This window comes from Amblyraja radiata, chromosome 20, assembly GCF_010909765.2.
Source record: "Amblyraja radiata isolate CabotCenter1 chromosome 20, sAmbRad1.1.pri, whole genome shotgun sequence".
NCBI classification, from domain to species: Eukaryota; Metazoa; Chordata; class Chondrichthyes; order Rajiformes; family Rajidae; genus Amblyraja; species Amblyraja radiata.
This window is the reverse complement of record NC_045975.1, coordinates 582,461-687,695: the sequence shown is the minus strand read 5'-3', so window position 1 is coordinate 687,695 and position 105,235 is coordinate 582,461. Positions and strand designations below refer to the sequence as shown.

Here is a 105,235-nt window from a genome sequence, read left to right as displayed (position 1 = left end):
AGGTGTATAAAATCATGAGAGGAATAGATCGGGTAGACGCACAGAGTCTACACTTGCCTCCCGCTGGACAGTGACAGGCTCCAGGATACACAGCCCCATCCCCTCACCCCCCCCCCCCCCACCCCCCCCCACCCCCACACAGATCCTCCCCCCCCCCCCCCCCCTTTCTCTCTCCCCATCCCCCCCTCCCATTCCCTCCCCCGCCGCGGTCCAGGAGCGGGTCAGCCACTGTCACACGCACAGTGGGTCGGTGCAGCGCAGTGTGCCCGTGGCAGCAGCAACCCGCCCCCGGGGTCACTCTCTCCCCCCCCCCCCTACCCCTGCCCCCCACCCCCTGCCCCCCACCCCTCCGGCCTGGGCTCCCCCACTCTCCCCATCCTCTCCACTGTGTTCTCCCTTCCTCTTCCCCCTCTCCCATCTGAGCTCCCTCATACCCTCCCCCTTCCATGACCTCCTCCTGTTGCATGAAGCCTCCCCCTCCACCACCCCCTCTCTCTCCCCCGCCACTCCTACACCCCCCTCTCCCCCCCCCCCCCCCCGGCAGTGAGGCAGCAGAAAGTTCCAACAGCGGCGCTCCCTCGGCACTGAAACCTACCGGCCGCGCTGCCCCGCACAGTGTCCGTCTCATTTGTTCCTTTCCCGGCCAGTTGTGTCTGTCGCTCCTCACTCGCCCGCTCCGCCTCAACATCACTCGCTCTGGGGTCAAGTCTGTCTGGAGCCGGGGTTGGTGTGGGATTAACCACCCTCGCCCTGAGCCCGTGGTCTCTCCCCCTCTCTCCCCTCCCTCTCACTCTTATTCTCACCCTCTCTCTCCCCTCGCTCTCTCCCCCTTTCAGGATACTGAGTTGGATGATCAGCCATGATCATATTGAATGGCGGTGCAGGCTCGAAGGGCCGAATGGCCTCTACTCCTGCACCTATTTTCTATGTTTCTCTCTATCCCTCTCTCGCCCCGTATCTACCCCCTCTCTCTCCCCGTGACCGCAGCCACGATGAGACGCTCCGGCTGTGGGTTTAGTTTGAGGTTCGGACCAAGAAGCCGCTCCCGGGGCCGGAGTCACAGTCACTCGGCCTCACAACAGCGACGCTGCCCGCCCTCTCCCTCTCCCTGTCTCTCTGCCCCCCAGCGCCAGAGTCCGGCCGCGATCCCTCCACACCGCCCCGCGTCAGTGGCAGAGTCCGAGCCCGCCCTGGACACCGGGGTCAGTCAGCCCGTGCTGTGGACAACTGGAGCCCGGCCACCCCCGGGACAGGAACTCCTTGTGAAAGTGAAAGTCTAATGTTTCTCTTGGACGTAGACTTGGGACTCTGGGTTGGTCTGTTTGCGCGATAATTGTTTGTTTGTTTTAAGTGTGTGTGCTGAAGGTATATATATATACACATACATGTACACATAAACATACATTTACACATACACATACGTATACATACATGTGTGCACTTAATACACCGAACTTTTTTTACATACGTGTTGTGCTGCTGCATCGTTGTGTTTGGGACATGTGACAATAAAACACTTGCCTATTGACACAAAATATCCACTGACTTGGCCTCCACAGTCTCCACAGATTCACCACCCTCTGACTAAAGAAATTCCTCCTCATCTCCTTCCTAAAAGAAGGTCCTTTAATTCTCAGGCTGTGCCCTCTAGTCCTAGACTCTCCCACTAGTGGAAACATCCTCTCCACATCCACTCTATCCAGGCCTTTCACTATTCTGCAAGTTTCATGATGTCCAGTCCCGTGGTTCTACAACTTCTGGAAGTTCTAAGTGTGATTATTAGTGACCCTGATGGGGGCTGTGTGTGTAGTGTGTGTAGGGATTGATTTTGCACAACTCGCCCCCTTACCCTGATGCTAAATTGTTTCAGAGCAGAGGTGACAGCTGGTCTGCCCGTCCCTGTGACGTGCCGTGGCGTGCTGTGCCGGGCCGTGACGTGCCGTGTCGTGCCGTGACGTGCAGGGCCGTGACGTGCCGGGCCGTGCCAGGTCGGGAGTTGTGTTTGGCTTACCTGTTCCAGGCCGGCAGTTTCAGAGCTGACACCGCCCGCGTGCCGTGGACAGGCAAACATGCAAACAGCAGCACACACAGAATGTCAGAGATTGTCAAAGACACAAATGCCGTGCAGGGGAACGGAGAGAACTTTCCCAGAACCTCCAAACACATTCCTGGACTAAAATAGCAGCGGACAGATACAATCAGCCCGGCATCTGTCCTCTCCCATCTTTCCCAGGCTTCTGGGTAACTTCCGTGTCGAGAATGATTTACACAGCCCAGGCTCGGCGTTTCCCAAACACTTGTAACATTGGAGAGAGACTGCAGGGGGAGGAAGCCACTCCCGTGTCCTCTAGATGACTGTTTATGTACCCTGGCACCAGCGGCAGCTGCTCTGTATCACCAGGGAGGGAGGGGTGTGCTGCCTGATATTGTTTGTGTGTGGGAAGGAACTGCAGATACTGGTTTACACCAAAGATAGACACAAAGTGCTGGAGTAACTCAGTGGGTCAGGCAGCATCTCTGGTGAAAAAGAATGGGTGGTGTTTCGGGTCGCGACCCTTAGAACTCTCAGACTCGGACACTGAAGAAGGGTCCCGACCCGAAACTCACCTATCCATGTTCTCCAGAGATGCTGCCAGACCCGCTGAGTTACTCCAGCACTCTGTGAAACGTCACCTCTCCATGTTATGTGTGCATAATTAGAATACACGGTATTGGGGGGTAGGGTATTGACGTGGATAGAGAACTGGTTGGCAGACAGGAAGCAAAGAGTAGGAATTAGCGGGTCCTTTTCAGAATGGCAGGCAGTGCCACAAGGCTCGGTGCTGGGACCCCAGTTCTTTACAATATACATTAATGATTTAGACGAGGGAATTAAATGTAACATCTCTAAGTTTGCGGATAACACAAAGCTGGGTGGCAGTGTGAGCTGCGAAGAGGATGCTATGAGGTTGCAGGGTCTTGGATAGGTTGGGTGCGTGGGCAGAAGCATGGCAGATGCAGTTTAATGTGGATAAATGTAAGGTCATCCACTTTGGTAACAAGAACTGGAAGGCAGATTATTATCTGAATGGAGTCAGATTAGGAGAAGGGGAGGTGCAACGAGCCCTAGGTGTGTTTGTACATCAGTCACTGAAAGTAAGCACGAAGGAGGGGCTCATGTTGTTGACCTCCCCGTGGTGAGCCCTGTCAACTGATCTCAACCCAGTGAACAACAACAAACAGATACAGTAGCAGCGCCACAGCTTGGCGCCAACCCGGAGCATGCGCCCATTTTAGGATGTTGAACCGGATGGCATCACCCTGCTGCAGACTTCTGCTACCTCAAACGCAAGAAGAAGATGATGCATGCAGGGACAGCCGGCAGTGAAGAAAGCTAATGGCATGTTGACCTTCATTGCGAGAGGATTTGAGTTTAGGCGCAAGGAGGTCCTACTGCAGTTGTACAAGGCCCTGGTGAGACTGCACCTGGAGTATTGTGTGCAAATTTGGTCTTCTAATTTGAGGAAGGACATTATCGCTATTGAGGGAGTGCAGCATAGGTTCACCAAGTTAATTCTCGGGATGGCGGGACTGACGTATGATGAAAGAATGGGTCGACTGGGCTTGTATTCACTGGAATTTAGAAGGATGAGAAGGGTTCTTATAGAAACATATAACATTCTTAGAGGATTGGATGCAGGAAAAATGTTCCCGATGTTTGGGGAGCCCAGAACCAGTGTTCACAGTTTAATAATGAGGGTAGGCCATTTAGGACTGAGATGAGGAAAAACTTTTTCACCCAGAGAATTGTGAATCTGTGGAATTCTCTGCCACAGAAGGCAGTGGAGGCCAATTCACTGGATGTGTTCAAGAGAGAGTTAGATTTAGCTCTTGGGGCTAACGGAATCAAGGGATATGGGGAGAAAGCAGGAACGGGGTACTGATTTTAGATGATCAGCCATGATCACATTGAATGACGGTGCTGGCTCGAAGGGCCGAATGGCCTACTCCTGCACCTATTTTCTATGTTTCTCCAGAGATGCTGCCTGACCCGCTGAGTTACTCCTCCATCCTTTAGTGTCTGTCTTCACTCAGAGGGCGGTGGGTGTGTGGAACGAGGAGTTAGTTGAGGCAGGGACTATAACAATGTTTAAAAGACACAGACAGGTACATGGACGGGAAAGGATTAGCGGGATATTGGCCAAACGTGGCACTGGTGTAGACGGGGCATGTTGGGCAGCATGGGCGAGAGGGGCCGAAGGGCCTGTTTCCGTGTTGTAGGCTGGGACACTGAGGGGCTGAGCGGCCTCTCGCTGCTGTCCCCGCTCTGTGTACCGGGGAGGGGGGTCAGCGGGCTCGGCTCGACTCGGCTCTCTCCGCCAGCTCTCGGCCGGACTCGGCTCCCTCCCTCCCTCCCTCCCTCCCTCCCTCCCGCCGCCAGCCAGCGCTCGGCCCCACTCGGCTGTTGTCGGGCGGACTCGGCTCCCTCGCTCCGGCGGCCGCTCCACACTCGGCCCCACTCGGCGCTGTGATCGCGGGCGGCGGCGAGGCGGCTGTGACAGGCGACCCGGGAGCGCCTCGACCCGCGGAGGGCGGCGAGAGGTGAGAAGCAGCCGGGGCCTGGAGCGCGGGGCCTGGGGGTGGGAACAACGCGTAGCCGCGGGTCGAGGCGGGGCCTGAGGCCTACAGGCCGGGGCCGGGCTGAGGGGAGCCCGCGGTGGGAGAGCCCAGGCTCCAGGCTCCAGGCTCCAGGCTCCAGGCCCAGCCTCGGCCCAACACAGGGTCGCGGCTCTCCGGCCTCGGCCTCGGCTCCAGGCCCCGGACTCAGGCCACAGGCACCAGGGCCTTGAACCCACGGCCCAGGGACCGGCGCCAGGCCCAGGCCCGGCTCCATGTTCCAGGCCCCTCTACACAGTTGCTGCTCCTCACGGGCCTCTCTGTGTGAAGACATTTATTCCCGGTTTAATTTGCAGAGATCCCATGAAATTCCACCCCATGGCTGCATCCAAATGGTTGTAGACGAGGAACAGGACGGGGTGGCCGAATGGCCTGTTTCCACCTTGTCTATGCCACATAATATAACCTACAATCACACTCAAAGATCAAAATCATGCTGCACAAAAAGAATGTGTATTGGTTGCCTGCAAGACTTCCCACAACCCTAATTCTTTCTTACCATCTCTCAAAATAATACTTCACAATTCTCCTTTTCAAATATTCATTGTATTCCCCTTTGAAAATGACTGGTAGCTGAGGGATAAAAGAAGCATAAGAAGTAGGCCATCAGGACTCTTGAGCCTGCTCAACATTCAACAAGATCACGGATGATTTTTTTCTTCCCAGACTCAGAAATCTCTCAGTCTATTAATCTATGTAAGGTGTCCTTGAGATGTCTGAAAGGCGCCCATTAAATAAAATGTATTATTATTATTATTAGTCTGTCCTTTGGATTTGTTCAATTAGCGAAGGTAGACACAAAATGCTGGAGTAACTCAGCGGGGCAGGCAGCATCTCTGGATAGAAGGAGTGGGTGACGTTTTGGGTTGGGACCCTTCTTCAATAAGCGAGACTTGCAGCCCCATAGTGTAGAGAAGTATAAAGATCCTTTTGATTAAGATATTTATTCTCATTTTGGTCCAAGCTGGCTTGTCCCTTATTGTCCAAACTACCCCATGGTTTTATATCCTCAGCAAAGGAAACATTTTCTTCATGTCCAGCCTGGTAAGTTTGAATGCTTTTGATGTAGTCCCCATACATTCTTCAAAATATGAGATAATAGAAGCTGATACGACCCAGTCTCTCCACATTGGACAGACCTGTCATCCCAGAACCATTCTGAGATGTTGCACTCCCTCCGTTTCCTTGCTTGCAGATGGAAGCCTGTGACCAGTGGTGTTCTGCAGGAATCTGCCTTAGGACCTCTGTTTGTGATAGATGTAAACAACTTGGGTGTAAAAGTATTCAAAAAAGGAACTGCAGATGCTGGAATATCGAAGGTACACAAAATTGCTGGGGAAACTCAGCGGGTGCAGCAGCATCTATGGAGCGAAGGAAATAGGCGACGTTTCGGCCCGAAACGTCGCCTATTTCCTTCGCTCCATAGATGCTGCTGCACCCGCTGAGTTTCCCCAGCAATTTTGTGTACCTTGGGTGTAAAAGTAAATGGGTTTGTTAGTAAATTTGCAGATTATACCAAAATTGGTGGAGTTGTGAAAGGAGGAATGCTGTCAAAGGATAGAGCGAGATTTAGATCAGTTTCAGCTATGAGTCAGGTGGAGTTTAATCCAAGCAAGTGTGAGGTGGTGCGCTTTGGGATATTGAATATGAAGTATATGGTTAACAAAAGAGCCTTAGTAGCATTGATGTACAGACGGAACTTGGGGTCTAAGTCCATAGCTCCATGAAAGTAGCAGCAATAATAAATAGAATAGCAAAGAAGGCCCACGGTATGCTTGCCCTTGGTTGTATGATTATATGAGTGAGGAAGTCATGTTGCAGCTTTATAAAATTTTGGTTAGGCTGTATTTGGAGCATTGTGTGCACTTCACTGCACATCTCGTATGTGTATGTGACGAATAAACTTGACTTGACTTGAGTTCTGTTTGTTTGTTTATTATTGTCATGTGCACCGAGTGAAAAGTTTTTGTCCCATTACAGGAAGGATGTGAAGGGTTTAGAGAGGGTGCAGAAGGGATTTACCATTATATTGCCTGCTTAAGGTGGTATTAGGTATAAGGAGAAGTTGGACAAACCTTGATTGTGTTCTCTGGATTTTCAGAGGCATGGTTAGGGCCGACAGTCAGACCCCTTTTTTCCCAGAGTAGAAATGTCAAAGACTATATAACCATATAACCATATAACAATTACAGCACGGAAACAGGCCATCTCGGCCCTACAAGTCTGTGCCGAACAATTATTTTCCCCTAGTCCCATCTACCTGCACTCAGACCATAACCCTCCATTCCTTTCCCATCCATATACCCATCCAATTTATTTTTAAATGATAAAATCGAACCTGCCTCCACCACTTCCACTGGAAGCTCATTCCACACAGCTACCACTCTCTGAGTAACGAAGTTCCCCCTCATGTTACCCCTAAACTTTTGTCCCTTAATTCTGAAGTCATGTCCTCTTGTTTGAATCTTCCCTACTCTCAATGGGAAAAGCTTGTCCACGTCAACTCTGTCTATCCCTCTCATCATTTTAAAGACCTCTATCAAGTCCCCCCAACCTTCTGCGCTCCAGAGAATAAAGACCTAACTTATTCAACCTTTCTCTGTAACTTAGTTGCTGAAACCCAGGCAACATTCTAGTAAATCTCCTCTGTACTCTCTCTATTTTGTTGACATCCTTCCTATAATTGGGCGAACAAAATTGTACACCATACTCCAGAATTGGTCTCACCAATGCCTTGTACATTTTTAACATTACATCCCAACTTCTATACTCAATGCTCTGATTTATAAAGGCTAGCATACCAAAAGCTTTCTTTACCACCCTATCTACATGAGATTCCACCTTCAGGGAACTATGCACAGTTATTCCTAGATCCCTCTGTTCAACTGCATTCCTCAATTTGCTACCATTTACCATGTACGTCCTATTTTGATTTATCCTGCCAAGATGTAGCACCTAACACGTATCAGCATTAAACTCCATCTGCCATCTTTCAGCCCATTCTTCCAAATGGCCTAAATCTCTCTGTAGACTTTGGAAAACTACTTCATTATCCACAACACCACCTATCTTAGTATCATCTGCATGCTTACTAATCCAATTTACCACACCTTCATCCAGATCATTGATGTACATGACAAACAACAGTGGACCCAACACAGATCCCTGAGGCACCCCACTAGTCACCGGCCTCCAACCTGACAAACAGCCATCCACCATTACTCTCTGGCATCTCCCATTCAGCCACTGTTGAATCCATCTTGCTACTCCTGCATTTATACCCAACAATTGAACCTTCTTGACCAACCTTCCATGAGGAACCTTGTCAAAGGCCTTACTAAAGTCCATATAGACAACATCCACTGCTTTACCCTCATCAATTTTCCTAGTAACCACTTCAAAAAATTCAAGAAGATTTGTCAAACATGACCTTCCAGGCACAAATCAATGTTGACTGTTCCTAATCAGACCCTGGTTATCCAGTTTGCTTATATATGACTAGCTGTCATAACTTTGGTGAGAGGGGCAAAGTTTGAAGGAGGCGAGCTGGGCAAGTTTTTGACACAGGGTAGTGAGTGTGTGGAAGGTGCTGTCGAGGGTGGTGGTGGAGGCAGATATTTCAGTGGCTTTTTAAAAAGCTCGTGGATCGGAACATGGGTGTGCATGGAATGGAGGGGATACGGATCATATGCAGACAGAGAAGATTACTTTAACTTGGCATTGGGTTCGTCACAGACATTGTCGGCCAAATGGTTTGTCCTTGTACTCTGAAGATAGACACAAAATGCTGGAGTAACTCAATGGGACAGGCAGCATCTCTGGACAGAAGTGATTGATCTACTGTTCTGTGTGCTTTTTCCGGCTGACTTATTTTTTTAGGTATTGGGACTAAAATTGTGTACATTTTTTCAGAAATGTTTTCATGGAGGAGAGAAGATGCGTAGTGCTGGAGTAGCTCAGTTGGTCAGGCAGCATCTCAGGAGAACATGGATAGGTGACATTTCAGGTCGGGACCCTTCTTCAGACTCAAGTTACTCCAGCTCCCTCTGTCTTCATTTGTAAATCAGCATCTTGTTTCTACATAGTTTCAAGCGGACCCTATATTATTGTAATAATGCACCTTTACTCTTGCAATCAAATCCTGGGGCCATGAAGGCCAATATATATCACTTGCCTTCCTTATTGCAGCTTTACCAATATGTTAATTAGTGGCCTGCGTACAGGGACATCTAGTCTCTCGATGTTCAAAAATGCTCTGTGATTGTGAAGTGGATGTTCATATTTCTCAATGTTGTTGTCCACTGACACAGCGTGACAGCATCCTCTGTCTCCTCATGACGATTTACATACCCAATGGTTTCATATCATCAGCAATCTTTGAACTGTTACATGTGATTTCCCCAACTAACGTAGACAATGACAGACACAAAATGCTGGAGTAACTCAGCTGGACAGGCAGGCAGCATCTCTGCAGGGAAGGAATGGGTGACGCTTCAGGGCGAGACCCTTCTTCAGGCTGATTCTGAAAAAGGGTCTCGATCCAAAACGTCACCCATTCCTTCTCTCCAGAATTGCTGCCTGTGCTGCAGAGTTACTCCAGCATTTTGTGTCTATCTTGGGTTTAAACCAACATCTGCAGTTCCTTCCCACACATAACGTAGATTATGAATTGTTTTGGCCAAGGATGGACTGGTCACAAGGTTAGTTGGTACTGGAGGTTACAGGGTTAGTTGGTACTGTGGGTTACAGGTTAGTTGGTACTGTGGGTTACAGGGTTAGTTGGTACTGTGGGTTACAGGGTTAGTTGGTACTGTGGGTTACAGGGTTAGTTGGTACTGTGGGTTACAGGGTTAGTTGGTACTGGATGTTACAGGGTTAGTTGGTACTGTGGGTTACAGGGTTAGTTGGTACTGGATGTTACAGGGTTAGTTGGTACTGTGGGTTACAGGGTTAGTTGGTACTGTGGGTTACAGGGTTAGTTGGTGCTGGATGTTACAGGGTTAGTTGGTACTGTGGGTTACAGGGTTAGTTGGTACTGTGGGTTACAGAGTTAGTTGGTACTGTGGGTTACAGGGTTAGTTGGTACTGTGGGTTACAGGGTTAGTTGGTACTGTGGGTTACAGGGTTAGTTGATACTGTAAACAACCTCCAGTGGAGATAGTTGGGTGGTTGAATTGGTGCTAATGGTTAAGTATTAGACAATAGATTACAGAGAAGTGTGTGGAATGTTATCTCTTTGAAAACCAGCATTGGTTCAATGGGCTGGCCTGCCTTGTTTATCAGGAGGTAATATCGACCACTGATCTCTGCACTCACAGTCTGCCAATGTGAGAAGGATCCATTTATTCCTGCTCTTTGATTAACTCTCAATCCGCATGTAGATTGTGCCCAATTCCACGTGCTTTATCCTTGTTGATCAATCTGCCAGGGTCCTCAAAAAACCCCTGAAGACCTACTGTCTCCCCCTCATCTAATGTACTCGATACACCCTGAAAGATCTTTAGTAACTGAGTCAAACATGATTTCTCTTCCTCCTCCATACTGACTGCTCCATTATATTAGTTTCCAAGATTCTTGCTATCACATCACTTACAGATTTCAGGTTTTACCAATCTCAGACTAATAGTTCCTCTGCTCTGCCGCCTTCTCTTAAACAGTTGAGTCATGGTTGCTCCCCTCCCGTCTTAACTTCAATCGGAGATTTGAAGAAGTTAGAAGAACTGTTTTGCTGTTGGTGGCAGTCTTAAATAAGGGGCTTAAAAATGGAGACAGGACATTCAGGGTGAAATTAAGGACTTTGCAGTGAGGTTGAATGTGGATCACCTCTTTCTGAAACAATAGTGATAGTGTTAAAACATTTTAAGCTTAAATTGACAGACTTTTGCGATGGACACAGCATGGAGCTACAGTGCAAACAGTGGATAAGAATCAATGACAAATGGTCATAAGGTGTGACCGTGTGGTGGTACAATGGAAACTTCTCATCAATTGATCCCTCAAACAATTAAATAACAAATCTACGGATCAGTTATTTAATTACCGTCAGTAATACTATTGTGCATAAATTATCTCCTCCATTGAGAATAGGGAAGATTCAAACAAGAGGACATGACTTGAGAATTAAGGGACAGAAGTTTAGGGGTAACATGAGGGGGATCTTCTTTACTCAGAGAGTGGTAGCTGTGTGGAATGAGCTTCCAGTGAAGGTGGTGGAGGCAGGTTCGATTTTATCATTTAAAAATAAATTGGACGGGAAAGGAATGGAGGGTTATGGTCTGAGTGCAGGTAGATGGGACTAGGGGAGAATACGTGTTCGGCACGGACTAGAAGGGCCGAGATGGCCTGTTTCCGTGCTGTAATTGTTATATGGTTATTTGCCCACTAAACAAAGGTTAGACTTCAAAACGTTTGTCATTTGTAGAGGGCTCTGAGACACTGTTATATAAATGCTGCAGAGGTGACAGCTGCAGCTCAAGAGAGGCCCAGCATTATAGCCAGACTGCTCCATCAAGCTGCCTTGCTACTTCATCCATTAATACTGAATCATATGTTAAACAAGTTGCATCTATTAAAATGGGGGCAATGCCATACCCCAGAACAAGGTGAAATCAGGAGGAAGTTTGCCAAGTAGATGCTGACCGTGATTTACCAACAGACGACAAAGCTGCAATGTCAGCCTGCCTCACACTATGAATAGCTCTCTGGATATTCAAACTGGCTGTGGGAGCTCAGACCTGTGTGCACACACACCAGGCCAATCACTTCAGAAAATCCAAAATGCTGAAAATAGAGCAGTTCTGAAACTAGAGGGTAGATACAAGGAACTGCAGATGCTGGTTTACAAAAAAAGACACAAAGTGCTGGAGTAACTTAGCAGCATCTCTGAAAAACAAGGATAGGTGACGTTTTGGGTCAGGATCTCTTCTAAATCTCTTCTTTATTTATTACCTCCTGGGATAAATAAAGTTCCATCATACTGTATCTGATGGATGGGAAGGAAGGCCTTAGAGATTTATGGGGCAAATTCAGAAAATGAGACCAGCCCAGTAATAAAATGGAACTGCAGATGCTGGTATATTCCTAAGATAGACACAAAATGCGTTTATCCAGAGATGCTGCCTGACCCGCTGAGTTACTCCAGCACTCTGTAACTGTCCATGTTCTCCAGAGATGCTGCCTGAGCCACTGAGTTACTCCGGCACTTAGTACCTGTCCACGTTCTCCAGAGATGCTGCCTGACCCGCTGAGTTACTCCAGCACTTTGTACCTGTCCATGTTCTCCAGAGATGCTGCCTGACCCGCTGAGTTACTCCAGCACTTTAGAAACATAGAAAATAGGTGCAGGAGTAGGCCATTCGGCCCTTCGAGCCTGCACCGCCATTCGATATGATCATGGCTGATCATCCAACTCAGTATCCTGTACCTGCCTTCTCTCCATACCCCCTGATCCCTTTAGCCACAAGGGCCACATCTAACTCCCTCTTAAATATAGCCAATGAACTGGCCTCAACTACCTTCTGTGGCAGAGAATTCCAGAGATTCACCACTCTCTGTGTGAAAAATGTTTTCCTCATCTCGGTCCTAAAAGATTTCCCCCTTATCCTTAAACTGTGACCCCTTGTTCTGGACTTCCCCAACATCGGGAACAATCTTCCTGCATCTAGCCTGTCCAACCCCTTAAGAATTTTGTAAGTTTCTATAAGATCCCCCCTCAATCTTCTAAATTCTAGCGAGTACAAACCGAGTCTATCCAGTCTTTCTTCATATGAAAGTCCTGACATCCCAGGAATCAGTCTGGTGAACCTTCTCTGTACTCCCTCTATGGCAAGAATGTCCTTCCTCAGATTAGGAGACCAAAACTGTACGCAATACTCCAGGTGTGGTCTCACCAAGACCCTGTACAACTGCAGTAGAACCTCCCTGCTCCTATACTCAAATCCTTTTGCTATGAATGCTAACATACCATTCGCCTTCTTCACTGCCTACTGCACCTGCATGCCTACTTTTAATGACTGGTGTACCATGACACCCAGGTCTCGTTGCATCTCCCCCTTTCCTAATCGGCCACCATTCAGATAATAGTCTACTTTCCTGTTTTTGCCACCAAAGTGGATAACCTCACATTTATCCACATTATACTGCATCTGCCAAACATTTGCCCACTCACCCAGCCTATCCAAGTCACCTTGCAGCCGCCTAGCATCCTCCACACAGCCAACACTGCACCCAGCTTTGTGTCATCCACACATTTGGAGATGTTGCATTCAATTCCCTCGTCCAAATCATTAATATATATTGTAAATAGCTGTGGTCCCAGCACTGAGCCTTGCGGTACCCCACTAGTCACTGCCTGTCATTGTGAAAAGGACCCGTTTACTCCTACTCTTTGCTTCTTGTCTGCCAACAAGTTCTCTATCCACATCAATACTGAACCCCCAATACCGTGTGCTTTAAGTTTGTATACTAATCTCTTATGTGGGACCTTGTCGAAAGCCTTCTGAAAGTCCAGATATAACACATCCACTGGTTCTCCCTTATCCACTCTACTAGTTACATCCTCGAAAAATTCTATAAGTTTTGTCAGACATGATTTACCTTTCATAAATCCATGCTGACTTTGTCCAATGATTTCACCACTTTCCAAATGTGCTGCTATCCCATCTTTAATAACTGATTCTAGCAGTTTCCCCACTACCGACGTTAGACTAACTGGTCTGTAATTCCCCGTTTTCTCTCTCCCTCCCTTTTTAAAATGTGGGGTTACATTAGCTACCCTCCAATCCTCAGGAACTACTCCAGAATCTAAAGAGTTTTGAAAAATTATCACTAATGCATCCACTATTTCTGGGGCTACTTCCTTAAGTACTCTGGGATGCAGCCTATCTGGCCCTGGGGATTTATCGGCCTTTAATCCATTCAATTTACCTAACACCACTTCCCGGCTAACCTGGATTTCACTCAGTTCCTCCATCTCATTTGACCCCCGGTCCCCTGTGAAGACAGAACCAAAGTAGTTATTCAATTGGTCTGCCATGTCCTTGTTCCCCATGATCAATTCACCTGTTTCTGACTGCAAGGGACCTACATTTGTTTTAACTAATCTCTTTGTACCTGTCCACGTTCTCCAGAGATGCTGCCTGACCCGCTGAGTTACTCCAGCACTTTGTACCTGTCCACGTTCTCCAGAGATGCCTGACCTGCTGAGTTACTCCAGCACTTTGTATCTGTCCACGTTCTCCAGAGATGCTGCCTGACCCGCTGAGTTACTCCATGTCTATTTGTGACTCAACAACTTTATATCTCAACTAGTCTATTCATAGAAACATTGAACATTAACATAGGTGCAGGAGGAGGCCATTGGGCCCTTCGAGCCAGCATTGCCATTCAATATGATCATGTCTGATTGTCTAATATCAGTACCCTGTTCCTGATTTTTCTCCCTATTCCTTGATTCCTTTAGCCCTAAGAGCTAATTCTCTCTTGAAACTCTCCAATATAATAGAGAAAGCAAATGATCTGAAATGATTACATTTGATTTTGACATCTGAAAGTTGCAACAAGCTCTGATGACATTGAAAAGAACTACGTGTGCTGGTAATCTAAAACAAAAATGGAAAGTGCTGGAAATACTCAGCAGGTCAGGCCGTAACTGTGGGAAGAGAAACCAGGTCAACGTTACAGGTCAGAAAGCTCCCTCAGAACTGAAGAGGATTTGAGCTTCAGGTTTCACCCGATCAGAGCCCCCACCCTCCCCTCCCCAGCTGCAGCTTTATCGTCTCTTTATGATTGATCGCCCAGCTGATTTCTAATTGATAACAATTCTGTTTCTTGCAGACCTTCCGTTTCTGAATGTAAACCATGGACGAGGATCAGGATGAACCAATCAATATATCCGTAACACTGGGAAAATCTCAAAGGAAACGGGAAGTCATTGCCATTTTCAGTGATGAAGGTAAATGAGAGCAATGGTCATGGTTGTGCATCATGGAAACAGGCACTGGGACGCCCCCCCCCCCCCCCCCCCCACCACCAACCAGCGGCACCCGTCAGTAATTAATCGCATCTCAGCGGTTGCAGGCCCTAGACTGGAACAGCATCCCTCTTCCCATCAGAACTGCCCCCTCCATCGACTCTTTTAAGTTGAGACTTAAAACTCATCTTTACTCTCAAGCCTTTCTTGACGTCCTCCGAGGGAGGGCTATATGTATGTATTTATGTATGTTCTTAATCTATGAACCAATGTTATATAACGTTAGTACCTCCACCAATGTAAAACACTTTGGTCAACGAGAGTTGTTTTTTTAAATGTGCTATAGAAATAAAAGTAACTTGACTCAGCTCCTGCTCTCCCCTTCCTTTGTCCCCCCCCCTCTCCGACTCGCACATTGATATTAAACCTGAGATGTTTCGAGTTTTGTGGGCTAACAGTATCAAGGAGTACAGATCCAAGCCCGTCTCTGGTTGCATTGTGGCTACCAATGTAATCCAGTCTAACCTGGGTTGGTGTGGCCGCTGAAGCTGTTACATGGAGGCCAGTGCTGAAAGCCCTGCTGATGGTTTAATCTTCACCTCAGCTAAACAATTGTAAAAGCCTCATTTCTATCCAGCTGAAAGGGTTAACGGTACCATACAGTGAATCACACCAGGAATATTGCCTGACCCTGGGAGTGGCCCGTATTGGTGCAATGTGAATTTACTAAACGTGAGTGTAACTCTGCAACTTATTGATTGAAATCTAACATGAGCAGTTTTTAAATTGTCTGCAGTATGTAACTCAAGTATTTACCATTGACGTGGCCTGATGTAGAACATGATCTCATCCTTGTTAGATCAGGAACAGCTTCTTCCTCTCCATTATCTGAATGTAGCAATGTTACAAAATTTTCAGATTTTAAAAATCAAGTCTGTAATTTATCCCATCAGATAAAGCATAAAAATAAGTTTAATTTGACACCTAATTCACTTTCATATCTCAAGTATTTAAAAAGTTATGGCCATTTTCATACTCGGAAATGAGCATCTTGTTCCCTATTGATTTTCTATGGACATAACAAAAAAGTTGTGATCGTGAACAGTAAAAAGCCCATAACTTTCTTAAAAATTAAGAGAACTGAATGAAATTTTCAGTTATCATAGATTGAAGCATTCTGAAACAAATATAAAATAATCTTACATGGATGACCTGAAATTAAAGCATATAATTAGTTAGTTACCTAATTGTAGCTAATTTCAGACTTCAATTACTAGATCTAAACATCTATCCATTTCTTAATAAATTATTAACATTTTTAAATAGCCTAAATGTCCAAATAATATTCACAAATAATTCACAATAAAACATGATTTTTAAATCTCATTTACATTAATTTATAGACCAAATGGAAGGAATTCAGTGTTCAATTGCTGTAAATAAATGCCCATTTAAATCAGCTTTCTAGTGGGATCCTGTGGAACGCGCTGGTTTAGAACGTTCACATTGCGGTAGATTTGTGCCCCAAATGCCCAGAAAAATACTGCGCGATATAATGGGGCCAAATTGAGCTACTCGCAATATTAAATTTTGTATAAAGGGATCTTTAGAAGCCCTTTTTAATGTAAAAATATACAACCTAACTTCTGCTTTTTGCTTTATGAGACCCTGCGGTTGCTGGTGTTCGCGGGTTTAGAGATTGATTTTTAAACTACTATAACTATTATACGAGGCCTTTAAACCTAATAATAGCCTTTGCGACGGGGTCTTCCAGCGATTTTTCGTTAATAATTAACTAGGCTGAACATCTTCGATTTGAACAGCCTAGAGAAAATCGCGTTTTAAACCCGCCCCCCTCTAAACGGCGCCAAAATCGCGCACACCCGCAACGGCAGATTTTCAAAGACGCTTCAGGTAGGCTTTGCAACATACCTACTGAATGGTCCTCCCATAAGAAAATGGTGATGGTTGTGCAGCATGGAAACAGGCACTGGGCCCATCACCCCCCCCCCCCATCGACCCCCACCAACACCCCAACCCATCACCCCCCCCCATCACCCCATTCCACCATCCCCACCACACCCTACCTCCCCATCATCCCCACCTCCCCCCTACCCCACCCCCCATCACCCCCCCCCCTATCAACCAGTGGCACCCGTCCTGATCTCCCAACCTGCCTCATTGCAGCGGCTGGACCTTTACCTTGTAACTGTGATGCTTCAATGCTGTCAAACCTTTGTCTACACTCTGGTGTGTTTCTCTGCACCATCTGTTGTACTTGTGTAGTTTGATTCAACTGGATACACGCAACAAAAGCTTCTCACTGTATCTCCACGCGACAATAATAATCCAATACCGTTTATGCGAAGGAAGCTTGATACTGTATCAGGCTTTGTATGCTGTTATGTGGTGAATTGTAACCCTCACTGGACAATGGTGTGTCCACGTTCTCTGGGGGGGGGGGGGGGGGGGGAGGAGGGAGGAAGGTGGGGGGGAAGGGGAGGTGAGGGGGGAAGGAGATGAGGGGGGAGAGGGTAGGTGAGGGGGGAAGGGGAGGTGAGGGGGGAGAGGGAGGGGAGGTGAGGGAGGAAGGAAGGGGGAAGGGGAGGGGGAGAAGGAGAAGGGAGGGGAGGTGGGGGGGTATGGATGGGATCCCAACCAATATCCCGTGTGTAATGCGAATGACGTTGCCTTTTGTTAGAGTCCAGCAGTGAGGAAGGTGATGATGTGGATGAGGGTGATACAGATGACGATGGAGAGGGAGCAGAAGATGATGACTTGGAGGATGACGAAGATGATGATGATGAGGAAGATGAAGACGAGGAGGAGGAAGAGGAAGAGGCAGAAGGTAGAGCATTTGCTTGGCTCCTTGGTCAAATCTGTTAATGTGCTCTTATTAACTATCTGATTGTGTGCAGGTTTGAAGTCTATTTATAGCACGGTGTTTTCAAGTATATGAATGCAATTGCAAAAATTAAAATGAAGCTGCACTTGAAGTAAAGTACAATTTATGTTTTTGTGTGTTGTCTGGGTCTACGGTGCTGTTGCAAACAAGATTTTCACTCGTGCATCTGACAATGAACTCGACACATTTAAAAGATATTTGGACAGATACATGGATAGGAAGGAGGAAGAGAGATATGGGCCAAATGCAGGCAAACGGGACTTGCCCTGTATGCCACATGGACAAGGTGGGCTGAAGGGCCAGCTCTATGACTATCTGAACCTGAAAGGAAGCTTGACCCAAAATGCTGAAGTAACTCGACGGGACAGGGAGCATCTCTGATTAAGAATGGGTGACGTTTTGGGTCAAGACCCTTCTTCAAACAGACTCAGGGGAGAGGGAGATAGGAAAACAAGACATCAAATGAGATGCAGATCAAGGATAATGTAGACTAGAACATTGTTCGCTAGGAGAAGCAGACAATGAAGCATACAATGATAGCATTTAATCAGGCTCAGTCAGACTGGTCGGAGAACTAGGACTGGGGAGGGATGGAGAGAAGGAAAGCAAGGGCTATTTGAAGTTAGAGAAGTCAATGTTCAATGGGGTGTAAGCTGCCCAAGTGAAATATGAGCTGCTGTTCCTCCAATTTGTGCTGGGTCTCACTCTAACAATGGAGGAGGCCCAGGACAGAAACATCCATGCGGGAATGGGAGAGGGAGTTAAAGTGTTTCGCAAACGGGAGATCAGGTAGGTATAAGCGGACTGTGCGGAGGTGTTCAGTGAAACGATCGCTGAGCCTGCGCTTGGTCTCGCCGATGTACAGGACTCCACACCTGGAACAGCGGATACACTAGATGAGGTTGGAGGAGGTGCATGTGAACCTCTGCCTTACCTGAAAAGACTGTTAGGGGCCTTGGACGGAGTCGAGGGAGGAGGTATAGGAACAGGGAAGGTACCTGGGGAGGGGGTGGTTTGAGTGGGAAGGGATGAGTTAACCAGGGAGTTGCGGAGGGAACGGTCTCTGCGGAAGGCGGAAAGGGGTGGAGATGGGAAGATGTGGCTCGTGGTGGGATCCCGTTGGAGGCGGCGAAAATGTCTAAGGATTATGTGTTGTATGCGACGGCTGATGGGGTGAATGGTGAGGACGAGGGCAACTCAGCCCCTGTTGTGATTAGGGGGAGGGGGAGCAAGGGCGGAGCTGCAGGGTACCGAGGAGACACCGGTGAGGGCCTCATCTATGATGGGAGAGGGGAACTCCTGTTCCCTAATGAATGAGGATATTTCAGATGCCCTGGTATGGAACACCTTATCTTGGGCGCAGACACGGCACAGACAGAGGAATTTGAGTAGGGGTTAGAGTCTTTGCCGGAGGCAGGGAGAGAAGAAGTGTAGTCCAGATAGTTGGGGAGTCAGTTGGAAGTTTGTTCTTGGGTGGGGAGGAACTGCAGATGCTGATTTAAACCGGATAGACACAAAAAGCTGGAGTAACTCAGCGGGTCTGGCAACATCTCTGCACTAAAGCAATAGGTGATGTTTCGGGTTGAGACCCTCCTTCAAAAGAGTCCCTATTCCTATTCCTTGTCTCCAGAGACGCTGTCTGACCCGCTGAGCTACACCAGCTTTTTGTGTCTTATCTCCAGAAGCTTGTTCTTGCCCTGCTGCACCTCTAGGGGGTAGTCTGGTACCGTCATTGTGAATCTGAAAGCCTATCTGGCCAATGTAACTGAACCTGATCCTGCCCTGATTGTGCCGGCTCCTGGTAGCTCCAGTGACCAGCGGAGTTCCGCAGCGCTCGGTGCTGGGGACACTGCTCTTCACGTTGTGTATATTAATGATTTGGACGAGGGGATTGAAGGCATTGTGGCCAAGTTTGCGGATTATATGAAAATAGGTGGGAGGGCCGGTAAAGTAGAGAAAGCAGGGACTCTGCAGAAGGACTTGGACAGGTTGGGAGAGTGGGCAGAGAAGTGGCAGATGGAATATAGTGTAGCAAAGTGTGGAGTCATGCATTTTGGTAGTATGAATAAAGCCATAGGCTATTTTCAAAATGGGGAGAGAATCCAGAAATGGGAGGTGCAATGTGACTGTTGGTGCAGGATTCCCAAGAAGTTCATCTGCAAGTCGAATCGGCAGTAAAGGAAGCAAACTCAATTTATTTCAAGAGGGCTTGTATACAAAAACAGGGATGTAATGCTGAGGCTCTATTAGGCCCTGATCAGGTCGCATTTGGGATATTGTGAGCAATTTTGGGCACCATATCCAAGGAAGGATGTGCTGGCTCTGGAGAGGGTCCAGAGGAAGTTTACAAGAAAGATCCCAGGAATGAGTGGGTTAACCCATGATGAACGTTTGTCGGCAACAGGAAGGCAGATTATTACCTGAATGGTGTTTGGTTAAGAAGTACGACTAGATTTGGGGGTCCTTGTTCATCAGTCACTGAAAGTAAGCATGCAGGTACAACAGGCAGTGAAGAAAGCTAATGGTATGTTAGCCTTCAGAACAAGAGGAGTTGAGTATAAGAGCAAAGAGGTCCTTCTGCAGTTGTACAGGGACATGTGAGACCACACCTAGATTAATGTGTGCAGTTTTGGTCTCCTAATGTGAGGAAGGACATTCTTGCTATTGAGGGAGTGCAGCACAGCTTCACAAGGTTAATTCCCAGGATGGCGGGACTGCCGTATGATGAAAGAATGGAACGACTGGGTTTGTATTCACTGCAATTTAGAACGATGAGAGGGGATCTTATAGAAAGATATAAAATTATTAAAGGATTGGACAGGCTAGATGCAGGAAACATTCCCGATGTTGGGGGAGTCCAGAACCACGGGCCACAGTTTAAGAATAAGGGGTAGGCCATTTAGAACTGAGATGAGGAAAAACCTTTCCACACAGAGAGTTGTGAATTTGTGGAATTCTCTGCCTCAGAAGGCAGTGGAGGCCGATTCACTGGATGCATTCAAAAGAAAGTTAGATAGAGTTCTTAGGGCTAGCAGAATCAAGGGGTATGGGGAGAAGGCAGGAACGGGGTACTGATTGTGGATGATCAGCCATGATCACATTGAATGGCGGTGCTGACTTTAAGGGCCGAATGGCCGATTCCTGGACCTATTGTCTATGTTTCTATGTACTTGCTGGAGTTTAGAAGAATGAGGGGGGACCTCATTGAAACATACAGAATAGTGAAAGGCTTGGATAGAGTGGATGTGGAGATGAAGTTTCCACTAGTGGGAGGAGAGTCTAGGACTAGAGGTCATCGCCTCAGAATTAAAGGATGTTCTGTTAGGGCACAATGAAAGATCAGGCCTGAGAGGCCAGGAACAAACCAACCATAATGTAATGGCCCATTTAGCACAGCTCTGTTGCTAGTTTGCTGCCAACCAGGACAGTAAGCACTCTTTGCTGGACATGGGGTGGTGTTCTGACCTTCCTTGACACTGATGCAGTGACTGACCATCTGAAAACAGATGCTGTCATGATGGAACCATGTGCTGGCATAAGTGTTCTGCCCAAGCACTATTTCCATGACCGTGACGATGTAAATGCAGAGGAGTGTTAAAATTAAGGGGCATTCTTTTAGGAAGGAGTTGATGACTTTCTTTGGAATCTGTGGAATTCTTTGCCACAGACGGCTGTGGAGACCAAGTCAGTGGATATTTGTAAGGCAGAGATAGATAGATTCTTGATTAGTACTGGTGTCAGAGGTTATGGGGAGAAGTCATGAGAATGGGGTTGAGAGGGAGACATAGATCAGCCATGATTGAATGGCAGAGTAGACTTGATGGGCTGAATAGCCTAATTCTACTCCTATCACTTATGACCCTATGGTAGCTGCTGCTGGCTGATAACAGACCTGGGCCTTGATCACTTTCCTCCATGACTGGCAGGTTGTGTGGTCACTGACTTGGCGTGGGCTAGTTGGTATGAATCAGCTCATTTGTACAGATTTCACTGTAGATTAAAAACGTGCCGAAGCACAGGAGTTGCCGACCAGGGCATGGTATGTCTGGCACGATAGGCTGCTGGTGTTAAATCTCATGCCATCCAGAGAGAGCGAGCTGACTGGCTGGAGAACTGGCTTCATGATGAGGATGGTGGTGGGAGGTTGTTTTTCAGACTCGAGACTGTGATTAGTGGTGTACCTCAGTGATCAGTGCTGTTTGTCATCTATACCAGTAATCTGAATGAGAATGCACAAGGTTTACAGATTACAATAAAGTAGGTGACACTGTAGACAGTGATGGCGATTATCAAGAAATACAGCAGGATCTTGATAAACTGGCTCGGTGGACTCAGGAATAGCAAATGGACTTTAATTCGGATAAGTGGAAGGGTTGTGTTTTGGGAACAAAACCAGATGCTGGGAGCATTCTAGAGCAGAGTGTTATAGAACTACTTGGAGTTGCTGTGCATTCCCAAAGCCCAGAGTGGTGGCAAGGACAGACTTCCCATGTTTCCCCTTTGAACAAGTGTTTTAATTTGAAATATGTTTTTTTGGTGTTTTTCAAACTTCCATATCAGAAATTCACAAATATTTGTGTCATTTGGAGACACAAGAGTCTGCAGATGATGGAACTCAAACTGACCAACAATGTAGATAGCCAGGCATGGATGTGTGTGTTCAGCTTCATCAGGCTAGCTTGTCACCTGCTGCTGTTTACAATGTAAAACTCTGCTGTACACAGTGTCTTGGTAACCAGCTCACAACCAACTTCAGTGATGAAGTTGCTGCTTGAAGTTCATCTGGAGTTAAGTGCATATTTACCAGGAAAGTGTTGTAGCCGGCTAACTGCTTGGTATCAATGTAGGTTGGAATAACATTTCTGTATAGCACCATGGCAATTGGTTTTACTATGTTAAAGATGCCTTCTACATGCAGGCTATTGTTGTCGCATTGTGTGTCACTGTTGTGCTCATTGTGATTCAAAGTAGATTAATAGAAATGTTGTTAATCAGGTCAAACCAAGTTGAATTTATTGTCAAGTGTGCAAGTACAGGGAGGTGCAGGTATAATTGCATCTTTGCTTGGCAGCAGCATTATAGGAACACAAACATTATACAAGACACTGGGTACAGACAAGACATTAGTGCACAACACAGTGAGAAACAAGAGCATGGTAGTGCCTGGGATGGTCCAGTGATGCTCAGGTAGGATGAGGTGTGTGCAGGTCAGTGCAAGAACTGTATGAAAGTAGCTGTTCCTGAACCTGGTGGTGTGGGACTTCAGCTTCTGTATCTCCTGCCTCATGGTACAGTGATGGTGGGAACCCTTGATGATAGATGCTGTGTCTTCTTGAGGCAGCACCTGTTGTAGATGCTTTCAATGGTGGGGAGGTCTGTGCCCGTGATGGACTGGGCTGAGTCGACCACTCTCTGCAGCCTCTGGAGTTCCTGTGCGTTAGAATTGCCGTACCAGGCCATGATGCAGCGGTCAAGATACTTTCTATAGTATCTTGTGTACAATGTTGTTCAAGTATTCGATGACAGGTCAAAACACTTTAAACCGTACAAATAAAGTTGAGGCACTGGTGCACCACCTTTGTGATTAGATCTCTGTGCTGGGCCCAGGAGAGGCCATCTGAGATGTTCACTCCCAAAAATTTAAAGCTGCTGACACTCCACTGCCGAGCCACAATGAAAACTGGGTGTGGGATCCTCACTTCCACTTGAGCGAGAAGTGGTTGTTGCCGTATCATCAGCCAGGTCCTGCATGCTAACTCACCACCCATCCTTCAGCCAACGGCAGTGGTATCGTTGGCTAATTTATACATTATATTTTGTAAAAGTCTCTTTTCTTTTCTTGTGACGATGAAGATGGCGATGAGGCTGAAGGTGGTGCTGGAGGAGTGGCCAACAAGAAGCTGGGCTCTGGGGAAAAGTGGGCCAGCAGCTCTGATGAAGAGGGAGAGAATTGCCCAATCTGTCTGAATGTCTTCCGGGATCAGGCCATCGGGACTCCAGAGAACTGCATGCATTACTTCTGCCTTGACTGCATCCTTGAGTGGGCAAAGGTGAGTGTCTGAGCCTGTGGAACTGTTGTTAACTTTATGATGCTACAGACATGCTTAATTATTGACAGACATCTGCAGTGTATACTGTGTGTAGTGTATACTGCAGTGTATACTGTGTGTAGTGTATACTGTGTGTAGTGTATACTGCAGTGTATACTATGTGTAGTGTATACTGTGTGTAGTGTATACTGCAGTGTATACTGTGTAGTGTATACTGCAGTGTATACTGTGTGTAGTGTATACTGTAGTGTATACTGTGTGTAGTGTATACTGTGTGTAGTGTATACTGTAGTGTATACTGCAGTGTATACTGTGTGTAGTGTATACTGCAGTGTATACTGTGTGTAGTGTATACTGTGTGCAGTGTATACTGTATACTGTGTGTAGTGTATACTGTGTAGTGTATACTGTGTGTAGTGTATACTGTGTGTAGTGTATACTGTGTGTATTGTATACTGCAGTGTATACTGTGTGTAGTGTATACTGTGTGCAGCGTATACCGTGTGTAGTGTATACTGTGTGTAATGTATACTGTGTGCAGTGCATACTGTGTGTAGTGTATACTGTAGTGTATACTGTGTGCAGTGTATACTGTAGTGTATGCTGTGTGCAGTGTATACTGTGTGTAGTGTATATAGTGTAGTGTACACTGTAGTGTATACTGTGTGTACTGTATATTTGCAGGGTATACTCCCCGTGTATTGCAGTGTATACTGTGTGTAGTGTATACTGTAGTGTATACTGTGTGTAGTGTATACTGTGTGCAGTGTATGCTGTGTGTAGTGTATATCTGCAGTGTATACTGTGTGTAGTGTATACTGTAGTGTATACTGTGTGTAGTGTATTATGTGTGTAGTGTATATCTGCAGTGTATACTCCCCGTCTATTGCAGTGTATACTGTGTGCAGTGTATACTGTGTGTAGTGTATACTGTAGTGTATACTGTGTGTAGTGTATACTGTGTGCAGTGTATACTGTGTGTAGTGTATATCTGCAGTGTATACTCCCCGTCTATTGCAGTGTATACTGTGTGCAGTGTATACTGTGTGTAGTGTATACTGTAGTGTATACTGTGTGTAGTGTATACTGTAGTGTATACTGTGTGTAGTGTATATTGTGTGCAGTGTATACTGTGTGTAGTGTATATCTGCAGTGTATACTGTGTGTAGTGTATACTGTAGTGTGTACTGTGTAGTGTATACTGTGTAGTGTATACTGTGTGCAGTGTATACTGTGTGTAGTGTATATCTGCAGTGTATACTGTGTGTAGTGTATACTGTGTGTAGTGTATATCTGCAATGTATACTCCCCGTGTATTGCAGTGTATACTGTGTGCAGTGTATACTGTGTGCAGTGTATACTGTGTGCAGTGTATACTGTGTGTAGTGTATACTGTGTGTACTGTATACCTGCAGTGTATACTCCCCATGTATTGCAGTGTATACTGTGTGCAGTGTACACTGTGTGTAGTGTATACTGTGTGTAGTGTATACTGTGTGTAGTGTATACTGTGTGTACTGTATATCTGCAGTGTATACTCCCCGTGTATTGCAGTGTATACTCCCCAGTGAGGCCATGAATCTCCTTGGATCAGGGATAATGAATATCCAGATTAGCGCGGGGGGTGATTAAAACCTGGACACTTCCCTCTTGTTTAAATGATTATAGCTGGCCTAGGAGGTTATAATTGTTGAATTTCCCAGCAATTTGAGGAGGTGACATTTAGTCAACCAGAAACTGCTTCAGCCCTGAGTGGAATGAAATCAGTGACCTATCCCTGGAACATGGTGGCTGATATGATAGTGACATTTAAGAAGCTGTGGATAGGCACATGGAAATGCAGGGATATGGATCACACACAGGCTGAGGAGATTAGTTTAACGTGGCCTCATGGTAATGCCTTCTCAACTTAAAGCTATGCCCTAAAGTGGCATAAATGTCTTTGACATTTCTACCCAGGGAGATAGTACTGATCGTCTACCCATCTATCCGCTAGTCATCATTTTATATACTTCTATAAGGTCTCCCCTCAGTCTCTGACATTCCACAGCAAACAATCCAATTTAAGCTCACTGTAGCTACTCCCCTCTAATCCAAGCAACATTCTGGTAAAACTCTTCTGCACCCTTTCCAAAGCCTTCAGATTGTTCCTGTAATGGGATGATCATCAGTGCACACAATACTATAAATGTGGCCTCACCAAAGTCCCCTGAAGCTGTGACATACTCAATGCCCCTCTGATGAAGGCCAGCACCACTGCCTGCTCTAAACTGATTTAGGATGTGTAAAGCCTTTGCTCAGTGACCCACATCCCACCCACCTCAGGGACAACTTGTTCACTCGGAGGGCAGATTGTGTCTGGAATGAGCTGCCAGAGGAAGCTACTGAGCAAGATACAATTACTAATTTGGAACAGGTTTATAGAATAGGAGATAGGACAAGCCCAGGATGTCAATGTGGGCAGGCATGGGCAAGCTATGCTGAAGGGATGTACAGTAATCTACAGTGTAACAACACCGATATATTGTGCTGAAGTGGGTGAGTACAATCACCAATATTATTTAGTTGGGTGTAAAGAGCTGAGGGACATCCTGAGGAGGTGAACGGTGCCGTTGCAATGCTTGCTCCCAGACATAGAAGCACAGGTAATAGTGAGCAGTTCCTTGCATGCACATTCCACGTGGAATAAGTAGCTAGATGCCAAATCATAAAATTACAAAGCAAATTGTTTCATGTCAGCTTTACTAAGTAAAAGGAAATGTCCTGATGGGGTTTTTCAATGTATCTCTCCCACAGAATGCCAATTCATGCCCTGTGGATCGAATCACTTTCAAAAACATCTGTGTGCGTACACATTTTGGAGGGACAGTTTTAAAGAAGGTGAGTTGGTATGTGTAATGTATTCATACAAAAACATGTAAATCTCTCTCTCATGATCCAGTACCTGCGTGTAAGTTGTTATTCATTCTGCGTCCGGAATATAACAAATTTGGCGACGAGGATGAGATAGAATTTGTCAACTCATCCTATAATTACAGTGCAGGACTGTTTTGCAACATGCAGTATTGGTTAACATTTTAAACAGTAAATACGGAATTGTGTCGCAGTTGTTTGCGAGCTGGACACGATAGGCCGCAGATCCTTCTATGCAGGGGACTGTTGTTTAAAACAGCAGCTGGACAAATCGTCGAGAGTTTGTCAGGCTATCTCTGTGTTGTGTCTACGTGGCAAGATGCCGTTCTTGGGATTGTATAAGATTTTTTTTTGTTGAGTTCCTCAAGCTAAATAGCTTTTGTACGGCTAAGTTTTAGGTGAATTGTTACACCAGAACTGACAGGAATTCAGGGTTTTTGAACAGATTCTTTAAAAAAAAAAAAGAGAACGACACGATGGCAGCGTCCACGGGCTACATCGGAAACCTTGGCACTTTTGACAAGAGTAGAGAGCCGTTCAGCTCCTATATGGAGAGAGCGAACATGTTTTTCACGGCAAACAACATAATAGAGATTAGTGGTGAAGGAGAGATAGTGACTGAAACAAATAAGGCCGTTTGCGAACACATGGAAGCGATTCTGTCACGGAGATTGGTCCTGAAATGTACGGCACACTCGTGAATCTCCTTGCACCCTTAAAGGCAAAAGACGTGCCATTCAATGACATTATGAAGAAGTTGGAGGAGCACTTCAACCCAAAGCCTCTGGAAATTGCAGAAAGCTATAAATTTGGCACTAGAAACCAGAAGCAGAATGAGACAATCAATGAGTACATTGTTGCCTTGAAAAACTTAACTTTGCACTGTAACTTTGGAACCTTTCTCAGACGCGCACTACGCGACAGATTTGTTTGTGGTCTAGTGGATGAACGAATTCAGTCCAAACTCATGAACATTCCAGATCTCACATTCGAGAAAGCATGCAAGATTGCTACCACAATGGAGACGGCATCAAAGAATGCTCGCGAGTTTCGTCCACCACGAACTGCAGTGGCCGTTTACAGTCACAAGGCAGTGCCTATGGCCAAACCAAGAGGCGCTAAACCAAAACCAAAGTATTAGACTTCTGACCGACATCCACTATAAACCCACTGACTCCCATGGCTATCTGGACTACACTTCTTCCCACCCTGCTTCCTGTAAGGACTCCATCCCCTACTCCCAATTCCTCCGTCTACGCCGCATCTGCTCCACGGATGAGGCGTTCCACACCAGGACATCTGAAATGTCCTCATTATTCAGGGAACGGGGGTTCCCCTCCTCCACCATAGATGAGGCTCGCACCAGGGTCTCTTCCATACCCCGTAACACTGCTCTCTCTCCCCATCCCCCCACTCGCAACAAGGGCAGAGTCCCCCTAGTCCTCACCTTTCACCCCACCAGCCATCACATACAAAAAGTAATCCTCCGTCAGTTTCGCCACCTCCAACGTGACCCCACCACTCGCCACATCTTCCCATCTCCCCCCATATCTGCCTTCCGCAAAGACCGCTCCCTCCATAACTCCCTTGTCAATTCTTCCCTTCCCTCTCGTACCACCCCCTCCCCAGGCACTTTCCGTTGCAACCGCAAGAGATGCAACACTTGTCCCTTTACCTCCCCCCTCGACTCCGTTCAAGGACCCAAGCAGTCGTTCCAGGTGCGACAGAGGTTTACCTGCATCTCCTCCAACCTCATCTATTGCATCCGCTGCTCTAGATGTCAGCAGATCTATATCGGCGAGACCAAGCGGAGGTTGGGCGATCGTTTCGCCGAACACCTCCGCTCGGTCTGCAATAACCAAGCTGACCTCCCGGTGGCTCAGCACTTCAACTCCCCCTCCCATTCCGTCTCCGACCTCTCTGTCCTGGGTCTCCTCCATGGCCACAGCGAGCAGCACCGGAAATTGGAGGAACAGCACCTCATATTCCGCTTGGGGAGTCTGCATCCTGGGGGCATGAACATCGAATTCTCCCAATTTTGTTAGTCCTTGCTGTCTCCTCCCCTTCCTCAGCCCCCCTGCTGTCTCCTCCCATCCCCCAGCCTTCGGGCTCCTCCTTTTTCCTTTCTTGTCCCCGCCCCCCACCCCCGATCAGTCTGAAGAAGGGTTTCGGCCCGAAACTTTGCCTATTTCCTTCGCTCCATAGATGCTGCTGCACCCGCTGAGTTTCTCCAGCTTTTTTGTGTACCAAAGTATGGCGGGGAGCCAAGTTCAGCCAGTTTTTATCGTTGCAACGGTAATCACTCATCCCAATTTTGTCAGTTCAAAATGGCCAAGTGCTATAACTGCCAGAAGAAAGGCCATATCGCCTCAGCATGTCAGGCCAAGCTTAAAACAGGAAACCAACAATCTGCGGGAATCAAGTGAAAACACCAGAAAGGAGTTCACAACTTGGAGATGAACTCAGATGTAAATGAACTTGGGTTGTACACCATTTATGCAACCAACATCGATAAGCATACAACCAGCCAAGGCAAGGACTTTCGAACTAAACTATTAATAAATGAACAGTTAATGGATATGTGTATTGACACGGCAGCAGATTGTTCGGTCATGAGCAAAGACCTGTACGAAACAAAGTTCCTGCAGATACCATTGTTTGAGAATAAGGTCAAGCTGAGAACCTACTTAGGTGAAGGTTTGGAGACTTGTGGACAAATGAACTGTAAAGTTCAGCATAATGGTCAGTCAGTAACTGCCCATCATAGTGGCCAGCTACAGAAATAAACCAACCCTCCTTGGAAAGGATTGTCTGAGTAGAATAGAATCAGACTGGAAGAACATTTTCAGCGTCGATTTGTCCAAATCACGTCTTGAAAACGTCATATGCAAACATGCAGAGATTTTTGCCGATAGTTACACAGGAATAATAGGGTATTCTGCATACATTTGACTTGGGCAAGATGTGAGACCTGTGTATTGTCGACCAAGACCTGTACCATATGCACTAAAGCAACAAGTGGAGGTAGAACTCGACAAGATAGAGCGGAATGGAGTACTCGTGAAGACAGACCAGAGTAACTGGGCAACGCCAATTGTGGCCATACCCAAGGCCGGCAAAACTGTTCGACTATGTGGTGATTACAAAGTCACAATCAACCAAGCCGTTGATGATGAATAATATCCGTTACCAACCTCGTAAGATCTGTACGCAGAACTTAGCGGAGCAAGAGTCTTCACTAAACTGGATTTGTCTCACACTTGCGCCCAACTCAATGTTGACAAGGAAAGTCAGCAGTACTTGACTTTCAACACACATAAGGGCTTGTAATCATATCCAAAGCTGCCCTATGGTGTGAAATCGTAGCTGAAATGTTTTCAGTCTGTCATGGACACAATATTACAAGGTATTCCGCACTGTGTGTGCAACCAGGATGACCTACTGATATTCACAGAGGGCATGGTAGAACATCTGGAAATCCTTGAGGAAGTTCTCACACGACTGAACTGCCACAATGTCAAACTGCGACAAAGTAAATGTGCATTTGCGCAGTCAGAGGTGGTCTACCTTGGACAATGTAGATGCCAACGGACTTTGCCCTGTGAAGGCGAAAGTGAAAGCAATAGTGAATGCTCCAAAACCCAACAATGTGTCATAGCTACGATCATTCTTTGGGATGGTGCAGTTCTTTGCACGATTCCTTCCAGATTTAGCAACTGTGCTAAAGCCACTACATCATCTGCTACAAAAAGATGTGAAATGGACGTGGGGAAAGGAACAGCAACGTGCATTTGACATCTGCAAGGAAGACTTGACAAGTGACAAACTCCTTGTTCACTACGATACGACACGTGAGATGAAACTTGCTTGTGATGCTTCAAGTTATGGTGTAGGTGCAGTGATCTCCCACGTAATGAATGACGGACAGGAAAAGCCTATTGCTTTTGCATCCCGCACCCTGTCATCGAGTGAACGCAACTATGCGCAGATAGAAAAGGAACCACTCAGCATCGTGTTCGGAATCAAGACATTCCATCAGTTTCGTCTCGGCAGACCATTCACCCTGGTGACTGATCACAAGCCACTACTAGTGATACTTGGTCCCAAGTCAGCTATACCTTCCATGGCAGCATCAAGGATGCAGCGCTGGGCAATTTTGCTGTCCCAGTATGACTACAAGGTGGAGTACAGGAGCTCCAAGTGCAACGCAGTTGCAGATGCGTTGTCACGGTTGCCCCATGAGAACTCTGACATGGGAAGTGAGAACTCAATGTACACACTGCAAGTTGTAGATGAAGACTTTCCAGTGAGTGCAACAGAAATTGCAGCAGAAACAGAGAAAGACAATGTGCTGAAGTGGGTCTATGAACAGACATTGAACGGATGGACTGAAATAAATAGTGGATTGAACTCAGTTCTGAACTCAGAGCTGAAGCCTTTCCATAATCAACGCCATGAATTATCATGTGAGCAGGGATGCATTAAGTGGGGTTACAGCGTGGTTGTACCAGAGTCTTTGAGAAACAAAATCATGAATGAACTTCATGCCGAACATCCTGGCATAGTAAGCATGAAGTCAATTGCCAGAAGTTTTGTGTATTGGTCTGGTATTGACAGTGACATCGAGTTACTGGTGAGCAAATGTAGTGTCTGTCAAAATTGCTGGAGTAAACCACCAAAAACACCATTGCAACCCTCGTCATGGCCAAGTAGACCTTTTCAGAGAGTTCATGTAGATTTTTGTGAAAAGGGTAATGATCACTTTCTGGTACTAATAGATAGTCATTCCAAACGGATTGAGGTTAAGCATATGGGGTCAAGCACTACTACTCAGTGTACCATAGATGAGTTGAGATCAATTTTTGCATGCCGTGGTTTACCGGAAGAACTTCTTTCTGATAACGGGCCTCAGTTTTGTTCAGAACGGTTCAAAGAGTTCATGCAACGGAAGGGTGTAAAACACACGCTTGTTCCTCCATACCGTCCAGTCTCCAACGGGGCGGCGGAAAGGTCTATTAGAGTTGGCAAACACACTCTCAAGAAACAGGTTTTGCAGGGTAGTTCAAAGCTCAGCATGAAACATCGTTTGGCTAGTTTCTTGCTGAAGTACAGAACCACACAACACACAAAAACAGGTTACTCACCTGCAGAACTGTTGATGAAGAGAAGGCTAAGAATATGCCTAGGTCTAGTTCAACCGAATTTGGCCTTGAGAGTTGAGCAAAAACAGTTAAGTCAAAAACACCATTTTGACTCCCACAAAAAGGAGAGCTACTTCAAGCCAGATGAACAGGTTCATGTTCTCAGTCCTCTCAACAAGTCCAGTCGAGACAAATGGGATGTTGGGGAAATAGTGGAAGTGTGTGGAACAAAAAGATACTTAGTTGAAGTTGGAGATAGGATCAAAAGTGTTCATGTTGATCAAATGATTCCTGCCAAAGATGAACCAAAAACTGAACATGAAGTCCTAATCCCTGAGTTTTTAATCTGAAGGCGAGTTGGAAGAGACCACTGTGAATAAAGCACAAAGTTCAGTTAGTGCAGACAAAGAAACAGATTCCTCTGGTCAAAGTCAGGGTACTAAAACAGAGCCAAGCAAGCCTACAGTTGAGTCAACACCTAAACCTCTTACACCTGTTACTGTTAGACGATCAGGCAGGATGCGTAAACCAGTAGCCAGGTTAGGTTTGTAAGTTAAATAAATCACTGCACAAGTAGAACAAAAATGTGTAGATATGTAAAATAAATATATTATGTTTATCATTTAAGATTTTATATATACTGGTTTAAATCACAGCAACAAAATTGTAACTGGGTACTTAGATTTAAAGGAGAGCAGTGCAATGTGTTCATACATATTCATGTGTATGTTAATGAGTTGGTGTTCAATTTAAGCAGGGAATGATGGGTAATAAATCTCTCTCGTGATCCAGGCAACCTGCGTGTAAGTTGTTATTCATTCTGCCGTCCGGAATATAACAGTATGCTAACTGCTTATTGCATCAATAGAGAAGCGATTACTATTTTTCCTCATTCAGTTCTGCTTGGTAAACATTCTGTTTGTCACGGTGGTGTTGGGAACAGCACACGTGAATGAATCTTGGTTACAGTCAGGAGAGGCTGGCATGTGACCCTGTCTGAACCAGGCATGCACATGTATACAGCTCTGGCTAACACTAGTTTAGCATTCTGTCCTTGCTGTAATAGAATGTTATTTTTACAAATGAATCTGATGCCCCTCCCGCACTGTGGCTTCACAACCTCACCCCTTTGACAGCTGATCTGTGCAGCACATGAGCTTAGTGTAATTTTGTTTAGAGATGCAGCGCGGAAACAGGCTCTTCGGCCGACCAGAGATCCCTGCATATTAACACTATCCTACACACACTTGGGACAGTTTTTTTACATTTACCAAGACAATTAACCTACAAACCTGTACGTCTTTGGAGTGTGGGAGGAAACTGAAGATCTTGGATAAAACCCACGCAGGTCACGGGGAGAACGTACAAACGGAGTACAGACAACACCCATAGTCGGGTTGGAACCCGGGTCTCCAGCGTTGTAAGGTAGCAACTCTACCGCTGCTCCACCGTGCCACCCTTGAGGTATAATAAGTCTGTCAGATATATGATTACTAAGACCTTCAATTTCTTTTGAAGCTTCCAGTACTGAACCCTAACAAAGACAATGAAGAGGGGCAAGAGGACGTGACAAACTGTGAGGTGTGTGGACGGAGTGACCGGGAAGATAGCCTTCTCCTCTGTGATGGTTGTGATGCGGGGTATGTAACCAGCTGGATGTGGAGCTAATCTAACGCTGTGTGGAAACGTAGGCAATTGCTTTCATTACTGTGCCCATCTGATGTCAATTGTTTATCCAAAGTTTAGCACTGTTGAGAGCAGCTTTTAGTCGATGGTCCCTGGGAACCATTTCTCTCACTGGTCTCTGATACTTTGGCCAATATGAGAACGGCATCACTTCTGCCTCAAGTAGTTTTATCGGGCAATTGCCTACGTTCCTGCTTAGAATTCACTGCAGAAATAATAGGCTTCAGACACAGTTGCCATTGATGTTGAAACAAGGAACTGCAGGTGCTGGTTTATAAAAATAGCTGGAGTAAAAAAGTGCTAGAGTAACTCAGTGGGTCAGGCAGCATCTGTGGAGAACATGGATAGGTGATGTTTCACAGAGTGCTGGAGTAACTCAGCGGGACAGGCAGCATCTGTGGAGAACATAGATAGGTGACGTTTCACAGAGTGCTGGAGTAACTCAGCGGGACAGGCAGCATCTGTGGAGAACATAGATAGGTGACGTTTCACAGAGTGCTGGAGTAACTCAGTGGGCCAGGCGTTTCGGGTCGAGACCCTTCTTCAAACCAGATGTGGGGGAGCAGGGGGGAGGAGAGAGCTGGAATACAGGAGGGGCAGGACGAAGTTTAGCAGATAATAGCTGCACAGTGGTGAGGGGGGGGGGGGGTTGATAGGCAGATAGCTAGGGCAAAGGACAAAGTATGGGACAAAATGATTGAAGAGTTGTGAATTGTGAAGCTAGAGGAAGGAATGTTGGTGGAAACGTCACCCATCCATGTTCTCCAGAGATGCTTAGAATAAAGGGGGGGTCATTTAAGACTGAGGTGAGAAAAAAAGTTTTCACCCAGAGAGTTGTGAATTTATGGAATTCCCTGCCACAGGGGGCAGTGGAGGCCAAGTCACTGGATGGATTTAAGAGCGAGATAGATAGAGCTCTAGGGGCTAGTGGAGACAAGGGATATGGGGAGAAGGCAGGCACGGGTTATTGATTGGGGAAGATCAGCCATGATCACAATGAATGGTGGTGCTGGCTCGAAGGGCCGAATGGCCTCCTCCTGCACCTGTTTTCTATGTTTTTATGCCGCCTGACCCCCTGAGTTACTCCAGCACTGTGTCTTTAATATTTGAAGTTTCCAAGATATTAAATGATAATAACTATTATTTGACTTATTACATACATGTAACTGCAACATTACAGTTAATATTCCAGGTCTGAAGCTCAAGTTTATAGTTTCTTTAAACACATTGTGATACGAGGCCCCACCTATTCCTGTTATGCCTTCACCCTGACTGTCCACTCCCCGGGAGTCTGCAGTTCTACCATCAGTTGGCTGTTTCTCTTTGGGATAATGACAGTGTTCACTATAATAATTCCTCAAATCATGTTGTAGTTTTCAGTGGAGTATTGGTAGTATCAGCAGTAAATCTGCATGTGGGCTCCAACATCAAAGTATTAATTCTGTAAAGTAGCAATTGAAGCACAATCTATGAAGTGTCTGATTAACATTATCGCCACACAAAGGACTGCAGATGCTGGCATTTGGAGCAAACGTCAAACTGCTGGAAGATCTCAGTGGATCAACATCTGTGAATGGAAAAGGACAGTCGGCATTTTGTATCTGGTCCCTGATTCCAGATGAAGGGCCTCGAGTGAAATATTGACTGTCCATTTCCCGCCCCTGATGCTAACTGACCTGCTAAGTTCTTCCAGCAGTTCAATTTTTGCTCCAACTAACATTATCTTGACTGAACTGAAATCCTCTCTTTGGAGACAGTTGTATGGAGGTTAGTGAATGCAGGACCCTGTATGTTTCATCACAGGGCCTTGGACAAGGTTTCCAGGGGGGCGGGTGGGGATCTCATCGGGACCAGAGTATGGAAACGTAGCTGAATTATAGGCAGGCATATGTCTGATTAGTTCTAATTCTGGTTGACCAACTGATCATTGAAATCCTCTTCATGTTGAGATGTCCAGGTAGTGTAACCCCATACAAACACAAGCATGTGTCTTTAACATGGCCACACCAAAGTCTACAGATGTTGCAATCTTAAGCAAAATAACAAGGAACTGATCGGGTCAGACAGCGTCTGTGGAGAGAAATGGACAGACAACATCTCGGGTCGGGACATGAAGGAGAGAGGGGAAAGCTGAAAAAGAGAGGTGGGGGCAGGTGGTGGTGGCAAGCCTGGCAAGTGATAGGTGGATACAGGTGAGGGGGGGGGGGTGGAGGGTGATGGTGGAATGGCTAGAAATGAAATGGAGACAAAGGGTGTTTGATAAAGAGGGAAGAGGAGGAATCTGTCCATCTCCCTCCATGGATGTTGCCTGAGTTACTGAGTTCCTCCAGCAGCGTTTTGCTCATTATGCTACCCTAGTGCACCAGGGGATACAATGAGAAGGGAGCAAGGGGTGGAAGCAATGCTGTTGCAGCCTGACCCTGCAACGTTGCATGCAACACCGTGCAGACCCTGCACCATTGCATGGAATACCTATGCAGACAGATTACATAGTTCTCCATTTAAAATGCTGACATCAGACTTGACTTAACTTGACGTCATTGCAGCAAGAAGGGAAGTCTATGTCTGAGTTGTGCATGCACAAGCAATTTCTAATGGATGACTGACTCAGCCACTGAGTTACACAAAGCACATTGAGGTCAGTGCAGTGTGGGTTTGTGGTGGGGTGGTAGTGATTTGTACAAGTCTCCTCTCATGCAATGTGCACCCATATTAAACATTGCACTCTGTCCTATTTCCATGATTGTTTGGCCACATTTAGACAGGAAGCTGGCATGTAAACTAGTCGTGCTGTTACTATTCTGTGCTGGTCACAGTGGAATGGCTGTGGTGGGGAGAGGAATAATGGCAGCCTGATCTGAAACCCAGTTTACGTAGGCATCTTGTAGTCTAGTGTGACTTGCTTCTATCAGTTCTGAGATGACCAATGAGGTCAATGTGAAATCTCCAGGCTGCCCCAGTGGTACAGATGGTGCTTGATGAGGAAACAGAGTGCTCAATCTACTGTTTGTACTTCCCCCTCTGTGTGCTCCCATTGTTGAGACCTGTTGGGGTTCAGAACCTCCTGGATGCTTCTCCCGCGGGCACTGTACCCCTTGGCCAGAGGGTTCAATGAGTTGGTGCGGACATAATCCTTTTGTGTAGAAGCCTTTGAGAAACATCCTTAAAGTGCAACATTTTTGAGACAGCAGAACAAAACAGAGTACTTGTTTTGGGAGTTGGGTTTCAGGCAGGCTCATCAGAGCAGGTTGAGCATGGTCAATGTTTCAGTCCTGGGGCTGTTTGCTGCAAGAGGGCACTGATGCCGTCACTGTGGATGTAGTTGAAGGATCGAGCAGGGAGCTTTGACGTCTGTATTGGAGGTTGTCCCTGTCCCTCAGATAGAAGGGGGTGGATCAATGCTACTTCACGAGCTGCGTGCCAGGCGTGAGGATTCAATCATGAATCATGCTTTCCCTCAGTCAGCTTTAGGCAGTGCTGGTACACTGGAGCGTGAACAGATGTGAGTGTTGTCTGCATACGATGCTGGCTTCAGTGTGAGAGAGTTTTCCATCCTCCCTTGGTTGATGGAGTCAAAGACTTGGTGAAGTTAAAAAAGGCCAATACGATGGATGATGTGTTCCTGCATTCACCTTGGGATTACTGTAAATGTTGGGACTTTATTGCTTGGTGCCCAGAAGGATGAGGGGTGATCTTACAGAGGTGAATAAGATCACTAGGGGAATAGTAATGATGAATGCACAGACTCTTTTACCAGGGTAGAGAAGTCAAGAACTATCGGTCTATGGCGAGAGGGGAAAGATTTAATAGGAATCTGAGGGACACAGGGGATATATGGAACGAGCTGCCAGTTGAGGTACATAAATAGTCATGAGTCAATACATTTAGAGGCATATTGGTGAAATGTGGGTGACTGGGACTAGTTTAGATGGTGCATCTTGGTCAACATGGACAAGTTGGGCCGAAGAGCCTGTTAGCGTACTGTGTGCCCCTGTGCCTCTACAGCGGTGATGTGGGCTGCAAACCATTCTCTTCATTTGTGACAATAGATCAATCTTGGATTTTGAAGCCAAAACAATGGAACTGAAACATGAAAATTCTCTGATTAGATTTATTAAAATGCTTTTTTAGTTTATAGTAAAGGTTTAATACAAATGATGACACAAAGACAAATGTGTCTGGAAACGTTTGTGCTTGGTACTGCCTTTATATCCTTTCAGGATATCTGACAATTGTTTACAATGAAGCACTACTGATAGGTTTGCATTGCTGTAGATGTGCATATGGCCATGTTGCACTGTTTTGTTGCTGTGTGAAATAATGATCAGACATTCAACGGATTGCCCCATCTGTATAGTGCTGCACTATTGGTCTGGATAACTTGTTACTGCCCATGTAGTTGTGGTATAGAGTCATAGAGTGATACAGTGTGGAAACAGGCCCACAATGGCCAACATGTCCCAGCTACACGTGTCCCACCTGCCAGCATTTGGTCCATATCACTCCAAACCTGTTCTATAAATGTACCTGTTTCTTAAATGTTGGGATAGTGCTTGCCTCAATTACATCCTCTGACAGCTTGTTCCATGCATCCACCACCCTTTGTCTGAAAATGTTACCACTCAGATTCCTATCAAATCATTTCCCCTTTATCTTAAACCTCTGTCCTCTGGTCCTCAATTCTGGGCAAGAGACTTGGTGCATCTACTCAAGCTATTCCTCTCATGATCTTATACACCCCTATAAGATCACCCCTCATCCTCCTACGCTCCAAGGAATAGAGTCCCAGGCTACGCAACCTCTCCGTATAGCTCAGACCATCTAGTCCTGGCAACATCCTCGTAAATCTTCTCTGTACCCTTTCCAGCTTGACAACATCTTTCCTATTATACAGTGCCCAGAACTGAACATAATACTCTAAATGTAGCCTCACCAACATCTTATATAACTGCAATATGACCTCCCAACTTCTATACTCAATACACTGGCTGAAGAAGGCCAATGTGCCAAAAGCCTTTTTGACCTGCAACTCCACCGTCAGGGATCTATGTACCTACACTACTAGATCCCACTGCTCTACAACACTACTCAGAGCCCTACCATTCATTGTGTAAGTCCTGCCCATGTTAGACTTCTCGAAATGCAACACCTGACATTTTTCTGCATTACATTCCATCAACCATTCCTCAGCCCACTTGGCTAATTGATCAAGATCCTGCTGTAATTTTTCACAACTATCTTCAGTATCTGCAAAACCACCCACTTATTATTATATGCAAACTTGCTAATGTTAAACTGAGTTCTGTCAATCTAAAGTCAACTTGACTCAAACACTTGTTGCTGTTAAAATCAATTCTTTATTCAGCTGAGACTAGTCTCTTGAACCTTCCAACACAGAGCTGATGCTCTGGGGCGGGTCCAGAGAGGAGTAACTTTGATACAAACTCATGGCATTTATATAGGTATTAGACATTTCAGATACAGAGGGTATGACAAGCTAGTAATCAATCATCTGAGTCCTTCTGGTGATTTACAACATCAGCCACATGATCCCCCTTCCCTGGTCTCATCTTACAACCTTCGTTTGCCTGTGTTATAACTTTGCTTAGAATTATTTTATTTCAACACAGCAAAACCCCAGTAGGCTCTTATCAAAGACCACTCCTCAAAATATAAGATACATACAATGATCACACAAGTCATACACACTTCCCATACCAAGAAGAAAGATATTTATATAAATCTAAACAATTTCTATGTCTAAAGTGTACCTTTCTACTAAGGCCATACATTTCATAATTTGTTTTACTACAATTTCACAGTTTGAAATACTTTTACCTATGTCCTTAAAACATTAATTATATAAGTTTGCTGAATTACAGTTTCTAAGTTCAAACCCCATTCACATCCCAACCAAGCATACATGGGTCGTAAATCTGTCAATTTACTTAATTAGTGTTTGGTTCCATGATTCACTTATCTTACATACTTCATACAGCTTAACTTACAGCCTCCCCTTTTCCTGCTATCTCTGGGAGCTGTATTTCCAATCTCTCTACAAGGTATTTTACAACTACTCCCCTCACATCCATCCTAATTCAACATAGCCAAGGCTAACTACAGGGCCTATTATCTCAAACTCAGCACAAACCTCACAGTTCAAGAATGTCCACAAAGAAAAGAAAAACTGACCTCTGGCCTAAGAAGAGGCCCCTTTTCAGTTATCCATTCTTCAACACAAAGTCATATCAAATACAATTTCCTCCAGTGCCTCAGCAATAAACCTAAGCTAAGTAGATTCAGGTTCAGGCCTCCATGTTTTGATTCATCTTTGCCTGTGTGTATCTGTCTGTTTGGACTTTATTTCAGTTCAGGAAAACTTTAAGCTTTTCTTTTGCAAATTACCTAGCTTATATAAAAGTCACTATCCAAGCGGTTCTATCTATATAATATTTCCTCACTAATCTTACCATGTTTGTCCTCATCCAAATCATTGATGTAGATGACAAGCAGTAACGGGCCCAGCGCCGAACCCTGAGGCACACCACTAGTCACAGGCCTCCAGTCCGAGAAGCAACCTTCCACCGTCACCCTCTGCTTCCTTCCATAAAGCCAATTTTCTATCCAGTTTCTATAGTTTCATATGTCGATGCATATTAGTAGAAGAAAGCAAGGCAGGACTTGCACAGCAAATAGTCGGGCCATGCTGAGTGTTGTAGAACAGGGCCGTGTTGAGTATTGTAGAACAGGGCCGTGTTGAGTGTGATGATGGTATTATAGAACACGGCCGTCATAAGTCATGTCATAAGTGAAAGGAGCAGAATTGGGCCATTTGGCCCATCAAGTCTACTACGCCATTCAACCATGTCTGATCTACCTTCCTCCTAAACCCATTTTCCTGCCTTCTCCCCATAACCACTGACACCCGTACTGATCAAGAATTTATCTATCTCTGCCTTAACAACAGCCTTCGGTGGCAAAGTATTCCACAGATTCACCACTGACTAAATAAATTCCTTCTCTTGTTATTCTGAGCCTGTGTCCTCTGGTCCTAGACTCTTTCACTAATGGAAACATCCTCCCCACATCCACTCTATCCAGGGCTGTGGTCTGCCTGGACTTTAGCTGAAGCTCCTGCTATTTGCTGGGTGCAGTGGCAGGGAATGGTAGTGACTGTGCCACCCTCTGCCCCCTGACATCTTCTCCACATCCACTCTATCCAAGCCTTTCACTATTCTGTATGTTTCAATGAGGTCTCCCCTTATTCTTCTAAACTCCAGAAAGTACAGGCCCATGGCCGTCAAACGCTCATCATATGTTAATCCACTCACCACTCCTGGGATCATTCTTGTAAACCTCCTCTGGATCCTCTCCAGAGCCAGCACATCCTTCCTCACATATGGTGCCCAAAATTGCTCACGATACTTCAAATACAGACTGACCAGTGCTTTGTAGAGCCTTAGCATTACATCCCTGTTTTTGTATTCTAGCCCTCTTGAAATAAATGCTAGCTGTTTTGTTTGCCTTCTTTACTATCGATTCGACTTGCAGATTAACTTTTTGATAATTCTTGCACCAGCACTCCTAACTCCCTTTGCACCTCAGATTTCTGGATTCTCACGCCATTTAGACAATAGTCTGCGCTGTGATGTAGAACAGGGACAACAGGTGCAGGAGTAGGCCATTCAGCCCTTCGAGCCAGCACCGCCATTCACTGTGATCATGGCTGATCAGCCACAATCAGTACCCTGTTCTTGCCTTCTTCCCATATCCCTTGACTCTGCTATCTTTAAGAGCTCTATCTCTTGAAAGCATCCAGAGAATCAGCTTTCACTGCCTTCTGAGGCAGAGAATTCCACAGATTCACAATTATCTGGGTGAAAAAGTGTTTCATCATCTTCGTTCTAAATGGCCTACCCCTTATTCTTAAACTGTGGCCCCTGGTTCTGGAATCCCCCAACATCGGGAACATGTTTCCTGCCTCTAGCGTGTCCAATCCCTCAATATGCCATTCGCCTTCTTGACTGCCTGCTGTACCTGCATACTTCACTGTACCCGCATGCTTCACTGTACCGGCATGCTTCACTGTACCCGCATGCTTCACTGTACCTGCATGCTTCACTGTACCCGCATGCTTCACTATACCTGCATGCTTCACTATACATGCATGCTTCACTGTACCCGCATGCTTCACTATACCTGCATGCTTACTTTCAGTGACATCCAGATCTCGTTGTATTTCCCTTTTCTGGGCAGGTTGAGAGGGATATGGGCCAAACGCAGGAAAGTGGGACTGTATCACTCTTATGACATGGATAAGGTAATCAACTGGTCCTTCCCTAGAGTAGGGGAGTCAAAAACTAGTGCCTTTGTCTAAGGTGAGAGGGGAAGAATGATTGGAACCTGAGGGGTAACTTTTCCCATTGTAGAAGGTGGTGAGTCTATGGATGAAGTGGTAAAGGCAGGCACAATAACGTCATTTCAAAGACATTTGTATTGGTACATGGACAGGAAATGATTGGAGTGAAGTGAGCCAGATGCAGACAAATAGAGGTTGTGCTGAAGGACCTGTTTCTGTGCTGTATGACTCTCTGCCCCTTCTAGCATTGATTCATATGCATTACTAGGCAGCAGCATTGACACGTGGTTAAGGTGATCTTCGTGCTGTTACAAGCTGGGTTGTTTATAATAGGCAGTATACTGGAAAATAGAACAAAAAAGTATAATTGTTGTATTATGGGTATTGGGATGTTGCAGAATTCTGTATTTTGCTGTTTGGTCACAGAGCATTAACGAGTTGGCAAAATACTGCAGATGAATGAGAATGTCGTTTAACACGGTAGCATTACAGTGGGGTGTCTAAACAGTGATTCAGTGCTGGTATTTACAAGAATGTCTGATAATAGGAGATGAGTGGGAGTCGGGGCTGTCAGCAATGTCTTTCTCTTTAGAGCTGGATAGTCGTGGGCTTCCTGCCGACAAGATGACCAGACCTGGAGGAGCTGATCAGTCAGCTGATCGTCTGGCTTTTCCTCCGTATCTGCCACTCAGCCCCCTGAGCCTGCTCCACCGTTCAGTTAGAACACGGCTGAACTGCACCTAAAAGAAGCAGCCAAAGACCTGAGGGAGGTGGCCAAAGGCACTCCACTGATGTCAACCTCAGCTCCTTCTCCCAAGCTACAGGGGTGAGTGCGAAAGGCAATGTCTGCTCATCTCGAGCTGTCACAGCAGCTGGCTGCTGTGCTGATGTGTACAGAGCTGCTTGCTTACAAATGAACGAAATGAGCCTGTGTTAGTAAAGCAGAGGCAGAATACCTGGGCCTGTAAATATCATCAGCTGATGCTCTCACCCAGTGAGGAGCTAAGAAAGAGCAGTTGTCCACAACAGCCCCACAAACTGCTCTGCTGTAGTAAGGCCAAGCCTGAATGCACTCTGCACCTTAGCTTGCTGCCCAGTCCACAGAATTATGAAATATAGTATCAACAGGGACCATCAGTACACAGTTCTGGCCTTTACATTTCCTGCCAGCCAGTGAAATCATGTTTGTTATCTGAACATGATTGACTGGCATGCACTCCACAACTTCTCCAAACTAAAGTCAATCCATTTCCACTGTGACATTTCCTATTGGACAGCTTTTTGGGCCAGAGAGAGAGTTTGAGAATACTTCTGTGAAATGTTTCAGGGCCCTTATTTTCGTTCTGTATTTTTCTATAGAAAGGAATAGTTGAAATCTAATATATCAGCTGTCATAGACACACAGCATGGAAACAGGCCCTTCAGCCCAACTTGTCCATGCTGACCAAGATATCCTGTCTAAGCTAGTCCCATTTGCCCCCATGTCCCTCTCGACCTCTCCCATCCATGTACCATCCAAGTGTTGTTTTAAAGGTGCCACCCTGTCTATTATTGTAACTGCGTGAAAACGTTGCCCCTTGGTTTTCTGCTCAATCTCTCCCCCCTGGCTTTACACCAATGCCCTCTAGTTCCTGATTTCCCAGCCCCGGGTCTCCACACTATCTATGCCCCTCATGATTTTATACACCTGTATAAAAACACCCCTCGGTCTCCAGTGCTCCAAGGAATTAAGTCTTAGCCTGCCCAACCTCTCCCTAACTCAAGCCCTAGAGTCCAGGCAACATCATTGTAAATATTCTCTGCACTCTTTCCAGTTTAACACCATCCATCCTATCTATAACAGAGTGACCACAACTAAACACAACTCAAAACATGGCCTCACCAACTTCTAGTGCAACTGTGAGATAATGTCCCAACCTCGATAGCCAGTGCCCTTACTGATGAAGGCCAGTGAGCTAGAAGCCTTCATCACCACCATATCGACCAATGATACCACCTTCATGGAACTATGTGCTTGTACTCCTTAGTCCCTCTGTTCTACCACTCACCCCAGGGCTGTACCATTCACAGCTTCGGTAGTTAATGTCAGCACATTGGGCTGGGTCAAACTGAATACGGCCTGTGTTTGCCCACCATGCTGCCCTCCCCTCGTTGTTCCTAGGGCTGCACCTGCTGGAGTGGTCCATCTGCTGAAATAGTCCACCTGCTGGAATGGTCCACCTGCTGGAGTGGTCCACCTGCTGGAATGGTCCACCTGCTGGAGTGGTCCACCTGCTGGAATGGTCCACCTGCTGGAGTGGTCCATCTGCTGGAATCGTCCACCTGCTGGAGTGGTCCACCTGCTGGAATGGTCCACCTGCTGGAGTGGTCCATCTGCTGGAATGGTCCACCTGCTGGAGTGGTCCACCTGCTGGAGTGGTCCACCTGCTGGAATGGTCCACCTGCTGGAGTGGTCCATCTGCTGGAGTGGTCCATCTGCTGGAGTGGTCCACCTGCTGGAGTGGTCCATCTGCTGGAGTGGTCCACCTGCTGGAATGGTCCACCTGCTGGAATGGTCCACCTGCTGGAGTGGTCCATCTGCTGGAGTGGTCCACCTGCTGGAGTGGTCCATCTGCTGGAGTGGTCCATCTGCTGGAGTGGTCCATCTGCTGGAGTGGTCCACCTGCTGGAGTGGTCCATCTGCTGGAGTGGTCCATCTGCTGGAGTGGTCCACCTGCTGGAGTGGTCCATCTGCTGGAGTGGTCCACCTGCTGGAGTGGTCCATCTGCTGGAGTGGTCCATCTGCTGGAGTGGTCCATCTGCTGGAGTGGTCCACCTGCTGGAGTGGTCCATCTGCTGGAGTGGTCCACCTGCTGGAATGGTCCACCTGCTGGAGTGGTCCATCTGCTGGAGTGGTCCACCTGCTGGAGTGGTCCACCTGCTGGAATGGTCCACCTGCTGGAATGGTCCACCTGCTGGAGTGGTCCACCTGCTGGAGTGGTCCCGCCAGTGGAGATGTTCACAACTGGGCCTCACAAGGTGGATCCCAGACCCTGTTCCCAGAGAGCCCCATGGCTGTTTGATAGTTCAAGTGGATATAAATAATGAACATAAACAAAGAGCTTGAACTCTTTGCTTGAATCACAGTTTAAAGATTAATTAGAAAAGTGCACACAAATAAACCCGTCAAGGTCCCGTTCCCTGTTTAAAGGCTGGTGTCTCGCTGGTAGTGCCAGTACCTCTGGTGTAAAGGCGAGGGGCTGATGCTGTGCCCCACCCCAGCCAGGCCTGGGGTCCAGCAGCGGAGCAGGAGCAGGAGCAGGCTGAGCTGCAGCTGTTCCCTGTCTTCCTCACACCACATGAGAGGCGAGCCGATGTGCAGGGAGCCTGCTGTCGACATGTCCCTATGAATCACTTGCCGCATGTTTCAACCCGTACATGATTAGATCATTCCTTAACTCCGTACACTGTGCTTAACCCTGACAGTTTAACGCTGATTACTCCAGTGCCATCCTGGTGAATCTGCCAGTCCCTCCCAATGTGCAAAGGCCAGAACTGAATACCATGTTTCAACTGGATCGGCACTTATTCACAACAAAACTGTGATGTTCTTTAGCTTCAGTTGAGATTTAACACAGTGTGGAGAGACACAGGAACTGCAGATGTTAGAATCTTGAACAAAAAACAAAGTACTAGAGGAACTGAGCGGGCACGTAACATCTGTGGAGGGAAATGGACAGATAACGTTTCAGGTCGGAAGCCTTCTCAGTCCTAACCCGACTCGAAATGTCATCTGTGTATTCCCTCCACAGGTGCTGCCTGACCCACTGGAATCCTCCAGTGCTTTGTGCTTTTGAGGGAGTGCAGCGTAGGTTCACGAGGTTAATTCCCAGGATGGCGGGACTGTCATATGTGGATAGAATGAAATAAGGCATTGGAGGCCAATTCTCTGGATGCTTTCAAGAGAGTTAGATAGAGCTCTTAAAGATAGCGGAGTCAGGGGATTTGACGAGAAAGCAGAAACGGGGTACTGATTGTGGATGATCAGCCATGATCACATTGAATGGCGAGTGCTGGCTCGAAGGGCCGAATGGCCTACTCCTGCACCTATTGTCTATTGTCTATTGCTTTGCCTGAGAATTAACACAGCTTGTTTGTGGATTATATTTATCCCCAAACCAGCTTCATAACAACCGTCAGTATCACGTTGCTATGTGGATACCAGTGGATAGAGAACTAACACCGTACAGGGATGAGAGAGTAGTGGTGAAAGATTGTCTCATTAGACTGGAGAGAAGATTATAATGGTGGTGTGTCAAGGTTGATCAATAAATGCTCATAGTAAAGGATCATAGAACATCTCACTCAGTGTGGGGTGAAGAACTTTGCTTTTCAAGCCCAGTATTCTGAACACACAAACTTACAATGGTGTGAAGTCGGTTACTGAAAGGTTGTTCCACCTCTGCCCATTTCCTACCTTTCCCTGAGAGGTTGGTGCAACGAACAGTAATTTTCTTAATAATTTGTACTTAGCCATAATTTCTAAGCTTTCAGATGATGCAGAATGTCGAGGGAGGTGAACTGTGAGGGGTGCAGTAGTACAGTTCGAGGTGTGAGATGTATATATATATATATACGCACACTATGTTGAAAGTGGGTGAGGAAAGTGGTTTAAAAGCAACAGGCATCTGAGGCTTTCTGTTTGGGGCACTAGAGCAAGGAAGTCACAGTAGTCCTTTGAAGAACTTTGGCTTGTCCAAACCTGGAATACTGTGTCTAATTCTGGGCCATGCACTGTCGGAAAGATTCAAAGACTTTAGGGAGGGTGCAGGAGAGATTGACTCATTCCAGGGACAAGCAACTGAATGATGTGGATATGGAGAAGTTGCAATCATTTTCCTTGGAAGAGGAACAGTTGAGAGGGATTTAAATGCAGGAGGATAGACATAGAGAGGAACTGTTCCCATTGACGGAAGGTGCATCAATCAGGGAGCATAGAACAAAAATGTCTGTCCACACAGGATAGTTGGAATTGGGAATACATTGGGCTGAGGTCCAGTGTTCCAAAACGAACTGGATAAATATCTGAAAGGATATGGAAAGCGGAAAAGGATTGTTTTTGCATAGAGCTGGTAGAGATGATGGGTCGAATGGCCTTCCATGCTGTTCCCATGATGTGGTTTACAGGAGCTTGCTGGACACAGTTCGGCTGTTCCATTTCTTAGATTGCTAGAAAGGGTTCATTTCATGGGCGGTAAAATGCTTTGGGATGTTGAGAGGGCAGGGAATCTGCTCCATCAGTCACCTTATCTTTACTCTTTAATGTGGGGTTGTGCTTTGTTTAAAAATGAACTGCCCAATGCAGTCACTGAGTTACCAAGCAACACATGGTTGATCATGCTCAGTATCTTTCGTTAAACTTGCCTGTCTTGTGTTAGCCTTCAGTTTCTGAGGAAGTCAGTTAATTAATTAAAACACATTAATCTATGTACTCTGTAGTGACAAACTAGCAAGAGGCAAGAGTCAAAGCTTGTCATATGTACAATGTTGCAGCTTGCCAGGCCCATTAACACAATGACACAGAGATAAGTATACAATAAACTAATAACTGTAATACTAGGTAACCATAATAGTACCCGTCGGCAGTCCCATAGTCCAGTGCCACCAGAGACACAGTCCACAGTTGCAGAGGTTAGTGTTGTGCATTGTTCTGGGTCTGTCGTTGATTGGGAAGAAGCTGTCCTTGAATCTGGAGGTCACGGTTTTCAGGCTCCTGTACCGACAGTAGCAGTGAGACGAGAGCGTGGCCAGGACAGTGCGGGTCTTTGACGATATTGGTTGCCTTTTATTTCAATTTCTCAACTAATCAATCTTGTTTGTGACTGAAGACAAAAAGGGCGCAATGCAAGATCAGGCCTGAGAGGCCAGGAACAAACCAACCATAATGTAATGGCCCATTTAGCACAGCCCTGTTGCTAGTTTGCTGCCAACCAGGACAGTAAGCACTCTTTGCTGGCCATGGGGTGGTGTTCCGACCTCCCTTGACACTGAGACAGTGATTGACCATCTGAAAACAGATGCTGTCATGATGGAACCATGTGCTGGCGTAAGGTTCTGCCCAAGCACTATTTCCATGACCGTGACGATGTAAGTGCAGAGGAGTGGAATCCCATCACACGGAACACTGTCGGGAATTGCTATGGAACCATTGCCATATACTGCCCATTTGGCCCATTTAGCCGTGCTAGCTCTTTGCTGGGCCTGAGCCCAGGTCACTAGTCCACAAATCTGTTACAGATAGAGTCATACAGTACAGAAACTGGCCCTTCGGCCCAACTCATTCATGCCAAGCAAGATGCCCCATCTGAGCTAGTCCTATTTCCTCATGTTTGACATTTAGAGGTTCAAAATAAAGTGATGTAAAAAATGTTCAAGCACTGTAAATGTTGATTCATATCTTGACGTGTTGTGCATATTGAGGGCAATTAATGACGTGATGAAGTACTAAAGTATAAAGATAAACTGAGGGAAGGAGTTGGTCTTTAATCAAGGTACTGGTTGAATGGGGCTTCGGCTCCAGTAGTCTGAAACAAAACACAGAAAACCTGGAGTCAGCAACTTTACAGATTTTGAAACAGATTGTGTGTTTTAAATATGACAAAGCTTGGAACCTTTACTCACAGCTTCTGAAGAGTTCACCATATATAGAAGCAATGTCAGAACAGATGAGGCCATTCAGTTCATCCAGCTCCTTCTTGTATTCAGTTAGGAGGATGACATGGCACATCACTCCATGCTGCTACACAATTAGTGTGGCTTGTGGCTGTACAGAGAGGCAGATCTTGCCGACAAATCTCATCTTAAGTTGTAAATGAGCTATTTCTGTTTGGGTAGGAAGGAACTGCACATGCTGGTTTAAATCGAAGATAGACACAAAATGCTGGAGTAACTCAGCGGGACAGGCAGCATCTCTGGAGAGAAGGAATGGGTGACGTTTTGGTTCAGAGATGCTGCCTGTCACGTTGAGTTATTTCAGCATTTTGTGCCTATTTCTGTTTGGGGGTTGCTGACCAGCTGGGAAGTATTCACTGCTACTTCATGAATCGTTTAGCTCTGTCATGTCTACATGCCACATGTACAACTGGTCTGCACTGTGGGTATTTGCTGATCCAGGCTGTCACTCTTTTGTTCCAGGTATCACTTGGACTGTCTCACTCCTGCCCTTCACACCGTCCCAGTGGAAGAATGGTTTTGTCCAGAATGTGCTGAGAGCAATCCCACAGCTGGTGAGTGAAAGTGAGCTGGTGCTAGTGGGAGGATGCTCGCTCTGTGCTGGGCTGGGCTGGTGCTGAGCTGGTGCTAGTGGGAGGATGCTCGCTCTGTGCTGGGTTGGGCTGGTGCTGAGCTGGTGCTAGTGGGAGGATGCTCGCTCTGTGCTGGGCTGGGCTGGTGCTGAGCTGGTGCTAGTGGGAGGATGCTCGCTCTGTGCTGGGCTGGGCTGGTGCTGAGCTGGTGCTAGTGGGAGGATGCTCGCTCTGTGCTGGGCTGGGCTGGTGCTGAGCTGGTGCTAGTGGGAGGATACTTGCTCTGTGCTGGGCTGAGCTGGTGCTAGTGGGAGGATGCTCGCTCTGTGCTGGGCTGGGCTGGTGCTGAGCTGGTGCTAGTGGGAGGATGCTCGCTCTGTGCTGGGCTGAGCTGGTGCTAGTGGGAGGATGCTCGCTCTGTGCTGGGCTGGGCTGGTGCTGAGCTGGTGCTAGTGGGAGGATACTTGCTCTGTGCTGGTGCTGAGCTGGTGTTAGTGGGAGGATACTTGCTCTGTGTTGGTGCTGAGCTGGTGTTAGTGGGAGGATACTTGCTCTGTGTTGGTGCTGAGCTGGTGTTAGTGGGAGGATACTTGCTCTGTGCTGGTGCTGAGCTGGTGTTAGTGGGAGGATACTTGCTCTGTGCTGGTGCTGAGCTGGTGTTAGTGGGAGGATACTTGCTCTGTGCTGGTGCTGAGCTGGTGCTAGTGGGAGGATACTTGCTCTGCATTGGAAGTGCATGTGCTGCATGTGCAGCTTTCAGTCTAGTTCAGAGTGTGAACAGGGCTCAGCCTGGGTGCCATCACTTTGCCCCTTTCCCTCAGAGTAGTTAATACAGACCATTGACGACAGTCGGCCTTATGGTGGAGCAGGAACTAGACGTCCCTGCTGGACCCTATAGAGTCGTGGGTCACCAGCAGTGGAGCTGGTCGCTGGGGGGGGGGTCGGTCGGTGGTGGAGCAGTCTGCCATGCAGAGCCTTATCAAAGTCTTTGCTGAATCCATATAGACAATGTCTTCAGCTTCTCAATTGTCAACCTTTTGGTTTTTGACTTCAATAAACTCAATCAAATTTGTAAGACCCACGTACAAAATAATGCCGATTAACCCTAATCGGCTCCTGTCTATCCAAATGCATATATATCTTGTCCCTAATCCTCTCCAGTAACTTGCTGTCCAGAGATATTAGGATGACTGGTTATAGTTCCCAAGCTATACCTCACAGGGACATATTCACCAAGGTAAAAACAGAGGAGAAATGTTCTTGCCATCTCCTGTGGCTCCACGCAGAGATGCTCTGGCTCCACGCAGAGATGCTCTGGCTCCACGCAGAGATGCTCTGGCTCCACGCAGAGATGCTCTGGCTCCACGCAGAGATGCTCTGGCTCCACGCAGAGATGCTCTGGCTCCACGCAGAGATGCTCTGGCTCCACGCAGAGATGACTGCATTGAATTCTGACGGGCTCTATTCTCTCTCTATTTACTCCCTTTCCCTTAATGTACATGGATTCTATTTGGATTCTCCATCATTTGATTTAAACAGAGCAACCTGAGAGCAGCCCTTGTAGATGGGCTTTTACATTTATCAGCATGTCAATGACTTGTTGCAGGGGGCTATGAAGCAGCCAGTGATTTGCCCAGCTCACAGGGTAACGGTTCCTTCGATATGAATTTGCCAGCTGCATGGGGCGATATACTAGAAAGTTATTTAATCCAAGCACAAACGTCAGAGTGGAAGGGCTAATGGGAGAGCCTGGTGAAGTAATATTAAACCTGGTTTCCTCTGTCTGCAGCTGTAGAAGAGATCGATGATGAGGAGTTGGCGTTCCTAATTGCGGACGCACCCCAGGAGCCCACTACGTCTCGGTTACGTCTCACTGCCAGAAGAACGCGGGCCATAGCGAGGACTCGTCAGAGCGAGAGGGTGCGAGCAAATGTGAACAGGAGCAGGATTACCCGGGCTCACCAGATCAGGGTATGTGGACAGCACAATATACAGCTTCACAGTCTGGATATGGTTGAAATTATCAGGAGGCAAACACCAAGTACATTGTCAGAAGATCATAAAACGAGGAGTTATTGGGCCCCTTGTGTTTACTCCATTTTTCAGCAGCATCTTCAGTGATCATTCACTGGACCACCAACTGCCCCGGACATATCCCCGATGTAACTTTCATTATATGTTCCTGTCGAGATGGGAAGTAGTTTGTTTAAGACTCTGTTGAAGCTCCGGACCCGTTGAGTTCCACTAGCACTTTGTGTTTTGCTCAAGATTCCAGCATCTGCAGTTTCTTACGTTGTGATTTCTGGGGCGAGAGGTTTGCTGTATAGTCATTAATAAAGTAGAATGGGATTGGATTTGATTCCAGAACCAGGAAAAATGCCAGATGATGTAAAATTGTAAATGCTGGAAACGATCAGTCCATCGGGCAACATCTGTGGAGGCATCAGGCAACATCTGTGGAGGCATCAGGCAACATCTGTGGAGGCATCAGGCAACCAGGTGGTTCGAGTGGAAGATCCTTCATCAGAACCAGTGAACGGTCTTTAACCTGAAAGTTTCACTTTCCACAGATGCCGTCTGACCTGAATTATTTTCATTTTAGATTTCCAGCTGCCGTTTATTGAGAGTTGATCTAACCTCAAGGGTTGACAGGTCCTGGATAGTGGTGTAAACGAGGAATAGAGACTCCTTGTAGGAGTGAGGAGGGTTTTCCCCCTTGTCAGTCTTTGGAAATCTTTACTTCACGCTGTGGATGTTCTATTATTGAGCCCATATTGGTGTTGAAATTAATGGAGGCTTGAAATTAAAGGAAACTAGATATGAATGAATGTGGGGAGATGGTTTGATGTGGGACAGGACAGTTAACATAAACTCCTGATATCAAATCCTAGACTGTACAGTCATTGTACCACACTAGAACATTCTTAGAAGGCACAGGCAAAAGGTGAGAGGAGAGAGAAATAAGAGGGACCTAGATTCATAGTGACACAGTGTGAAAACAGGCCCTTTGACCCAACTTGCCCACCCCGGCCAACATGTCCCAGCTACACTAGTCCCACCTGCCAGCGTCAGGCAACTTTATCATTCGGAAGGTTGTCCATGTGTGGAATGAGCTGCTGGATGTACCTATAAAAGCAGATACAAGTCAAACTTTTACAAAACTATTGAACAGATAAATGGATAGAAAGGACCGTGGGGAAAATGCAGGCAAATAAGACAAGCCCAGTATGTCAACTTGGTTGGCATGGACAATGTGGGCTGAAGGTCCTGTTTCCATGCTGTACATCTCGATGGAGCTCTGATGCTGTGGCAAGATGAGTACCATGTGCTGTAGTTCTGACTCGCATTCGTTCTGAGTTTCTGTCACATAAGGTCAGGTGAAGGAAGCTGATTGCAGTTGTTGGGTTGCACTGAAAGACACCAACGTGTAATTCAGCTTGTGCTGTAACGCCTGTAATGTGTGTGTCCACAGGATGTTCCCCAGTACCTGATGAACCCAAGCCTGCTGGATGAAACCATTGAGTGTGTTGTTGCGGGTTTAAATACAGCAGTGTATCATCGGCCCCTCGCCCCCCGAGCTCGAACCACAAGGAAACGTTGGAAAAGATCAGGTAACCACGCACGTGGAATGCACCAGATGGAGTAGTTGTACAATGTCAGAGACCAGGTGGAGTAGTTGTACAAGGTGTTGGTGAGGTCACACTTGGAGTAATGTGTTCAGGCACCCTGCCATAGGATAACGGCCATTAATATGGAAATAGTGTGTACAAGGATGTTGCCGGGACTCGAGGGCCTGAGCTGTACGGGGGACATCATTCCTTGCAGCACAGTAGGTTGAGGCATGATCTTATAGAGGGGCGTAAAACCTTGAGGGGAGCATGTGGACTAGTCGCTTCATGACCTAGTTCAGTAACTTCACTGTCACTGTGGCTAGAATTCTTTGGTGCGTGTTTCTCTGCTTTGATATCAGTATATTCAGCAGATCAGGAGTTCCATTAGCGTAAGGCGAAGTGGGATTTTGCGGGTGGATGTAATATCTAATCTTGTAGTTCCCACCCACTCTGACTGAATGTGCCGACTGGTGGTGTAATCTCCCTACAGGTAAAAAAAGGAAGAAGGCTAGGACACAGAAATCTCGCGGTAAAACCGGCCTCTGGTTGGGAAGTAAGGTTGGTGAAAAGTCCACGAGAAAACGCAGGAGAAAGACGAGGAGAAGGAAGGGTGCAAAGAAAGTGGTGAGCAACATTGATTCTGTTGGGTGTGACTTTGCTGACTTTCCTTCAGAAAATCAGTGTGACATTTCTTTCTGTGTTTTTAATTAGAGTAAGGTGAGCGTGACAGCGCGCTCACGCATTGCACGGAGCCTGGGCCTGGGGAAGCCCGTCAATGGGATCTCAGTCCCCTCGGTGTACAGGCCATTGGAGCCATCCCTGAGGATTATGCGGACGGACATCGGAGCCGCTTCACTCTCAGTCTATGGTGACCCCAATGACCTGGATCCCTTTGAGAGGTCAGTTTGCCCTTGTGTGAATTTTATAAAAATGTTTACGGGATGACCCATGCAAAAATCTGGCCTCCAGCATCAACAATGTTCAGATGTTCCTTAATATCTCCAAAGCGAGTTCCTTCAAATGTTGGGAATATAGATCATTTTGGTTCTTTGCAATTAATTAGTTCCAAGCTCCTCAACATTTCTTGTACTATTTGAATGGTTACCCATTAGTTTTGCATAAAATTGTCAATAATATAGAATGTGTTCAAACTGACTGGTGTGGAAATGTCCGCTGTCTTTCAGTGAAGCTGACGCTGTGTACGGAGACACAAGTCTTGGCTCCCCTCTCAGCAACAAGAGACGGATCCTGTCCCGCTCAGCACTACGATCTCACCGGCCGGTCGCCCGACCTATCTCTGTGAAAATCTCCAGGTAGGAAAAGCTGCAGATGTACCCTTACTGTGATGGGAAGCGTACTGGGACACAGAGGAACATAGAACAGTACAGCACAGTTTGGCCCACCATGTCGGTGCTGAACATGATGCCGAGACCAACCCTTACCTGCCTGCACATAATCCATATCACTCCATTCCTGCATATCCATGTGCCTATCCAAAAGTCACTTAAACACCACTATCGTATCTGCCTCCACCACCACCTCCGCAGCGCGTTCCAGGTCCTATGCGTAAAACAAAACTCGCATCTCCTACGCATCTCCTTTAAACTCTGCCCCTCTCACCTCAAGCTGTGCCCTCTAGTATTACATATTACCACCTGAGGAGGAAGGCTCTGACTCCAGACTAATGCCTCTTACCTTATTTGATTGTCAGAGGTTTGTTGTTCAGCACCTTTCTTTCTGTGTTTGTAATTATTGAGTGGTTTGTTTCCTTGAATCTTTCACAGCCACGAGCATGAAACAAACTTGCCTGGTGTTGATGTGGATTAACTGTGCATAGCAGATCAGCAGTGGGAGTGTTGCATTGCCCATTCAAGTTCTGCCATTGGTCCCAGCCTTGCTCTTTCTCCTCTCTTCTGGTTCCCCTGCCAGTCATTGAGTGATACAGCGTGGAAACAGGCCCTTCGGCCCTCCAGCCAACATGTCCCACCTGCCTACATTTGGCCCATATCTCTCGAAACCTGTCCTATCCATATATTTGTCTAAATATTTCTTAAACGTTGCATTAGTACCTGCAAGCAGCTTGTTCCATACACCCACCACCCTCTGTGGGAACACATTCTATTAAATCTTACCCCCCTCACCTTAAACCTATGCTCTTACCCAAACACTGTGTATCTACCTGACCTATTCACCTTATATCTCTACTGTCAGCCAGCCACCAACCTGCCAAAGATGACCTGTTTCTTCCTAATGACCCTGCCGGAAGCCTTCACCGCTCCAGAGGCTGTGCAGTGCTGGGCACACAGGCTGTGTAGATTATTGTCGTTCATCACAGTGTAGACTGCTGCAGCATTTGCGCCCAGTCCTGACTCGTGTCCAAAGACATGTGCTGTGAAGTCCATTGACTCTGTGCATAAAGTGATGGAGGATGAAGCCCAAGGTAGTGTGGTCGGCTCATGGCCAAGGGAGGACTTTGTGATCTACGGCAAGGTGTCACATGTGCTCCTGAGATGTCTGACACCTGCAATCTTCTCCGGCCTCTGTCCTTCCACAATGGCGGGGCTTGCAGCAGAGTGAGCGTTGCAAGGACGTGTGTTAACGTGATTTTTCTGTGTGACAGAAACGGGCGGCTTCCAGCTGTGGGGCAGGAGGCACAACCACAGGCCGTGCCTGTTCCAGATGTGCTGGAGGGCATCCTGGCCAAGCAGAATGTCCTACTGATGGACAGTTCCAACATCGTGATCAATCGGGATGGATCACTGAAGGCTAAAGGTACTCCATCCACAGCATGTCAATCTCTCTGAAACTCTTCAACTACTCTTATTTTTATTAATAATGCGGGTCAACTCACCTTTTTCATCCCGTGTTTAACAAGAAAACAATGAGAGGGGATGAACAGATGGCCCAGGTTAACAGGTTGTGAGTGGAGCTACTGTGGGCTCAGCTACTGTGGGCTCAGCTACCGTGGGCTCAGTGCTTGGTCCCAGCTTCTGACAAGTTGCTGAGGGAAGCAAATGGATTATTCCAGTTTAGTTTAATATTTTGTTTCATATTTGCACGTTTGCCGATGGTTGCTGAGAAAAGGTCATAAGTGATAGGAATAGAATTAGGCCGTTCGGCCCATCAGATCTACGCCATTCAATTATGGCTAATCTATCTCTCCTTCCTAACCCCATTCTCCTGCCTTCTCCCCATAACCTCTGACACCCGTACCAATCAAGAATCTATCTATCTCTGCCTTAAAATTATCCACTGACTTGTGGCCTCCACAGCTGTCTGTGGCAAAGAATTCCACAGATTCACAACCCTCTGACTAAAGAAAATTTCCATCATCTTCCTAAAAGAACATCCTTTAATTCTGAAGCGGATACAGGAGCCTGAAAACTGTGACTGCCAGGTTTAAGAAAAACCTCTTCCCAGCAACTATTAGACTCTCGAAGTCTGCACAAGACAAACCACTACCTCAGCAACTACTGTGTACCTGTAACTTTGGCTGCACTAGTTCGATAGTATTACCATTATTAAGTTATTATTATTGATTATTATATATTTATGTTAGCATGTTTACAGCCCTATTAAGTGGCAGCAAGTAATAATCTATTTATCTATTTATTTATTTATTTGATTCTTTATTTCATCTATAACCATATAACAATTTACAGCACGGAAACAGGCCATCTCGGCCCTTCTAGTCCGTGACGAACACGTATTCTCCCCTAGTCCCATCTACCTGCACTCAGACCATAACCCTCCATTCCTTTCCCGTCCATATAACTATCCAATTTATTTTTAAATGATAAAATCGAACCTGTCTCCACCACCTTCACTGGAAGCTCATTCCACACAGCTACCACTCTCTGAGTAAAGAAGTTCCCCCTCATGTTACCCCTAAACTTCTGTCCCTTAATTCTCAAGTCATGTCCTCTTGTTTGAATCTTCCCTACTCTCAGTGGGAAAAGCTTGTCCACATCAACTCTGTCTATCCCGCTCATAATTTTAAAGACCTCTATCAAGTCCCCCCTTAACCTTCTGTGTTCCAGACAATAAAGACCTAACTTGTTCAACCTTTCTCTGTAACTTAGTTGCTGAAACCCAGGCAACATTCTAGTAAATCTCCTCTGTACTCTCTCTATTTTGTTGACATCCTTCCTATAATCAGGCGACCAAAATTGTACACCATACTCCAGAATTGGCCTCACCAATGCCTTGTACAATTTTAACATTACATCCCAAGTTCTATACTCAATGCTCTGATTTATAAAGGCCAGCACACCAAAAGCTTTCTTTACCACCCTATCTACATGAGATTCCACCTTCAGGGAACTGTGCACAGTTATTCCCAGATCCCTCTGTTCAACTGACAATTTCGAACAGAATAAAAGAATAAAAAGCAAGTGTGAAACAGCATACAAAAAACAAAACAAGAATATTTATAAAGTGTCATAAACAATATCTATAAATAAATGAAATCGTATGTGTCCGAAAAGGAGCAGGAAGAAGCCAAAGCTTATTAATTCCCACCCCTTATTCAACTGCTTATAATTATCTTATACAAATTTAGCAGCTATATGTACACCATATGTACACCAGCAGCTATATGTACACCATATGTACACCAGCAGCTATATGTACACCAAATTATTTACATTTATACACTACTAATCAAGTATTTACAAAGCCATACAAAAAAGAGAGAAAAAAAGAAAAGAAAAAACCCTCATATACTACACAGTATCTTAGTCATATATACAACCCATCACCCTATAATCACCCTTCCCAATACAATCAGTATCACCTATCCTCATCCCAATATCCTTTTAAAAATGTGTTTTTGTACATCTTTTTAAACTGAATTATGTGTGTGCTAAGTTTTATCTCCTGTTCCAGACCATTACACAAATTCACCCCACAGATTGGTATGCACATACTTTTAAGAGTTGTTCTGACATTGTTTTTTTTAATTAAGTTCCCCTCTCAAATTATACCCATCCTGTCTTTCCATAAACAGTTTTTGTATATTTCTTGGAAGTAAATTATTTCTTGCTTTGTACATGATTTGTGCAGTCTTAAATGTAACCAGATCGGTGAACTTCAGTGCATGTGACTTTAAGAATAATAAATTGGCACGTTCAAGATATCCAACGTTATTGATAATTCTTATTGCTCTTTTTTGTAATGTGCATAACGGCTGTAGGTTGGTTTTTGTGGGTGTTACCCCATATCTCCACACGGTAACTCAGATATGGCAATATGAATGTATTATACAGAGTATGTAATGATTTGTGGTCCAGAATGTGTCTTGATTTTCCCAATATTGCTATAGACTTTGCCAGTTTTGCTTTGACATGGTTTATATGTGGTTTCCAGCAGATTTTGGCTGGTTCTGTTGCTGGCATATATGATAATTAAACCCACTTGACAAAACTAAGTGGGAATGTGAGTGTGGAGAAGGATTAAAGAGGCCTTGATGGGTGTGGACAAGCTGGGTGAGTGGGTTAGCAACCATGTAGACAAGGTCCATCGCCATGCCTTCATCATCCTCCCCCCAAACAATTCAGTTAAATTAATGAGATAGAGCTGTATCCCTGATTAGCCCCTGCCTCCCAATGTACACAAATCCTATCCCTGAGAATATTCTCCAATAAATTCCCACTGATCTGTAGTTACCTGACTTATCACTGTTGCCTTTCTTTAATAAAGGAACAACAACAGCTATCTCAATGTCTCCTGCACAGCAATCTTTGTCAGGGCCCCAACTACCTCGTGCCTCATTTCCCACGGCAACCTCAGGTTGTTCTCGTCTGTCCATGGAAATTTATTAACCATTAATTGTCCCGTGATATCCAACACCTCCTATTCCTTCACACCAACGTGCTCCAGATTATCCACATTCCTCACCCTGAATTTAACATTTTCTATGTCTTCTCCTTGGCGAAACTGATGAAAGGTATTCAGGACCAGGGCCACATCTATACCAGTCTGCAGAAGGGTCTTGACCCAAAGCATCACCCATTCCTTCTCTCCATTGATGCTGCCAGTTCCGCTGAGTTACTCCAGTACCTTCTATATATAGATTACCGCCTTAATCTCTCCGAGCACCCTCGCTCTCCTTGGCTAACAATGTACTTTTGTTTTAGTTCCGTTTATTATTGTCACGTACTGAGATACAGTGAAAAGTATTTTTGTTGTGTTTTTATACAGTCAGCGAAAAGGCTACACGTGATTCCATCAATGTATTACAGCAGATTGGATGTGAATGTAATGTTGATATTGACAGAGTGCTTTGTTGCTGTGTTTCCCACTGTATTCATTCAATCGTTCCCTCTCCACAGTTGCGTCAGGCCAGCCCGCACTGTTACCGCCAGGTAGCAGCAGAACAGGTGAGGCGTCCACTGGGTGTTCAGCGTCAAGTGGTTATAACTCGGGGAACTCTACACATGCCCCAAAGGGGGATTGGAAAACTGCTGGTGTCACCAAGAAGCCGGCCGCGCCGACTTTTCCATCAACGTCTCGTTTCCAACCAAGCCCGCGGCAGCTGGCAGCGTCCAGCAACATGCGACCGGCCTTTTCAGGAACTTTTACTCCCATGCCAGAGGTGTCAGTCGGCCCTCGGCCTGGAGGGTCTGTTTCCTTCCCTGATGCGGAATGGACGGGAGCAGCAAGTAAAGACGCAGGCGACGGTCAGAAGGGAACCAGCGGCTTCACACCTTTCCGATGGCTGAATAGTGCCTCCAACTTTCATATTAAAAGCAGTGTGGGCACGCTGAAACGTGTTGCACCGCAGCCAGCCGTCAGGAGACTCGATATCTCTGAGTTCCCTCGGATACCAAAGATCAAGACTCAGACTGGCAGCGACACACAGGATAATGGAGCATCTCATTTAAGCAGACAGATGAGCAGTGAGCAGACTACAGGAGCCAGAGAGCTGCAGAAGGCTGGCGAAAGGCTTCAGTCCTCGGGCTCGGACAACTCCCGCCTTTGCCAGGAGAAGCTGCGAGCTCTGGACGTGGCACCCAACCTGTCCGCTCTGACGCGTCTGAAGGCTGTCCACTCCACAAGGCTACCCAAGATGGAAGCCTACGACCCATTTGAACCTACAGATGATGAAGTGCAGCACTGTGGCAGAAAGGACAGTCATTCGCAGTTGCAAATAAATTTAAAAAGTGCAGATGATATGTACGATCCTTTTGAACCGACGGGTTCTGACCCAAGTTCATCAAGTTCCACCCCTGATAGGCCTGAGTCAAGATGTGAAGGTGAATCGCCAATGTCCAGCCCTGGCTATGGGAGTTCAGTAGCAGAGAAGCACACAGAGCCCACATTGAGTCTTTATTATGATTCTGACAGTATAGACTTATCCCCTACACAGCTATCCGAGCCTCGTCAAATCCCAACTCAACCCCAGGCAACAGAAGACACAGCTGAGAGTCCCGAGTCTCCAGCACCTCGTGCTCGACCTTCTTTGGACTCTGACTGGGAAGCTACTTGTGACTCGCGCCTTTCTGTTGAGGTCAAGGATGTGAAATTGAGGGCAGAATCAGGTGTGAGCAAGTGGGACAATGTGCGTGTCAGTGTTTCAGTGTGTCCAGATGGAGCCTGGTCTGAGCAACGGGTAGTAAATGCAGACAGTGATGGTGTTTCTTTATCTGCCTCTTCTGATGAGGGGATTGAGAAAGCTGTCGACAAGATTGTTCCCATTAATACGAGAACTGATGTAGATATTTCTTCAGAAATTGAAGTAAGAGGCAGAGCTGATAAAGAAGCTCGCCCTGAATCGAGGATCCGATCAAGGTCACGCTCCAGTTCTCACAGCCGACGGCAAAGCAAGAATTTGGTTCACGGGAACCGCGGGGGCCACAGGTCGAGGTCGCGGTCGAAGGAACGGAAAAAGTTGAGATCACATTCAAGAGAACGCAGAAGAACAAGATCCAGATCACGGTCTCGATCCAGTAGTTTTGACAGGTACAGGAGACGGAAACTGAAGCAGGAACGGTGCAGGGAAAAGAGAGGGAGGCGATCGAGGTCAAGGGAGCGAAGGTCAGGCAGCTCATCCTCTGACCTGTCTACTGACAGCCACAAGAGGAGGAGGAAGGTCTCTGGGTCCAAGGACCACAAGGGTTTCTACAAACACTCCCACAGCAGCAGCGAGAGAGGAAAGAGAAGGCAGTACCATCGGGAGCAAAGTTGGGAGCAGTATGAAAGACAGAGCAGACGGTCAAACTCGTGGTCCAGGGAGAGAAGGCCCTCGAGGTCCAGTTCCAGAAACAGAGATAGGAAAAAGCCCTGGCCTAAAGTCCGAGAGAAGATTAGGTCTTGGTCCAGGTCTAGTTCCAGAGAAAGGAGATCAGGGTCGAGATCGAGCTCCCGGGATAAGAGAAGCTCACACACTCGGTCGAGTTCCAGGGAGAAGAGAAGATCCGGCAGATACAGAGACAAAGGAAGATCAAAGACTCACTCCCGATCCAAAGAAAGGAGGAAACCAACAACTCACTCAAGAACCCGCTCGCGATCGAGGGACCAGAGCAGATCGCAGTCCAGAGAGAGGGGCTGTCAGTCAAAGTACCAAGCCCCAGAGGACGAAAGCAGACGGAACTTTACACAGGAGAAAGTACTACATGCAGAGTATGATCAAGAGGAAAAGAAAGTTCCCTCCCCCAATCAAGAGCCGACCCAGAGATACGTCTCAATGCAGGAGTTAATCATTCCTTGCAGTGCTGAGAGCTCCCAGGATGGTAATGATCTGCCTGAGGACCAGACCTCTGCTCATTCACTGGGACTAAAAGAGGAATCAGTGCCGCACATTGACCAAGTACAAGAAGCAACAGGGCAGTGGGAACTTCCCGAACAATGGCGAGAGTCCGTGTGTCCGAGTGAGAGCATGGAGGGAAACGATGTGGATATCCTCACTGCTGTTGAGCATGTTTGGGAAGACTCTGACACACAGACAAGGCAAGATGACAGCGAAATAACAAGTGCAAGTGTCCCCTCCGAGTATTTCCAAATGGGCAGTCCTTGTTACCAGGAGCAGGCTACAGAAGATGCGGTTTCTATTCCACTGATAGGTCTCAGTAAAGAAGAGGAGGCAGTAAACAAAGAAGCCTTGTGCCCTGAAGTAGAACCATTCCCCCAGCCATTCCCAGCTGAACCCGACCCTCCTAGTGCTGGAGATGACTCTTTGAACTTTGGTAAGACGATATGTTCAGGTGATCAGACAGCATCGGTGGATGTGAGCGCATGTAATCAGACAGCATCGGTGGATGTGAGCGCATGTCATCAGGCAGCATCGGTGGATGTGAGCGCATGTCATCAGGCAGCATCGGTGGATGTGAGCGCATGTCATCAGGCAGCATCGGTGGATGTGAGCACATGTCATCAGGCAGCATCGGTGGATGTGAGCGCATGTAATCAGACAGCATCGGTGGATGTGAGCGCATGTAATCAGACAGCATCGGTGGATGTGAGCGCATGTCATCAGGCAGCATCGGTGGATGTGAGCGCATGTCATCAGGCAGCATCGGTGGATGTGAGCGCATGTGAGAAGTCCAAAAGCCCTGTCCCTGCAGGTTCTGAGGCTGTGAGCTGCTTTAAGAGTGAGCAGGTGGACAACAGCTCAACAGATGAGTGCTACCAGAAGACAGAACCAGAGTTGGACAGTGTTTGCCTTGCTTCAAACAGTACAGGCAAGCAAGAGGAATCACCGACTGATGAATCTGCAACTGCTTCATCACAGAAGCAGCTGGGGCCAGTGAATGTGGAGAGCAGTAAGGAATGTGTGGAGATTGTGCTCTTGCAGCAGGCAGAGGCTGTGAATGTGAAGGCAGAGCTTGATACAGCAGCACAGGGCTGCAACACCGAAGTCAAAGCCAAGCCGCTGGTCAAGAGAGTAACTTGGAACTTGGAGACAGAGAAGGATGAGGCTTCCTCAGCGAAACCTGCCAGTGAGTATGCTGTGTCTCTTGTATCCTCCTGCGTTCCAAACTCTCATCACAGACACTTAAAGATTCTTCCTTTGGAGGCCAAAATGTAATTAAACCTTGCAGACTTCCCTCTGTAATTAATGTGCTGCTTCACCTGATGTCAGTGCAGGACAATGACATTGTCTGTCATTGTTATTAACTTCCCAGCAAACCTTCAAACTCCATTGATAAAATATGCTTCAAGATATGTCGACTGAACAGATACAAGCACTGTCAAAACAGGTGGTTGGTTTTCTTGTGTACTGAGTTATTGAGTGTAGATATCACTCCACGTTTGTAATAGCATAATGCGAGAGCTCTCTAACCTCGCTGGTATTCCACACGACCAATGTAGGGAGCTTCCTACTGTCAAGAAGTCACACAGCACAGAAACAGGCCCTTCGGCCCAACTTGCCCATGTCATCCAAATGCCCATTTACACTAGTTCCACCTACCCGCATTTGGCCCATATCCCTCTAAACCTTTCCTGTCCATGACCCTGTCCAATTGTCTTTTAAATCTAGTTATGGTACTTGCCTCAACTACCACCTGTGGCAGCTCGTTCCATATACCCACTACCTTCTGTGTGAAACAGGTGCCTCTCAGGATTCTATTAAATCTTCCCCCTCTCACCTTAACCTATGTCCTCTGGTTCTTGATTCATTCCCCTACTCTACCTCTCTCCTTTCAGTTCCCATCTTGGGGAAACACAGCCAGTTCCCATTCCCAATTTAAGAATGAATATCACCAACAAAGAACACGGAATGTTACGGGATGGTGGATGATAGTGAGCCTGCTGAGATGTATGGCAATCCTTTCTATCCATCTGCTTTGCCAACATCCCTTTGAATCAAGTAACATATGAGCTCAAAGTCATAGTCACAGGATCTCCATCTCTCTAGAGTACATCCTGTGGCTTACCTCTGACCAACAGTAATGGCCATACTTATGTTGAAACAAGGAACTGTAGATGCTGGTTTACAAAAAAAGACACAGTGCTGGAGTAACTCAGCAGGACAGGCAGCATCACTGGAGAGAAGGAATGGGTGAAGTTTCGGGTCGAGACCCTCCCTCAGACCTGAAATGTCACCCATTCCTTCTCTCCAGTGATGCTGCCTGTCCCGCTGAGTTACTCCAGCATTTTGTGTTTATCTTTGGTTTAAGCCAGCATCTGCAGTTCCTTCCTACACAAGGAATTGCAGATGCTGGTTTGCAAAAAAAGACACATAAAGTGCTGGAGTAACTCAGCCAGTTAAGCAGCATCTATGGACAGATGACGTTTCAGGTCGGGTCCTTTCTTCAGTCTGAAAAATGGTCTCAACCCAAAATGTCACCTATCCATGTTCTCCACAGATGCTGCCTGACCCACTGAGTTACTCCAGCACTCTGTGAAACGTCACCTATCCATGTTCTCCACAGATGCTGCCTGACCCACTGAGTTACTCCAGCACTCTGTGAAACGTCACCTATCCATGTTCTCCACAGATGCTGCCTGACCTGCTGAGTTACTCCAGCACTCTGTCAAACGTCACCTATCCATGTTCTCCACAGATGCTGCCTGACCCGCTGAATTACTCCAGCACTCTGTCTTTTTTTGTTGTACATATGTTGCTATGTTACGCACACTTCATCAGAATCAGGTGGTCTGGTTTGGTCATTAGTCGTTGCAAATAATGAATAGAGAGAAACATATTCTATAAACAAAGCTAAATGTTTCCACAATCATGAGTCGGATCTACAATCCGCTGTAAAGATGCTGCTTGTGGAATGAAGGGGCTCCATGAATACAAGAGCCAGCACAAGTGCCTAAAGCTAGGCTGTAGAATCTGCAGCCAGCTCTATTGAATAGTGCTGAGTATAATCCATCGTCTCTTCCACTCGAGGCTCCCACTGTGACTAAAGCTAGTCTTCACACAACTCTATTCACTGTGTGTGATATTGACACACTGCTGGACACATGGGCCAGGGTGATAGTGCTTGCACTTACACCCAGTTTCTCAGCAGCCAGAGCTTGCTGCAGGTTACAGACCCCTAAATATAATAACACAAGAGTCAACATATACTAATAACAATACAATAAATGAATAATCGTAATACTAGGTAACCATTATAGTGCAGAAACCAAAGTCCATGGTCCGTATTGCAACCAAACGTTAGTGTTGTGCAGTGTTCTCGAGCCTGATGGTCACTGGGAAGAACTGGATGCGAAGAACTCCAGAGCTTCACCCACTGGACCCAGTGACTCGTTGTCCACATTCCCAATATCAATGAGGACTGGGCTATAAATATCCACAGTAGGATGAGTAAGACTATTACACAGATCCCCATCTCCCACTCTCCTTCTCTCTCGTGCCTTTGTATTTTTATCCATCTCTGATTCCACTTCCCCTCCTGCTCTGCTGTTGTTTGAACGAACGTTTGATCATCTTGCGTTGGTTCGCTGGACCCTGGTCAGTGAGGGAGTCACAGACAGCGATGGCCACTGCCCAGACCCTGCAGCTAACATCCATCCATCCTTCCATCCTGGACCCACCTTCTGCAGAAGCTGCAGCAAATCCAACAACTATCCTCTCTCTGGTGAGCAGGTGCTCCATGTGGTGAGGGGACTGTTACTGAAGTCAGCTGCCAACTGCAGAAGAGGGCAATCATTCCTCTTTAGTCTTTTAAACACTAACGCATTTGAAACAGAGTGTCTCCACAGCTGTTAAGGTGTTGACGTCTGTTAGACCACACTGACCAAACGTTCCTAGTTGTCTGCGTGTACTTAGAGCTGAGATTAAGCTGTGTGGAAGTTTCATTTCCCACTCGGGTTCACTGACTACAGGAACAAGAGAGACCACAAATATTAATGTCAGTGAATGATAATGCAGCATCAATAGTGGACGGCCTTCTCTCCCAATGTTCTCTCTTGACCACACTGACGTTCTCAACACCTCCCAGATAGAATTGGATCTATTTGTCCTGTCCATTCTTGTGTATTTTGCTTGAATCACCCTCTTATTGCCTCGATGTAAGGTTGCTGACTGTGAAATGATATCATCTCTCCTCAGAGCAGCCAGCGCGGTTCATCAGTGACACATTAGATTGAAAGCTATTGGTCTATGAGCTGTCTTGGTGCAGTCCCATCGGTGATTAGTTGGATCGGGGTACATGGTGCAGCTAGTGGAACTGCTGCCTCACGGTTCCAGTGGCCCAGGCTCAATCCTGACTCCCGCGCTGTCTGTGCGGAGTCTGCGCGTTTCCCCTGTGACCTTGTGGCCTTACTGTGGGTGCTCAGGTTTCCTCCCACACCCCAATGTGGATTGGTAGGTTCATTGTCCACTGTAAATTGTATAGATAGAGTACAAGAGGCAGAGATTAGTTTAATTTGACATAATTTCGGCACAGACACTGTAGGCCGAAGGGCCTGTTCCTGTGCTGTTCTGTTTCGTTGCATTCTTCATTATTAAGCACAGCTGTTTATAGGCAGGATATGAACTGACAAAACCACCCAGAATTGGAAATTGTGTTGGCTTTGGCCTGTTGTCCTCGGCCCGAGAATTGTGTGTTGCTGATATAATGAATAATCTCCCTCATGGGAACCTCAGTGCCAACACTAGTTGCAGGCACCGCTAGTTTGGGAATAGTTTTGAGTGTTAAGTTAGAGTCATACAGCACATTAACAGGCCCTTCGGCTCACCATGTCCATGCTAACCTATCTACACTAATCCCATTTAGCAGCACTTGCTCCTGCAGTGTCTTGTTGATTCAAGTGCTCATCCCGATGTTCCTTAACTGTGATAATCCCTGCCTCCACGGTTTTCTCGGGCGCTGTGTTCCAGATTGCATCTACCCTGTGGTTATACATCCTCACATCCCCTCCACGCCTGCTCAGTTTAGTCCACGTCTAAGGTGATACACAGGAATTACATGTTACAGGATGGAAAGGGAGCTTGGTTTTAAGAACTTATCACTTTGTTGCAGGAATTCCAATGTCCTACAGGACGCACCGCTACAATAAAGAGAGCATTTGGAAACCTCCAGAAACAAGTCAACCAGCGAGCCCTATGCCACTCTTCCCACCTGCAGCTCCCAATTACATGATCCCCCCGCCGATCTTCCCTGGGCTGTTTCCACCTCAGGTTAGTCTCAACACTCTTGCTCTCCTTGCCCTGCTGTGTACCTGTCTGCTGTACAGCTGTGTACCTGTCTGTGTACCTGTCTGCTGTACAGCTGTGTACCTGTCTGCTGCGTACCTGTCTGTGTACCTGTCTGCTGTACAGCTGTGTACCTGTCTGTGTACCTGTCTGCTGTACAGCTGTGTACCTGTCTGTGTGCTGTACAGCTGTGTACCTGTCTGTGTGCTGTACTTCTGTGTGCCTGTCTGCTTTACTGCTGTGTACCTGTCTGCTGTACAGCTGTGTACCTGTCTGCTGCGTACCTGTCTGTGTACCTGTCTGCTGTACAGCTGTGTACCTGTCTGCTGTACAGCTGTTGTGTACCTGTCTGCTGTACTGCTGATCCTGGTTCTAGACAAGTCTCAGGTGCAATCCCCTACAGTGCCTGAAAGAGAGGGGAAGGTGGTGAGGACATGCCATTAGTCAGTTGCTGGTTGATCTCTGCCCCAACTTCATTCCCTGACTCCATGAACATCAAGCAACCTCACCCCCAGCGCTGCCTGCATCACTGCGTGCTAATGCAGACTGCCTGTTCCATTATCAAGCTTCTCCACAACAAAGTTCTCCATGGGCTGTAGAGTTCTTCTGAAATAGAAACATAGAAAACAGGTGCAGGAGGAGGCCATTTGGCCCTTCGAACCAGCACCGCCATTCATTGTGATCATGGCTGATCGTCCCCAATCAATAACCCATGCCTGCCTTCTCCCCATATCCCTTGATTCCACTAGCCCCTAGAGCTCTAGGGCCCACTAGCCCCTAGACCAGTAGCCTCGAGAGCTCAAGGACCCCAACCCACAATGTCACCTGTCCATCTGCTCCATAGATGCTGCCTTACCGTCTGAGCTTGTCCAGCACGTTGTGTTTTGTTTATGTTTTGTGTGTTGTCTATGATGCTACAACAAGCAGATATCCATTGTACCTATACCTGACCGTATCTGTGCAGGTGACAATAAGCTGGGCCTGACCTGCCATGCGTGCAGCGTGAGGTTTGTGAGCCGGCACAATGTTGCTCGTTGCTGTTCCTGCTCTCCATCTCTGAGTGTTTTTTCTCTTCCTCCTGCAGGCATTCAACCAACTCAACATGCCACCCCCGTTCATGCCTCCATTCCCACCGCTGCATCCTCCACCCTACGCGCCCGTCAGCCAGCCCGCCCCTCCCTACATCATGCAGGGCGGTATCCCGCTGATTGGTTCCACGCCTGTGCCGCCGTTATTGCCGCCACCCACCTACCAGGCTGGCACTGCCGCTGCCCAGGTGGCCGTACCTGTGGTCGCCCCTCCTCTGGCTGCCGAGGCACACGTGGCTCAAGTGGAAGCAAACCTGGACACTGATAACAAAGTCTCCGAGGACAGGACTCAGAATGAGAATGTAAGAGAGTGTGATTACACGGTACTCAGCTGGCAGGCTCTACTGACGGGCAGCCAGACCATGTTGCAGCAGATTGGCTTTAGGCTGCTGGACCCTGCAGGCTTGTTTCTCTCTTCCTTTGATGATTCTCTCTTCCCGTGCACTGTTCATCCACCTTGTGTTTTGTAAAAAAAGGTTTTCCCAGCATTACCACTCCTTGCAGCAGTTGGGATTCCATCTCCTCACGATGGAGGCAAGGGAGGAAATCTTTTCATTCGGAGCAGGTTGTGGTCAATAGACAATAAGTGCAGGAGTAGGCCATTCGGCCCTTCGAGCCAGCACCGTTGTCATAGAAGTCTAGAAAATATCTGTATCGGTCCGAATGCTTTTTAAAAGTTCTATAGCTTCCCCTGGTAACATTACAGACACACACCACCCTCTGAATGGACAATGTTGCCCCTGAGGATCCTCCTAAACCCCTCTCACCTTGTCTTTGCCCTTTAGCTTTGGAATCCGCAGTGATCACTGCTGAGCCCAAAGAGTTACATCCTTCCTCCATGTGGGTGAACATGCAGAGGTTTAGTGCCATCATGGATTTACTGCTGTAACAGTCAACATCTGCTCACTAGCATAGTCTTAAAGATAATTTTAATTCTTCCAGGTTTCCCAGCTCCTGAGGAATGTGTTGAGTAGAGTACGTGTTAGGAGTTGAACAACTTGCTGTGTGGTTCATCCTCTGACCTGCAATGCCTGGTCTTGTTTCTATCGAATCATTAAACGCCATGTGCTTCTGTTGTACTTTTTTAAGCCTCGTCCATCACCGACTTAGTTTAATTGTAGAGTTGAGACAGGCTTTAATTTCAACATGGTCATTCTCTCAGACATGGCAAATGCCTCATTGGACGGTCCCATTCAGCTGCCCATTCATGCTTAATGTTGCAATTATCTTCATCTTGTCAATCTGTCACAATGGTTTCACTGGGGATGAATCTCTGGTTAAGGTTAATTTTCTCTGCTGGTTTTAACTTTGTCTCTCATGTTTCGAGGGTTTTTTTCTTTCATGTTATCCTTCCAGCAACAGAGGGAGACATAGGGCAGAACATCACAAGAGCAGGCCTCAATGTCGGTGCCAAACAAACTAATGCTGTCATCCTGCACGTCATCTCCCTCCCTACATTCCATGCATACTCACGTATCTATCTAAAACCTTATATATGCCACTGTTGGATCAGCCTCCACCTCAAGCTGTGCCCTCTAGTCTTTGACATTTCCACTCTGGGGGTGGGGGGGGGGGGTTAGATTCTGACTATGTCGCTCTCTCTGCCTCTCATAATTTTACGTACATCTATCCCCCTCAGACTCTGCTCTCTAGAGAAAACTATTTTGTCCATCCTCTCCTTATAGCTAATACTCTCTAATCCTGGCAACACCCTGGTGAACCTCTTCTGCTCCATCTCCACATCCTTCCTGTAATGAGCTGACCAAAATACTTCAACGTTAGCCTAACCAAAGTTTTATAAAGCTAACATTCCTGACTTCTACTCAATGACCTGACTGATGTAGGACAAGCATACCATTTGCCACCTTTGCCAATCTATCCACTTATGTTGCTACTTTCAGAGAGCTGTGGACTTGGAGGGGTCGGCCATTAACTGTATATTGTCCCCTTACATTTGACCTCCCAAAGTGCAGCACTTCACACTTGCTCGGGTTAAACTTCATCTGCCATTTCTCTGTCCATCTCAGTAACCGATATATATCTTGGCGTACGTAACCTTTGACAGCCTTCCTCGATGATTGCAACTCCACCAATGTTGTTGTTTGCAAAATCATTATCCAACCCATCTACATTTATGTCCAAGTCACTTGTAAATATGACAATGACCAGAGATCCCAGCACAGATCACTGCTGGTCACAGGTCTCCATCCTTCCACTACTACCCTCTGCCTTCTATGAGGAAGCCAGTTCTGAATCCAAATGATCATGTCACGGTGACCCCATGCATCTTGGTTTCGTTTAGTGTTACGTGTAGAGATACAGTGAAAAACGTTTGTTGCGTGCCAACCAGTTGGCGGAAAGACAATACATGATTACAATCGAAAATACTTTTATCAAATGCCTTACTAAAGTCCATGTGGACACCGCCCTACTGTTTACTGGTTCAACTACACAACCTGTTAGACAGAAAAAGGGTGAGACTGATCATCTCCTTAACCCCGAAAGTCATTAGATCCATGAGTGCTGAGTACTTCAATCCCAGTCACCATCCTGGGACCTTTACCTCCATTACCCAATCACAGTTTGAAGTTTTTACTTGTCCTCTTGGACAAAGAGTTGCATATTTCTACTGTCCTCTGTGACAGAATGCTTCTCGTCATCACCCTGAACATACCAGCCCCTTGTTCTGGAGATCACGACTCCCTCATGCTCTCCCTACATCCCCATCTCACCCGGACCAGAGCCTGGAGCTGAGACAATGCCTTGATAGTCCAGGCTCCACTCCAGCCGGCAAACGGCCGAGCTATGTAAGCCCTACACACAGCGAGTGTTTGGGAGAGCGGTGGGGTGGGTTTGCTGGCTATTGTGGGACTGCAGACGTCTTCTGCTGCATGGCAACTCTGGTCATGACCACATTTCCAACCTGCGAATTGTTTGAGTTATGAACAGTTCACAGGAATGGAACCCTGCCGTAACCCGGGGCAACCTGTGCAAGTGAAAGCCGTCATCAGAGGAGGTGTTAACCCAGCACTTGGCTTGCCTCCTGATGGGTATAAGGAATGTCAGAGGTAGACAAAAATGCTGGAGAAACTCAGCGGGTGAGGCAGCATCTATGGAGCGCAGGAAATTACCTATTTCCTTCGCTCCATAAATGCTGCCTCACCCGCTGAGTTTCTCCAGCATTTCAGTGTACCTTCGATTTTCCAGCATCTGCAGCTCCTTCTTAAATGTAAGGAATGTCAGCCCAGTTTGCTGAAGAGCAGATGTCCCTGTTATGGATACTGTTTAGTACCTGACCAAGGACACGGATAAAAACAATGAACAATGAATGCCTCCCTTCACTGGCAGGCAGAGGAGATTAGTTTAAATGAGCATGGATATTGTGAGCCAGAGGGCATGTTCCAGTGCTGTACAGAACGTTCTCTGTCCATTGCCTGTAGGATCTAGTTTACAGAGACCAGCTCTGCTGTTACTCACCTTGCAGTAGTCTATTAATAGCATCACAGTTACACAGCATGGAAACAGGCCCTTCAGCCCACCTTGTCCATGCCCATGGAATTGGCATACTGGGCTTTGTCCCGTTCTCTTTGCCTCCTCACTCTAAACCCTTTCCTATCCATATATCTGTCCACATTTATATTTTAAATCATGATGGTATTCACCTCTACAGCTTCCACTGGCAGCTGATTCCAGATACAGACCACCCTCTGAGCGAAGATGTTGTTCCTGAGGTCCCTCGTCAATCTCTCCCTCTCACCTGAAGCTTGTGCCCTCTAGGTTTAGAATCCTCTACCTTGGGGAAAAGACTGTGAGCGTTCTCTTTATCCATGGCCCTGAATAAAGTCACCCCTCAGCCTCCTACACTACAACAATGAAATGTCCCAGCCAATCTAACCTCTCCCTATAACTCAAGCCCACAAGTCCAGGTCGCATCCTGTTGAATTTCTTCACCCCTCCCCTAACATCATGGCATCCTTCCTACATCAGGGCCACCAGAACTGCAGACGGTAGCTACAAGGTGATTGATCCTGATGCAAGCTTAAAGCTTCCAGCTGGAGAATCTAATACAAAATGAAATCAGTTGAAGACACAATTAATGAAAACCGAAAAGAACTACACATGCTGGAAATCTGAAAACAATGTAACCGAAAATGCTGGAAACATTCAGCTGGTCATCATCTCTGGTCAGAGAAACAGTTGTCGTCTCCGATTGAAGACACCTCCTCAGAACTGGGAAAGGGAGAAAGTTCATTTCTCTTTCTCCCCTGACCCAAATATTAACTTCTCTTTCCACAGTTGCTGACTGACCTGCGCAATGTTTCCAGCATGTTCTGTTTTTTAGGGAACACAATCTGGTGAGACCCCATCTGTAGGTACGAAGAGCAGTTCTGATCTCCAGATCCAAGGAGGAATATACTTGCTTGGATTCGATGCCCAGTACATTCACTGGATTGATTATTTGATCAGGGAATTGACCGAATGGGAAGAGATTTACTAAAGCAGTCTGTACTTGCTCCACTGTAAGGGAGTTTTGATAATCTCATTGAATCACAATATTCTGAAAGCATTGAAAAGGTAAACGACAGATTGTACACAAAGGGGCGTGGAGGGGGGAGAGCTGTCATTTATCACAGTGATGAGTAGACTAGGGTTGTAAATCTCCCTAGACACCAGCGATAGTTACTTTTGTCTGGAAGTAAGGTCTGGGGGTTGAGTGAGAAAGTAGACAAGGGTGAGAGGATCAGCCTTGTATTGATTGGTGGCGAACAACTTGTCTAGGGTCTGTAGCCAGCAACCTTGCATTGTTGAGACAAGAGCAAGGATGGACTTGATGAGAACGCGGAGAAATACAGAATAAAATGCACAAAAGGACAAGTGCTGGAGGAACGCAGTGGGTCAGGCTCAGAATAAAGAGTTCCCAGTGGTAGGGCCAGTGAGTATCATGTGATATTAGAATGGCCTGCCCTGAGCAGTGTATTGGAAGTCATCTCTGCACCATAATGTTCTGGATGTATAGTTGGCCTGATCAAGTGTTGACCTTAAACTCTTTGTTTTCTGTTTCAGTATATAAAGAAACTTCACTTGCAAGAGAGAGCTGTTGAGGAAGCCAAGTTGGCGTTAAAGCCGTATTACCAGAATAAAGACATCACCAAAGAGGAGTACAAAGAAATCCTGCGTAAAGCAGTACAGAAGGTGAGACTGGCCAGAGTGGGTGAACTGTTGCAAGTGTGTAGGTAGCGGTGACCTGAATCCCACAGCTGTACTTTAGTTACAGTGGTGGAAACCAAATGGATATAGACTTCAGTGAAGAATCCCTATCAGTAAATGATCAACTAATGGGCGGCATGGTGGCGCAGCGGTAGAGTTGCTGCCTTACAGTGCCAGAGAGACATAGAGTTGCTGCCTTACAGTGCCAGAGAGACATAGAGTCAATGAGGTTCCAGTGCCAGAGACATAGAGTCAATGAGGTTCCAGTGCCAGAGACATGGAGTCAATGAGGTTCCAGTGCCAGAGACATTGAGTCAATGAGGTTCCAGTGCCAGAGACATGGAGTCAATGAGGTTCCAGTGCCAGCGAGACATGGAGTCAATGAGGTTCCAGTGCCAGAGACATTGAGTCAATGAGGTTCCAGTGCCAGAGACATGGAGTCAATGAGGTTCCAGTGCCAGAGACATTGAGTCAATGAGGTTCCAGTGCCAGAGACATGGAGTCAATGAGGTTACAGTGCCAGAGACATGGAGTCAATGAGGTTACAGTGCCAGAGACCTTACAGTGCCCGTGACTGCGTGGGTTTTCTCTGAGATCTTCAGTTTCCTCCCACACTCCAAAAACGTACAGGTTTGTAGGTTAATTTTTAAATCTAGTTAATGTGTGTTGTCAGTAGCTGGAGAGTACGTTACATCCGCCAGTGTTGGGCTCGAGTGTATCTGAGCCCACCGCATTCTGTGGCCCTCAGCCATCGTGTATCACTGGGGAGGGGGGGGGGGGGGGGGGACTGGCTGCTGCACTGGGTTTGTGAAACGTCTCTGTATCACCCTGCAGATCTGCCACAGCAAAAGTGGTGAAATTAACCCGGTCAAGGTGGCGAACCTGGTGAAAGGTTACGTGGAGAAGTACAAACACATCAGGAAGTACAAGAAGGGAGCGGAGGGAGAGAGCAGCAAAGAAACTGACAGCAAGGCGGAGGAGAGCTGAAGGTTTTGCCCGCTGCCCGCACAGACAGCTCCTAGTACAGATTGTCCGTGAGTGTGGAGGGGCCACAAGCAAGGCCAGAGGGTCAGCGTGACGTCTGCACCCAGACACTTTATATCTCATGCTATCGTCACCCCATTCATCTGTGGTCCTGGGAGAAAGGAAAAACCCCTAGAACCTTCCTGCCTGCTTTGTTTTCTTTTTGTACAATAGAACACAATTCCACACTGTGACTGTCCATCTTCCCACAAATCCGGTTTGTAGACATTGTTTGCCTTTAGCATTCTGTTCCTTTGACTTAAAATGGATTGAATACTTGAAGCTGCGTTTGGTCGGTCTGATTCTGCCTGAGAACGTCACAGTCTGAATAACTCGGCTTTATAAAACATTGGTCACTTTTGCAAACAGTCTCTTATTTTTTAGGTTCCTCATTTCTGAGTAACACATAACATTTGCCTTCTCAAAACCTGCTCTAAACTGCTTGTCATAAATCATAATTTAAAAGCCATAATTGCATCTTTTAATGCTGTAAATAATATTTGAAATTCATTTGTTAGAGTGTTTTCTTTTCTCTTCCCCAGTATGAATAATTCTGGGTCTGTGACGATAAAGATGAAGTGTAAATGGTATTAATTCATGCTGGGCTTTTATTTCTGTTTGCCCTGTCTTTGAACAAACCTTAACTAATGCCCGTACAATAATACCTAGGATGCTCCAACAGAATACTCACCAAGTCCCTTCAGTAACAGACAGAATATTCAGAAACACAAACTGCTGGAGGAGCTCAGCGGGTCAGGCAGCATCTGCGGAGGGAATGGACAGACATCGTTTTGAGTCAGGACTCTTCAGTCTGAAGATGGACCTGACCCAAAACATCATTTGTCTATTCCCTCCACAGATGCTGCCTGGCCTACTCAATTCCCCCAGCACTTTGTGTTTTACTGGAGCTTCCAGTATCTGTCTCTGAAGGTAGGAATGTCATTGTTCTAGGGATATATGACAATAAAACACTCTAGACTCTCTCAGCGAACCACTGTTTAAAGCTCCTCACCAATTAACAATATATTTTCCTCCTCTTTCTGCCAAAATAACATTATGTTACTCCACATTATACTCCACGTCAACTCACCTGACGTTGCTGTTCCATCTCCGAGCTCCCTTTCGACATAGCATTGATTTGTCAGCAAGCTTGCACTCTTATCCCATCTGACTGTAGATGCTGAGGGTCGGTGTTGATCTCTCTCAGATCAAAGTGTGTTGTTTAGTGATCATAGCCCACCCCTGTGTAAGACCACCCAACGCAGGTCCATCTCTGCATGGTTGCATCAAATGCTCTGGAGATAACCACATTCACTGGTTCTCCCTTATCCCTGCAGTTGCACTCTCAAACACAAACCATAGAACGGTACAGCAGGGAAACAGGCCCTTCAGCCCTCCTTGTCCATGCTGACCAAGTTGCAATACAGGGCTAGTCAATCTCCCTGCATTTGGCCCATGGTCCTCCAAACCCATATATCTATATGTCTGCTCAAAATGTTTTTTAACGCCAATTACTACCGATAATTTAAGAGAAAAATGCTGCAGATACATACTGGAGAATTGAAACAAATCAGGAAATATTGGAAGCAGGCATGAAGTGTCTGTGGAGAGAGAAACAGCTGATGTTTAAATCATTAACTATACTCAACATGCAATGTACATCCCGGTCGAGACGCAGGATCGACTTGCACCTTGTGCCTCCACAGATGCTGCCTGACCCGCTGAGTTCTTCCAACATTTTGCTTTTGATCATTACTCCCGCAGCTACAGTCTCTTGTTTCCATTTTTAATTAAACAATGTATAGGGCACAGTCCTAATGCTGGCAAATGGATTTGTGTGGATGGGTTGGCATGGATGTGGTGGGCCGAAGGGCCTGTTCTCGTGCTGGACCCCTCTCACTGACATATTCTGAAGCCATGACTCGTTCTTGAACTCTCGATGTTTGTATCTTTACAACATTCAGCTGCCTGATTAAGAGTCCAGTGTGTTTAATTGTCTTCTGTACTGCCAACGAAACGATGACATTCGTACTTGCTGCAGCTTAACAGGATTGTAAATTCAGTAACACACAGATAGTATAAGAAGCAATACAATAAATTAATAACTAATACGAGGCAACCATAATGGTACAAAACTGAAGACCAGAGTGCAGCCTTAGAAGATCATAGTTGCTAGGTAGTGGTTAATGTTGTGCTGTGCCTCATGTGCATACCTTTGATGGTGGGGAGGTCAGTACCTGTGATCTGTTTTGGTTCAGGGTGTTTAAGTGCCCATAATGAATCATGTTGCACCTGTCAGCGTACTCTCCTCTGTACACCTGTAGACTATCTGGCACAAGCTGATTCACTACAATATAGAACAGTACAGCACAAGAACAGGCCCTTCGGCCCACAATGTCTGTGCTAAACGTGATGCCAAGACTATCTCTTACCTACCTGCGCATAGCCCAAACAATATTTGGAAAGAGAGCTATTTATTTTCTAGTGCCTAGGAACTGATGTATTAAGATAGCTGTAAATCTGTGTGATTGCACGCTGCCTGTTGGCATAGCAGGTAAACAAAAATGCTGGAGAAACTCAGCGGGTGAGGCAGCATCTATGGAGCAAAGGAATAGGTGACGTTTCGGGTTGAGACCGCTGAGTTTCTCCAACATTTTTGTCTACCTTCGATTTTTCCAGCATTTGCAGTTCCTTCTTAAACATGTTGGAATAGCAGGTTGCAGTTGCTGCTCAATAATGGGTTGTGTACATACAGGGTCCAATGTTGGGACAAAGCTCCACTGACCTCTGTGAAGGATTACTCACCTCATGTGCTGAGTTCAACATCCATCCCATTTCAGAGAATTCATTTCATTCCAAGCAGTTTAAGTCCTGGAGTAATTGAAAAGCAGAGGCAGAGAATACTGTGTTTCATGAAGGAGAATGTGATGGTGGGAAAGACAGTCGCCTCCTTATTTCCACATAGAATCACACAGCATGGAAACAGACCATTCAGCCCAACTCGTCCATGCCGACCAAGGTTCCCCTGGATAAACTAGTCCCACTTGCCTGCGTTTGGCCCAAGTCCCACTAAACAATTCCTGTCCTTGTAGAATGTGGATCTCGCTCCCACAGAGAGCGGAACGCCTGGGAGAGCATGTAAACCACCCCCACCTGAAACGTCACCTATCCATGTTCTCCACAGATGCTGCCTGACCCGCTGAGTTACTTCAGCACTCTGTGAAACGTCACCTATCCATGTTCTCCACAGATGCTGCCTGACCCGCTGAGTTACTCCAGCACTTGTGTCATTTTTTTTCCTGCACAGAAGGAACCGGAGGCCAAGATGGAAGCGGGATCACGAGCTGTGAGGCTGCAGGTGTAAGTCTGCTGACTACTTGGTGTTTAGTGAGATAGAGGCAGGGATGCTATGTGGCACAAACTATACCCAGAGTAGCTGTGAGCTCAGCTGTTTACAGTTCTCGTGTTGTACTCGTGACATCTTGCTCCCCTGAGATGATGGCAAGCACTCAATAATAAGTGGGGAGGCTGGGATTGTTTTACTTGGAACAGAGGTGGATGGGGGAGGGATATTACAGAGATGTGTAAATATAGAGGGTGTATGCACACTTTTACCAAGGTAGGGGAATCAAGAACTAGAGGATGTAGGTTAGGACCTGAGGGGCAACTTTTTCACAAAATATATGTATATGGATGAGCTGCCAGATGGCGTGGTACATGGATGGGTCAGGTTTAGAAGGATATGGGCTGAACACAGTCAAATTGGACATCTTGCACGGATGGGGGCACAAGAATCTGGTGATGCTGGAACCTTAAGCAACACACAATGCTGGAGGACCTCAGAGGGCCAGATAGCATCTGGGGAGGGAATGGACAGACAATGTTTTGAGGTGGGATCCTTCTAGCTTGCATGGAACAACTCGGTCAGCATGGTGGAGTTGGGCTGAAGGGCCTGTTTCTGTGCCTTAACCCTTTCACAGCGGAAGCATGCAGGTAGGTAGGTCCCTGGTGATGAGGGGTGTGGATGTGTGGGGGGCAGCCTGTGGGTTTGGATGGGAGCTGGTGCACAGGTTGCTGTGTTCTTGGAATGATGGGAAAGATTTGCCAGGATGTTGCCAGGACTAGATGGTCTGAGGGAGGCGTTGAGTAGGTTGGGACTCTATTCTTTGGAGCGTATTAGGACGAGGGGTGATCTTATGCAGGATATAAAATCATAAGAGGGATAGATGGGGTTGATGCAGTCTCTTGCCCAGAGTTGGGGCATTGAGGACCAGAGACTATAGGTTGAAGGTGAAGAAGAAAATATTTGATAGGAATCTGAGGGGTAACATTTTCACACAGAGGGCGGTGGGTGGATGGAACAAGCTGCCAAGGGAGGTAGTTGAGGCTGGGACTATCCCAACATTTAAGAAACAGGCCTGTACATGGATAGGACAGGTTTGGAGGGATATGGACCAAACGCAGGCAGGTGGGACCAGTGTAGATGGGACATGTTGAGCCGAAGGGCCTGTTTCCATGCTGTATCACTCTATGGCTCTGCTGCAAAGGGTGAGAGGATGCCTGGTGTGTAGTGTGGTGAGTGGCGGTTGGATTGCGCTTGTGTCACCCACAGAGGAAGGGTCTGTCTGTGTGGCTCATCTATAATTAGTGTGCGTTTTGTTACTGTGAAACAAGAACTCTCCAAACTTTCTGGGAGAGGTTGGTCAGGTGCAGGGGACCCTTCACCCACCGTGGCGAGCTGATCCTTCTAGAAAGTTCACTGCAGCCTGCTTCAGTTTACTGTCTTCTTGCGTATAGCGTGCACATCCTAACGCTGCAGGACAACTTGTTCTATTTGATTGTGCACGGCAGGTTGATTGCATTCGTCAACGTGAAGGTTGCAATCTCCCACCCTCCTAGAGCTGGACAGCATGGAAACGGGCCCTTCAACCCACCTTCTCCAGGCCGACCAAGGTAACCAGGAAATGTGAACACAAGGAAGTGCAGAGACTGTGGTCACATGCTGAAGCAAGGTCAGTCCGCCAGCTGTAACACCAGAGATAAACAGACACAAAGTGCTGGAGTAACTCGGCGGGTTCTTGGTTTCTCTGCCGTGACGCAGGAGCCGGGTGGGAGGAAACATAGAAAATAGGTGCAGGAGGAGGCCATTCGGCCCTTCGAGCCAGCACCGCCATTCATTGTGATCATAGCTGATCGCCCCCTATCAATAACCCGCGCCTTCCTTCTACCCATATCCCTTGACTCCACTAGCCCCTAGAGCTCTATCTAACTCTCTCTTAAATCCATCCAGTGATTTGGCCTCCACTGCCCTCTGTGGCAGGGAATTCCACAAATTCACAACTCTCTGGGTGAAAATGTTTTTTCTCACCTCAGTCTTAAATGGCCTCCCCTTTATTCTAAGATTGTGGCCCCTGGTTCTGGACTCGCCCAACAATGGGAACATTTTTCCTGCATCTAGCTTGACCAGTCCTTTTATAATTTTATATGTTTCTATAAGACCCCCCTCATCCTTCTAAACTCCAGTGAATACAAGCCTGGTCTTTTCAATCTTTCCTCATATGACAGTCCCGCCATCTCAGGGATCAATCTAGTGAACCTATGCTGCACTGCCTCAATCACAAGGATGTCCTTCCTCAAATTAGGAGACCAAAACTACACAATACTCTCGATGTGGTCTTACCAGAGCCCTATACAACTGCAGAAGAACCTCTTTACTCCTATACTGAAATCCTCTTGTTATGAAGGCCAACATTCCATTAGCTTTCTTCACTGCCTGCTGTACCTGCACGCCATCTTTCAGTGACCGGTGTACAAGGACACTCAGGTCTCGCTGTACCTCCCCCTTACCTAACATAACCCCATTGAGATAATAATCTGCCCCCTTGTTTTTGCCACCAAAGTGGATAACCTCACATTTATCTATATTATACTGCATCTGCCACGCATCTGCCCACTCACTCAACCTGTCCAGGTCACCTTGCAACCTCCTAACATCCTCATCACAGTTCACACTGCCACCCAGCTTTGTGTCATCCGCAAACTTGCTAGTGTTGCTCCTAATTCCCTCTTCCAAATCATTAATATATATGGTAAACAGTTGCGGCCCCAACACCGAGCCTTGCAGCACTCCACTCGCCACTGCCTGCCATTCTGAAAAGGACCCGTTCACTCATACTCTTTGCTTCCGGCCTGCCAACCAATTTTCTATCCATGTCAACACCCTACCCCCAATACCATGTGCTCTAATTTTAGTCACCAGTCTCCCGTGCGGGACCTTATCAAAGGCTTTCTGAATGTCTAGATACACTACATCCACTGGCACCCCTTCATCCATTTTACTTGTCACATCCTCAAAAAATTCCAGAGGATTAGTCAAGCATGATTTTCCTTTCATAAATCCATGCTGACTTGGACTAATCCTTTTACTGCTATCCAAATGCCCCATTATTACCTCTTTAATAATTGACTGGTGCATCTTTCCCACCACCCAAGTCAGGCTAACTGGTCTGTACTTCCCCGTTTTCTCTCTCGCTCCTTTCTTGAAAAGTGGGATAACATTAGCTATCCTCCAATCCACAGGAACTGATCCTGAATCTATTGAACATTGGAAAATGATCACCAATGCGTCCACTATTACTAGAGCCACCTCCCTGAGGACCCTGCGATGCAGACCATCAGGCCCAGGGGATTTATCATCCTTCAGTCCCATTAGCCTACCCAATACTATCTCTCGCCTAATGAACATTTCTTTCAGCTCCTTAGATCCTCTGTCCTCCAGAACATCTGGGAGATTGTTTGTGTCTTCCTTAGTGAAGACAGAACCGAAGTACCTGTTCAACTCTTCTGCCATTTCCTTATTGCCCATAATAATTTCACCCGTATCTGCCTTCAAGGGACCCACATTTGACTTTGCTACTCTTTTTCCCTTAACATATCTAAAGAAGCTTTTACTGTCCTTCTTTATATTCCTGGCCAGCTTCCCCTCGTACTTCATCTTTTCAGCCCGTATTGCCCGTTTGTTTCCTTCTGTTGTCCTATGAAAGTTTCCCAACCCTCTGGCTTCCGGCTACTCTTTGCTGTGTTATACATCTTTTCTTTTAGTTTTATTCTATCCCTAACTTCTCTTGTCAGCCAAGGTTGCCTCCTACTCCCCTTAGAATCTTTCTTCCTTTTTGGAATGAAATTATATTGCGTCTTCCGGATTATGCCCAGAAATTCCTGCCATTGCTGTTCCACCTTCATTCCTGCTAGGATCCCTTTCCAGTCTACCTTGGCCAGCTCCTCCCTCATGCCTTCATAGTCCCCTTTGTTCAACTGCATCACTGCCACTTCCGATTTAACCTTCTCCTTCTCAAATTGCAGATTAAAACTAATCATATTATGATCACTACCTCCAAGTGGTTCATTTACCTCGAGTTCTCTTATCAAATCTAGTTCATTGGACAACACTAAATCCAGAATTGCCTTTTCTCTGGTCGGCTCCATTACAAGCTGCTCTAAGAATCCATCTCGGAGGCATTCTACAAACTCTCTTTCTTGGGGTCCTGAACCAACCTGATTTCCCCAGTCTACCTGCATATTGAAATCCCCCATCACCAGGAAGAGCTGCAACAATGAATGAATGCTTTATCGTCATGTGTGTCAAGTCACAGTGAAACTCTTTGAAGGAATGCAAAGAGTCGCCACATGTTGGACACTACACAGTATCTACGCCAGGTCCCCCTTTGTTCTCCCTCCACCCCACCCCATGGATCAAAGATAAATACCAAATTACTCGAGAAGTCTGAAGAAGGGTCTCGCCCCGAAATGTCACCCATCCCTTCTCTCCAGAGACACTGCCTGTCCCGCTGAGTTACTCCAGCATTTTGTGTCTTCGGTTTAAATCAGCAACTGCAGTTCCTTCCGACACAGGCATGGATTAAATGCTGGATCAAAGTCAGCATGGACACGATGGGCCGAACGGCCTGCGCCTCCGCTCCGTGACCCTATGATACCATGAACATCATGATGTCGCTGACCTCAGCAGTTTCTGCTTTGCTCCCAGACACGGAAATCCAGTCAGACTGAAACCTCCTGCCCCTGGAGAGACCATCGGATGCCTTTGTGGTCACATTTACCCAAGTCAAGTGGTTTTATTTGCATACAGTTCAGTGACAATCCTACAATACGCGAGGCATAATCAGAGGGCGGTGAATCTGTGGGATTCTTTGCCACAAACGGCCGTGGATATTTTTTTGTGAATATATTTAAGGCAGAGATAGATAGATTCTTGATTAGTACGAGTGTCAGAGGTAATGGGGAGAAGGCAGGAGAATGGGGTTAGGAGGGAGAGATAGATCAACCATGATTGAATGGCGTAGACTTGATGGGCCGAATGGCCTAATTCTGCTCCTATCATTTTTGAACATTAAATCATACTAAGTACAAGAGTTGTGGTCTGCCTGGACTTTATCCGAAGCTCGTGCTATTTGCTGGGCTCAGTGAACGGTAGTGACTGTGCCACCCTCTGCGGCCTGAGCAATCTCCAGCTGCCTGCCTCTGGTCCCTGCTAGATTAATCTCACAGCCACACGCAGTAAACTCTGCAAATTCAGTTTGTTTCCGATCTCTGGCAGCACAGACCCGCCCCTCATTGCTCAACATTATTTCAATTCAGTCTGAAAGAAGGGTCGTGACCCGAAGTGTCGTCTGTCCATTCCCTCAGCTCATTAATATTAGGGAGTATACAACACATCCCTTTTCTCCAAATATGCTGCCTGACCCGCTGAGTTACTCCAGAACGTTGGATTTTGCTTAGGGTTCCGGCATTTGCAGTTCCTTGTATTTCCGGATGATCCGGCCTGTGGTCCCCAGCGCTGGTGACCAGGGGAGTGGTCACTCTCTCTCCCTGTGGCCCACATCCATGGCAACAACATAGCAGATGATTCAGGTGTGGCTGGGGTCAGACTACACCCCACGAGTGGAGATTTGCCGGAAGTTCTGGTCACCCCATTGCAGGAAGGATGTTGAGACTCTGGAGAGGTTCATGAGAATGATGCCTGGATTAGATGGTTACAGTTACAGGGAGAGATTGTTTTATCTGGAGCGTCTGAGGGGTCACCTGGTCGAAATATATACAATTATGAGAGGCGCAGATAGGGTGGACACAGAAACATAGCAAATAGGTGCAGGAAGAGGCCATTCGGCCCTTTGAGCCTGCACCGTCATTCATTGTGATCATGGCTGATCATCCACAATCAATAACCCGTGCCTGCCTTCTCCCCAAATCCATTGATTCCACTAGCCCCTAGAGCTCTATCTAAAGCCCCTGTCCCATCATCTCAGTTTAAACTTGGCCTTCCCTTTATCCTAAGACTGTGGCCTCTGGTTCTGGAGTCGCCCAACATTGGGGAGTCCACAACCTTTTTCTCCTAATGTCCAACGTTAGAGGGCATAGCTTTGAGGTGTGTGTGTAAGTGTGTGTGTGTAAGTGTGTAAGTGTGTGTGTAAGTGTGTGTGCATGTGTAAGTGTAAGTGTGTGTGCATGTGTAAGTGTGTGTGCATGTGTGAGTGTGTGTGTAAGTATGTGTAAGTGTGTGTGTGTGTAAGTATGTGTAAGTGTGTGTATGTGTGAGTGTATGTAAGTGTGAGTGGGTGTGTAAGTGTGTATGTGTGAGTGTGTGTGTGTGTAAATGTGTGTGTAAGTGTATGTAAGTGTGAGTGGGTGTGTGAGTGTGTGTGTGTGAGTGTAAGTGTGTCTGTGTGGATGTGTGTGTGTAAGTGTGGGTGTGTGTGTGAGTGTGTAAGTGTGTGTGAGTGTATGTGTGTGTAAGTGTGAGTGGGTGTGTAAGTGTGTGAGAGTGTAAGCGTGTGTGTAAATGTGTGTGTAAGTAAGTGTGTGTGTAAGTGTGTGTATGTGTAAAAGTTTAACGGAGATGTGCGGTGGGCCCTGACGTGATTGGATGGAGGGGGGTTGGGGTCATGTGTTTGCGGTCGTTCGGCTCATCGGTTCCCTGCTATCTCACTGCAGCCACCCTCTAATGTTAGGAGGGTGAGGATGAGCAGGAGATGAGAGGCGGAGTGAGGGCGGAGCGAGCGAGCGAGCGAGCGAGTGAGGACGTGTTCCGGCTCGGACTTTGCCCGGGTCTGTGTCGGCTCCATCCCCCGGCCCCAGCTCCCGTTCCCCGCGCTCTCTCCGCCAGCACCCGGTGTCCCGGCCCGAGCTCCCGGTGTCCCGGCCCCAGCTCCCGGTGTCCCGGCGCCGCTGCCCGGCCGCGGGATGAACAACAACAGGCCACAGTTACGGCCGTGGCTGATCGCTCAGGTCGACAGCGGCCACTTCCCGGGGCTGCGGTGGGTGAACGGGCGGCGGAACATGTTCCGGATCCCCTGGAAACACGCGTCCCGACAGGACCTGACCCAGGACGACTATCGCATCTTCCGGGTAGGAGGGAGCGCCGCGGTGGGGGGGGGGGGGGGGGGGGGGGGGAGGAGGGAGCGCCGCGGGGGTGGGGGGGGAGGAGGGGAAACGCCGCGGGGGGAGGGAAGCGCCGCGGGGGGGAGGGAGCGCCGCGGGGGGGAGGGAGCGCCGCGGGGGGGGGGAAGGAGGGAGCGCCGCGGTGGGGGGGGAGGAGGAAGCGCAGTGGGGGGGAGGGAGCGCCGCGGGGGGGGGGAGGGGGAGGGAGCGCCGCGGGGGGGGGGGGGGGAGGAGGGAGCGCCGCGGTGTCTGGAGGACATGGGAACGGTTCCTTCCGGGATGCCAACGCGGGAAACCACCGCATGACACATGAAGGGAACATACATGTCAACACTTGGAGATGGGGGCGGGGGCGGGGGAGAGCCCAAAGTGCAGACTTCATGTTACCTGCCCCTCTAGATAACACTGGATCACTGTTACACTTACATGAACGCATATCTCTCTGTTCCCCGGGTGGCTCTGGGTCTCTGATCATTGTCTAGTTCACCTTGTTCCGACCTACAGGTAGAAACTACAAGCTGCTAAGCCTGTGGTCAGAACAATGAAAAGGTGGACAAGTGAGGGCATCGAGAACCTACAGTCCTGCTTTCTGCTATTTGCACTTTATCAGTTTATTTATTCATGTGTGTATATATTTATATAATGGTATATGGACACACTTATCTGTTCTGTAGTAAATGCCTACTATGTTCTGTGTGCTGAAGCAAAGCAAGAATTTCATTGTCCTATACAGGGACACATGACAATAAACTCACTTGAACTTGAACTTGACTGCACGGATTGGAATGTGTTCAGGGAAGCAACCTCAAGCCTCGATGAATATACAGACATTGCATCATCATATGTCAGCTTTTGTGAGGACAGTTACATACCAACTAGGACCCGGACCTGGTTCAACAACAACAAGCCCTGGTTCACTGCAGAACTCAGACAGCTCTGCCAGTCTAAAGAGGAGGCCTACAGGAGCGGGGATGCAGATCTCTACAGGCAGGCCAAGTACAAGCTGAGAAGAGGAATCAGAGCTGCCAAGGAAAGGTACTCTGAGAAGTTGAGGAGCAAGTTCTCAGCTAATGACTCTTCTTCAGTTTGGAACAGCTTGCAAGAAATCACCAGCTACAAGAGGAAAGCCCCCCACTCTTTGGACAATCGTCAGCTGACCAAGGACCTTAATAAGTTCTAGTGCAGGTTTGATAAACAGGAACGTAACCCTGGAACCCCCTCCCTCCTCCCCCCTCCCCAATCACCACATCACACCTACTCACAGCCTGACTCCAGTTGGCAAAGACAGAGCCCTCGTCCACTACCCACCCCCTCCTTGCAGCCCAACATCAGTCTGGCCCCTTCTCCATCACTAACAATAGACATTGAGGAGGTTGAGAGGCTTTTCCGAAGAGAGAAAAGCCGGAAATCTCCAGGACCGGACAATGTTTCCCCCTCTACCCTCAAGCTCTGTGCTGAACAACTAGCATCGGTCTACACAGATATTTTCAACCAGTCCCTGCAAACCTGTACTGTCCCTGCCTGCTTCAAAGTCTCCACTATTGTTCCTGTACCCAAAAAGACAAGGATTACGTCTTAATGACAACAGGCCTGTCGCACTGACCTCTGTAGTCACGAAGACCATTGAAAGGCTTGTGCTGGCCAAGCTGAAAAATAACACGAACCCCCTGCTGGACCCTCTGCAGTTTGCATATCGGGCCAATAGATCAGTGGATGATGCAGTCAACCTGGGCCTACACTTCATCCTCCAGCACCAAGACCGCCAGGGGACCTATGCGAGGATTTTGTTTGTGGATTTTAGCTCTGCATTTAACACCATTGTGCCAAAGCTACTACACTCCAAACTTTCCGAGTTGACTGTGCCTGAACCCCTCTGTCAGTGGATCACCAACTTCCTGACAGACAGGAAGCAGCATGTGAGGCTGGGAAAGTACATCTCGGACCCGCAAACGCTCAGCATAGGAGCACCGCTAGGCTGCGTACTCTCTCCTCTCCTCTACTCTCTCTACACCAACGACTGCACCTCCACTGACACCTCTGTCAAGCTTCTCAAGTTTGCGGACGACACTACCCTGATTAGACTGATCCAGGATGGGGAGGAATCTGCCTACAGACAGGAAGTGTCACAGCTGGCGTCCTGGTGCCATCGTAACAACCTAGAGCTCAATGCTCTTAAGACAGTGGAATTGATTGTAGACTTTAGGAGAGCTCCCCCTCCCCTCACCCCACTCACCATCAACAACACCACAGTCACATCTGTGGAGTCTTTTAAGTTCCTGGGAACTATCATCTCCAAGGACCTTAAGTGGGGGGCTACCATCGACTCCACAGTCAAAAAGGCACAACAGAGGATGTACTTCCTGTGACAGCTGAGGAAGCACAATCTGCCACAGGCAATGATGGTCCAATTCTACACGGCCATCGTAGAGTCTGTTCTCACCTTCTACATCATGGTCCGGTTTGGCTCAGTCACCAAGCACGACACCTGGAGGCTGCAGCGAATCGCCTGATCAGCTGAGATGGTTATTGTCTGCAACCTTCCCTCCATTGATGAACTGTATACTGCAAGGGCCAAGAAGCGAGCGGGCAAGATCATCTCTGACCCCTCTCACCTTGGCCACAAACTCTTTGAATCACTTCCCTCTGGAAGGCGACTCCGAACTGTCAAAGCTGCCACAGCCAGACATAAAAACAGCTTTTTTTCCACGAGTAGTTGCTCTACTCAATAACCAAAAATCTGTCGCCTCCCTTTGCTCTGGTATTTTATTTAATTCACATGTTTAATCAATGTTTTATTATTAATGTTTAATGTTTTATGTGTCATTCTTAATTGTTACTGTTTGTCGTGTTGTTACTTGCGAGTGGAGCACCAAAGCAAATTCCTTGTATGTGTATATACTTGGCCAATAAAACTACTCATTCATTCATTCTTAACCCCCCCCCCCCTGTCTCTCTCCAGGATTGGGCAATCGCCAGTGGTCGCTTCAACGGGCAAGATGCCGACGACCCCCCCAAATGGAAAACCAACTTCCGCTGCGCCCTGAACAGCAACGAGTCGTTCAGAATGTTGACCGACCTCTCAAAGGAATCCACAGACCCACACAAGGTCTACTGCATCATGGACCTTAACCCTGAACCTCCCCCAGGTACCTGTACTCACCCTCCCTCATACCGCGTGTACACCCTCTCACCGTGTGTACACCCTCTCACCGTGTGTACACCCTCTCACACACCGCGTGTACACTCTCACACAATGCGTGTACGCTCTATCAGTACTGGTGGTAAGGAAGGTGTCACGTTTTCATCAACAGGGGACTGAGTACAAGAGTCCAAAGTCACGATGCAGCTTCATGAGACCTTGGTCAGGTCGCATTTGGAGTATAGCGGGCAGTTCTGATGCCCCATTACACAATGGATGTGGAGGCTTTGGAGAGGGTGCAGAGGAAGTTTACCAGAATTATGCTTGGTTTAGCGGGTATTAGTTACAGGGAGCGAGCGATTGGACAGACTCTGGAATGCTGGAGGTTGTAGCGAGATATAATACGATAAGAAATGATAAAACTTTATTTATCCCAGGAGGGAAATTGATCTGCTAACATTAGTCGAATATATTGTACATGTAGAATGAATAAAACAAGGAAGTGCAGGAGTAACTCAGCGGGTCAGGCAGCATCTGTGGAGAACATGGATAGGTGACGTTTCACAGAGTGCTGGAGTAACTCAGCGGGTCAGGCAGCATCTGTGGAGAACATGGATAGGTGACGTTTCACAGAGTGCTGGAGTAACTCAGCGGGTCAGGCAGCATCTGTGGAGAACATGGATAGGTGACGTTTCACAGAGTGCTGGAGTAACTCAGCGGGTCAGGCAGCATCTGTGGAGAATATTAATAATAATAATAATACACTTTATTATTGTAAATACATACAACAAAATTTCAGCGGAACATCTAATGAGACGTGGGGGGAGGGGGAGGCCAGAGCCAGCAGAGGTTTCGCAGCCAAGTGGCCAGAGGGAGGCAGCAGAGAGTGATGGGTGACACGGTTGTCATGGTTTCAGATGGAGCGATGGGAGTGGACGAGGAGCTGGAATCGATTCTGCACCTCAGCCCCGAGACCGAACCGACCCTGCCTGGCTTCCCCCCGGTATGTACCCCCTCCCCCTGCACCCCCTCCCCCTTCACCCCTCCCCCTGCACCCCCCCCCTGCACCCCCTCCGCCCGGTGTGTACCCCCTCCCCCCGGTATGTACCCCCTCCCCCTGCACCCCCTCCCCCCGGTATGTACCCCCTCCCCCCGGTATGTACCCCCTCCCCCCGGTATGTACCCCCTCCCCCTGCACCCCCTCCCCCTGCACCCCCCCCCCCTGCACCCCCACCCCCTGCACCCCCACCCCCCGGTATGTACCCCCTCCCCCTGCACCCACCCACCCCCATCCCCTGCACCCCCGCCCCACGGTATGTACCCCCTCCCCCTGCACCCACCCAACCCCAGGTACCACCGACACAGTCCAGCCTGGCTTCCCCCGGTACGTACCCCCTCCCCCTAATTCTAACTCCCTCCCGACAATCCCTCCCACCGCACATACCTACCAAAGCCCCCTCCATCCCGCAATCCCAACACCAACCCCCAAAACCCCACATGACCCCCCCCCCCCCCAGCCCAGCCTCCTTCTAGGAGTAGCCCCCCTTCCTCAGGTACGTACCCCCTCCTTCCGCACCCCCACCAATGTGCACGGGCGAGGGGTGGGGAATGGGTGTAACCGGATTGGCAGGGTGGGTGGAGCGGGAGAGGGAGGGGGAGGGGTGAGCATGCGGGGGTCAGGGGTGAGGTCGGTGATGACCCTCTACTCTGTCACCAGCTGCCCGTGGATGAGGTGATGCCGCACTTTGGATCCATGAGTCTGTCCGACAGCCCCTCAGGTTGGTGCCCCCCCCCCCTCTCCCTCCCCCCCCCCCCCTCTCCCTCCCCCCCCCCCCCCCCCCCCCCCCCCCCACTGGCCCACAGCCAGCGCGGAGAAGAGGCGCCAACTCCAGCCCAACCTCGCTCTAACTCCCCAGGAACTCGCTCCCCGTTGGGCCATGGACCACCAGCCGCACCCTCCACAATAAATATATTGTATATTTACCATATACATCATTGATGTATATTGTAAATAGCTGCGGTCCCAGCACCGAGCTTTGCGGTACCCCTCTAGTCACTGCCTGCCATTCTGAAAGGGACCCGTTAATCCCGACTCTTTGTTTCCTGTTTGTCAACCAATTTTCTATCCATGTCAGCACTCTACCCCCAATACCATGTGCCCTAATTTTGCCCACTAATCTCCTATGTGGGACCTCATCAAATGCTTTCTGAAAGTCCAGGTACACTACATCCACTGGCTCTCCCTTGTCCATTTTCCTGGTTACATCCTCAAAAAATTCCAGAAAATTTGTGTCCTGGCCAGAGCTGTTGCCAAACCATATCGTGATGTTTCCGGTCAGGATACGTCCCACTGCACCAGAGTAGAAGGCTGAAGGATCCTCAGAGAGACTCTGAATTTCCTCAGCTGCCTGAGGTGGTAAAGGCGCTGCCTTGCCTTTCTCACCTGTCAGAATACCAAACTCACAAATAAGCTACAAACCTGTACGTCTTTGGAATGTGGGAGGAAACTGGAGCACCCAGCGAAAACCCAAGCAGTAACCCAGAGGGGGTCACTGTGGGGGGGGGTGAGTGGGGGAGGGTCAATGTGGGGGGGAGGGGTCACTGTGGGGTGAGGGGTCACTGTGCGGGGGTTTAGTGGGGGGGGTCACTGTGGGGTGAGGGGTCACTGTGGGGGGGGTCAATGTGGGGGGAGGGGTCACTGTGGGGTGTGGGGTCACTGGGGTGAGGGGTCACTGTGGGATGAGGGGTCACTGTGGGGTGAGGGGTCACTGTGGGGTGAGGGGTCACTGTGGGGGGGGTCAATGTGGGGGTGGGGTAGAAACGTAGACATAGAAACTTGGAAAATAGGTGCAGGAGGAGGCCATTCGGCCCTTCAAGCCAGCACCGCCATTCATTGTGATCATGGCTGTTCGTCCCCAATCAATAACCCGTGCCTGCCTTCTCCCCATATCCCTTGACTCCGCTAGCCCCTAGAGCTCTATCTAACTCTCTCTTAAATCCATCCAATGATTTGGCCTCCACTGCCCTCTGTTGCAGGGAATTCCATAAATTCACAACTCTCTGGGTGAAAAAGTTTTTTCTCACCTTAGTCTTAAATGACCTCCCCTTTATTCTAAGCCCCTGGTTCTGGACTCGCCCAACATTGGGAACATTTTTCCTGCATCTCGCTTGTCCAGTCCTTTTATATGTTTCTATAAGATGCCCCCTTATCCTTTTAAACTCCAGTGAATACAAGCCTAGTCTTTCAATCTTTCCTCATATGACAGTCCCGCCATCCCAGGGATCAATCTCGTGAATTTACGCTGCACTGCCTCAAGGATGTCCTTCCTCAAATTAGGAGACCAAAACTGTACACAATACTCCAGATGTGGCCTCACCAGAGCCCTATACAACTGCAGTAGAACCTCTTTACTCCTATAGGGGGGTTGCACGAAAGGTCACTGGGTCATAGGGCTCGATGCACGGAGCCGCTAAATCCAACTGGAAGACATCCGTCACTTCCGGTATATGTTATTAATGCTAGAAACGCGTACTTTCCTACCTGTTAAAAACCGCCAAAACGGTGAATTTTTGCGCTGAAAACATTTGTGGGAGTCTGGGTAAGTGAGAGACATGTACCCAACTTTAGAATTCCACACGTGAAGCGAAATGCGAGAACTGAAGGGACTACAGCAGCTAAAGTGCTTGGTAAACATTGAAAATATTGGGAATTATTGCGTTTGCTCACTGCATTTCAATACAATACAATACAATACAATACAATACAATTCAATTTATTGTCATTTGGACCCCTTGAGGTCCAAACGAAATGCCGTTTCTGCAGCCATACATTACAAACAAATAGACCCAAGACACAACATATTTTACATAAACATCCATCACATTGCTGTGATGGAAGGCCAAAAAAACTTTTCTCTCCACTGCACTCTCCCCCCCCATGTCAGAGTCAAAGTCAAAGCCCCCGGCGGGCGATGGCGAATTGTCCCGTGGCCATTAAAACCACGCCGGGTGATGCAAGGTCGCACACCGGGTCTTGGTGTTAGAGCCCCCGGCGTGCGCTCGCAAACTCCCGCGGCCATTCCAAGCCGCGCGGGGCGGTGATGTAGGCCCCGCTCCAGGTGCTCTTCAACCCCGCAACTCGGGCGGGAGAAGTCGCCGCTGCGGAAGCCCCGAAAAGCGGTCTCCCTCCAGGGACCCGCGGGCTCCCGGTGCCGTCCGCCAAACCCGCAGTTGCAGCCTCCGAATCTCCGGGGGTCGGGTCGCAGCAGCGTCCACCACAGCTCCACCCGCTCTGGACTCGGCCAGCTCCGCGACGGTGAGGTGAGTAGTCAGCACCAGAGCACCCGGTCTTCCTGTTGGAGGCCGCTCCTCGTTGCAGCCCCAACGACAACGGAGACCCGACAAAGAAAAGGTCGGGTCTCCCGTGCAGGGAGAGATTTAAAAGTTACCCCCAACCCCCCCACACCACCCCCACCCCCCCCCACACACATACCCCAACAAAAATAACAAAAACTACATTAAAACATAGACATAAAATAATAAAAACGCAGACGGACTGCAGAGGCCACTGCAGACGAGAGTCGCGCCGCCTACCGCCTATCAAGTAAGGCATTATTTGTGTTTTTTCTTGATTCCTTTGGTATCTAAAAATTCTCAGAAGTGATAAATCTGGCTGTAAATTTTTCTTCAGATGCGTTTTCATTTTGTATGTAAAAACTCACGAGAACCATGGGCGATTAAAAAAAATTACAGCCAGATTTATCACTTCTGAAACTTTTTAGATGCCAAAGGAATCAAGAAAAAACACAAATAATGCCTTACTGTTGATGAAATGCAGTGAGCAAACGGCCAATGTTCGCCAAGCACTTTGGCTGTTGTTGTCCCCTTCAACTCTCGCTTCTATCTACCGTCATTTCTCCTCACTTTTGGAATTGTGAAGTATGCTAAATGTCTCACACGCTTATCCCGATTTCCATAATTATTTACAGCGCAAAAATTGACAATTTCAGCGGGTTTTAACGGGCCCGCTAGGCTGGAAATAATGGTAAGTGCCTACCTGCAGTTCATCGCGTGTAATCCATTTGGAGTAGCGTAGCAACAGTACGGGTCATGGGTCGTGACCCGACTGCCGTGAAACCTCCCTATACTGAAAACCTCATTGAGAAAATAATCTGCCCCCTTGTTTTTGCCACCAAATAGATAACCTCACATTTATCTATATTATACTGCAACCTCAGTCTAGCTTTGTGTCATCATCAAACTTGCTAGTGTTGCTACTAATTCCCTCTTCCAAATCATGAATACATGAATCATGGTAAACAGTTACGGCCCCAACACTGGGGGCGGGGTCACTGTGGGGTGAGGGGTCACTGTGGGGTGAGGGGTCACTGTGGGGTGAGGGGTCATTGCGGGGTGAGGGGTCACTGCGTGGTGAGGGGTCATTGCGGGGTGAGGGGTCACTGCGTGGTGAGGGGTCACTGTGGGGTGAGGGGTCACTGTGGGTGAGGGGTCACTGTGGGTGGGGAATGGAATGACCGTCAGGGACTGACCCTTGTCTCTCTCTCCTAGAGCGCTGTTGGCCGCTGCCGGGAGGGGGGGCGTGCGGGGAGGGGGGCTTCAGCCAGCAGGGACCTGTGTACCCCCCCGCTGCCCTCCACCCCCCGGCCGCTGATGCCAACCTGCCCCCTTGGGCACCAGTCCTCATCAATGGTCAAGGTACGTACGACCCGTCGGTGCGACGCTCCCTCACCCCGCCCCTCCCCCAGCGCGGCGCTCCTTCACCGCCCCTTGACTCTACTCCCCCTCCCCCAGCGCGACGCTCCCTCACCGCCCCACCCGCCCCTCCCCCAGTGCGGCGCTCCCTCACTGCCCCTCCCCCAGCGCGGCGCTCCCTCACCGCCCCACCCCCAGCGCGGCGCTCCCTCACTGCCCCTCCTCCAGCGCGGCGCTCCTTCACCGCCCCTTGACTCTACTCCCCCTCCCCCAGCGCGGCGCTCCCTCACTGCCCCTCCCCCAGTGCGGCGCTCCCTCACTGCCCCTCCCCCAGCGCGGCGCTCCCTCACCGCCCCCCCCGCCCCTCCCCCAGCGCGGCGCTCCCTCACCGCCCCTTGACTCTACTCCCCCCCCCCCCCCCCCCAGAGCCCAGTGACCTGGACATCACGGTGTATTACCGCGGCCGCCAAGTGCTCCACTGCACGGTGACGAACCCTGGCGGTTGCCGCCTCTACTCGCGGCAGGAGGAGCCCGCGTTGTCTCAGCTTCAGCCCGTCCGCCTCCCGCCTACCGACTGCCTGCCCGACATCAAGCAGCGGGGCTTCACGGAGCGGCTGTTGGCCAGTGTGGAGGGCGGGTTGTTGCTGCACCACTGGGCGGGGGACGTGCTGGCCGAGCGCCTGGGCCGCTGCCAGGTGTTCTGGGCCCGTTCTGAGAGCGGCCCGGAGCTGGAGCTGGAGCCGGGGGCGGCAGCGGGACCGGACGGCGGCGCCATCAAACTCAACCGCAACCAGCGCACTCACATCTTATGTCTCAGGGACTTCGTCAGAGGTGAGCAGGGTCGTACAAAGCGCGGTCACTCGCAGCGTCAGAGACCCGGGTTCCAACCTGACCTCGGACGCTGTCTGTGTGGAGTTTGCACGTTCTCCCTGTAACCATATGCGTTTCCTCCGGGTGGTCCGGTTTCCCACCACACTCCAAAGACGTGCGGGTTTTAGGTTAATTGGCCCCTCTGTAAATTACCCCCTACTGTGTAGAGAGTGGATGAGAATGTGGGATATCATGGAACTAGTGTACGGGCTGATCGATGGTCGGCATGGACTCGGTGGGCCGAAGGGCCTGTCTGCACTTATATTTCTAAACTAAACTCACCGCGTCGACCAACCCATCCCCGCTTCACCAGTCCCACCTGTCCGTGTTTGGCCCATGTCCCTCCACACCTGTCTCATCCATGTACCTGTCCGAATGCTGTGGTTGTACCAGCCCCGCCCCTCAGATGCGGGGAGGGGGGGGGGGGATGAAAATAAATGCTTGCATGAAATCCAGAGCTGGCAATAGACACAGAGTGCTGGAGTAACTCCGCGGGTTAGGCAGCATCTGTGGAGAACATGGATAGGTGACGTTTCAGGTCGAGACCCTTCTTCAGACTGAGGTTGGAGCTGGTAAATACCCCCCCCCCCCCCCCAACTCCCGACCACAGCCCGCCCTACCGCAGACACCTCCCCCCTCACCCGAACCATTGGTGACTGTCCCACCGCTGGGAACATCTGGCTCGGCGTGCGAACTCCACACAGACAACGCTGGGGCTGAGGATCGAACCTGGGGCTGGGGGGGGGGGGGATAAATCTGAGATGGGGGAGTGGGCGGCGTTGCGGCCGAGGGAGGGGGGTGCCCTCTCGTTTGGGACATGCAGATGTGCACCCCCCACCCACTGACGCTGCCGTTCCCGACAGAGCTGAGGGCGTTCATGGAGCACCGCGGGGGGGCGCCCAACTGCGCCGCGTACCTGTGCTTCGGGCAGCAGTTCCTGCGCAGCAACAAGAACAAGAAGCTCATCCTGGTCAAGGTGAGGGGGGGGGGGGGGGGGGGGGTGGGGGTGACAATGGCGGATACACAACCAGGGGCAGAGGTAAGGTGGGTGAGGGGGGTCACTGTGAGGGGAGGGAGGCTGACCTGTGACCCCCACCCAGGCCCTGGTATGTGGTGAGGGTGCTGACCCCCGCCCCGGGGTGCTGCTCCCACGGGTGGGTGGGGGTTGGGGCGTGGGTGCGGGGAGTGAGATTGAGGTGCTGTCCCCTCACACTGACCCCCCACCCCGGGGTGCTGCTCCCATGGGTGGTGCCCGCAGGGGGGGGGGCTTGAGGCGGGGGGGGGGGGGGTGAGATTAAGTTGCTGGCCCCTCACACTGACCCCCCCACCCCGGGGTGCTGCTCCCACAGGTGGTGCCCCTGGCTTGGGTTGCACTGACGGAGATGGCCCAGCAGGGCGGCGCCTCCTCACTGGACAGTGACAACGTCAGTCTACACATCTCCAGCACGGCTTCCCTCGACAGCCTGCTCGCTTTGTTGCGGGAGGTGGAGGACATGGAGCTCGACCTCTGACCTCACTGGACCAGCCTTCTTTCACCCCCATTGACCCCTGACCCCCACTCTCAGGCCCAGACCTACGACCCTCAGGACAATGGACCAATCAGCCTCCACTGGACCTTTAACCCATGACCCCGTCCCGCTGGACAATTGACCTGACCCTCCCCATGCACCTCCCCAACCCAGGCACTGACCTCTGACCCCTCCCCCGCCAGGCTCTGACCTCTGACCCCCCAACCCAGGCTCTGACCTCCCCCACCAGGCCCTGACCTCCCCACCAGGCCCTGACCTCCCCACCAGGCCCTGACCTCTGACCTCCCCCACCCCATCTCTAACCGGGAGCGACTGACGCTGGCCGCTGGTCTCCCCCCCCCCGCCGGAAACATTCCCTCCCAGTTCAGAGTCACCGGAGCCAGTGACGTGATGGTCAGTGGCCGGGAGAACGGGTCACGGTGCTGCAACCTGAATCTCCTCCCTCACCTCGTCTGCTGTCAGTAAACCAGTCGGAACACAATTGACTCAGTGGACCCCCTGCATCCTAATCTTCTGGATCAGCCCACGAGGAGGAGCTTCACCAAGTGCCTTACTGAACTTCATGTGGACAAATCCGTCTGAAGAAGGGTCTCGACCCGAAACGTCGCCCATTCTTTCTCTCCTGAGATGTTCCAACCTCCAGAATCCTAAGGTCTCAACTCAATCTCTGCGAATTAAAATCTGAGACCCTCCCCAGTTCCAGAGTGTAAACGTTACAGGCTCACAACAGCCTTGACCCGAAACACCACCCATACCTTCTCTCCAGAGACGCTGCCTGTCCCGCTGAGTTACTCCAGCATGTTGTGTCTTCAGTGTAAACCTGCATCTGCAGTTCCCTCCAACACAACAACAGATGTTGGCTCATGCACTTGGCTGGAATCAACAAAGGCAGCCCTTGTGTTGAAGGACAGGTCCAGACCACCACTGCAAGATGTTGGGATCAGCGATCAAAGAGATAGAACCACAGAGGAAGACAAACTGTCTGCATCCTCGGGGAAGCAAATGTGCCGACTGTCCGATGTGTCGGGGAGTGGACACACAGAGGCACAGTGTCCGGCCTGAGCGGTATTGGACAAAGAGCCTGGACGGTTCAAACTGAACAAATTAAACGAAGGTATACAAAAAAGCTGGAGAAACTCAGCGGGTGCAGCAGCATCTATGGAGCGAAGGAAATGGGTTTCGGCCCGAAACGTTGCCTATTTCCTTCGCTCCATAGATGCTGCTGCACTCGCTGACTTTCTCCAGCTTTTTTGTATACTTTCGATTTTCCAGCATCTGCAGTTCCTTCTTAAACAAATTAAACGACTTGTACTGAAGGACGTGTCTTGCAATGAATTATTATCTGTCTCTAGTGGCAAACAGAATTGTGATGTTTCAGGCTGGAGGGATGTAACTGGCGAATGCCCACAGATCGGTCATTGTCCGCTGTCCACTTGAGTTGTGTCAGCGGGGGAGGGAAGTACATTTGCGGTTCCCGAGTTTGACCAGAACACGCGCGGTGCAAAGGGAGCGGACGGCAACGGTGTGAGATGTCCCTTGCAGCACCGACACAGGCACATTATACATAAATAACACGAGGCAGGCCAAAGTCAAAGCAAGATATTAGGAAACCGCCCGCGTTTGTGTAAGGTGTGTTCAGCTGCCGAGGTAGGGTTAGGGTTATGCGGGTGGATTCAGGAACCTGGTGGTTGTAGAGAAGTATCTGAGCCTGGTGTTAGAATCATAGAATCATAGAAAGTAGGTGCGAGAGTAGACCATCAGGTCCGTCGAGCCCGCACCGCCATTCACTCATGGCTGAACACTAAACAGACACACTTACCCACAAACAGTAGACACAAGACACAGAACACAAGACACTACCCTCCCCTCTATACCGCTATCACCCCTCTCCACCCCAAGAACCGCGTGATCTCCTGGGGGAGGCAAAAAACCGGATAAAAACCCAGGTCCAATTCGGGAAAAAAATCCGGGAAATTCCTCTCCGACCCCAATCCAGGCGATCGACACTTGTCCAGGAGATCACTCAGGTCTACTATACTAACCATACCTAGGTCCATATCCCTGCCCTCTCCCCGTAGCCCCTTATCCCCTTGGCAGCTAAAAAACCATCTATTTTTGACTTAAATAAATTTAACGTTTCTGCTTCCACTGCTCCCTGGGGCAGTGAATTCCACAAACTAACCACCCTCTGGGTGAAGAAGTTCTTCCTCATCTCAGTTTTAAAAGAGCCCCCCCTCACTCTGCAACTATGTCCCCTAGTTCTAGCCTCCCCGATCATTGGGAACATCCTCGGTGCATCCACCCGATCAAGGCCCCTCACGATCTTACACGTTTCAATGAGATCGCCTCTCATTCTTCTAAACTCCAAAGAGTAGAGTCCCAGCTTACTCAACCTTTCCTCATATGTCAATCCCCTCATTGCAGGAATTAATCTTGTAAACCTTCGCTGCACTGCCTCCAGGGCTAGTACATCCTTTCTTAAGTATGGACCCCAGAACTGTACACAGTATTCCCTAGCGTCCCTTAGCTCACTGTACCCTTACTAAATCACTGTACCTTTAACCAAAAAGCAGAAATGCTAACCTGAGGTTGCACCCAATCAGCTGCTTCCTCTAGTCTGCTCCCACCAATCAGCGGCTTCCCCAGAAACCCTCCCTATGGAGTGTGGAACGTCACGATATTTGGTAAAAGCCCTGACCCTCCACCGCTGTCTCCAACGGTCCTGGGTCTCCGCGTGAACAAGCCCCGTGCCCGACTCAAGCCCCCACCGCTCTGACCCTCCACCGCTGCCTCCAACGGTCCTGGGTCTCCGCGTGAACAAGCCCCGTGCCCGACTCAAGCCCCCACCGCTCCGACCCTCCACCGCTGCCTCCAACGGTCCTGGGTCTCCGCGTGAACAAGCCCCGTGCCCGACTCAAGCCCCCACCGCTCCGACCCTCCACCGCTGCCTCCAACGGTCCTGGGTCTCCGCGTGAACAAGCCCCGTGCCCGACTCAAGCCCCCACCGCTCCGACCCTCCACCGCTGCCTCCAACGGTCCTGGGTCTCCGCGTGAACAAGCCCCGTGCCCGATGTGCCTGGTGTTGTGGAACTTGCGGCTTCTGTACCTCCTGCCCGGCTGTAGTTGGGATATCCCGGCCGCGCCACCTGACAACTGCCGAGTGTTTGATCTTGGCCGAAGGAGATGTGCGGTTCCTTATTTCCTCACATTAAGGCCGGGGGTATGGGTGAAGGGGGGGGGGGGGGGGGGGGGGGGTGGTGGGGGGGGGGGGGGAGGGGGGTGAGTCTGGCCCAGCGCCATTGCCCAAAGTCGGCTCCTCCCACCGCCGCCCCGTGCAAATGTAGAGCATCCCGCGGCCGCCCCTGCCAACACCGTTCGCAGTCCGTGCGGTCCTGATGGGGATGCCTGGCTTCTACAGGGACTTGTTGAGAGTCTGGAACCTGGTTGCCGTTGACCGGGCCCCACCTCCGCCGGCAGAGGGTGACGGCCCGGGCGTGAGAGCAGCCGGTCCTTGTCCCGCCCCATCGGGTGACCTCAAACGTGTGGAGTACTTGTGGTTGAGCAAGCCCCCGCTCAGCCGGAAGTACTCATCGGACCCAGGCGCCGTAATCCATCCCGGGAGCCGGTCCCACACAATTTGAGCCGCCTTTCCTCGACACCATTCATCTCCCTCCGAGACGCAGGGAGGCGTGTCCTGTACAGGCTCCTCCTCCACACCCTGCACTTCCTCGCCCTGGTCCACCGTCCGGACACCAAGTGGCGGTCAGTGTTGCCTTCCGGTCGCGAGGGGGGCCCCCGGTGGGGGTCCCTCTACGCAGGGATTCTCCCCCTCTACATTGGGGACCTGGGGTGGAGGGTATTGCACCGAGGTGTTCCCTGCAACCTGTTTCTCTCGCGGTTCATAGACTCGCCAGCCGCCTGCCACTGTTGCGGGCTGGAAGAGTCTGTGTACCACGTGTACATGGAGTGCGTGAGGCTGCAGCCACTGTTTGAATATCTAAAGGGGCTGCTCCTTGCCTTCTGGCTGCACTTCACACCCACCATCCTCATCTTTGGACACCCTGTGCGTAGGGGAGAGGGTAGGGCTGAAGATGTCCTGTTGGGTTGCTCCTGGGCCTGGCCAAGCTGGCCATCCGCGAGTTACGGCGCCAAACGGTGGAGGGCTCTACCCGAGCCAGCTTTTCCGGGGTTACGTCCGTGCCCGGGTGGGATTAGAAAGGGAATACGCCCTGTCTGCGGGCACCCTGAGGGAGTTCCGGCTCCGCAGGGTGTTGAATGTATCCTCAATAAGGATTGTATCATAGTTGTATAGTAGTTTATTATGAATACATGTTTGTATTGTATTATGGTGGTGGGTTCTGGCTTGTTTTATTGTAGTGTAAATATTATTTTTAATAATTGAATAATTTTTTTTGATTAAAAACTCTCCCCGTTACCTCTCACACCGACTGGGCTCCGTGAACGGGCAGGAATCACTAACGCCCATGTTCACAGCACCTGCCGGCCTTCATCAGTGTGTAGCTGATAGATTTGTTTTTGTACAGGGAGGTTTCACGGCAGTCGGGTCACGACCCATGACCCGTACTGTTGCTACGCTACTCCAAATGGATTACACGCGATGAACTGCAGGTAGGCACTTACCATTGTTTCCAGCGTAGCGGGCCCGTTAAAACCCGCCGAAATTGTCCATTTTTGCGCTGTAAATAATTATGGAAATCGGGATAAGCGTTGAGACATTTAGCATACTTCACAATTCCAAAAGTGAGGAGAAATGACGGTAGATAGAAGCGAGAGCTGAAGGGGACAACAACAGCCAGAGTGCTTGGCGAACATTGGCCGTTTGCTCACTGCATTTCATCAACAGTAAGGCATTATTTGTGTTTATTCTTGATTCATTTGGCATCTAAAAAGTTTCAGAAGTGATAAATCTGGCTGTATTTTTTTTAATCGCCCATGGTTCTCGTGGGTTTTTACATACAAAATGAAAACGCATCTGAATAAAAATTTACAGCCAGATTTATCACTTCTGAGAATTTTTAGATACCAAAGGAATCAAGAAAAAACACAAATAATGCCTTACTTGATGAAATGCAGTGAGCAAACGCGATAATTCCCAATATTTTCAATGTTTACCAAGCACTTTAGCTGCTGTTGTTCCTTCAGTTCTCGCTTCTCTTTACCTTTATTTCATTTCACGTTTGGAATTCTAAAGTTGGGTACATGTCTCTCACTTACCCAGACTCCCACAAATTTTTTCAGCGCAAAAATTCAACATTTTGGCGGGTTTTAACAGGTAGGAAAGTACGCGTTTCTTGCATTAATAACATATACCGGAAGTGACGGATGTCCTCCAGATGGATTGAGCGGCTCCGTGCGTCAAGCCCTACGACCCAGTGACCTTTCGTGCAACCCTCCTATAGGAGATTTATTATGTGTAGGATGGAACTGCAGATGCTGATTAAAAACGAAGGTAGACACAAAATGCTGGAGTAACTCAGCGGGACAGGCAGCATCTCTGGAGAGAAGGAACGGGTGACGTTTCGGGCCGAGACCCTTCTTCAGACTGAATTATTTATAGTGTTAATCGGCCTGTTTCCTTGATCGGTGTTTTTTCTGCATATCTTTCATTCATTGTTCTTTATCTCTCCACATCACCGTCTATATCTCTCGTTTCCCTTATCCCTGACCAGTCTGAAGAAGGGTCTCGACCTGAAACGTCACCACCAGAGATGCTGCCTGATCCGCTGAGTTACTCCAGCACTCTGTATGTTTGTTTTAAACCAGCATCTGCAGTTCCTTGTTTCGGCATTTCCTCCCTTTAAACTGACCCGGTTCATCAGGAAATAACGTCATAAATGATAGGAGCAAATTTAGGCCATTCGGTCCATCAAGTCGACTCCGTCATTCAATCGTGGCTGATGTATCTCTCCCTCCTAACCCCATTCTCCCGCCTTCACCCCTTAACCCCTGACACCCGCACTAATCAAGAATCTATCTATCTATGCCTTAAATATATCAATTGATTTGGCCTCCACACCCGTCTGTGGCAAAAAAAAACAGTTATAATGTGGGTAATGGCCCGGAAAAAGCAAATTATGGTGTGAATTATAAATACTGATGTATGTGTGTGTGTGCGCGCCAATACATGTGTAGTATGAGGACATACATGTGCGGTGTGTAGACATACATGTGCAGTGTGTGGACATACATGTGCAGTGTATGCACATACATGTGCAGTGTGTGGACATACATGTGCAGTGTATGCACATACATGCGCGGTATGTGGACTTACATGCGCGGTATGTGGACATACATGTGCAGTGTATGCACATACATGTGCAGTGTGTGGACATACATGTGCAGTGTATGCACATACATGCGCGGTATGTGGACTTACATGCGCGGTATGTGGACATACATGTGCAGTGTGTGGACATACATGTGCGGTGCGTGTGGATCCCGTGAGCGGTGAGTTCCGTGTCCAGACTCCGCCGGCAGCCCCACAACTGACGCCCCGCCCGAGCCGAGTCTCCAGAGCAACATTTATTACAGATTACAACAACAATATCAACAACAGCGGTTTGTCGGGACCCGGGAACATTTAATAAACGGGGGAGATCAAGTGGGATTTAATGAGACACTTAAAACCGGTGATTTGTCGGATGTTTTGCAACTAATTTTCAAATGGATGAGCACAATTGTTGGCGCCAATGGGCAGGGCTACACGGAGAAGAAGCGGATGAAGGGAGGATGCGTGGAGTGCAGGGGGAGGGGGGGGGGGGGGGGGTGGGGGAGAGAGGGTGCGCGCACTGTGGCGGGGCGGGCCGGAGGATGGAGCGGACTGGCTGGGGCGGTGGGGAAGGGCGGGAGGCCGGGGCGGGGGTGGGGAGGAGGCCCGGGAGGGGGGGAGCGAAAGGGGGGGGGGGGAGGGCGAGAGGGGGGGGGGAGGCCGGGAGGAGGGGGGGGGGGGTGGGGGGCCGGGATGAGGGTGGGGGGAGGGGGGGTTGGAATTGGGGGGGTGGGGGTATTGTCGCGGTGACCAGCCAGGATGTGCGCGCTGTGTGGCCGCGGGCCGGGCCTGTCCGGGCCGCTACAGAATGGAACTATCGGGCTCCACATCTCCATCCCGCTCTGTGCCCTCCTCGTCCTCGATCACTCGCTGATCGCGGGCTTCGGGTTGGATGTCTTCCTGGAACCAGACCGCCTTGTATCCGTCCTCATGCCGCCGCTCCTTGGTGAGGATGGATCGGACCTCGTTGTCCTCGCTGCCCGCTTCCTGCCCGGGCTCTTCCAGCGCCGCTGGCCCGTCGCCCGCTGCCGGTTCCGAGGCCGAGCCGACCGGAGGGATCTCGGCCGCCGGCTGCCCAACGCTCGGGGCCGGGTCGGGAGTCGCCGCCTGCAGGATGCCCGGGTTGGTGAACTGCAGGCGGGCTGCTTCGTCTCCGGGTGGCCGCGGGCTCCTGGAACTCTAGAACAATGCCGGGGGTTAGCTGCAGGCGCCTGGTCACCATCCGCCCCGCTCTGGGAGACGAGGTACTTGGCGCCCAGAGGCGTCACAGTGGTCCAGGTGTGGTAGCCACACCCTCTTGTACAGGGTGGAGTGACTCACTGCCCACCCAATGAAGGCCAGCGTAGCACACGGCTTCTTCACCACCTGTCTACCCACGTCACCTCTCGAGGAGACTTGCACCCCTGGTTTCTCTGCTCGACCACACACCCCTTCATTCGCGATGTGAGTCGGGCCCTGATTGAACTTCCCCAAATGCGGCAACTCACACTTCAGTTCAATTTAGTTTAGAGAAACAGCGCAGAAACAGGTCCTTCGGCCCACCGAGTCCGCACCGACCAGCGATCCCATACACTAACACTATCCTACACACACCAGGGACAATTTACAACTATACCAAGCCAATTAACCTACAAACCTGCACGCCTTTGGAGTGTGGGAGGAAACCGGGGCACCCGGAGAAATGCCACGCAAGTCACGGGGAGAACGTACAAACTCCGTACAGACAGCGCCCGTAGTCAGGATGAAATCCGGGTCTCAGGCGCTGCAACTCTACCGCTGCGCCACCGTGCCGCCCTGTCTGAGTTGGGGGTCGGTCTCCCAGTCCTTTGCTCCTGTCCCCGGTTGATCTAGGTCCTGTTGTGACCTTAGATAAAAAAATTATTGCCCACTACGTCACCTATGGTGGCACCACCTGTAAAGCTACTGAACGCCTCACCTACATTCGCAGCCAAATCGGGCTGGATGTACGGAGTTTGTATGTTCTCTCTGTGACCCTGTGGGTTTTCTCCGGGAGCTCCCGTTTCCCAAATTCCAAAGACGTGCAGGTTTGTGGGTTATACATGTACATGGTATACATGTAAATTGTCCCTAGTGTGTGTAGGATAGATAGTGTTAGTGTGCGGGGATCGCTGGTCGGTGTAATTGTGTATGTTCCCGCGCTAGATAAATCATCTTAACACATGATAGACATTACAACGGCGGGGACCCGGTACCGATCCGAGTGGTCACAGACCCACACCACCGCCCTCTGACCCCACCGCCCTCTGACCCCACTGATCTCTGACCCTACCGCCCTCTGACCCCACTGATCTCTGACCCCACCGCCCTCTGACCCTAGCGACCTCTGACCCCCACCGCCCTCTGACCCTAGCGACCTCTGACCCCCTCCTTCAGTCAGGTGTCGAGCTGCCGCCGTGACGTCCCCCCGCCGCCCGCCCCCCCCCCCGCTCTCTCAAACCCCTCCCCGCTGTCCCTCCACTCACAGGTTAACCTCTGATTAGCGTTTGTCGGCTCTGGGCCTGTACTCGCTGGAGTTTAGAAGAATGAGGGGGGTCTCGTGGAAACGTATAGAATAGTGAAAGGCTTGGATAGAGTGGATGTGGAGAGTATGTTTCCACTAGTGGGAGAGTCCAGGACCAGACCAGGAAGGAGATGAGGAGGAATGTATTTAGTCAGAGGGCGGTGAATCTGTGGAATTATTCGGCACAGACAGCTGTGGAGGCCACAAGTCAGTGGATATTGTCAAGGCAGAGATAGATAGTGCGGGTGTCAGGGGTTATGGGGGGGGGGGGGGGGGGAGGCAGGAGAATGGGGTTTGGAGGGAGAGATAGATCAGCCATGATTGAATTACAGAGTAGACTTGATGGGCCGAATGGCCTAATTCTACTATTCCTTATGATGAACGTATGACCCCCTCAACCCCTCCCCGTTGCCCCCCGCGTTGTGTGTGTGTGTGTGTGTGTGTGTGTGGGGGGGGGGGGGGGGGTGTTGGCGCTATCCCGCCTGGTCCCAGCCATCCATTCACCAGACCGCCCCCGGGTGACTTACGGTCTTCAGCGCATTGGCCGCCCACTGCTGCAGCGGTCGCCAGCGCCAGCCCTGGAGGAGGGTCGCGATGAGGACGAGACAGATGAGGAGCAGAACCGAGAGGGGGGCGCCAACAGCCGCCATGTCTCCGGCATCGTAGAGCCGCCACGTCGCGCCGAGACCACCTGTAACACAAACCCACCAGGGGGCAGCAGTGACGGGTCAGGAA

At 48.5% G+C, this 105,235-nt stretch overlaps 2 protein-coding genes across 6 annotated transcripts; both read left to right on the top strand.

Moving 5' to 3' along the window:
- The first annotated feature begins 4,422 nt into the window (after positions 1–4,422).
- On the top strand, positions 4,423–74,575 carry LOC116984480 (PHD and RING finger domain-containing protein 1-like). 5 transcript variants are annotated; one of them, XM_033038608.1, is made up of 19 exons: positions 4,423–4,581; positions 8,569–8,662; positions 14,491–14,608; positions 17,328–17,474; positions 23,385–23,581; positions 26,378–26,461; positions 33,154–33,275; positions 48,854–48,945; positions 50,753–50,934; positions 52,436–52,574; positions 53,065–53,198; positions 53,286–53,473; positions 53,759–53,887; positions 55,195–55,346; positions 58,907–62,512; positions 66,494–66,651; positions 67,751–68,056; positions 72,819–72,947; positions 73,797–74,575. In XM_033038608.1, the coding sequence occupies exons 3-19, from the start codon at positions 14,515–14,517 to the stop codon at positions 73,947–73,949; spliced, it is 6,012 nt and encodes a 2,003-aa protein (XP_032894499.1). In that variant the 5' UTR covers positions 4,423–4,581; positions 8,569–8,662; positions 14,491–14,514; the 3' UTR covers positions 73,950–74,575. The 5 variants fall into 5 exon arrangements, with proteins under 5 accessions (XP_032894499.1, XP_032894500.1, XP_032894498.1 ...); XM_033038609.1 differs by lacking the exon at positions 8,569–8,662 and having other exon boundaries at positions 4,453–4,581; positions 58,907–61,800; positions 61,999–62,512; XM_033038607.1 differs by lacking the exon at positions 8,569–8,662 and having other exon boundaries at positions 4,453–4,581.
- Positions 74,576–84,047: 9,472 nt separating this feature from the next.
- LOC116984378 (interferon regulatory factor 3-like) lies at positions 84,048–95,918 on the top strand. The gene is made up of 8 exons (XM_033038536.1): positions 84,048–84,407; positions 87,400–87,586; positions 88,497–88,582; positions 89,297–89,357; positions 93,112–93,294; positions 93,718–94,122; positions 95,025–95,137; positions 95,511–95,918. Exons 1-8 carry the CDS (start codon positions 84,243–84,245, stop codon positions 95,670–95,672), a joined length of 1,362 nt encoding a protein of 453 aa, XP_032894427.1. The 5' UTR covers positions 84,048–84,242; the 3' UTR covers positions 95,673–95,918.
- Positions 95,919–105,235: the final 9,317 nt, after the last annotated feature.

Coding starts and splice junctions, on each gene's coding strand:
- LOC116984480 (XM_033038608.1), top strand. CDS start 14,515: ATGGACGAGGATCAGGATGAACCAATCAATATATCCGTAACACTGGGA. Junction 53,199..53,285: donor GGAAGGGTGCAAAGAAAGTG/GTGAGCAACATT, acceptor GTTTTTAATTAG/AGTAAGGTGAGCGTGACAGC. Junction 68,057..72,818: donor ACAGGACTCAGAATGAGAAT/GTAAGAGAGTGT, acceptor TTTCTGTTTCAG/TATATAAAGAAACTTCACTT.
- LOC116984378 (XM_033038536.1), top strand. CDS start 84,243: ATGAACAACAACAGGCCACAGTTACGGCCGTGGCTGATCGCTCAGGTC. Junction 87,587..88,496: donor TAACCCTGAACCTCCCCCAG/GTACCTGTACTC, acceptor TCATGGTTTCAG/ATGGAGCGATGGGAGTGGAC. Junction 93,295..93,717: donor AGTCCTCATCAATGGTCAAG/GTACGTACGACC, acceptor CCCCCCCCCCAG/AGCCCAGTGACCTGGACATC.